Source organism: Nymphaea colorata, chromosome 7 (assembly GCF_008831285.2).
Source record: "Nymphaea colorata isolate Beijing-Zhang1983 chromosome 7, ASM883128v2, whole genome shotgun sequence".
Classification (NCBI taxonomy): Eukaryota; Viridiplantae; Streptophyta; class Magnoliopsida; order Nymphaeales; family Nymphaeaceae; genus Nymphaea; species Nymphaea colorata.
The window spans coordinates 18,611,294-18,746,297 of record NC_045144.1 but is presented as its reverse complement, the minus strand read 5'-3'; the positions used below and the strand labels follow the sequence as shown (position 1 = coordinate 18,746,297).

Genomic DNA, 135,004 nt, shown 5'->3' with positions numbered 1-135,004 from the left:
TTCACCACTTTAGGGATGTAATCGGATCGGATATAGCTACTACCGCATCAGATTATTTGTTCAGTCATTGCTTCACCCTGGACCGCGAACCATGTCGGAGTTCAACTACTAAAAATACAAAATTACTTACAAACTTTTACATGTAAGGCATAGCGTAACTTTTCATACTGGTGGCACAGATAAAACATGCTGCTAGTTTGGTACCTTCTCCTAAGCCTTATGGGATAGAGTGTAGTATAAGTTGATAGTACACTATTCTAAGGGTGGGCGTCGGGCCAGGCCGCCAGCAAGGGCCTGGTACCTAGACCGGTATGGGCCCGGGCTCAGATCGGCCAAACCCGAGACCGATCCAACCCAATTAATTTTTAAAATTATTATTTTACTATTAATAATGTATATTTTATTAATAGAGCTTGTTGGCAGCCAATTAACAAGTTGACCTACATGTATCAAGAGAATAAATACAATGTAATTCTAAATACAGTTAAATTTAGAAAAGTGAATTAATGAGCAACCCTTCCCTTTCTCTCCCTCTTCCTTCCCATCTTGAACTCATTTTCCAATGCTAATCACTTTCCTTAATCAAGGTTCTATACCAACCATTGCAGGTAACAATTTGGTATCAGAAACAAATGATAGTGTAGGGCTGGGCATCATGCCGGCCCGCCTGGGCCCGACTTGTAAGAATCGGGCCGGTCCTGACCTGGTTCTTACCGAGCCGGCCCGATGCCCACCCCTACATTGTCCCTACTCTGGGTTCTGACGCAGCCCTACATTTTGAAAACAATAAGCACTATGACATTCGTTTGAGGGGCGACTCATTTACCGAAAACATTTAGATGTTGCTGAAAATTGAATATTTATTAGATCCGGAAGGGAAAACCGTATACCATATTACCAATTGAACATAAACTGTCTGAATCTGGATTCAAATAGAATATCGCATTATGTTCAAATCATTGACATTCCCACCTGTCTTGACTAACATTCAATTTTATGGTCCCAAACAACTACAACAATAAAATTTGAAAGCGAAAGGCATTAAGTACAAGTTGGACCCAAAATCTTCATCTCCAGTTGTGGAGTATTCAATAGTGTCGTCTCAATTCAAATCGAATTGGTGGTAAATCGATTCGGTTCACTGGCTAATACGAGAGCCTCAGGCCAATCGCCGACTCAGCTGTTTTACCGGTTCAGCAGCCTGGCTGAAGCGATTCATTTTTTTCTTCTTTTTTAATATCTCTAATATTCAACCATATACAACATTTAAATTGAATTGTTGACTTGAACTTCTAATGTATGCGGTAACCATGACAACTTGAGCAATTAATTTAGAAAAAATTGTTTTTGATGCTAAAATCAGGTTTCTTTGATGTTGTTTTACGGGCCATTCGGAATTGGAATATATGTTACTATTTCATGAATCTGCCTTAAAATTTGAGTGGATTCATCTAACACTTGTTCACGTATTTCATGTATCTATTCTAAGGTAGATTTATAAAACACTGACACAATGTTTCTAACATCAAATGGCCTCTTGATAGTTTGACAGCAATAACACATGGTTATTATCTTATGAATTTACCATGGTACTCTATATGAATCTGCTTCATTTTTGAGATAGATTTATTGAACAACAATAATGTGTTATTAAGGTAATATCATTTATACGAGCTGTTACGCTCATAGTTATTTAATGAGGCGTAGGTAAGTGGATACGCTAGTGCTCTATGAAAAAAAATTTTAGCTCCCCACCCCTGGTTATATACCAAAGTGTGATACTCTAATTTTAAGATCTGAATACCCATGTTATCGTTGAGACACTAAGAAGAAAAAAAAAAAAAAAGGAAGAAATTCCCAAAATAAGAACGAAATTTGAATATGGGGAGGATGAGACTGTTGAGGAGGATTCATATGTCATCGTGACCAATCTTATTTGGTTAGTTATATTGAAAACTATGAAAAAAATAATAGCAAGAGGATGAAAGAAATTTTGGGAGAATCTGCTTAGGTGAGAGAAAGACCATAGACGAGCGAACACAAAGGAAGAGAGAGAGAGAGAGAGAGCCACCAATTTTGATTTAGAACACTCGCCCAAATTGACCTAGTCCGGCAGATCTAAATAAAAATTCAGAGACTAAAAATTACATTATACAATTTTGTGTTTAATATAATATTTTAAGTTCTGATTTAGAATATGTGTTTTGAGCTTTTATATATATATATATATATATATATATATATATATATATATATATATATATATATATATATATATAACCATATAATCGTATGTCGGATTTGATGAGAATTATCAAGGCCGTCTATTTTGATGTGGTCAGATAGTAAACATTAAACTACAAATATAGATGTCAAGTTTTTTAAAGAGACTGAAATACCCCTCAAATGAAACAAAAGGTTTTGTACAAAGAAACTCGTTTTTAATTCTCTCTCATCCATTGGTAGGTGTTTTCGGTTCTTCATAAAATAGTTTAACTTTTATATTTATAATTTAATCGTCACCATCTAATATCATTAGAATCAATGGCCTATACTATACGACGGTTCAAATATAAGAGGCACCTGCTTCAATGAGTTGTGCCAGCTCTAACCCGACTCAACTAGGTCATTAAAATACTACTCAAAGTCCATTCGTTTATAAACAAGTCGAGTTTGAATTTAAATGTATGCTCTAAATGTTAAAAGAGTCGAGTTCGCGGCTAGACTACAAAATGAATGCCGAAATATAATGAGAGAATAGTTAATAAGTAGCAACTAAACGAGTTAAAAAAGTTAGTTAAAAAAAAAATGACACAACTTAACAAAAATGAGTTGAACGTCTCGAGCTAGAGTTCAGTGTTATATTACTGAGCCGAGCTCGAACTCTAGAAAACTAAATCTAGTCAAGTTCAAGTCTGCCCAACTATGGTTCCCACCCTGTCTTTTATGACTTTGGAATATACATAAATCCAAAAAGAAAATGAAACTGACAGGTACAGGGGCGGAGCCAGAATTTTCTTCAGGAGGAGTCGACAGTCTAACTTCTGAATTTGGGTAGGGCCAACTGAATTCAAATCCAAAAAATATGTTGTGCAATTAATTTTTTTTTTTTAATGTAATTTTATTTTTCATTGGCGGCCCTCTCTCCCACCGCCCCTGGACATGTAGGCATGCCAAATGACAAAAGCCCGGATGGGGCCAAATTGAGCCCACAGACGCTGACCGGTCCAAACCTTACTATTCAAACAAAGAAAAGGGCAACGCCAGCATCACTTGTTGAACATGGAATGCTAGGACCCTCTTGACTCACTTTTACGTGCTTTTTTCTTTATATATATATAAGGAATAAGGTAATCAATGAATATATTTTTATTAGACATACCATTTACAAAGTTCTTGTACATCTTTTAATCAAATGCCAATAAAATCATCTTACAAACTCATGTGGAAATGGCAATCCTTCAAGTTTGAAACTAAAATTTTATAGTAGTTCAATGATCAAGTTAAGAGATTTTTTTTTTTTTTGGTTTATAAACTATGATTTTAATAGGTTTAACATATCAACACATCCACGTATTTTTTTTAATCAAAAAATAAATAATATTTGTCCATGTGGGTGTTGCTAAATGACTAAGAATTTATAATTGTTAAACACAATTGTTACATCATAAATCATCGCTAATATTCTTGCAATAACTGTTTTTGAGTAATAGATTTCAAATTTTTAACCACCTGCCAATTTTAAATAGGTGTTAGATCCAGGTGCGGAGCCAATAGGAGGCCTGCAGGGTCCTGGCCTCCTTTCAGTTTTCTTTTTAAATTTCACTTGCTTTATATAAAAATTTTGAAAAATAATATTTCGGTTTTATGAAAGTTTAAAAACTTTAATACGGCTTTTCCATCAAAAATTTCTCACTCTACCGTTCTCTCTCTCTAGATACATATATGCAGATATATTCTATTAAACAAACTATGTTGATATGAATTCCAATTATTAAAGTTATGTATTGACGTTAAATAGATTTTTGTGTAACAAATAATGAAAAAATAAATGGTTTGAACTTAGAAATTTTTTAAATAAAAACCCGGTACAACTTGATACAGATTGATGCGTATCGGCCAATATACCGTCTCGTCGCGATGGAGAAAAGCGTGACATGTTCAACATGTCTCGATTTAATTATTCTTTTCTAGAAAACTTGGGAGATCCTTTTCAAACCCGTCAAAGAAAAGTTTTCCTTTTTTTTTCCAATTTTTTTTCTTTTTTAAATGCATGCATTTTGACAAATCTATCCTTATTTTGTTGCTCTCTGCAACTTCAACTTAGTACTTGTGTTTCTGGACAATGTTGTCATTTTATTAGTCCATCTATAAGTTCAAGAGGATATGTACCTTTTCACTATAACGAAAAAAGAATATAGAAGAATTTATTGTGAATCAACAAAATTGGGGTAAATTTAGAGAATTTGTTTTATTTAGAACGCGACTAAAAATTTAGTTATATATTAATATTAAAGCATAAATAATAACTGTTTTTTAAAATTAACAAAAAATTATATTTTTGTTTTAAACAAAATGCAATCAGCATTCGGTTTTTACGGGCTGGGTCCCACGTGGCTGCAAGATTTACCATTGAGTGGGTCCCACAGGACCGGCCTCGGTCAAGTCGGTCTCGCCAGCGACTGTCGAGATCCTCTGGCCTCTGTTGCTCCACGTGTCGACAGATGCGGCTGTCGCGAGTCCACGTCAGAGGGTCAAGCGGAGGAGTCAACGCACGACCGGGGACGTGGAGTTTGCCATCCGAGTCGTATCGGAAATGTTAATATCGGATTATTCGGATCGGCGGGGGACTCGGGGTTTGGTGCTAACCGCGGTTAGGAGTTGGGGGGGCGGGAGACGTGACGTGGGGGTGTTGGATAAACCATGGTTAAGATAGCTCGAGTTAAGAGCGGATCGTGCGTTCGTAATAACGCGGGATGGCTTCCCCTGGGACTCCCACTGCTGATGGCGCGAAGTTTCTCTAGACGGTTATGTCCTTGACTTTGCCCACAATCCCTTCAGTGTCCTGGCCTCTCTGCGACGTTCTTCCCTCCCTCCTTGCCTTCCCACCACTTCGTCTTCCCTCCTTCCTCCTCCTCCTCATCTCCTTTTGACTCAACGGAAGTCTCTCTCTCTCTCTCTCTCTCTCTCTCTCTCTGGATTGCGGAATTTGTCGTAGGCGGCACTCGAGATCGTCCCCACGCGGAATGGCGGAATCGTGGAGAGCCGCGAAATTTCTCTGGAGGTCTCGTTTTCTTGCTCCCGTGGTGGCGTTCGTGGTGGATTAGAGTTGTTTTATGCGTCTTCTGGTTTGGGGAATCGGAGTGAAAAAGGAGGAGGAGGAGGAGGAGGGAGGATATCACGGAGCGCGGGGGGCGGGGAGGTGGAGGCGGAGACGCGGAGATGAAATCTCCGTTGAGGAAGTTTGGGTTCGGCCTGCACAAGGGCGAGGGGAGGGCCAAGCGGAGCCAGCAGGCGGTCAGCCGAAGGGATGAGCTTGCGCAGGCGACGCAGGTAAGCGGTTTCTTCCTTATCCTTATTCTTCTTCTTCGCGCTTTCTCTTCCCTCGGTCCTGATGCTTTCTTCTAGGTTTTCTTTTTTTCTTTTCCGGAATTTTTGTCGAGTTTGGAGTTTGACGTTGCCCGCGATCACCTGTTGTTATCGTGCTTTTGGCTGTAATTACTTGCTTCGTTTTGGTCTCCAGGACTGCAGAATGAATTCATGAATTTCGTGGTTTTGAAGTATAATTTTATTGGGAAATATAAGAAATGTGTTTAGAATCGTTATCTTCTCGAGTCTGCAATCATTATGATAATTATCGAGCTGGTTTCGCTATCCAATGGTTGCTTTCAGCATTTAGAATTTTCACATATCTCTTGGATATAGTGTTGACTAGAATGGGTCAGACCAATTAGAAACTGATTATGGTGTTGTGAAGGAGGGAGTTGGTGGCGAGATGTTGAATCTCAATTTGCTTTCTGCGTGCAGTTATTTTCTTTTCCTTTCATTTGCTCTCAGATGTCCCATTTTATTCCCACCCGATGGCGTGGAGAACTTCTATTCGAGTTATTATAAACACGCCGTTGTATTATTCTGGTGCGATTTTATTAGTCCAGGTGTTAGTTGGATCCAATTCCTAGGTTTTTTAGGTGAAAAACACAGTCATGATGTTAATTTGCAAAAGATAAAGAAAAGAATAAAGGATATTTGTGAATCCAAGTTCCAGATAGACTGTTAAAAGGTGCTTTACATTTCGAAAGACTCAATTAATATCTGTTTGCTCTTAACTTTATGCTGGTGATGGAAAACAATGTGACAAACTGCCACGGCATTCTAATTAATTTTACGTGAAATATTTTGGCAACTTTTATTTGAATTTTCAACTTTGTATTTGTGTAGTAATAGACGAGTCTCTTCCGCTTTAGATAGCTGCATTATTTGGCTGATGACCTAAATTTTTTGTGCTTCCGTAGGACATGGAAGACATGAGAGATTGTTATGACAGCCTCCTCGCTGCAGCTGCTTCCACCACAAACACTGCATATGGTATCAAGACTGGCCAAATTGTTGAGATATGGGCATTCATTTTTTCTTTATAATAAGTGGTCATACCTTAACTTTTGGATGTTTGTCTCCCAAGTTTTCATACGATTATGGAAACCCTGCTGCTTTTGTTTTACTGCTTCGATTGTGATTCATCCATACACAATTTCTTTAAACATCTTATGAGGAGCTTCTTCTATTTCAATAACCTAGGTCTCTGCCTTTTGGATGTTTCCTCCCCAAGTACAATTTTGAGGGAAATCCTGCTGCGTCAGATTCACTTTGTTTCAGTTATAGCCTATCAGTACACAAACTTTTAACATTTTATAAGGAGCTTCTGCTATGTTTTGTGATGTCCACGAAGCAACTTTTAATTGGCTGACAGTTTTTAGTTAGTTTTAACTTTAAGCCATTTTGTGTTAAAACTTCTTAAAATTATGTACACTTCTTTTTCTATATGCTTATACCTGAATCTTTCTAGCATTACTTATGGGATTTTCTGTTTGTGGACTTGGTAGATGTTTATATCCTTTTGGGTATCGAGTCTTTGTAGGTTGCTTCTAGCTGAGATTTGGTCTTTGTGAAATTGGCATGTGTGTGTATGCTGCACCTAATTGCATGGATGCACGTGCATGTATATGCTTGCATGTGTGTGTGTGTGTGTGCATGGATTACTTATATAAGATTTATACTTTTATAGGCATTAGCTGTAAATATCTCTTTTTCTCCCTTTCTTCTCTGAGTTAGTGCTATTGTTTCCAGAATTTTCAGAGTCACTGAGGGAGCTGGGTTCTTGTCTGTTGGAGAAGACTGCTTTAAATGATGATGAGGATAGTGGTAAAGTGTAAAATTCATCCTTTTATGTTATGGCTTCATGGTTTTGAGTGCGAGAAGCTAAATATGTGTATGTATTGTCTCTGATGAACCATCCATATGGGCATACATGTCATTACTACTTTCTGATGCATGATGTTATCCATTAAGTCACTGTTCAGTTGCTATATCACTTAAACAGGAAACTGTTTGCTGCATATGGTTTCATATCCTGCTTGATGTAGATGGTACTCAAATCAAAATGGCTTAACATTAACATATTAATTTTTCTATAAGTGCAGTTGGTGCTGTTCCTAATACAGTTTCATTACTTGATTTTTCACCAGTCCTTTTTTATGTGAGAATTCAGTTGAACTTCGGATACATAAGGGAAAACCATTAGAAACAAAGTTACGTAGAAAAAGATATCAATAAATTAAATAGATTGATTTACAAAAGGAATACATTCCAATGCAAGTCTTTTTAATAACCATGTAAATTGGTCCTATAGGCTCATTACTGTCTTATTAATGCATGAATTTCTTTGCTGACTTTTGTCTTGACCTTGTCTTTCCAAGAATTTGGAGTTGTTATTCGTAAGTTTTGCTTATCATGTCCACAATTTATTTTGCATCTAATGGTTTTTGGAATTTCTTTCTTTTTTATATTTGCACTTCATTACTTGTGTTTGGTGCATAGTCACAAAAAACGCGAAAAAACGTGATAAATTAAAGTGCCAGTTAAAACTTAAAAACAAATAAAACAAATTTTTAACAGGGTTTTAACGCGTTTTTGTTCACTTTTTAAATGCCAAACAGTTTTTTTTTTCATTTTCTACTTTTTGCTTGTTGCAAACTTACCTTTTGATGTTTTTATTTTAAATTTTTCACTTATTTTATTTTCCCACATTTTTATTTTTTTTAAATTTTAAAAATTTACCATATTTTTCCCTTTTTTTTCAATCTTATTGTATTATACCCAAGAAAAACCTCGCCGTTTAAAACTCCAAAACGTTATTTGGGACTATGGTTTGTTGTATATGATGAAAACTCTGATGTCTATATTTCCAGGTAGAGTTTTGTTGATGCTGGGGAAAGCACAATTTCAGATCCAAAAATTCATTGATTTCTATGTGAGACTTTAGGCTTCTTTTATTGGTAGTTATTCTTTTTTTAACTGCTGGCACTCTGGGTCTGCATATTGTAATTAATTTTATTACTGTATTAACAGAGATCACATATTATGAAGACAATTACAAGTCCATCTCAGTCTCTTCTTAGTGAGCTTCAAACAGTAGAGGTGACTTCTATTTTTTTAAGAATTTCTCTGTTTTTGAAGCACTTTTGTTGTATGAAATATGTGATCTTTTATGTTTCAACAACTGGTAGGGTGTGGTGCTTGTGATCTTTGAGATTTTATTTGTTTATTTTGTATGACGTGGTCATGTATAAATTGGTATTTATGCATTTGACATTCATGTGAGATACTTCTTATGAAGTGGATCTGCGTACATCCAAAAGATATTAACACCAGTCAACTGTCACTCATTATCTGAGGTTAATTATCAGATGTCTGAGTGAAAAATACAATCATTTCTTTGAAGCTGATGTGCCTCTTACTTTTAGGCTATTTACAAAAGACCAAAATGTAGCCGTGGCACTGACCTTAGCTGTATATAGAACCAATAATGAAACAAGACCTGTAATCCAGTTCTGGAAGTGTGGATGTGGCTCAGTAACGAGGATGAGTTTTACAAAAGGTTATTAGTGATTGAAAATGGATCTTTTAATAACAAAAGCAGTGTCAATAACCCAGTTTTGAATAATTTTAAAGTTTAATTTGGTCAAGTCATTTCTTGAGCTTTAGGTTGAACTTTATTTGGAGCAGCTAACTAAGTCTGTTCTGGTACATTTGACATGTCACCAGTGACAAAAAAGGAACATTGTGTACAAATTACTTTTCTTTTGGAAAATCATCTACTTTTAAGATGTGTTTGGATGGCATGAGGCAAAGCCAGGTTTTTCCCCCAGACCAGGATTTTGCATGTTAGGATGCCAAAAATCAGATAAAAACTAAAAAAAAAATGATGACAGCCTTTTTTGTTTTTTAGGCTAGTAGCCAGAACAATGACGCGCCAAGGTTACTTTTCTGTTGGGCAAATAACCAAAAAAGAAATTAACTAAAAATTTATGAAAGTGGAGAAACAATGACCAGCCAAGAACTTTTATGTATTGTTCGAGGTGGTGGAATTTTGGAGAGCCACTTTACGTCAAATTTTTTTATTTTTTCCTCTTTTCCCTGTATTTTTCGTCAAATAGGTTTATAGGACAGACTTACTGCCTTGACGCCTACTTATGCATTGTGTGGGTTTAGTGCCTAGTGCCCCCTCTCCTCCCCTTCTTTTTAATACACACCACCTTCAGAACAGGTTTAAAGCAAGTTTTGCTGAACATGGGTTTATGTCATTCAAGCAGACATAAAACTGCCAGGGTGTTAAATTTTTCCTTTTTTAAAAACAAACCCGACATGAACCTCAAAGACATTTAATATTTTGTTGGCCTCTTTGGGGTTAGGTCTCTTCTTGCTAACTGTTCAAAAGGTTTGGCTAGACTTGTCCAGGGTAAGTTTGGGTGCTTGATATGCTTTTCTTTATCAAATTGCTTCTGCAGTTCTTTGCTTTCTTCTTTTACAAATATTTCAGTTCCAAACACTGATTTTAGTATCTATTTTAATGGATTGCTTATGCAGGAAATGAAAAATCAATGTGATGAGAAAAGGTATGAAACCAGTGGATTCTGTTGGTTACTTTACCAACTGTTCTCCACTGACATATACATTAACCTCTGTCATGCAGAACCGCATACGAACATTTATTGGCTTCTCAAGGGGTAAAAGGGAAGCCTAGGAATACTAGAGAAAATATTTCACCCAAACACGTGCAAGCTGCTCTAGATGAATATGAAGATGAGGCAAATTTATTTATTTTCCGCCTGAAATCATTGAAGCAAGGGCAATCCAGGAGTCTTTTAACACAAGCAGTTCGTCATCATGCTGCACAGGTGTCACTCTTTGATGTTTGTAACATGGATTAGTTTTTCAATTTGTTCTAGTTGAAGTAAATCATACCCTCTTTATCTGATATTTTTATTTTTCGATAACAGATGAACTTTTTCAAGAAGGGTCTTGAGTGTTTAGAGTTGATTGAGCCACATGTAAAGCTTATTACAGAGCAGCAGAATATTGATTATCAGTTTAGCGAACTTGAGGATGATGATGCTGAAGACGAAGATAGTGATGCTTACGCTGTTAATGATGATGATGAACTAAGTTCTGACTTTGAGCAACCACAATATGTAACAGATACTGTGCTTGCCACACGGCATTCTATGGAGGTGAAGATGCACTTGCCCTTTCTTCCTTGTTTACTGCTTATAAAATTGTCCGAGTAGCCTTCTACATGGTTATTGACCTGCTCATGGTGAGTGTTAGAAAGATGATAGACGGTTTTTTTCCCTTTGATCTCAATATTGATTTATATGTCCATTTCTGTTTTGAGAAGTTAATATCACATACAGTAGGCTCATAATATCAATAAACATCATGGTTAACTAACCCCACAATTTACATGATACTCGTGAGCATGAGCTCCATGGTGCACTGGGCTGGTGCTTGCCTTGAGCAAATGGCTTCAGGAACTTATATATAGAAAAATATAAGACCTTGCTTGGCTTTGCTATGTGGATGCTTTTTTTCTGCAAGTGCTCACAGATAAATATGTAGTTACATCCATGAGTTGCTGATGCTTGCAACCTCAAGACTCAAATCCATCATTTTATCTGACCAATTAAAACTGTCTATGGAAGAAAGTAAATTTTCTCAACAAATGATGACTCTCAGAGCATAACAGCCAGATATATACTATAGGAACCTAAAAGTTGAAAGTTCTAAACAAGAATCATTTTAATTGACATTTATGGACAGATACATTTCTTGATGTGCTAGCAAAAAGAGTAAAAGAATATGTGTGACTAAACATGCTTCGAGCTTCTTTTTTCAGCTCCTGGGACCTATTCTGTAGATAAAAGAAAAAAATTAAGTGTACGTTTAGAATGTCTATTATTTATTAGAAGTTTTGAGGTCTTTTCCGAGTTTTATCTAGCTTAAAAAATAAATAAGTTGTTTGGTTTTGCCAAGCACTATGAGTAAATTAGGATATTAGATATGCATCAGATCATAAATAATATCAAGGTACTTCGTTAGAATATGGATGGGAAATATGAATTCAAATAAGTTTGTTGGAAATGTAACAAAGTTGCAGGAACTTGTGAAGAAAGGCATTGATATTGTACAAAAGCATGATGAGGATACTTCAAGACAACAGCACCAAGGTTATTAACTTGGAGGTTAAGAGTACAAGAAAATGATGTGATAGCCAAGATATCGGAGTGTGATATCACAAGATTGTTGCTGTTCTTCCAAAAAAGAGAAAAACTGTTGTTGCTTCTTTTTGGCTCTTTGATCTGCATCGATTGGTAGCAAAGTCTTCAAGTGTGCATTGGATCCAAGGATCTTAAAAGAGTTCACACCAAAATTCATGGTTGATCAAACTATTAGACCTGAGACCTGTACTTAACTGTTTTACATAGTTAGTCATGATCCTTTAAACAACTTATGAATCTGTGGAAAACTGAACATTCAGTATGCTGTACTTGACTTCCCATGATTGATAACTCCACCTTACTTTCCAGCACTTGCAATTGTTCCTCCATGGCAGAACAAGCGATGTTGAGGTGATTACTTGTCATTCCCCATGTTATATTCAATGACGCTTTGCTGCCAAGAAGTTCTGGGCTGGTTCCTTTGGCACCGTCATCTTTAGGAGGCATTTTGCCTTTGTTTTTTATACCAAATCGTTACCTGCAATGGTTGGTATAGAACCTTGATCAAGGAAACTGATTAGCATTGGAAAATGAGATCAAGATGAGAAGGAAGAGGGAAAGAAGGGGAAGGGTTGCTCAAATCTCAATTAATTCATTTTCTGAATTTAACTGTATTTAGAATTGCACTGTATTTATTCTCTTGATACATGTAGGTCAACTTGTTAACTGGCTGCCAACAAACTCTACTAATATGACTAGTGCTTTTTAGTCTTTCCAGACCAAATGTTCCTTCCAAAGACCTGATTTCCTATGTAGACGCACTTTACATCAGCTGCTTGCTGTCCGGTCTGAACTGTAGGAACCTCTTTTACAACTAAAGTTGTATCACATATTAATTTGATTTGAGAAGTTTCTAAAAATACTTATTTAATTGTATGTTGTTGTAGAAACACACACCAAGATGGAGAGAAAGAGAAGGAACACACAATATACGTGGAAAACCTCAAAGAGAGGTGAAAAACCACGGAGAAGCTCTAACCTAGGTGCACAACCGCAACCCTAGGAGAGAGAAAATGTTATTCCACTTAATTCAACACTTACACATAAGGACAATATATAGAGGGAGAGAGGAGAAGCCGCCTAGGGTACCGAGCCCGCCTCGGTACCCGCGCCCCATAAAACCGGGTCCAGATATGGACCCGGTTCCCACAACAACATATTCTAACACTCCCCCTCAAGCTTGGCATACATGTCAAACATGCCAAGCTTGCTAACATTTTTTTCGAATGAAGAAGTACAAAGCCCTTTAGTTAGGACGTCTGCAACTTGATCTTCAGACTTCATATATGGCAGAATCAGCTCCTTTGAGTCAATGCGTTCCCGGATAAAGTGACGGTCAATCTCCACATGTTTGGTCCTGTCATGTAAAACTGGATTATTGGCAAGATTAATCGCAGACTTGTTGTCACAGTACATCTTCATTTTATCTTCCAGTTCCACACCAATATCAGTCAAAAGGATCTTCAGCCACAGCATCTCTGTAACTCCCATTGCAACAGCCCTGTACTCAGCCTCAGCACTAGACCTCGAACACACTTCTTGCCTCTTGCTTCTCCAAACAACTAGGTTACCTCCAAGAAAGATACAATACCCTGTAGTGGACCTCCTTGTGTCAGTGCAACCTGCCCAATCTGCATCTGAGTAGCCCTCAATAGTAAGTTTGTCTTGTCGAGTATACAGCAGTCCTTTTCCTGGGTCATTCTTTAGATATCCCAACACTCTTTCTGCACTCTTCCAGTGACAATCCGTGGGAGCATGCATAAATTGACTTAGCACATTTACCGCATACGTGATATCAGGGCGAGTAAGAGTAAGATAGATAAGCTTACCTACTAGCCTCTGATATCGCCCTTTTCCTTCCTCATCCAGAATAGTGCCTGTCTTGATACTTATCTTAGTCCCCGATTCCATAGGAGTAAGATAGGGCCGACAACCAAGTTTACCTGTCTCCTTTAGTAAGTCAAGAGTGTACTTCCTTTGATTCATAACCAGCCCTGTCTCTGATCGAGCAATCTCTATCCCCAGAAAGTATCTCAGTTTACCCAGATCCTTGAGGTCGAATTCTTTAGCTAATCTCTCCTTCATCTTCCTGTTTTCTTCCTCATCACTGCCAGTGACAATCATATCATCAACGTAGACAAGGAGAAGACTCACCAGACCATCTCTCTGCTTTATGAATAGGGTATGATCTCCATTTCCTTGCTTGTACCCAGTAGACTTCATAACGATCCTTAGTCTCTCAAACCAAGCTCTCGGCGACTGCTTCAAGCCATACAAAGCTTTCTTGAGGTGACAACATTTTCCCTCTTGAACATACCCGGGAGGCATGCTCATATAGACTTCTTCCTCCAGATGGCCGTTCAAGAATGCATTTTTAACATCAAGCTGGTCCATGCGCCACTTCCTGTGCACAGCAAGAGCAAGAATAACTCTCACGGTCTTCAACTTTGCAACAGGGGCAAAGGTCTCAAGATAGTCAATCCCATACTTCTGGCTGAACCCCTTTGCAACCAGACGAGCTTTATATCGATCTACAGTGCCATCAGGTTTATACTTCACGTTGTACACCCACTTAGAGCCAACTAAGTGTGTCCCTTTAGGGATATCAACCACTTCCCATGTTTTGTTCTTAGCTAACGCACCCATCTCCTCCGTCATAGCATGTAACCACTTGGGATCATCCTTAGCATCATCCACCGACCTGGGAATAACAACTTTGGATAAGGTTGTGATAAAACATTTGTAATTTGTACTGAGCTTAGCATAAGAAACAAATCTCTGAATAGGGTGAGAAGTACATGACCTGGTGCCTTTGCGCAAAGCAATGGGGAGCTCTCCATTCGATGGACTTGGGTCATCCAGGGAGATCACGGGATTGGGATTGGTTCTATCCTCATCACCAACATCTTCCACTGTAGCTTTCTCCTTTCTGACATAAACCTGGCCAAACAAGTGATCCCTGGCAACAGTGGGCTGAGCATCCACCGTGACCCCTTCCATATAACTGCCCTTCTCATTACTGACCGTGACCGTGTCAATCACACTGGGACTAACCTTGTAGTCCAAAAACTCCATAAACTGAATCAGCTGATTAGAGGAATACTCTTCCCCTTTGTGCCCAAGACACTCCCCCTGAAGAGGATTCACCGGAAAATACGACTCATGTTCATGAAATGTGACATCCCTCGAAACATACACTTTGGAAGTAGTGGGATCCACACATTTGTACCCCTTCTGAGTGGAAGAGTACCCCAAGAACACTCCTTTAATAGACCGGGGATCAAGCTTTTTGAGAGTAGGGCTATGATTATGCACAAAACAACTTCTTTATTAACTGAAATGGGAGATGGCCAAGACGCTCGTGCCATCGCAGAACAGTAGATCTATCATTCACACCAGACAAGTGACCACTCGTGGCAGAAATCAATGCTGAAGCAACTTGTACCGGCAATCTGTAGAGCCCGTCAGTAACCGAACCAATCCCAATCTTCTTCCCCGTCACCAAGTCCTGCAGGGAACAATGATCAGCAGAGAAAATTAGATTACAGTTTAATTCTTTAGTAATACTGCTGACAGAGAGTAGGTTCACAGGAATATTTGGAACATGCAAGGCATTGTGGAGACGGTATTTGTTCAACAGGGACAAGCTCCCTTTCCCAGCCACAGAGATAGAAGACCCATCTGCCATAGACACGCGTTGCTTGCCAGAGGAAAGTTGATATTCTTGAAAGAGTTTAGAGTCCCCTGTCATGTGGTGAGTGGCTCCACTATCAACAATCCAATCACCAAGAGAAGGGTTACCTTGATCAGTCGAGGCAACGAGAGCTTGGGCTAGCTGAGCCCCTTCAGACGTGGAGGACTCCTCAGGGGTAGTAGATAGGCGACTGATGTACGCCTGTAGCTCCTTGAGTTGAGCAGGGGACAGCTTGGACTTTGCACCACTAGAAGAATTGCTCTGACTGGAATCAGACACAGAAGGGCTACGCTTGCCAGAGGGAGGACGACCTCTGACCAGTCTCTTCTCGGGATGAAGATCCCAACAGAAATCCACCGAATGCCCCAACTTGTTGCAATGAGTGCAATGCCGGGCAGGACGCTGCCCAGTCCCAGAGGCACGGCTGACAAAGGCAGAAGGGCCATGACCGGTGTCAAGATGCATCACCTGGCGACGTTGTTCTTCAGACTCAACTCGGGCATATACTTCCTCTATCCCCGGAATTTCATCACCATTAAGAATTTGGCTACGAATAGACTCAAATTCATCCCGCAGGCCTCCCAGAAACAAAAACGTACGGTCCATCCATTCCTTTTCCCAGTAAAGGGAATGATCTGAACCGCACTTCCACTCATCAGTCACATGATAATCTAGCTCCTCCCATTTGGTCTTCAGGGCAGCATAGAAGGCAGCAACAGACAAATCACCCTGTGTCAGGGAGTAAATACTGCGTTTAATCTGATAGGTACGCAGATGTCTCTTCTTGCGACCATACATCTTTGCAAGCACAGTCCACATATCAAAAGAGGTCGGCTTCCGCAGAATGAGGGGCTGGATATCGGAGGACACGGAGCTGATAATCCAGACCTTCACTTGGCTGTCCTCCAACGCCCACGTTGCCCAATGAGGATCAGATTTGATGGGCGCAGGTTTGTCGCCAGTGATGTAAGAGAGACGCCCACGGCTAGTAATCCCAATCTCGAGAGCGGCAGACCAAGATAGGTAATTGTCCTTGGTCAGACGGATGGAGGTGACCTGGATCGGCACGTTCTCAGTCTTGGAAGCGCTGCCCGCGTCAAGAACAGCATCATTTTGAGTCCCCATCGCGTCTGCCATCACAAACACGCACACAGCAACAAGAGGCACAACGGCGAGAACTAGGCAGAGGCAACGGGAATGAGGCAGCGGCTACGGAAGGCAGGCGGCGACGTTCCTGGGCGACGCTGGGAACGATGGACGGCGACGGTGATGGGCAGCGGTGGCGCAGGACGACGGCGGCGCTGAAGTGGGCAATGGCAGTGATGGACAACGGCAACGCAGCAGAGAACAACCGCACCGGACGATGGCGGCGCCGCTGGCAGCGCTGGACGGTGGCGGCACAGCTGGCAGCGCTGGACGGCGGCGGCGCAGCAGAGAGCGACGGCGCAGCAGCGGCAGAGAAAAAAAACCGGAGGAAACAGCAGCGGCAAAAAAACGGCGGAAACACGACGATCACACCAACGATCTCTCACGCGTTGGCTCTGATACCATGTAGAAACACACACCAAGATGGAGAGAAAGAGAAGGAACACACAATATACGTGGAAAACCTCAAAGAGAGGTGAAAAACCACGGAGAAGCTCTAACCTAGGTGCACAACCGCAACCCTAGGAGAGAGAAAATGTTATTCCACTTAATTCAACACTTACACATAAGGACAATATATAGAGGGAGAGAGGAGAAGCCGCCTAGGGTACCGAGCCCGCCTCGGTACCCGCGCCCCATAAAACCGGGTCCAGATATGGACCCGGTTCCCACAACAACATATTCTAACAGTTGTAATAGTTCTGACTACCTGTACATATCATGAAAATGTTTTAGTTCTGATATGTTTTTGCCTAAACAGTAACAAGTAAGTAATTGGTGGTTGTTTTCCAAGTGTGTACAGTTATGAAAAGTGATTAATCCCATTCGTTCTTCCTGCAGCTAGATCAAGCAGATCATACCCTTGCTCCATCTTTATCAATTGATGTTACTCAGGTAATTTCATTTTCCGATGTGACCTTATATTTATCAACAATGGTTATCAACAATGGATAGGCAGTATATGACTATGGCCATTGAAAGTTTTCTCTTTGATAGTATTCAAAGTTTGTGCTTTGTTGTAAACTGGTTAAAGAAGTCATAGCTCTTAGAAACTAGATCATGTGTCTGTGACAACACTTGCTGGGGGCATGACAGCAGTTCAGTTCTGAACCATGGTATACCGAAAGCTTGAAATCTTGACCTTGAAACTTCAAGGAGTTCTTTTGGTGGAAATTTTTTTAGCAAAATTAGATTCTTGTCGAAAGGTATTGAAAGGTTCTTTTCTTGACAATGATTTGGCTTGCAAAAGTCAAGGAAGTAACATTTTATTATTTTGGCTACTCAGATAATTTAAATCTAAATTTAAAGTGTCTTATTAATGATTGCGAATAGAATAATTTACTTCTGGAGGGGTTTCAATATGTTCAGATCTAGTAGGCTCATATCTATATACTCTTGTCATGCTCACATCCAAAGTTCCTTTTTAAAATTTTAAGGGATATTGAGCCAAAGGGATATATATACAAATGATGAAAAGTATAATCTACAATAACTGGTTTGCTTATTTCTGGAGAAAACATTTTTCTTTCCCTTTGCCTCTTTCGTAATAGGAAATCAAATAGATGAAAGCTGATTCAACCTCAGAACCATTTGAATGTAGTAGGCAACAGCTGAACTCGGAACTGAGGTGTCTTCAAATCATAGGAGCTAGTAATCGCCAATATTCTCATACAGGTGAATACGCCTCAGTTTTTGAGCACCTTTTTCCTAGAGGGAAGATCCTTCAGAATATCAATACCACCAACATCGTCCTTGTTCTCAAGAAGGAAGGAGCTGCCTTTTTAGAGACTACTGGCCTATTGCATTCAGGAATTTACTTAGAAGGCTAGAAGACCATAAGTAAGATCATAGTGAAGGAAATGCTGCCATCTTGATTTGAGTTAGATCCTCCAATCAAGCAGCCTTCTTAAGTTGTGATGGTGTATAAAATTTAATGGCTTACAAGTCACAATGCATCAAAATTCGATGACTCAAAAAAGGTGTGATTTTATATCTATAAATATAATCTAAGTAATGACTTATAATGAAAAACCTATGTTGAAAGTATGCATACCATTAGATCAAGTGAAATCATTGTCTGTTGGCTTGGAGCACGTGGGACACTGGAACTTGGAGACTCTCTCTCTCTCACACACACACACACACACATGGTTGCTCCCACATTCATGTGACGGAAAACTTTCTCATTCATAGCTTGATGATTATATAGATCTTGGAGGTTGTCACATTTAATTCTTCTATTTTGGTCCTTCTTGCAGGGGAATCAAGTTATAACCCAGAGAAATTCTAATGCAAGGATTAATGAGCCTAAGGATGTTAGTTTCTCAGCACCCATTTTGGCTTATCGTGATAAGAAGGTTGATACAGTTGAAAATTTGAGAGACGTGAAGCCATTAACACCAAGGAAGTTCAACACTTACATGTTGCCTACTCCTGGTGATGCCAAAAATGCAACATCAGCTGGTTCAAATAAGATTCCTGGAAGGCTGTCCAATGTAAATGGACAAACAAATACTTTATTTCATTCATTACCTTTGGCGCCAAAAAAGCACCCAGGGGCTAATCAATCACCAGAAAGACCTAACTTGTCAAAATCACATTCGGTTCTGAGGGAAAGCAATATGAATAATGTCACAGGCTGGGCCTCAATTCATTTAGAGGAAGGGCTTTCACTGCATAAATCTGGCTGGAGAAGTTTTGATGATACAAAGGTGAAAAGACAAGCCTTTTCAGGGCCACTGACAGATAATAAATCCCGGTCAAGTAAATCCATTCCATCTGCTGCTGGACGTACAAGACCTGTAGAACACCCTGTGTCAGTCTCCAAATTGTTCACCCGAATACCTGTACCATCTCAGCGAGTAGTTTCCCCCAGATTATCTTTATCTTCTTCACCTACTTTTATCTCTTCACCAAAAATAAGTGAGCTTCATGAGCTTCCTAGGCCTCCTGGAAGCCTAGCCAAAATTGATGTTTCATCGAAGTCTAGCTTTTATACCCATTCAGCTCCATTGGCCTCTAAAAATCAGCGACCTCCTGTGGCAGAGAAATTTTTAAGGATACCACAAGAAAGATCCCTGCTACCAAGACCTCCTTCGACAGTACGCCGCAGTTTTTCAATACCTTCAAGTGGTGGAGAGAGATCACAATCTGTAAGCTGCCTAGAACCTCCTGTAGATCTTGGAGTGGAGGCTATTTCACCTCCTTTGACACCAATTCCTTTTCCAAACAGCCAATCAGCAATGCCTAGTAAAGTATCAACCTCCAAAGCCGCAGGTGAATTGAATTTTGATCATGTTTCTGGTTGCCTTGTGGTTGTGAGTTTAATGTCATTTCTGTGCGTGGTGTTTAGATATTTTTGTCCTCTTGTTTAGTTTTTTTTGTCCTATCCGGCAGATGTTTCTACAACTAATATCAGATAAGCACTGAATGCATATATAGCTTTAACCATCTCATAATTGTCGTCCTGGTTCATCTTCATGAAAATCCGTTGGCATCAATAAATTGGTATTAGTATAACTTTGTGTTGATTCAGCATAGGATCACAATTATAACCATTTCTATCCTTTGCTTTTTAACCTTCAATACTGTTATTTACACTTGTAGTTCAGGCAAATGGAGGGGAAACTTCATATGACCCCATATAGGAAGTCTACGTTCTGCTCATAGTAAAATGCTAACTGGTTAAGACTTTGTGTGGACTGAGTCCTATAAGTAACTCGTCGAACTTAATATTGTTTCCTAATCTTGTAGTACAAACATACTTGAACAGATAACGAGCAGAGCTACCCCTTTGTGACCTTTGTTGCCAAGTGGAATGGCAAAGAGAGCAGTCAACCTGATCTGCACTTTTATTTTATAATTGCTGAAAATTCTGAATATATGAAGATTAAACATTATAGCGAATATGATAAAATTATAAATATTGCTGAAATCATGTCAGTTTCTAAACTTTCTTACTTTTTCTGGCCTGTCCAGGTTCACTACCTAAATGCACCTAGTTCTTTTGACCACATAGTTTGTAATTTAAATGTCTTGTAAACTGGTTAGTCTTTTTGTTACAACAATGGTTAAACCTGCTGCTTTTAACTCCATATGTGATGTTGACGGAATGTCAATAATGGTGGATATACCTGGCTCCACTTGTTGCAGGTGATGAATGATGGATTCTCGCAAACCGGCTGATATTCATGCCTTACCATATTACCGTATGTAACACGGTGTCGGTTGAGTAAGATCGCCCTGTAAATAATAACCCATGCAGCATTCAATTTTTTTTTTTTTTATGGTTTCAAGCTGTTAAATTCTCTCCAATGATTAATCAGTGTTAAAAATCAATAATGTGTCTTGTAAGTGGCGTTGTATGTAAAAGTACTGGGCTAGTCTTAAATGAAAAATCTCATTTTAAGTTATTTACTTGCTTCCTTCGGTAGTCTCCAGACGTGATTAGATTTTTACAGAAGCGATGACTAACATGCACTTCAACTGCTTGCGTTTATCTAATGATCACGACCACTTTTCCAACGGAAAGGACATACATTTGGTGTAGATGTTCCAAAAGGTAACCACAGGGTCTTTATAAATATAAGTTCTTTTCTTAGTAGTGCTTTAGTTTGAGATTCCAAGTAAAAAAATTGCAATTAACTGAAGTTCAAAGACGGCTGCCTATATTCATCTTGTGTGTTCGTGTGTGCATGCTTGAGTTTTTGCACGTGCGTGTTTGCACGCACGGGCCTATGGTGGTAAACTTTCACCAAACGTGAAAACCTCTTGCTCTTGTCATCAATATCCCAAACGCAGAGATTGTCAAAATTTGATATATTGCATGATGTTTTCTGGAGATAAAAAAGTCCTGATAAATACTGTACATATTTTCCTAATTGTCGAGTTCTTATCGACATCAAGACGTCATGATTTCTTAGTGTAGCTTAACGTTGGAGAAAGAAGCAGACTTGAGTATGCAATTCTGGTGTCCAATGCCCATCGGCTAACTCCTCTACACAACCATCCCATTGGCGTTTTTGAGACCATCAAATTTCGGGATTGAGGACTTGATGGAGGGCCAGGAGCTAAGATGGTTTGTGGCCAGCCCGGATTTGGGGTATTTAATCACATTCATAAATAATTTTATCCTTGCGGGTTTATGGTGCTTTGTTTTAAGGGTAGCACGTGGTCACTCGTGTAGTTGGTTGGACTTGTGGATCAATGCAAGCATGGTTGTCCGTTCGATTTATATCGATATTATTCTTCTGTACTACAAACTGTAAATGTGTAATGCTTAGTTGAGGGTGTTCCGCTCTCCACCTAAGTCCCAAACAACCCAGACCCTAGAGATAAGGGGCACAACCCAAGACCCTAGGGACAAGGGGCAAAAGGAAGGGGATTGGGCCTCTTCACGTTATCTACATTCCCTTCCATCTCATTTTGACCCTTGGTTCAATCTTATCATTTTACTGACAGATTCATCATAATATGTTTAATATTTATTTTATTTTATCTGTTTGAATGTTTTTTTTTTTAAACTTAACCATCTATTCTTTTGTACTTGCTGGACACAATATGAGCAGGTTTCTATTCAGTGGTTTGAATACCGATCTTAACTAAGGGACCATGATGAATCCATCAATATATTTTGGTCTGATTGATGAAACAGGCGATCAGCTCAATGAATTCATCTAACATGATTCAGTTCCAAATATAAGAGATGAGAGGATCCGGGGCCGTGGTCGGTTGGTCGCAGCGCAGAAATATCTTACAAGATTTAAAATTAACATATCAGGAATGAGCAAATCTGGACGAATCCAGGACATTGAATGCAGGCAAGCTACTGAGATCGTTCGCTTTGCTGTATAGCCAAACAACAAATGAGGACCGGAAAGTTTGAGCGAGTGGTCACGCGCATTTTCTCTTCAGGGCAATGTTACAACAGAAATTTCTGGAAAATATTTAACAAATTGGCAATTTCCTTTATAAAATTTGAGCCTATCAACATGTTAAATCTAAGGAATTGCCGGAAAAATGGTCACTTTGGTGGGTTTTCCCCCCTCCGGCCATATTAAATGCGACTAACTCTAATGTACTTCATTGGAACACATGCACTTTACGATTCACTAAGTGATCGTTTCAAGTAGAAGAATACCCTTTCTTTTTCTAGTTTTCTTTTAAGCACAGTTCTCGACGTCATTCCATTTTTCAAAGTAAGTGGCTTCTTTAACTTGTCAATGGATAATTCTGAACGCAAGATAAGTACTAAGGAAAGAAGAAAAAGTGAAGCGCTTCTTTGACATCACCCAAAAAGCGGGCCTTTCCTTTTCCAATTGGTAAAACATCAGCAGAGCACAGGGTTTTCCACTTGTCTGCCCTCTACAGTCCATAGTCCATAATCCACACAAGAATCTCTCTCCCTGGTATGAGAAAAAGCCCCATTCAAAGCAGGTACAAGTTTGTTTTCTTCTCATTTTCTTCAAAAAATACAGGCAGTATAAAAATCATACGAAACTTTGGCACCAACTAGTGGATCTTGTTACAAAAACAAAAATTGATGGAAGTAGAATTATCTAAGAGCTGGGCGAGACACATTGGAGAGTACAGGAGCAGTGAGAAGATGGCATTTGGAGAAGCTCTGCACCAGCTCGAGTCTTTACTGTACAGGTACGGACAAGAAGATCAAAATGGTCTACCAGCTTCTTCCATCATTTTTTTAACTCTCGTCAGCTTCTCTAATTCATTCAGAACCTGAAAGTTGTAGTTCAAGGCTTCAAGCAACGAAAACTCTCGATTTGGAAATCTATGCATTCTATCAGTTGGCAAATTCCGTTATTGCATTCGGCACATTACCTCCATAGCCATGTCGTGGGCTGTCACTTCTTCCAATTTTTCACAGCCTAATCTTGTAGCCACCCCTGTTAAAGCACAAGCAATTGTTGAATCGTTGTAGAGGTGCAATGGAGGAAGAGTTTTGAGTTTGAGTTACTAAGTCATAGAAATTTTTACTTTGAAGTGAAACTGTGACATCAGCAGTGGCATAACCTCCTTTCATTTCTTCATACACCTTTGCTAGCTTTTCCATCACCTACATTCATCAACGCAGAATCAGGAGATGTAGGTGGAATGTACAAGGAAATAGAATCATATTCGAGGAGTACGATGCAATTAAAGATCATTCACTTTGGCAAAGTCAAGATTCTGCATACAATCTGTAGTCTTCTTCCTAAGAAGTACTAAATTAACGCAGTACTAGGAATCATTACCATTACATCAACGTCATGTGTGCTTCTAATTGCCTGATCACCTAAATTGAATTCGTATACTAATTATCAATTACACAAGCACGATTTTTCATTTTAACTAGGCAAGAAAGGCGAAAATCAGTCCCCTGAATATAGGAAGAATACTAACCTCGGCATATGAATCTGAAGCTGATACCCCCCATGATGATGGACATTGATTTCCATTTTCTGTTATTTCCTTTGCTAAGAGAGTTATGGGAGTCTCTATCCAGATGGAAATCCCATGTCTCAACAATGCCCTTGATCGTAAACAGCACAAACAATCGGTACACAAAAAAAAAAAACAGATGATGCCAAAAAATGCACAGAAGCATGTAAAAAATCTTCCTCGGATCATTTATCAAATTCCTGAACATAATCTTACAGATTATCGGAGCTTTGAACAGCACCATCTCCAGCACAAACTACAAGGCGGCCCATCGACGATAGCTGCTTGAGTACTTCAGTCTTTCATAAGGATTAAACGATACAAAGAGCATCTCATGTTCAGGAAGTATACAAAATTGAAAAATCAAAGTACTACCTTAAGGAAACATAAAGTCTCAAAGAGAAAAACATAACAATTATCAAATGAAGATGTTACCTCAGATTGACGATAGCCCTTTTCATCTTCCTCACGGAGGGATTTGGCAGCAGACTCACCACCAAAAGCTTGCTCCACTATGCTATCACTGCTTAAGCAAATGAATGTAAGAAAACAATGGTGCAGGCAGATCACAAATTCAGAGCACAGCATTCAGGATCATATGGAAAAGCTCCATTCGAGCAAATACCTGTCAAAGTAGCAGTACCTCAAATCTTCTGCTAATAATTTCCCCAAGTTGGTCTTCATTGAGCCATTCATTCCTACAACATGAAGCTTTTAATGAATAGAAATGCAAATAGAATAAAGAGAACAGTCTTCAACACTATTTGACAGCTTAATTCAAGAGCAGGTGCTAGTACCAACAAGAAACAAGGATGCGCCTTTCAGCCCATAGGATATCTCTACTGCTTTGGTCTGCAATCATGAGAAAACTACCAATGAAGGAAATATATAAATACAATTGATGGATCAAAGCGTGTCGTTCACCACCAATTGCAGTCGAATGGAATCTAAGATCAACTTATGCAACTGACCTTTTAGATTTAGCTGACAAAGGCTTACCTTCAACACTAAAGATGGGTCAGTCTTGACAGTTGATGCCCTTGCACCTGAACAGAAAACCAAGCAGCACGCCACCATTAATGCATGAAAACCACCAGAAGGTAGATTGTCCAAAATATAGCATCCCACTCAGGGGAACCTGTCATACCGCCCTTTCTGTGAACGGTGTTTCAACTTTCAACAACTAAAGAATGTCAACTCATGACGAGTTAAGCCAGGAAGACCATACTGGAAATCAAGCATCTAGAGGGAGAAACTAATGTTGCTGACTAAAAGGCAATCGAATTCAAAGACTCTGGCGGGCCGTAGACAATAATGCCCAGAAGCTAACTAGATATTCACATTCGAAAAAACACAGGTACTTACATGTATAAGCACCAAAAAATTCCGGCTAGAACTTAAAGGAACGCAGGCAGGTACTTACATGTACAGGTTTCACTGGAGTGAATATATTCGAGAAAAGATTCACTCACAGAACTCAAAGCTAGATAATTCAATCACTCTGGTCAGACACACAGATACCCAAAGCAAAAAATCACCAGATAAATCCAATCAAATTATAGGTTTTTCAACCAAAAAGACAAAAAAATAAAAGAAAGAGAAAATAACTTGAGAAATGATAAGAATTACCAACAACTTGGAACCAAGAGCCGGATTTGCTGGAAAGATGAGACGCGGAGAGTGAGCTCACCGGAAATGCGACCCGGTCGAGAACCCTTACTCTCACGAAGCGACAGCCACGAGCTTCGCAGGAGAAGAGGATGAGTAGCGAAGGAAGCGCGGAGCCTCTGCGGGTGGCTCTTACAGAGGGGAAAAAGAGAAGGAGAAGATCTACAGCTCGACGAAGGAGGAACCGGGAGGGATACCACTCTGCAACTCGGGCGCAGGACGATGCCCAGCTCCATTATTCTGCTTCTCTGCAACGGGAGAGGGAGGATAGCAGAGAAGAAAGGATAGGAACTTCAGTTTTCTCGAGCGTATATGCCGCAGGTAAATGGGTCCTTTGTTTCACCACAGATCCTGGGAAAAAATCAGCCTCTTCCACACGAAAGCGGAGATATGAATTCTACGTTGATGGATAAAGCAAACGCTTAATGAGATTAAAAAACAAATAGAGACAAAATAGTGAAAAGAAAATCTTCCCAGTCTTTTTTTTTTTAATGATAAATGGAAACACAATATTCCTTTTAACAAAATATTTTTTTTTTAAAGTCGAATAGATGCAGTCGTTGTTTCTTAATTAAATAAATTTACATATCAAAAAAGAAAAGTAAGTGTTAAATCATTTCATTTACGAAAGTCTTAAGAATAGGCAGTTTCAGCTAATGCATAGACCATTTTATTTTTCTTTACTTCTAAAAAGTAAAAAAATAATTTATTGTTGGTATTATTGCGCAATATCAACTGATACAAATATAAAAATCCAACAGCTGAACCAAGTACGAGTATACGCGTCCGAGATAAAGTATACTTAGTCTTATTAGCGTAATATCTAATCATGTTTTTGCTTAGTTATAAAGAAGGAAATAGATCGGATACATTTGATTTCAAATTCATTTGGTTAGATCTCTTGAAAAAATTCCGATCAGATTAGATTCCTTCATCATGCATTTTCATAAACGAATTTTGATTGGCATCCAATACTGTCTTAAGGGGCATCGTGTAGTTGGTTGGACCAAGCGCATGTAAAAAGACATGTTTCTAGTTCGATTCACATGAGTGTCATGTTCCTCTAAGGTGCACTACTATCATAATAGATACAAATGCAGTGCTGAAACCTAAAGACGGAAAGAATAGGAGAGCTTCGAGCCTTTTTTTCGAGCAGTGGTTTGTTAATATCTCACTTACGAGAAACAATTGGCATCTAATATCATATGCATTAGTGATGTTAAAAAGATTTGCCTGGATCTTATATGAATGTTGAATCTTATGGCAGTTGGATTTGGATTCGGATTCAGAGAAGTGAAATTCAGTAAAGGCCGGATGTGACTCAAATCCGAGCCGATTACATCTATAAACTTCGGATTAATTAAAATTTGATAAGTTTAAATCGATCTGATTCGTGAAGAAGGTCTATTCGACTTTGATGTTCCGCCAATTCTCTGAATCTTTCTCTAACTTGAAAATTATCTCAAAAAATCGCCTGATAGCATACTAGATTTAGCCAAAAGGCCGACGAACGATTTCGACTTCATCGGGTTCAGATTTAGATCCAGATTTGAATTTTAGCCCTTTTCTTTTTTCAGAACCAAATATTTGGCACTCAACTAGCATGAGATCTACATTCTTTTTTACGTAAATAATTAGTTGAATATTTATCAAATCCCCGTCAGATATCGGACTTGGATTCGGTTACTAAATCACATACCCGAATTCGAGCCAAATTATAATTGTGTCATCATTTTTTTCATGAGATCCAACTAAAGAGATTCAAAATAGTGGTAGTGTGAGTAACTGGATACTCAAGACAAATTTTCTAATTTATATGTTGACGCCCCTTAAGAATTTAAAATTTGTTACTAGTGCCCTCTAACTAAAAACTTCTGGCTCTATCCATGGATGTTACCACATAGTTGAAAATTTAGATAATGTTTAGTTGATACCTCAAAACCAGATTTTGATTTTATGGGCAAAATCTGGTTTTTGCTTGCTTTTAAAACTAGGCTTTTGTAAAAGATAGTGAAAAAAACCTGACCTCCCCTCTTAAACTTGGTTTTCGTAAAACTCATTCTGTCACTAAAAACAGTCGCCACATAAGTATTAACAATAGTATGTATGGTACCTTTAGCAATTATTAGATTGATGATTATTTATATAAAATATGGTACATGTAAGCTTTAATTGCATGGCCATTAGAACCCTTTGGCGTCTTCCAATCGATGATTATCTACATGTTTGTCGTCTGTCTTTCTCTCTCTCTCTCTCTCTCTTCAATAATTGGAGTGCACCGGATCGTGTTCAAGCAATACAGACATACATTTTCAACTACCATTTCAAATTTATAACCTTAAAGAGAAAGAACATGAGCTCTTTCCTTCGCATTATCATTCTCAGGCATTACTTTCGAGAATTACATCGCCAAATGGTAAGTATATATATATATATGAAAGAAAGGAATTCCTGAAAGCCCAATGAGTAGAATGAAATTTATAAACCAAGAAAGAGAAAACCAATACCAATGACATTTATAACTCAATTTACAGAATCTAATTTATGCCTGATTTGCATTTTTCTGCTTGATTTTTACGGATATTGCATGCAATTGATGAGGTTGAATTCACGAGAAAGAAACAACAATGATGTATAATACTTCAACAACAGTTAAGATAAATTGCGAAGCATAATTGATCAAATCTCTCTATCCTTTCAACCCGACGGGGATACCATATGAAATAAGCATTGATCTATATAATTGCCATTAAATAGTTGAATCATAGCACAGGATGAACATGGCGAAAAGAAGTACAAGGGAATTATTTGTACACACCAGGGAGATTGACAGTCTACGGGTTTGTTGATGTTATTGTTGCTGTAATCAAAGAAGCGGCGGCAAACATGGGCCGGAGGGCGGCGAGGAAGAAGGCTAGTTCGAACCAGCTTAAGCAGAGGACGAGCGGCTTCATCTCAGGTTGCTACTACCTGCTGCTTCTCCTGGTCCTTCAATTCCTCCCTTCCATGGCCGACTGACACTGTGGATGCTAATTGCAGTGGCAGTGGTAGACGGCGACTCTGCGGCGAGGCATGCAGAGGAGGAGGAAGACCATTGCTATGAGGAAAGCAACCACAATTCCCATCCATGGTATCTCAAATCCATCATCTGTATCCTGACAACAGATCTTCCCCATTCTTCTCCTTCTTCTTCTTCTTCTTCTCTCTGCAGGTGAAGAATTAAAACCAACTGAACTCTGCAAAGAAGAATGATTGGGAAAGTTGAAGAACTTTACTTATCCTGGTACAATTGGTTAACCAATCAGGTCCTGACACGTCGGGGTTCAGCACATGCATGTACCGCTCGTGGGTGGAAGCAGGTTGGTATGTGGCCTTGCTGGTGGTCCACGGATCTGCACCGGATTCTCACGTGGTGCAGATTTGGATCGGATCTTGATCTGGATTCGAGTTATTTAGTCAAGCATTTATGTGATTTGTGAGCTATATTATCCCATTGAACTCCAAGATTTGGATCCGAATTGTAAATTTAATGTAGTCTTTAGATTTAGTTTGCCGTTTATCTTGTCACCAGGATTATACCTGACAAAGAAATTAATGAAAGAATTTAGACATTCAACTGAGATTTTTGAACTAAAATTAAACAACCCAACAAAAAAGAAAAAATATTTGAAAGAAATACTCTAGGGTTGTCTCTTCCTCATTTGAGAGAGACCGCACGTGCGCCGCACAGACCTTAGAAGATCCTACTGCGATTTACCGTCCGTGTTGTTCAGATGGATTCAGGTACGCTTTCGCTACAGTTAAGTTTTTGATTAAATGATTTAGCATGAACACGATCCTGTTTAGGACATATTCATTTTGTGTATGCATGAGGGAAATCTCCCATCATGGTAGTTTTGCGCTTACGTTCTTCTATCAAACATGTTGGTTTTGGTTCAATAATATAGTTCTGCTGTTGCTGATGACAATTGCTGTGGTTCTTATGTTAATTGATGCAGCTCGATGAAACATGTTAAGGTCAAAGGCTACCAGGTTGTGATTATTGGTGGTTGGTGTAAAATATCATTTCAGTGTGGTACATGGTTGATTAAAACAGGAGATAACTTAGTCATTCCTATTGACAAAAATTGGAAAGTTGATATCTTGATGTTAGACAAATCTATGTGGATAAAAGTAGAAAACAGATAAATATGTGACAACAGTTATGTATGCTTTGGAGACAGGAAAACACTTCGATCTCCTTTGGACTTCTGATCAAGATTCAATATGTTTTGGGTATTTTTCAATCATAATATTGTGCTCCTCCTTCATCTTAACCCATATAAATCATTGTCCCTTCATAGGTTTCTGGGTGCTGCTCTTTCATTTTCGAATTGGAACTTGGAAGGTACTCTGCTTTGATCAACCAAATGCAACATAGATTCCTCAGCTGAAGCCTTCTTTCTGTTCTTGTTTTTACATTTTTCTTTTTTCTATTCTCAAATGCTGCATTAATATATTAGATATACCATATATTAATCAGTTAGTATATAGAGCCATTCTCTACGCTCCCAGTAACTTCTCATCTTTCTGTGAATGTTCTAAGTTTTACCAATATACATATATATATATATATATATATATATATATATATATATATATATATATATATATATATATATATATATATATATATATATATATATATAATTGTAAGGAGCCTGCAATTAATATGGTCTTGGATGCATGACATTATGTAACTTTCAATTTGAGTAAGCGACTTTCAGTTTTCCATGAAGCCAGTGTTATGCATCATATGCCTTCATTTTTCCTTTGATATTGTCCTATTGTTCACTCTGAAGAGTATATGAGCAGAGCCTCCTGCTGAAAGGTTAGCCGAACGAAAAATATTATGTGACCACAACATATTTTGTCATGTGACATCGATATTAATGGTCAATGCTCGAAGGTGCATCGAGTTGATCTATGACATATGCCCTGTTCAAGACATAAAAGATGTTCAGTGAGTCGAGCAAATTCAGGCTCGACTCGAACTCACCTGGGTTAATCGACTTAGCTGGATTCATTTATAAACAAGAAAAGTCGATCATAAAAATGCGCACATAGAAGTGACATGCCTGGCGTGGGCACTACATGCGGCTGGACCTATCTGAACCTAGGTCCAACTTAATCACAATGCAAGATTTTAGGGACTGGCGACTAGGGATGTCAACGGATCGAATTCGGATCGGATACATCTTCAACCATATCCGTTTTTTCAGATATTCATATATTCGGATTCGGACAAAGCAAAATCATATCCGAATCCGAATCCGAAATCCGATTTTACAATCCGAATCCGATCCGAATCCGATTTTTATATTTATATCCGAATCCGAATTTTGAACCTAATTTTGCCATTTTTCAAGTATTAGATAGAGGATATTTGTCTAAAACTGAATCCGATCCAAATCCGTATCCGATCCGATATTCATGTATATCCGAATCCGATCGGATGTCATTTATTAAATCCGAATCCGATCCAATTTCTTAATCGAATATTAAATTTTTATCCATATCCGTTTTTTTCGGATCGAATCGGTCGGATATCCGATTCAAATCGGATATAGCGACTCACTATACCAAAAACAAAAAGATGAAGACTAATTACAATTGTATGCCATTAGTACTTACTGTACAAACAAATGGGCAGTGGACCACACTACTGCATGCTTTTGTGGCTTTTACTTGATTTGATTTTAGTTGCATACTTTTTTCTACCACATTAGTATAAAATTTTATTTTTTCTCTTTAGAGCTTAAAGCTATTTTACCTCATGGGTGTTATCGTAGACTTTTGTGGTTTTACCACAACATGTTGTAGCATCATTCTTATTTCTATTGAAAAAATTCATGCTCTCTCTTAAAACTAGCAATAAAATTGAAGCACCTTTGATTAAGGGTGGGCGTCGGGCCGAGCCGCCGCCGGGCCGGCCCGGCCCGAGTCGGCCCGTTTAAGTATAAAATATATATATTTTATAATTTTTTTGGTTTTAATAATAAATGTTTATTATCAATAAATATATTTTATATTTAAAAATATTATTTTATGATTAAAAAATATTTTTTATTTTTAAACGGGCTGGGCCCAGTCCGAGACCCGGGCTATCGGGCCGGGCACGGGCTGGCCCGGCCCCATGCCCACCCTTGATTGACCCCATTCTCTCTCTCTCTCTCTCTCTCTCTCTCTCATGCATGAGAATTGTGAAGAATATGCAAGGAAATGTCTTGGAAGTTCAATGGGTGTGTAGAGAGTCATATGTTAATTAGATTGGTAATAACTTGTGCGAAAATTCCAATATCCAATGCCCCTTGAATACATATAATGATACTAAATTGTTGAAAACAGCTACTTGCTAGTCTAGTCAGATGTTGTCTGATGGCTAAAAATTTTATCTTTAGCGATTCATCGACATCTAGCAGCCAACTGATTTCAATTCTCCCAACAGTCATGACCTATACATATTACTAGCAATATGGTCAACCCAGACCTTGCGGTTCATAGATGTGGATCCCGAACCTATGAATGGGGATATGACTTGAAAGGAAACGAGAGATCTAATTAAGATTGTTAATATTGGTAGTCAAACCTCTCTCTCTCTCTCTCTCTCTCTATATATATATATATATATATATATATATATATATATATATATATATATATAAAAGAAAGACTAATTCAAGAACTGTCATACTTTTAGGTCTTGAACTCCTTATGTAGGTCTCTTTTACATATTGATGCCCCTTAAAAGTTTTAATTAGTGATCTTATGCTTTGTTTATATAACGAAGAAAGGAGTTGAGAAAGTAGCAAAGTGATCATCGGAACGACACCAATAGCAAATCTGGATCCACGGGTCTCAATAACAACCCTTACTTATGCCACCAGATCCAGATCCATAAAATTCTCCCTGGATCAGATCCAGATCCATATTTTCTAGGAAGCATTTGCTTTTCCGCGCACATGATCTGGGCGGGTCGGCCGGGCAAAGTGGGTCCATGATAGCTCCCATAAAGAGCAAAGCAATTATGGCTTGAAGGTATGGATTCCATGATTATCTTATGGTCCAGATCTTTAATGTCCATGGACCCCATGATAACCAGCTTTTATGGGCTTAAATAGCGGCTGAAATGGTGGGTGGAAATTCAGATCTCACCATGAAAATGGATCAGAAAGTTTTCCACTTTTACACGAAGCAGAAAACTCAAAATGGAGTAGAGATGGTTGGAGATCCGAGTCAGATCCGACATCTTGCTTTTGGATCTGGATCTTAAGGTTGCGTTTGATTGCCGCAGATCTCAGATGAAATACATGTTCGGGTAGATGCCCAAATCCACAGTTCAATATAACTGTAGATTTCAGTTATCATGGATTTGAGATTCTCTTAAATCTGAGATCTATGAGAAATGAAATGCAACCTAAAGGAAAGTACCAACCTCGGATTTTTAAAAAAAAAAAACATTTATTATTCAAAACTCGCCCTTGCTACCATTTTCATTTTTCTTTTATTTCCCTTTTTTTCGTTTCGATTAGTGGATACGGGTCCAACTCTTAAGAGATTTGATACGATGTGGACCCGGACTAACGATCCTTCCCTCTAGTTCGGGTTAAGATTTGGATCTAGTAACGATGAGTCCTTGCGACACTGGCATCCCAAGGATGGGTTGCTTTCGACTTTCAAGCATTCATATCGCAAATCAATTGACAGGACACCAATATCCCCAAAGGTTAAAAATTTTCACCCAATTCATAACTACTCTGCACCTCAAGAAATACAATATTTGACAAGCAAAGTATACAATACATACTTTTTCTGATCCAGTCTTGAAATTATATATATATATATATATATATATATATATATATATATATAGAGAGAGAGAGAGAGAGAGAGAGAGAGAGAGAGATTTAAGAAGGACACTTAAAGTTCCACCTTTTAGGGAAAAGATATCTGCAAGCGTCCCAAAATCTAGGGCAAAAGGTTTGGGTTCTTATCCCTACTACTTTTACTCCTTTCTTCTTTGTCAGAGTATCCCATGACCTCCGGTAAAGGGGTTTATTCTTTCACATTTGAGGTTTCCATCTCTCTCTCTAAAAGTTTGCATCTTAGGGCTCACTATTTTATCTTAATTTCTAAAGGGACCTTGCGTTTATTGATTTATTAACATAGGCCTCACTTCTATTTAACCTGCAACTATGTAATGGACCTACTCATTGGGGGGGGGTGAATGGATAAATTCTAATTATGGTTAATTATATTTATATATTATTTTATATTAAAATATATATTTTTTAATTTAATCGGACCGGGCTCGGGCCGGCCGGCATTTAAATGGTCGGGTTACCCGCCTGAGCCCGGCTCCTTATCGAGCCCAACCAGGCTGACATAGCATACTGTACGGTTTCATTTCTTCACTTTAAACTATTTAACCGGTTGCAAGCAAACAAGCAGTGAGAAGCTCTTCTTCCTTTCTTTCGGGCTACCAAACACGGGATTGGGTGGGCAAAGCAGTCATTCATGTCCCTGCGTCCCACAATGGCGTGAATGAATGGTGGGAAAGTTTTCCATCTGAAAATTGGGACGAGTCACTGAAAAGTGGCATGGAAAAAGGACGAGTGACTGGAAAAGCTAGGGCCAGCTCTTCACATAATTGCATTATCTCCTTGGTGTTTGCTTCACCAAGTATGGGAAAAATCTCAGTACTTTCCACTGCTTTTGTCACCTCAGGGAAAAAGATAAGTCTGTGGTGTGGAGAAAAGTTTCCTCTACATTTTGATTGGAAGACAAACATACGAAAACGTCTTCTCATGGAAAATGAATATGATCATATATGATCATGTAAGACTTAAATTTCCGGAAAAGTGGCATTCCAAGAAATTTCCCTTTTTTTCCAGTTCTCCTTTTTGCATTGAACAAAAGTATATAAGTTGGCCCAAATAATAAATTCCTCATACAAACATATTAACGAGACCAGCACCACTATGTGAGCATCCACTTAAAGAGAATTTCTAATGTCGGACCCATTGCATTTTAGGTGTGATTGATGCCTTGGAAAATTTACTGCCCCATGGCCTTAGAATAAAAACATTTCGCAGATGACCCTGTATAAATTTAAATAGAAATGAACAAACCTGGAAAAGCTGTCCAACATTTTCCTGCCCATCAAACACTCCGTCGTGACGCAGATCAAATTAAACTTTTTAAATTTTGACTAGGGCTGAAATATCATTTTTCAAAATTTTTATATAAAACAAGTATTTTTTTTTATTACATGTAAATTAAAAAAAATAAAGTGGGGCCAAGGCCTATGCGGGCCCTACTTCGGCTCTTCAGCTTGCTGAAAACTCTATTAACTGTTACGTTTCATTTTAAAGAACCTCAACTTGATTGTTTCAATCATAAAAAAAATTTAAACTATAACAATCAATCACTTAACAATCTCCACTATGAATTCTTCAGAATTATTCACAATGTTAAATACAAGACTCGACTTTTGAGAGTTACAGTCTACTCCCCTTAAGACATACACGTTCATATGTGAGGGAACCTAAGTTTGAGTCTTGAATAATGATCAGGAACTTTGACAACCAATCATTTAATAACTTTGTTTATAAGACTAAACTTTTGAGACGTTACAATAAAATGACTGCCAATGTTACCAATTTGTGGTAAATCTAACTGAAGACCGTTAGCATATCATAATCCATTTTCCAGCCAAATACTATCAAATTTGAATCTAATTACCTATAAAATCCTATTAGTCGAATTCGACCAATATTGGATCTTATCCGATGTTGAGTTGTTTATTACTTTTGAGCCAGTATAATCAAGTCGAATAAATTTAATTTCAAGTAATCCAGTCGAATTAATATTCAAGTTCGGATTCAGATCCGGACTCGAATTCGATCCGGCTCAGCTTTGCAGCCTCGAGCTCGACACATTCGGCTTCTCTACCGGCTCAGCTCGGATATTTTTCCATTCCCATTATGTCCTTATGTGGTGGAGTAAATGCACACGCGCTTTTTAAGCTAAAAAATCAGCCAACTATTGTTTCTTCTGAATTTCGCTTTTGACACAAAAATTATTTGAAAATTTAGAAACCAACCTCCCCACATTTTTAGCTTGTAGATGGCTCCTATGTTGTTAAAGATTATTCAAAACCAATGTTGTTATAGATTATTCAAAAAAGTGAAGGCTTCCTTCGCCCACAAGTTCTTTTTTATTCTCATTATGAGTAATAAACATTTAAGAATAAATATATATATATTTTTAAATTGTGCTGGATATAAACCATCATAGGTAGAGAGACTTCATTGACATTCGAGATGTGAAACTATAAGGACATGTTCTTGCGCCCATGGTCTAAGGCACAAAGCAAACTAAACTAGGGACATGTTCTAGTTCTTTATTAAGATTAGGCATTGGGCCAGGTATTTGATTCAACTCCGCTCAGGCCCATATCCTAAAATTAGGTGTAGGGGCATCAAGTCCTTCTTATAATTTATTATATATTTATATTATATCATTTTGTTATAATTAATTATATTAACATATTAAATTATATTAAAATTTTATTTTTTATTTTAATCAGGCCAGATTGAGTGCAGTTTCTGCCGTCATTATAGACTACCTTGAGCCAAACTTTTTATAGACTAACTTGACCCAAACTTTTTATAGGGCCCAGCCTTGCTGCTTGCCAGTCTCTCATCCAACAAAAGTGCCCCATGCCCCACCAGGCATTAATTATTCATTTTATCTGCTCAACCTGGTTTAGTGCTTTTATCTTTAGTTGGGAGAAAGTTCACAGTGAGAGTAGGGAGAACGTTGAGTGGTTATATTAAATAAGACTAAATACTCGTACTTAGTTGGAAAGCTCCGTTGAAGTCGTCCCGTTGGGGAAACGAAAGTCCTAATGGTCAAACTTTTTGTATCTTTGGATTAGTGAAAATGACGTTGTGGACCATCCTTCAAACTTTTGAGTTCCTTATTATACAAGGGAGGCCAAATTGGGTTTTGACATTATGTAGAAGGCCCTCATGTATATGGTTTGTTTGAGCTGCACATTTTGTCTTTTAGGAGCCTAAAACTGCAAGAGACTTGGCTGTGCCGGTTTAGCTTGTCCTACTTACGGGTGAGCGAGAGGTTCATCCTACCGCTCGAAGGCTCCTCTCATTTTCCTTGTCTTTGGGATTCTGAAGTGCGTCGGTGTCAGCAATAGCAACAGTGCACCATTCAACTTGGATGTTCGCGCCCTATTACCTTAAAACACACAGATATTATCCCCATGAAAATATAACTAGAAACCTATATTTATAGGTATCTTTAATCCAATTAGCTATGCTATGTCCTGTCGTACTTACAGCTTTTTCAATAATGTAAAACTTGACATCTTAAGTTTGATGTTGCATACTTTTTTAGTTGTTATATATATATATATATATAATAGTGTATTCATTTAGAGTATGGATGTTAATGAGCCAAGTTTGAGCTGGGAGCTGATCAGCTTGAACTCCCCTCAAGTGCCAAAGTGCTATACTTGAGCTTGGCTCGAGCTTGAGTTACCTAGCTTGGTCTTAACTCAGCTTGATTAAGCTAGAGCCCAAATTTGGCCTGACTTGAGCCAAGCTCTCATTAGAAAATTTGTTTTTTTAACAAAATGCAAATGCTTAGAAATTCGCGACCTTGTACATGGTGGCTATAAGGAAGTCAATTGATGATGATTTATTTTTTTGTGATGTTATTGGATGTATGTTGTTTCTTGCGAGTTTCATAGAGTATAAACAAGTCAAGCCAACCTAATCCGAGCTCAGCTCATTTAGTTAAGCAAGTGTATTTTTGAACTTCAACTCAACTCGATTATTGAACGAGTCTGAATTTAACCAAGTGAATTAGAGTCCAACTCGAATTGACTCAACTTGTTGAACATCCCTAGCAATGTCTATTTGAAAATAACAAAAGAATCCAAAATTTTTCATTTGGATAAATGACAGTTACGGACCAGACAAAATGTGAGTTTGGGTTCGAGTTTAGGACATTGTAATTGGACAGGCTTACCTTTGGACTTGATAAACAGCAAATTGAACCGGGTCCAGTTGTCAGCAGTGCCAAGATCCGTTTTCTTTAAGGTGCATGGCAGCATATGAGGGGAAGGACCCGGTTCCACAACTGGGTACATTAGTGGGTCTCAATGGAAAAGGAACCGACCCGTTTACCGGAAATCTGATAGTAAATGGATCTGTACCCGGATCCCGTTTTTGTCTTTGGGTCCATTCGGGAGCCCTTCGATCCAAACGCAGCCAACGCACATGAGGGAGTCGCTCACGCAAAAGTTACTCTTTTCCCGGCGGGGCTACGAGGGCACAGTCGTCATTTTCTGAACTCTCGAGGGTATATGAAGGTAAACCGCTAAACCTCCCCCCCCAAAGAGGGCTTCGCGCCAGAAAGCCATTAATGAGAGGAGAGAATAAATGACATAACTACCCTCTATTTCGGACCGAATTACCAACTATTTTGTTGAATGACCGTAATGTCCTCACACAAGTCGGATTCTGACCCTTCTTCGCCACTCTCGCTCTTTTAATTTCCAACACCAGCCAAACTCCAGATGTTAATTCATTATACTCTGTTATTTTCAGTATTTACGAAAAAGCCCCAAAAACTTTTGTCCCTTTTGAGCAGAGTACCTCCATCTCCCACACCTTTTCCTTTGTTGCTCAAGTTGTTGCAAAAGAGAAGTTTGGAAACTACGATCTAAAGATTGGAAGTAAGAGTTGAAGTAGGTGAAATATTAGATGGACAATTTGTAAACTTGGTTGCTCCAAGTTCAATAAGTTATCCTGCATTGAAATTTAGTTACTTTTTAATGAAAAATGTTTAGTATAATAAAGAGTGTTTAGCTTGTACTCTACTTGTGATTTATGAGTTCTTTAGGAATTATTATTCTCATTACATGGTTTATGTCCTTTGTCAAATTTCATTTTGAACAAAAGTGATATCATCCCTAAGTTACAAGTTCATTATTTTAAACCAAGCCCTCTCCCTTTCCTTCGATTTAAAGATGCATAAATGCCACACTGAAGATATTTTGAACCCACATTAGGGAATCTTGAATTCTTGGTGATGATTAAGGCTTGAGATTTTTATTGAGGAGGCTTTTCTGAAAAAGAGCAAAGTTCATGTGGCAGATTGATTAATAAGAGACATTGAGGTTACCTGAAAATGATATTGTTATTTTACTTCAGGGGAAAAACGAACCCCTCTCTCTCTGTTTCCCTCTCCCTCTCTCTCTCTCTGAGAGTGAGGACTGAGCTTCTGCTGATCCGTTAGGGTTTCGACGGCCGGAGAGCGGTTTTCCGTTCCGAATTTCCGGTCATCAAGTTAGCGAGCTGTAGATGATCGGCGGAAGGGAACCAGATTCTTGGTAAGAACTGTGGTTTTTTGGTGGGATATCTCCGCGGAAGAGAACGGGAACCCGCTCCGTCTTCTTTCTTCTCCCACTGCCGAGCTCCGTCTCTTGGACGCCTGGATCGCGACACGTAGCTCTCCTGCGGTTGTGCGGGCATGGGATGCGCGTTAGGGAGGCCGGCGGCGGACGGGGCCGACGGGTTGAAGCCGGAGAGATCGGCAGTGTTCTCAGGACGGAAGACAGAGTCGCTGAAGCTCGAGGATGCTTCGGAGGCTGAGAGAGCGAAAGGTGTCGGAGAGAAGGGGCGGGAGGCTGCAGTAGCACCGGCGGAGCGGCGGGAGCGGCGGAGGGTGAAGTCGAATCCGCGGCTGAGCAACCCGCCGGGACACCTCCATGGCGAGCAGGTGGCCGCCGGCTGGCCGGCATGGCTATCGCAGGTCGCTGGAGAGGCGATCAACGGGTGGGTTCCACGGCGTGCCGATTCGTTTCAGAAGCTGGATAAGGTTCCACGCTTCCATTTTCTCTTTCTTACGATCGATTCTCTTGTTTCTCTTTTCATTTTTGTTCTCTCTCTAACTTTTTTCTCCGGATTGTCTCAGATAGGTCAAGGGACGTACAGCAACGTTTACAAAGCGAAGGATCTCGTCACCGGAGAGATCGTGGCGTTGAAGAAGGTGAGGTTCGATAATCTGGAGCCAGAGAGCGTGAGGTTCATGGCAAGAGAGATCCTTGTTCTCAGGAGGTTGGATCATCCAAATGTGGTTAAACTGGAGGGGTTGGTGACATCTAGAATGTCTTGCAGTTTGTATCTTGTGTTCCAGTATATGGAGCACGATCTTGCTGGGCTCGCCGCTTGCCCCGGCATCGAATTCACGGAGCCTCAGGTTCGCTTTTCCTCTTGGCTTTCTCGTTCAGAGTTCGCTCTCTTTGCGTTATCACTTGTTTTTTGCTGCTTGGTCTTGGTTTTGGTTCGCACACTTGTTAATGCTACACGCTGAATCTTGTTGAAGTATAGATTTTCTATTTCTTGGTAGGTTTCTGATTGACGATTGTTGTGAATACTTTTATTTAATGAATGCTTTGTTTATTCCTTCATTTATTTTTAGCAAATTTTCCCCTTTCTTAGTTATCTTTGATTTAGGAGAACATATGCTATTACGCGTTAATTACTATTTATGAGGTTTTAAGTTGGTCGATGTTTTAGATTTTCTTGCCGACTTGGTCTTGCTTTCGTTTTAAAGTTGTTCATGAAGTTTCTGGGTACGTTTGTCATGCACCATGCTATTTGTGTGATGAGTGCGTTGACTTATATGTTCTCAAATTAGGTGGATCCTTTGATATTATAGGAAAGTAGTTAGTGCCATTGTAGTTCCTGTCACAGCCTTCACATCACGGTAGCAGTTGGCAAAGGATGTCGTGCTACTGTATTTCATTTTCTTTGGTTGGTGGAACCCGCCACAAGGAAGTACACACTGGTGACTGGTCATGTTTTGCTCGTTTTGCCTAGGCCTTCAAACTTCCAAATCTCTCCTGTTATTGGCACTGTTACAAAGCCAGGAATCCTAGCTGCTGAGAATGTGATTGTAAAACTATTTTTATCAATAATCGTTCGTCATGTTTTATGGCTAGTATGTGGCCAGATTGCACAACTCTTATTTTTGCTATATTGCTTTTCATGTGTTAGTTGTGATAGTTATATTAGTCATCATCCTGGTAATCACTTGTTTCTGATAAGTATGTATTAAGATCAGATACTTCATTTTTCCTTTTAAAGCACTGATTGAGGTAATGGTTTTTATCCATTGCTCTCTGCAGAAAAATGGGTTTGTTTTGATGCTAAACATCTAACGGGCAAGCTAAATGCTTCCTCCTAGTTAGCTTTCATGCAGATCTGTTGATTTTATTGTAGGTTAAATGCTATGTACACCAGTTACTCTCTGGCCTTGAGCATTGTCATAACCGAGGTGTCTTGCATCGTGACATCAAGGGCTCAAATCTACTTCTTGACAATGGAGGAGTTCTGAAAATTGCTGATTTTGGATTAGCTTGTTTCTATAATCCTGATCATTTGCAGCCCATGACCAGTCGGGTTGTAACTCTTTGGTATCGGCCTCCGGAGCTTTTACTTGGGGCGACCTATTATAGTGTAGGTGTCGACCTTTGGAGTGCAGGCTGCATTTTAGCAGAATTGCTGGCTGGGAAGCCGATAATGCCTGGACGGACAGAGGTAAGGATGATTGACTGTCTGAATTTCCTTTGTGTCATCCTTTACTTTCTATTCTAGTCGTGATCAGCACATGTATATTCCACCTATTATAGATCTATGTGCATTTCTTGTCCTTATAGATATGTAAGATGTTTTGAGTTGGTTTGCTAAGATATGCTATTCTCAATAAAATAATTTTCTTATCTGTCAACTACCAGGATTTACTTCCATAAATCCATGGCAAACTTGGACCCACACAGATGACTTCAGTTGCCAAGTATTTCTCCTAAAAAAAATTGTATAACCACAGGGTCTAGATAGGATGTACTTGCGAACATAGATATTAGAATTGTGATGTAATGCATAAAGTACTTGCTTCAATCTTATAGAACTTGTTGAAATAATTGTGACGGTAGAGTCACGACATTGTTGTGCATATAAATTTCGTCAAGCAAATCTTCATTTAATGTGTAGCCTCTATCTAGAAGAGAACTCATGTACTTTGAAAACAAAACCAAATGATTCCATGATCCATCAGACAAGTAAAAGGAAAAAGAACATCAAATGCCTAATTAAATCCAACCCCAATCTATGTAAAAAGTGGTAGTAAATTTACAAATTTTAGGTTGACTTATTTCTGCCCTTGTCATCTTCTGGAGGAGACCCTGCATGTTTCCTTCTTCTTCAAGCTTAGCATGCTAATCAGCTTTTACTAGAGTTGGAAAGTCAGCAACTTCTTGGATGCAGACAGTTCAGCCTTTGATCAATTTGCTATATATTTTAAAATTATATAAATAAAACTAGGATAATGAAATAATTATCCTATGAGGAAGTATCTTGAACATTCAAATATGTATGTATTTACATGCATAATATATAGACATGATACATTTTGGTTATATGCAAACATGTGTTTGCGGGTCACAAAATTAGGTTTTGGCAATCTAACATATAGTAAGATAAAGGAGGATTATAAGGGGCAAATTTATCAATTAAGTCACAGAATTAGAGACCAAGCAGAACAACCAATTCAACAATTAACTGTAGAGGAAAATTTTTTTGTGACATGCAAAATTGATTGAGTAACCAAGATTTTAACTATAAAAACTATATAAAAGTGTAAGATGATAAGTACTAATAATTAAAGTAGCAGGGTTGCTATAGCCTAATGTAAGCCTACATGAGAATGGATCATGATATTGATCAAGTAAGCAAAATTGTCAATGTGGTACAAAATATCCAAAAATAGATGGCAATCCAGAGGACTTCTGCTGTCTGTGTTCTATCTTACTGAAAAGATGGAAATCCACTTTAATCATCATAGGTCATTTGTAACAGGATGTTGAGGAATTAATGCTAAATATCTGAAAAAAATGGCAGTAAATATCTATGATTGGCTCAAGCAACTGACCTTGACCTAATAAACAACCTATTTGATCGACTAGGAAATCATCAAATCAGGTGTGTCCGCTGCCAGTTTGAACAATCCTCCATAGATACCAGTCATCTTTCAGGACTCTTCTTGCGGTTTATTCATTAAATAGCCGTCTTGCACATGTTTATTTGAATATGGTACGGTCAATCCAAATTAGGTCAGAGATTTCCTGTGATGTCCCCTTGATTCCTTTTACATTTTCCTGCAAAATGCAAATAATAATGTACTCAAGTTTGACATACTGGTATTAAAAAATACAACTTGTCAATTTGAGAATTAATGAAAGTATGACTTTAAACTTTAAAGTTACATTTACCTTAGTTGCTCTCTGATATGCAGCAGATAAAATATCATTCTTTACATGGATATGCTATAAAAGAATGTAGTTTCTTTTGCATTTAAAAATAAGCTCAATATGCGTAGAGTGAATGGAGATGATATGGAATCTTCACGAGACCTTCTTCACCGTGGATCTGACAAAAGAAAGAGAATCAGTTTGTAACCCACAAAAGTTACTCCAGATGATTATTTAAATTTCATGGGTTTGGCTCCTAGCTCTAGCCACTCAGATGAAGAATACCATGCTTAGCAGCTCTTTGAACCTTGTTGCAGTTACACCAGCATTGAGGTGTCTTCTTCCACCAAAAATCAACTTATTCACGTGATGCTTGAATTTTTGTATATCTTAGAAGCTACTATCACGTGAGCACGATGTTGTCTGCAGTCTTTTATTGCTTATCTGTAACTTATGTCATTGTACAGAATAAATCGCTAATGGAGGTTTTATGATATTGGTAGTGGTGTGCTATTAACATAAAGTAATGATCAAATTTTCACATGGACTGGATCATAATTAAGGCTGGATGACTTGGTGTTGAATTGTCTATAATTCTGTTTATGGACCATGCACTTGTGGCTGATGGTTGAGTCACAGTCTTTCCAACATGCACTTCATGAACTGGATCATAATTAAAGTTGGTTGACTTGGTGTTGCATTGTCTGTAATTCTGTTTATGGACCATGCAGTTGTGGCTGATGGTTGAGTCACAGTCTTTCCAATATCTTCAAAATTTCAAATATGATTTTCTTGGTTGCTATCTTCATTCACTTACTTTTGCTGTTTCTTCAAATCCATGCAGGTGGAGCAGCTGCACAAGATCTTTAAATTATGTGGCTCACCATCAGAGGAGTATTGGAAGAAATCAAAGCTACCACATGCAACAATTTTTAAACCACAGCAACCTTATAAACGCTGTATCTCAGAGACATTTAAATCTTTTCCTCCATCTTCACTTCCTCTTGTTGAAACCCTTCTTGCAATCGACCCCAATGAACGAGGCACTGCAAGTGCTGCGTTGAAGAGTGAAGTTAGTTCCCCAACAATGTTTTGATCTAAAGACTTCTGCAGATGCCTTTATGATAATTTTTTTAACAATATCTTGTGTTACATGCAATTTTAACTAATTTTAATTGTTCGGTTTTTATTCGTCTGACACTTTTGAGAAACCTATTGGAAATCCAATTTTCCTTACTTTTTTATTTACTGAATGATAATTCACTTGCATATGAGTTTTCTGTATTTCGATTGCCACTAAAAATTGATTTTGTCGACTCATTTCCTTTTGCTGTTTCTTTGTGAGTGCAGTTCTTCACTACAAAGCCATATGCTTGTGAACCATCCAGTTTGCCTAAATATCCTCCAAGCAAGGAGATGGATGCTAAATTAAGGGATGAAGCCGCTAGAAGGTTGCTCCTTTTTCCTGTTATATTTCAAGCGTTTTTGCTGATATTTATGAAATTTTGTGTAGTAGCAGTTTCTCTGTATTTCGTCTATAAAGTACAAAAATCGCTTTATGCCATATAACATTTGTTTGAAGAGACATTGGTGTTCACCGTTAAGGCAGCCAGTGCGAATCTCTTTATTGTAATACTATCTTTGGTACAAGGTTTGTACTTTGAAGGAAATGAGGCATTTCTGCTGGGAAGTATTTTGTTCCGTTCTTTGCCTTCATGATTTTAAGCACAAGTCATGAGCTGGTGGTAAGAAGGGAATGTGAAGGTTGTCAAGTTCCAAACTTCACATTGTGTTGCTTGAGCTTTCCCATGGTGTTGTGCCCGTAAGGCTTGGTGCCCTCAATAAATTCATAAAAAACGGCCTTTCAGTGTTGTGGAAAATGTTATCAAGAATATTAATTGGTTATTGCCAATTTTCAAAGGAGTTAGTCTTTACAAATTTCCATTAGGATTTAACCAACTCTTTTGTTTTTTTTTGGCTGAGAGCAGTTTGTTCGTTTGAATGACTCAACTAACTTGCTCATAATGAATAGTAAGGAACAATATTTGTTTGGGAAAGTACTGAATATGAAACTTGGCTAGTCTGACTGTATATGGATGTGGCTTTATTAGGCAAAGAGGTCTTAGTGGAAGAGGTAATGGTGGTGATGCTGTAAAGAAGGCCCGGCCTCGTGAAAGAAGTAGCAGGGCTGTGCCAGCACCTGAAGCAAACGCTGAGTTGCAAGCAAACTTAGATGTAAGCCTTTTGTCATTTCCATTCTTTTTGATGATTGCTCTCTCTATCTCTTTCTCTTTCTCTTTCTCTCAGTGTGGTGCCAGAAATTTCTGGCTTAGGGGCACTATTATTGTAAATTTCAAATTTAGGGGTATTCATGTATAAAAAAGGTAAAAAATAGTGAATTACCAATGTGTAAATAAAGCAAATTTTGTAGCCTGGTGTGGGCAATTGCTGACAACAGCTACAACGTGCCTCATTTACTGCTGTCTCTATCTCTCTCTCGCTCCATAGAACCCATCAGTGCCATGGAAGACCAATGGCTATGTTCATCATGTACAATGATTACTTTTCAAGTGTTCTTTTGTAATCTTGGTTTTACTAGGTGATTTATGTTATTATTTGATATAATTAGATAGTTAAGAATGAGAAATTTTTACTGCCCCACACTTTTGACCACTTTGATTGGATGGTTCTTCTGCATGGACTTGCATAGAACTTGAATGTGTGTGAGTTTATTGTGTTGAAAGTTGAAACCAACAATTACATGTTTGCATCTGTCGAATGGTTCCTTTTTGAGAAGCTTCATACAGGTCGGGCCCATTGGTCATGGTGTTTGAAAATATTTGATCGAAACAAGCTCTGCCAAACCAAACTCTTAAGTTGTCTACTTTGCACATACTGTGTCATACTTGGTTTGTGAAAAGGAAGTTCAGAATGCTAGACAAGGATTCAACTGAACATATGATGTTTGTTTGTCTTCATGTCTTTTGCCAATTAAGGTTTCTGATCATTATCTCACTTCCTTCCAGCGGAGGCGTTTAATAAACCAAGCAAATGCTAAGAGCAAGAGCGAAAAGTTCCCACCTCCTCATCAGGATGGATCTCTTGGCTTCCCCATGGATCCATTGAATCAGGAGCAGTCCTTTGAAGCATCGGATGCATCATTCACTTCAACGACTTTCTCTTTTGCCAAAGCACCAGCAGTGTCATGGTCTGGTCCAATAGCTAACCCTGTGACTACGGGGCCTGCTCACCGCTCATCAGCATTTATTTCGAAGCTCACCTCAGCTGGGTTTCCTATGAGCCTCAGGAAAGACAAAGTTGATGGGGCAAGGACAAAAGGTAAAGAGAGAGTCTCAGAAGTTTTTGGTGGTGGTGGTAACGTGTAGAAAAATCTGCAATAGAGGTATCATTTCCTGGAGTTACAACTCGTATTGGTTTTCCCCTCCTACCATTATTTTTGCACTCGTGAGGCCATTGCCGGCAGTAGGTGGTGCCAGTCATGGCGAAACCTGCCATGATCTTCTCTCCTGTGAATGTGTACAGTCATTGGAAGCCAGGTAGGGCAGCTACATAGGAACTTGCTATCATCTGGCGAGGTGAATACTATTTTTGCTGCCTCCCTTCTGTTTTTTTCCTCTTCTCAATTAGCTGTTTTTTTCCTCTTCTCAATTAGCAGCTTCTTTTATTGTAATCCTTGGAATGCTCCATAGGCTAAGGTAGATCATCAATCATTTTGTTCCTTATGTTTCTCTTTGCCTAAAAGAATGGAAAATCATCTTTCTGGGGGTTCGTTCCCTCAACATTGGGAAATCTTGGTCTCTTTGCTGTTGTAGGATCAAGAAGTATCTTGAGAAAGAGTACAAATAAGTGTATAAGCTTTCATCTCTCCAACTCTCTCTCTCTCTCTCTCTCTCTCTCACACACACACACACACACACACACTCATACACACACAAAAAAGAACGGGGAGACTTTCCTCACACGGAAATTTTGCTCACTTGGGCATTTAATCTGTTTACTGTTCCTCATCACCTTATGCGTGCTGCATGTGTACCACAAAGGAATAACCTATATTTGGTTTGGTTCAATCCTGCAATTTCAAGGGCATTACCTGTGTGAGTCCTGTTTATGTCCTGCTAACTTAACTGGGAGGTCTCATGGTTGAAACCACAACGGCCATGCTGTCCATCACAAAGAAAGTCACAGGTTCCACGCGATGGGATGTGGTGAAAGGTTGAGAAGCAGCGAACGAGTAGTTGAGAATACCTCAGATATGTGAAGACTGGTCTCTGGCAAAGCGTCCTGGATAACAACTAACATGCTGGTAAGTGCTTTTACCTGAGCTTTCGCACGAGCTTTGTATAGCAAATCATGAAGAAAATAGGTCTGTTTGTTGCATAGGGTTCCTTGCAAAGAAAAAAGAGGAAAGTGGAGCTGGTAAATGCTTTAGGTAAGTGCTAACTTTTAACTGTTTTGCCTGTAATGGCCATCAGGAGGGCTATGTAGGTCCTCTTATGAGAAAAACGAACATGCAAGGTACAGGGTACTTTTCCAACACTAGAGAACTTTGTTGTCATATTAGAGAACATGTAGATAATAAATGTAAGAACCACCTTGAGCTGTCTGATCAATCTGATCGCTACAAGTGTAGCTTTATAGGTCCATCTTTTAGTTTGTCATTCATCTTTTGAAGAAATATCGTTTTGATGTTTCTAATTATACTGTCATTTGATTGTATAGATTGGATGGTTCACAGCGTAGCCCTCGTTCTGCACTTGTCTGTGCAGTTCTCATATTTCTAGGTCTTTTTCTTTCTTCTCTAAGACCAACGGCGTGGATGTGATTTTGGTGTCTCAGAACAAAGGGGCGGATATAGTATCACTTTTGTGGAATACGCATTTTGAACCTTAAACAAGGTCAGGCCGTCAACGTTGAAACTTATAAATCTTTTTATGCTAATAGCAAGAACACAATTGTTGTGCATATATAATCTTAAATTAGGTCTTTGTGAATTCGCAACTACACAAAATTATTTACACTATTATGAGTTGTTCGATGTATTGTCTTGTCAAAACAAATTTATAAAAAAAATAAGATGCAAATGAAATTTTGACAATAAAACATTTACGATTGAATTCCTTAGCGACGTTTAAGGCCTGGAACTTGACACCCATGCATAATCGAGACACCATCTTGCAATGAGCCTGGTAATTCAATGTGGCTATCTTTAATGAACTTGAATGCCGGAAAAGAATCTCCTTGATCAGCCAGGTATATATCGAACGAGCTGGAGGAGCATCCCTCTGCCTTTCTCTTTTGTCTCTAGCATTTAGAGCTAGAGCTGCATTCGAGTCTCTGCATTTTTTTTTTTAACTCGGTGCTGAGGTATATTTGCATCTAAGAGTTACATTTTTTACCTTCATGGTTTAGTCTCAATTGAAAAAAAAGATTGGATGCAGGTATCACACTCGCGTTGGCAGCGTGTTGATGACGTAGCATGCTTCACCAACATGTATATTCTTACTTTATATCTTCAATCTCTTTCCCGTTTTCTTTTTTCTTTATGCAAGGGCCGGGCCCCTCAAGCTTTTGAAAAATAAAATTTTGCCTTTTAAACTTTTTATAAATTCTAATTCGGCCCCATTAGCCGGGTGGTGATAGCGTGGCGGAGGGTGGGGCCTCCACCACGCAAGGCAACTAGGAGTCCTTCTTGCCGAGATCTGGATTATGGAATGAATTCTATTATCGCACACGCCCCCTCCAAAGTTCTATTGCCGTTTAAGCCAAGTTCAAGTCACCAAAGAATATTGAAGCAATTTTTTGGAAGACTAACTGGATATATACCAAAATATAATCGTAAATACTGTTGTCGGGTTTTAACGACAAGGTTTATCTTGAATATTTCTTTAGCAAACTTGTTTTCTAGTAATATCGCAGCAAAATTTTGGAAATTTGAAGAAAAATGAAAACTTCTGTAATGAGAAACTAATAAGAAAGTAGAAATAATGTTTTAGTGAGAATAAAAATGATAACAAATAATATTAAATTCGAATATATGATGATGTTGATGTTAAAAATGAGAAAAACGAAAAGATCGTAAAAACTGGGAGAATTGCGATAAGTTTGTCACGTTTTGTTCCATAAAACCCGAATCTTTCACAGTTTTTTCATTTCTCTCTGTCTGTCTCTCTCTCTTTTGGTTGTTTCTCGTTATATGTAACCTACGTTGGAAAAGTGGACCCAGAGCCATCTGAGTACATATACATTTTAGTTTATGAGTGCTTCCACATGGTCATTGTCCAACAAGCTACCATGTTATGAACTTAGCCTCATCTTCATCAGCCGTCTCGTGTTTGTACCCAGTCTTAAGAATTGATATATCACTAGTTCTTTGTTAAATTAACTACCCCCTAACAGCTGCACCTAAGATAAAAAGACAAACTGAACTCAGTTAAATGGACAAGAGATCATTCAAGAACAAAGCGCATTAGGTAGTTGTTTATAATATTATGGACTTCTTTGTATGATAAGTCAAACAAAGGCCCACGTAGGTTCATCCGTTATGATTTTTTACGTCCAATTCTAGTATATCCAGATCCAGATCCAGATCCAAGTACCACCTGTTTGCAGTTAATAACCCAATTTACGATAACTTAGTTTTAAGTTAGGAAACTGATCCGTCCTTCCTACATTTAAGTGGTTCGGGATATAAACTTCAAGAAAACGTTAGAAAGCATTTATCGCAGAAACGTTCTTCCCCTCTTTGAGGGACAGAACCCTGCGTCCCTCTCTCTCTCTCTCTCTCTCTCTCTCTCTCTCCAGCTCACGCCCCTTCTCTCTCTCTCGATTCTCACTGCCGGCGCTGTGCAGGTACCCCTCTCTCTCTCTCTCTGCCCCCCTCTTGGGGAGGGGCCGACGACCCTCTTCTTCTCTCTGTGGGTGAAGCCCGCCACTGCCCCTCCATTTGTTCTCTCTCTCTCTCTCTCTCTCTCTCTCTCTCTCTTTCTTTCTCTGTATGCAACCGAGGGATCGAAGTTTTCTTCCCAAAAGAACAAAATTTTCTTTCCTTTGTAATTTAGTCTTTCGTTTCCCTTGGAGTTTCTTGATCTGATTTCCTTGGTGGTTCATCGACTCAATAACATTTAGTGAGAACAACTTATCCTGCACTCAATAACATGAAGTGGGTTGAACCGATGCGTTTTGGTTTTCACTTTCTTATTGTTTGTTGCTACTAAATGTTACAATACGAAGAAGGTGGGGATATGATCTGAAGGAAGAAAAGAATAGCAGTGCGAGATTTAGTGGGTGTCTCATGCTGTAAAGTAAGAGGCAGGTCAAAGAAGTTGGAGTGCAGATGTTTGGAAAATGTGGATTCTGCCTTAAATAGGGAAAGGTTGGGAATAAAATATTAAAATTCGTAACATGTGTTTTAGATGGTAAAGATGAGATTTTTGTTGATCATATCCACAGTCAAGATTGGCTCCTTTCTGGCAACCCTGAAAAGAGGAACATTTTTCTATGCATATTTTGCCCTAATCATTCTGGAGTGTGCCTTGTTTAAATGATGCAAGTACGTAGTACATGTTATTTATGGTCATATGATCTGTGTCAACTAGAAGTGGTCATCAGCAATCTTTTCTGGGTTAGTAGAGTATTCATGCATTTTGCAAGTATGCATTTATTCTCAAACGATGTTTACCTGGAAATCTCTGTTTGTCCATCTTATGTGTTGCAACGATTGATCAACAATGTCCAAAGTAATTTTAGCTTTTTGTTTTTGGCTTATCCTAACATCTGTTGATAGATGAAGAGTTCTAATTAGGAGGAATATAATGCTCTTTTCATAATCAGATTTTATGTGAGATTGATAGTGATTTGTAATTGGTTTTTAACATTGCCTTGTTTTTTTCTTTTTGAAGTTCATAGGTTGAACTTTGCTGCAATATGGTTAATTTGGTGTTCAATGTTGATTGGGTCTTGGTCGTGGACTCATGTTCAGTAGTCCTAGTGACGGTTAAATGGTTATCCTAGTAAGATTTAGTGATGTTTCTTAGTATATTTGGAAGACTGACATTCATATTTATTTTACTGCTAATTCAAGAACTTAAATGGCCTTACTTTGTCGAAGCCCAGCAGTCTGTAATTAAGTATGAGTCTGCAATAGTGCTTCATGCACTTTGACTGAGAATGAAAGCTTAATAGCAGCCTGGAATTGACTCACTATTTATGTATGGTCTGAACGCAGGTTCTGATAGCACTGTTGAATCAGCAGGTTCTGATAGCACTGTTGAATCAGCAGGTTTTTGATGCTTCGATCTACACATCAGGTTCACCAGCACAGGCGCTAGATTATGCAGCAAGAAGCTGGGAAGAAAGAAGAGGGAGAAATAGAGAGCTAGAGAAGAGGTGAATAAATCGTTTACCGGTTTGCGTCAAAGTGTGAGCTGCTCTCTCTCTTACTAGGCAACCATGTTAAGGAGGTTCTTGACTTCGCATTCTCCCCTTGGTCGTCTCTCTACCTTCTCCCCACTACAGGCTGTCCCACCTCCTTCCTTCCCCAGTCTGGCTCGCTCTTATGGCCTTATCCCCATGGTCATCGAGCACACTTCTCGTGGTGAGCGTGCCTATGACATCTTCTCCCGCCTTCTCAAGGAGCGCATCGTCTGCATAAATGGTGCCATCACTGATGACACTGCTTCTCTTGTTGTGGCTCAACTCCTCTACCTTGAGTCCGAGAACCCCGCAAAGCCCATTCACCTCTACATCAACTCTCCAGGTGGTCTGGTTACAGCTGGTCTTGCCATTTACGATACTATGCAATATATACGTTCTCCTGTCTCCACCCTCTGTGTCGGCCAGGCTGCTTCCATGGGCTCACTTCTCCTAGCCGCGGGCTGCACAGGAGAGCGCCGTGCTCTTCCCAATTCCAGAGTCATGATCCACCAACCCTCTGGTGGGGCATCGGGCCAGGCCTCCGACATTGCCATCCATGCCAAGGAGATCCTCAAACTCAGGGAAAGGCTCAATGGTATATATGCCAAGCACACAAACCAGCCCATTGATCGCATTGAGACGTGCATGGATAGGGACTTATTCATGTCACCGGAGGAGGCAAAGGACTTTGGTCTCATAGATGAGGTAATTGAACACCGTCCAATTTCTCTTGTCACTGATGCTGTTGCTGATTCTTCGTCCTCGAAGAATGGAGAAGGACGTGGTGGAGGAGGAGAAAGTGAGAGTGGAAGTGATGGAAGCAAGGAGTGATCTTAGTAGCTGTTCCTCTGTGTTCCTAACCTAGATACCTCTTCACTGGACAAGAGGATCTCTCTCCCTCTCTCTCCCTCCACAGGTAGACGGCGCATTTAGGCACAGAAATACACTACATTTGGTCATTTTTGGAGCTTTTGATGTTGTTTTGTTATATTTCTGGGTTTTAAGGTGTCATGGAAAAATGGAGGTGATTGGTTTTGTGAATTTGGCTAATTATGGATGTCTGCCCTTAGAGGTGTTGTCTTTACCATATTCTCCTTCTTTACTTCCCCATTATTTAGAAGCACAATTTAAGGAATGGAACTGATGATGATGATTTTATTGGTCATTCAACATAATTTGTGGGAGCGGTGAGCTCATTACACAGATTGAGATCTAAAGACCTTTCTATTGTTTTTAGTTGAACAACTAACTCTATTAATGGTTCATTTTGTTCGATTATTATGGCTTGTCGTTTTCTCATGCTTTAGGAGCCGCGGTTGTTGGTTAATTCATAATGGTGAACATGTCATTTGTGTTACTGCTTTATATGTTACAGAACACAAATGCGCTGTTAAATTGTGAGAATTTGTTTTGGAGGTCGTTTTCATGGTAAGAGGAGTATGCCTCCTTTTGTCAAAGGAATATGTAACACAAATATAAACTAAGCTGTGCATATTCTGCAGTAAATGGAGTTTTGCTTTCTAGAAACTTAGTGCGGGATTCATGTTTGGGTGCTGCAGACGTCTGAAAATGGCTGCTGTTGTTCTGTTGCTGGGGAGTAGTATAGTCGCAAGATTATTGGCACTATGACAGGCAGAGAAGGTGTCACCACCTAAGCCACTATGCTCACCACCATTTCCCTCTCTAAATTTCTTATAGGACAGTGCCCTATCATCAAAATTATGCTAAATCTCAATCCCTGTTGATTACTGTAAATTTTCTTTGTATTTTTTTATCTTTCATCTTCTGTAGCAGCTCTGCCATTAAATATCTGTAACAAGAATGCATGTTCTGTCTGATATCCACCTCCTGATGTTTCATTCCTAAAATACCATAAGAAACTTGCTTTTGAGATAGTTGCACTTGGTGAGCTACCCATATCTGCCTTGATTCTGTTCAAGTTTTCTTGATGTGGCCATAAATAAATAAAGAGTAGGCAATCCTTCCTAAAATAATTCTCAAAGGAAAGAAGCCTATCCTCTTGTTTTGTATACAAGTCTCTTGCTTTTTTGGCTGTTGCACGATTTGCTTTGAAATCTTCCATTTAAGGTTTCCAATTTAAGCCATGTAGGTACTGGTTCAATGTGTGGGAGATGGTGCACCTTTTTCTGAAAATTTGTGGCTACGGATGCAACAAGACCACACGGATTACTGACTGTACTTATATTTCACATTTAACCATGCATTATGGTAAAAAAACGTAATAACAACTTGTATTCGCTAATCAATAAGTGCAAGCATAAAAAAACGGAATCTGATCTAGAAGCACCATTATAAGTGTCAAATGAATCAAATTTGTCAGTTTAAAAATGTAGATACCAACTAATCATAAAACTCAAACAAGGATGTATTTGATTTTCAAAATCCAAAGCAAAATAATACTCACAAACATTGCATAGCAAGCACATGATGTGCATTCTTTATCATAAGAGGCTAATGAATTTATGTGTTTACGGCTTCTTTGACAACGCCCAAAAAGAAGTTCAAATTTCAAGTACCGGCCTTGCCAAAATTTCCCTTTTATTTTTATAGTTTTGATCGTAGCAGTGTTGTATGACGATCAATAAACGATTTGGCCTTTGATACAAGGAGCTATACTGAACCGCATGAAGCCTAATACACGCATGAGAGACTAATAGCAGAACACAGAAGCATAAGTTCTTTATAATTTGGAGTTACAAATCGGGTTCAATTGAGCCTTCCAAAGAATTTTCTGTTGTTTATCCAACTATGAAATATGTGCCCAACTAGTCCCAAGGGGTGCAGTGCAACTGGGTAGTGTAGCAAATTCATGGGAAGATACACAGTTCAATTGTTCTCTCCAATTCAAAGTCTTTACCACTTTTAAGAAAACAAAGACATGCCTAACTGCCATGGATGACCGTCTGCTTAACTTTTCTTGGTTTTGATTGTGTCACTACAGTTGAATAAGACGATCCTTTTCTTTCCTTTTCTCACTGTTTGCGTTGAAATTGGTTCAACTTCTTACTATTATTTTTTCAAAATTTCATTCCGGAGAAACCTTTCTGTGCTCAAAGATTTCGTGGCTTGCTTGGGATGCAAAACCCTTGAGGTCATTCTTCTACTTCCATGGCTCCTGTCATGCGTTGCTTGCGCATGGGCAGACACCATTCAAGATTTAAACCAGCGACTGGCCGCCTATAAGCCACTTCAATGAAGTCTGGAACTCTAATATAGATATATTGAGAATGATTCGCTAGTACTTTTTGGTGGGTTTGTGCAGCTTAAATATTGCGTACGACTTAGTTTAGAAAAAGTTTGTTACAGGTCGAAGATGTCGCAGAATATAATAATCGAGCTTCACTCGGCCTTACTCTAACATGACCCGTTGTTTGGTATTTTATCTGGGAAATTGGGTTTGATGTAAAGCCAGTTCTCATTTCTTTTGGGTTGTTTTTCTTCTCTTCTTTCTAAAGCCAACTGCTGCCTCAAGTTTATAAATATGCATTAATCTTTGTAACATATACGTAAAACAGTATGTTACTGTTACTTTTACTGTTACCAAACAATCGTTTACAACCTCTTAAGTTACTGTCATTATTACTGTTGCTAAACATTTTAGAGGTCTTTTGGCAGTAAGAATACTCTATAAATGCAACATGAGCTTTCCTTAAAGATTGAAGCAAATTAATTTAACACTTGTTTTGTTTTAGTGTTTCATGAATCTGACCTGAAAGAGTGTAACTTGCCCTGTTTTCTCCACTTACTAAAAAAATGTTGAATTTTGTCAGACCACTTGAAACTCTTATTTCTTTACAGAGAGTCTAGGCAGCCCAGAAGAAAAGAAAAAAGAATTATTTGATCACAACCCCACCTTGGTTTTGGAACTATGCTACTTTCCAGAGGAGTTAAAAAAGACTACTGGAAAATTCTACTTTTTTCCACATCCTTATCTGCTCAGCATTGTGTGGCAGGATCCTGACTGAAGAAGATCTGCTAACTTTATCTTCTTCCTTTATTGCCAACCTCCCAATATTGTGAAACTTCTACCATGGTTTGGTCACTTATGGTTCCCCCAATTGGTGCCTACTATTAGATAGAGCAAGCAAGGTCTCTATCTTTCTCTCCCTCTCCCTCTCTCTCTAGATGGAGAAAACAGATTCTCTCTCTCTCTTTCTCTCTCACGCACTCTCTCTTACTACTTCTCTCTCTCTCTCTCTCATGCACATGCAGTGAAAATGATAAGGTGGACCACCAGCTGAACCTCAATAGTGGCAATCAAAAAACAACTGTAAGTGAGAAAAAATCTATCAGTAAAAAAACTTTTGTCCTTGACAAGACCATTCATGTTCTGTCAAATCACATTCTTAAAGAGATTTAGAATCTGTACCATCAACTTTCCATGGATGAGTTTTGAGCATTCCTCTGCATGGTTTTTACTGCGGTTCTTGTTTCCTTGCTGCCATTCTTGGCATGATGGACCATGGTCTTCCATTCCAACAAAAAAAAAGAAGGCCCCCATACAATATATATATATATATATATATATATATATATATATGAGCGTCTGAGCATATGATTGAAGTTCCACCAATGATTTGCTGCCTTTTGGATAAAGATTTTTAAGATATAAAGCTCTTGAAGAATAGTGATCCAGAAGATATAATCAGCATCATGGTAAGTACATCCGATAATTTGCTGCCTTTTAGATAAAGTTTTTTTTTTTTTAAACATTGAGCGCTGGGCCATGAATATTGACAAATTGACATTATAATAAGCAACTTTCAAGACTGTGCCGAATGGTGGTGGCTGCTGCAATGGGTGTTTATATATATATACTACCATGCGGCAATGAAGTCAATGCTGTCATGCGGTCAAGAGATGCCAGACAGTTAAAATTTTAAAATTTGTTGCTAAAAACACCATATTGTAAATCTTCATGATATTATAAACTATAGTCACAAATAATATCTTGAAGTTTTAAACGACTAGGTTTTTCTTAGGTATAATACATCGAGCTTGAAAAAAATGGAAAAAAAATATGATAATTTTTTAAAATAAAAAAAACTAAAAATAAGGGAAAAATAAAATATGTAAGAAATTAATAAAACAAACATCACAAAATAAGTAGATTTGCAATAAATAAAAAAGAAAAAATGAAAAAATAACTGTTTGACACTAAAAAACTGAAAAAAAAGTGAAAAAAAGAGAAAGAACAACACATTTTTTTAGTTTTTAATGTTAAAAAAAACACGTTTTTTAAAAGTTTTAAACGGCTATTTAATTTATCATATTTTTTCTAGTTCTTTTCAAAAAAAAAAAAAAAACGTGTTTTCTGTGACTATGTAATATATTAATTTACTGTTTGTTTTTCAATAACAAATTTTTTAACTTTAACTTTAACAACATTGGCACACGGAAGCATTGAACTCTCATCTACATACACACACATATGCTATACGTCTTAAAATTGCGACAATGCTTTTCATCTTTAATATTATCTCAAATAATTATATCAACTTTATAAAAAAAAAAAAGACGTATGTATATATAGATACTTACATTTCTTTTTCTTTTATCATTGAAAAAAATCTGTTTGTTGGAATTCTTGGTACCTTAAAAATAAAAACATTTTAAAGGACTGGTGTGGCCCCACCAACTGGGGATGGATTGGTGGTGAGGCCGAAGTCCCTCCCCTTCCCTCCTGTCCCGGGGGTCCTGAGATGATTTGCGACTTAGGTAAAAAATGTTGTACATATCAACTAGAGCGTCACATATTCACCATTTGTACTGAAGATAAGCCTTGCTTACAGAAATTGAACTGACGACCAAACTTTCACAGCTTGTAAGTCGAAACAGCTATGCTATGCTCTCTAAAGAAGGAACAAAATAGTTTCAGTTTTCATTCTTATTTAATCAAATTCTGAATTTTAGAAATAAATTGACACCTATATGAGAGAGAGAGAGAGAAACTTGTCCTGCTTCAATAATAGCTCCTGGCGCTATAGTAGGGTTTGGCCAAGCACGACGTTAAGTTTCCAAAAATGATTTTGCTTTTGCAACTCAATGAATCTCATCCTTTGATCCCACCAGCTTTTCAAGTTCATGTGGTTATGTCTATCAAAAAATGCAGTTACGTTGTTTTTAGGATATATATATATATATATATATATATATATATATATATATATAAAATGTAACGTCTGTATTGATACTGATAACACCGGCTCAGTTGGGAGCTGAGAGCATTTATCATGGACTTTTATGTGTTGGGGAGATGAATGCTTATAATAATCTATTATTATAGATAAAAGAAATTAATATATTAAAAAACGTAAAACTTTTACGGTAAAATCCCTTCATGTTTTATGAGTGCTGATGATCCTTGAATTGCCCAAAAAACCATCACACATATTGGCTATCAATTATGCTCAATTAAAATTGAGCATGGGCAATTTGACAAGAGCTGGCCTTTTACTGCGCCAGAAAACAGGGATTTTTCTGTCTTAAATATTTGATGCTTTAAAAATTCGTTGATCTATTTTTGGAGGGGATTAGCGCACCTCGTTGGGCTAGCTGTTGGTTTGCGGCCAGTCGTTGGTTCAAATCTTGGCGTCTCTGGGACCTACAAAAACTGATATATGTCAGAATCATAGCAGCGGGGGAATGACTTCGGGAGTTTGACACCCTAACTACCTACTTTTTTTCCTTGCGCCGAGGGTCCAGGGATGTTGCGGATCTGAATGAAAAACATAAAACATGACATCTGTCAACTAAATTGCAATATATCCGCTGTTTGTAGTTCAGAGGAGTAGTTTTTCATAGAAATCAAATTGGTAACCGGGCTTGTACTGGCCCACCATCTCGACCAGCTATACTATGGTTTTTCTGGCCTCTCAACCTGGAATGATTTCTTGATATTTGCATTGCCACAAAAATCTTCAAGGTGGTCGAATTCTGAATGCCAATCTTGACTAATATTAATTCATGGATTATGTCTACATGATCAAACATAACTAAACCAACTTGCCAGAAAAAATTTCGAACATTATGTTTTGATGGTAAGGCTGCTTGTGTAGTGGGACCTAGGAGCACACTCAGGGGCAGAGCTAAGATTTTCTTCAGGAGCGGGCCAACAGTCTAACATTTGGATCTGGGTAGGCCAAATTGAATTCAAATCCAAAAAATACATGACATAATTAATTTTTTTTTTCAACGTAATTTTTTTTTCATTGCCAGGGTGGGGCCATGGCCTAGGCGGCCCCCCCTCCCTCCGCCCCTAACCACACTTGTTGTGACTTCTTTACATCGAATCACGAGCTACCGGTAGCTCTTTCTCTCTCCTTATCACCCAATGATATCTACAATTTCTGCGCCACGGGCCAATGGGCGCCTCTTGGCATAATCTGGTAGGGTTCTACCTAACTCTGCGAGTCAAGAAAAAAGATAATTATCTAGAACCCGGTTAGAACGAGTAAAACGTGAACAAGCGTTTGATGGCATCTGACAAACTAATTAAGCTGTCGATATTAAGCTAATTAACATGCTTAACTAGTTAAGAGAATAATTTATTTTGACATGACATTGCTAATAATGTTTATAACGACATTATCACACAAGCAAAATAAAGTAAGCCTGACACATTTTGCTTTTCTCTACTTGCTTTTATAATGTTCCGTCTTCTTTCACATAATTGTAACGTGGGTTTTGCCTTTAGAGCCTAAAATGTTTGACTCTTACTTTTTCTTGTTTTTCTTGTCTACCAAGGAAGTTTTAGTAGTGCTTTTCTTGTCTACCAAGGAAGTTTTAGTAGTGCTTTGAACTCATCACAAATGTAACGTAATGTATATTTGAGTTCAAGGCGTGTACGTAACTAGGAAAGTTAGAGTTTTAAGTTATTGTAAGAGTTGATTATAAGCACAATGGTAGTCTCATACCTTCAATAGATGTATTTTCATATTTTGACTATTATTATTATGACAGCCTAAACAAGTGAGTTGATTGAAACATTTAATAAAAAGAGTGATTAAACCATTTGTCGGTAAGTTTGGGCACAGGGTCGGACCACCTCTAAACCGGGTTCGGGCTCCGAAAAAGGGCACCGAGTCAGCCCGATAATTTATCGGGCCAGTCTGGGTGGGTGTGATAATTTTTTTAATATTCATTTTATTACTATATATAATTTTTTGTTACAATTAATTATATTTATATCTTATTTTATATTAAATAAATATATTTTCTATTTTATCTGATCCAATCCAGCCCAGGCCAAGCTCGGGCTCAAGTTTTAATGGTTAGGCCGGGCCCAGGTTTTGGGTGTCTGGCTAGGTCGGGCCGGGCTAACCCGATGCTTGGGCTTATTTGTGAGGTTGTGAGAATTGGTTTTACAACAATAAATAAATAAACATAAAAATTAAGTAGGTACCACAACTTGGTTGGTAAGCAGTCAAAAATAATTTGGCTATTGATTTTCTTACGATGGATGGTTTATGAAAAATAAAGGAAAAAAACATTGTTAAATAGATTTTTCTTAATCGTCCATCTTTGAAAAATCAATGACCAATATGATTTTAGCCTATAATAACCCACACACACATATATATATATATATATATATAATTCTCTCTAATTTTAAGTGTAATTAAATACACTGCCTGATGTAATCCATCAATCAGTATGCTTGTAAGAAGCATTATGATTTTGTGTATATACATATGTCTTTGACTACGAATTGTTAGGACAATTCCAACAAGTCTCTTATATGGAATGCTTATAAAAAGATAAATAAATTAATAGTCCACTTGTGACGATGAATAGCAATTAAATTATTTTAAATATATAAATATCTACCCGATCTTAAATAATTATACTGATGTCATTATTGAACCTTCATTTGTTGAACATCCAATGAAAAGAATAAACCGACTTCTCCAAGTTGCCTCAATAATGTATTATGATGATCAAATTGCATATTTTATGAAACTGAACTTTGTTGCCATCTTGTATAACCAACAGGACCCCAAAACCATATCACATTAACGCATGAGAAAAAAAAAACAATATTCATAAATCTACCAAAACTATTTTTCATTAATACAAAATTCACCAAATACAAGATTATTAGTAAGTACCCATGTGTATCTATCACACATCATATCAAATTACATCCGATTACAAGATGCATGCTTTTGGGATTTTGGGATCAAAATTTAGAATCAAGAAATGCAAATGAATCACACCCAGTTTAGATCCAATTCTCTAAATTATATATAGATGGAAATGATCAGATCAAAAGAATTCCGCGTACTGTAACAGGAACCTAAAATCGCCAACCAATCTAACTTACACTTGGGTATAAAAGAATAACCAAGACCACATTTAGGGCAGTCTACCATTTATGTAAAGGTGACTGTTACTTTACTTTAGAGAGAGAGAAAGTTATATTATATATAAAAGTTACTGTTACTTTGCTTAATATATATATATATAAGTGACTGTTAGAGAGAGAAGGTTTGGTAAGGAAACTCTTGTACTGTTATAGGGTACAATGAGAGTAGGCTTGTGGGTTTTGGTCCTGGCGCTGTTAAGTGTAGCTCAGTCGAGCTCAAGCTGCTTCCGTCGAGCATAAAGTGACTGTTAGAGAGAGGAGGTGTTGTCTTCCAAAAAAGCGTTATTTTGGACGAATTTCTAGTGAAAAAATGGATTTTTAGCTATAATTAGGGGTGAACATGAGTCGAGTTCAGTGAGCTAGAGCTGGACTCGGCTAGAGCTCGAGAATAGCTCGATGGAAGCAACTCGAGCTCGACTTGATTAAAGCTCGACAAACTCATTTGAATAGAATTGATATTCATCGTTATGTGTTGAGAACGAGCTCGACTCGATTAAATATCTACAAACTCGTAAACTCGTTTGAATATATCGACTTGATTAAAGCTTGATAAACTCAGTTAAGGTTTGAACTCGACTCAGCAGTTACGTGTCGAGTTTGATCTCAACTCGATTATTTGAACGAGTCAACTCATGAACTCGAGCTCGACTCGTTAAGCAAATGACTCGACTCGAACTCGTCTATGAGCCGAGCTTTAACGAGTCAAAGCTCGAGTCGTTGTTCGCCCTTAGCTATGATTTTGACATGGCCACTTGATTGTAGGGAATTGTTTAGAAAAATTCAAGACAATCTTTCCCTCGTTTTTTTTTGTTTCTCTACTTTAACTATTAAGTTAAAAGGGCCAAATCTCTTTCTTAAATTCATTTAAGGTCGCCTTATAACTTGATTTATAACTGAGGTGGATCATCTGTCAACTACAGTGTTGTGTCAGAATCATTTGATTGTAAATCACACTAATTATGTGAAACATTTGATTTGAAATAAAACAAAAAAAAAACAAACTAGAAAAAAAATTGCATGTTTTAAAAGTACAAATATCAATAATACAACAATCTAACTAAGTTCGCCCGCAATAATACATGTTGCCTCGCATGCTTTGTATTAAAAAATTTTTGTCTAAGGATCAACCATTTTAGCCGTGGACCCGTGATCTCTTAAAAAAAAGAAAAAAAAAAACAGATATCACGTTTCTGAAGTTTCTCATACAGCCACAGATTTTTCTTGGAACTCTGCTAAAGTAAAGAGACGATGGTAAACAATTACTACTTCTTTTCTTGTAGTCAGTGGAATCAAACACTTTAAATGAGATAAAATCACATGTTACTATCACTTATGTGATGTCAATAATCTGGTTTTTAAATGGCACAGAAACATCACATCACAGGTAAATGTTTTGTTTAAGATCTTTGAGGCATGAAAAATCAAGTTTGTGCGATTAGTTTTAGAAATATATATGCATTTGCAATTAAAGTTTAATCTATTGAAAGGAAATAATATGCATATTTACACATTGAAAGGTCGATTTCCATGATCGGTCTGTAATGTGTTTCTTTCCTGGTTTAAATTTCTGGCTCTGCTCGAGTAGGGTGGATCAATCAACTTACAATTGAGATTGAAATTGAAATTAAGGAGACAGATGTATGGACACTGAAGGGCACAACAGCAACCACAAAACAACGATCAAAACTGCAACTCATGATAATGACAAGTTAGGTGCACAACGTACCAGAAAGTCTTCACATTTTTTTCTTTATTTTTCTTTGTACTATGATTTACATTTTAAACAATGTCATGGCCTCTAGGTTAAAGGTTATATATATATATATATATATATACTTTGGACGATGATTTTAACTTTCCAAGCTATCTAATTCGAACTGTTTTATCTATCTATCATAATAGATAGTTAAACAAAAATGAAAAAGGAGAAAAGATTTTTGTCTTTTATTATTATTAGTTTACATTTTTGTTCTTTTTAACTATATAATTTTGTTGAATGGGTGCACGAAATAACCGAATAATTAGAATTATATATATATATATATATATAAAGGGAGAGAGAGAGAGAGAGGCACGCTGTTGCCAGAAAATTCGTGACGGTGTAAAAGGTACGTAAGCAGACTCGGGGCTCATGGGTTTGCCACCTACGAAACCGCCTCTCTCTCTCATCTCTCTCTCTCTTTCCCTCTCTCTGGCTTTCTCTGTCTCTCTTTCTTCAAAAGGAGAAGGAGCTACGACTCGTCTTCCGATTCAGGAATCCGACGGAAGAGCGTCCGTCGGATTTCGCCATCTCCGGCTATTCCGTCGTTCTTGGTTCACCCAGTTGTCTTGGTTCTCTCTCCTCCTCCTCTCTCCCCCTTTCTCTCTTTTAGTGATTTTCTTTCTTTTTCCTTGTTGGGCATTTGAACAATATTTTCACTTTGCTCGTTCTCTCAGTTTTGAATATTTTCTTTCTTCGCCGATGGAGAATCTGGAAACACAAATTGGTGTTTCTGCGTCTCTCTCTGCTCTCTTTTGGCGATGAATCGATAGCGTGGAACTTTTTTTTTTTCCAAAGTTGCTCTTTGTTTATGTTGTTTATATTATGAATATTTGAGATTTTGGCATTTATTCCTTTTAATCTTCCCCACTCTTCTATTGGTTTGATGATCAGGTCTTGCGAGGAGAGGAGGGGTTTGGTTTAGTGTCGCGGTAGACGGCGATGGATCGGAAGTTCGTCCGCTGTTTGTATTTGTGGAGTTTGAGGTATTTTCTGGTGCTTGGGATTGGTTTTGAAAGGATGCTGATGGTCAGAAGAACGGAAATCTCGGTCAGATAGGTGGCGGTTTCGAGGTCAAAGGTGGAGTGTTCATGGATTTGCCTTCCTCTTTTGATCAGTTTGGTGATGGGTAGTGCTAAATTGTGATGAGCGGGTGGGGAGGGTTAAGTATTTTTTCTTTTCTTAGTCGAATGGATGGGTCTTGATGGAAGGTATTTGTAGATTCTTATTCTAAAATATAGGGGAGCGGAGAAGTTGGTAGTCGTTCATCATTGTCCTCAAGATGGGATTGACCCGAGCTTCGTCGGAAGAAATTGACGACGAAATCGCAATAACTTCGCCAAATGGATTTTGCATCGGCGATTGCGAATTGGACGGGTTGTGTGGCAAAATGGGGGAAAATGGGGTCAGGGGGGGCACTTTCTTCTACGGCCAGGGGCTCTCTGGGTCATCTAATGGTGAATTTCGAAGGAACCCAGTCCTGGAATCGTCGAAGGAAGAAAATGAGTTGTTTCCTTTGCTGAATGTGGTTGATGGTGGAGCTGTAAATGATTGGAGACTAAGAAATGGTGTCAATGAAAAACTTGGCTGGTTGACACCGAAGGCGGGAAGAGATGTCCATTGCCCTGTCTCAAGGATTGTGGGTTTTGAGTCGGGCGGTGTGAATTTGTCAGCTCATGGGGCTGAAAGAAGTGATTCTGATGAACTGAACTCCTTCTCAACTATTGATAAATTTGGTAAGTTAGACGATGTAAATGGATTGCAGGCCAGGAAGCGCATGTTGTCCCCTCTTAATGGTATATTGCAATCAAACAGGTTGGGTAGTGATCTTTTCGATATTGATACACCGAACAGACAGGAAACTTTTTATAGAGCTGCAAGTGTTCAATCACATGGGGATTGTAGGGCGAGTATGTCACAGGATAGTAAGCAAGCTAATGTGGGTGATGGGAACCATTTAAGTGACTCCTCCCCATGGGCTATAGCTAGGTGCTACAGATTTGATTCCGTTATTAGTAACAGTAAATTGGATCCTCTAGTTTTTACCGATGGTCCATTACTCAACGAGGAAGAGCGGAGTACTTATAATCGTTTCTGTGAAATTCCTGGTACTATTCCCTACAAAGAAGCAGGTGGAATGAGGGTTCTGGTGAGGGCAATAGCTACTTCTCCTAGCAAAGTGTCGCTTCCTCTATCCATGTCTCCTCTTCGTCCAAAAAGTTACGATAGAAAGCTCGATGATAGGATTCAAGGCAGGTTAGTTGATGCTGAAGGGGGGTTCAATGTCACAAGCAAGTCTTTTGAGGAATGCAGGATTTTGCAGAAAGACTCGGACCCGTGCACTCCAGACTGTAACTTTCTTGATGCTCATTATTGGAGTACCAATGACAATCACCTGCCTCAGGCGGCAAAGTTAGTTCGTAACCTTAGTGGACTCCCGGTTCGAAGGTCTTTGGTTGGTTCATTTGAAGAGTCTCTGTTATCAGGCAGATTTTCATCCAGCAAGACTAGCCAGGTTTGGATGCTGTGAACACTCCAATCAATCTGTTCCTTTGTTTCTGCAGTGAATTGAACCTTTCTGATTATTACATATCTATGAATCAGTATTTCCATCTCTTGTTTTGATTATTTAATTTTGCTAACCTATTAAATGGTTTTTTTTATTGCTCTTTTGGCTTATTTGTGAAATGCTTTGGTGCGCCAGTGAGTTTGCTTTTCCCGTTTGTGACTTGATTCAATTTTTAGAAAATCTTTAGATAGCATTTTTTTTTCTGTTATCTTTCCTAATTAATTTTTATTTAAAATATTTTGCAGAAGATAGATGGATTCTTAGCTGTTCTTAGTGTAACTGGGGGGAGCTTTTCTCCACCTTCCCAGAAACTTCCCTTCTCTGTAACCAGTGTAGATGGGGATAGCTGCTTACTATATTATGCATCTATTGATCTTGCGAGCAATGGAAACAAGTGCAAAGGGCCACAAATGAGAAGAAGCTTAAGCACCATGGATTATTTGTCTTCCAAAAGTCGCACACGGATCCCAATGAAAGGACGAATACAACTGGTACTGGGTCCCTAGTTCTCAAAATTGATTGGTGATCAAGTAAGTTAGGCAGGTCGTCTCATGAATATAATGCATGTGGATGCCTTTTGCGAACCAAGTAATTCTAAAATCATCCAACTAACCAAAAACTTACACTTTTGGTTCAGCTTGACCTAGTCTAGTCTAGTGTGAAGTGAGCATTCTCAGATAATATTGCTGCTAAAACAGATAAGATTGCTGCTAAAATACCAAAGGCAAAGGTGAGAAAGTAATTTTTGATTTGATTGCAAAATTAGCTTTGTCGTGCACCACAGTAACCTTTGGTAGTTCCGCACACAAAGTCATGTAGATGTGAGTCATTGTAATCCTTCATAATCAGAATGCATGTGTTTCCATTTTGATTTTGAACCTTTGACTTGCAATGTTGTTTCTAGTTTCAGTATGTATAACGAGGCTGTTGTAATAATCACACTACTGTTAGTTCCATATTGAAAAGGCTTTACTACTTCTGGTTGTACTTTCCGGGTTTTTTCTCACTGTGTTTGTTGCTCAGGAGACAGTCTTTATATGATCCCATTTAAATGTCTCAAGAACTGGACTTTGCAGAAATATGTAACATAATCATGTTTTCCAGGCTAAGATGTGATATTGTGGTATTCCAAGATATTGGTTGAAAATTCTGTTACTCACAGTTTTCAACTGCTTTGTACTGGGACTTGCTCTATCTTTTATTTCTACTGAAAAATAATAAACTATATGGGGGTATAAGTTAACAAATCTTTGACTTTTGGATAAGAGATTTACCATTTTAGTTATGAAGGGCTTATGGTTGATTGTATTATTCTAATTAGTGTGTTGATAACACTTCTTCTCAATGTTTCAGGTCCTCAGTAATCCGGAGAAGACACCGGTCCACACCTTTTTCTGCAATTATGATTTAAGTGACATGCCTGCAGGTACCAAGGTATGTTGTCATAAGGAAAATATTTTCCTTATCTTATGCATGTTCCACTCCTTCCATGTGAAAAATTCTATAATAAACTTGCACAAAATATGCAACAAGAAATTGGTTTTCATCTTTCCCTTGACTGTTTCATTTTATCAACCAGTAGTAACAAATCTGTTATAGTCTATAACAGATTTCTTATTTTCTATCTGAGCTTTGACCATGGAAAATCCTTTTGCACACTCTGCATGATTGTCATACATGCTGCTATTGCACTTCACAGGCATAGTCGAACATGCAATTGGCATGTTCTTTATTCGTTACATTGTAATATTGATCCTTTATTTACTTTTGTTTTTCATATTAAAAAGTTTGAGGTTGGTTATTTAGGTTCTTATTCAACATATGCATATTATGTGATGTTTAAGATGTTTAATGAATGTTGTGGTTTAGCTACTTTTGTCCTAATCCATGTTGGAGATTATAATTTTGTGGGAGACTCGACTCAAGATGCTAGGGAGACCTTCAAGTGGGATGTTTCAGTGGGTCTTTTTTCACAAACTCTGCTCAGTTGGAGTCACTAGAGTATGTCATTTGAAGTGCATAGTATCTTTGTTGTCGCATGCATGTTAGCTACAACCGGATTGCAAAAGCAATTGTGTGAACGCTTTCGTTTACTCAAACAAAATTAGAGCAGGATGAAGGTATACAACTATAAAATTTTGCGGCTGCCATGTAAAACTTCTACGAGAGATAATGACATGGATAGATTTGTTATGTGTATGTTATACTCTGTAAGTAGAAAAATGAAATGCAGATCTCTTTGTTGTTACCTTTGTGGAAGTCATGTGATTGGATGCTTCTGGTTTACTGCGATAGAATTAACATGCGAACAAGGATTAACGTGCGTACATGGATATAGACATGGACACCATTTTCCATTTCATTTTCCATTGTTCTAGGCTCCCAGAATACCCTTTTCATGTTTGTTGCAGGAGTTGGGTCCTTGGGAATAGGAATAATAGAATGCATATTGGCAAATATACATATTTTGGTTGGTGATATAACTTTCGTGTGCAAAAATGTCGTCTGCCCTCATCCCCTATTTTGGCAAAAGACGGAAATTTGAGTGGATCGAGGCTGTGACCTTACCTTTACAAATATTGATCCATCAGCTTCACAGATTCTGTTGCTTGTAGACATGCTAAACTATTTTGTGAAGAAAACCTGTAAGAGTATTTATAGTGGTGTATTTCAATTTGTGATACAGACCTTCATGCGCCAAAAGGTCACCTTAGCATCATCAATGAGCCTGGTTAGGGAAGGAGATCACAGTGTTGCACAAAAAAATGTTCCTGCGGCTCCTCCGGAATCAGAAAGAAGCCACAATGTACAGCTTCCTACCAAACATGCTGGCTCTAATTGTCACTGTATGTATAAAATGGAGTCTGGGAGGCGCCATTCTGAAAATTTGAATAAAGCAGCATCTGACTACATAAATTGTATATATTCAGACGCACAACAGGTTGATGTACTCAACACTGAAAGGACAGATTCATTGATCTTTTCACCTGGAGCCTATTCTAATACCCCCAACAGCGCTGACATCAATATGAAATTGGAGGATGTGAACAACCTTTGCAACAGTCGATATGAGAAGATTCACAATGAGGAGTTCAGCGGCTTCAGCCCCATGGATATATGTGAGGGACCTGAAAAGAAACATGTAGATACTTCCCCAAAATTGAATATAGGTGCTGCCATTTCTGGTGTTTTAAGATATGCTCTGCATCTTCGTTTCTTATGCCCCCCAAAGAAATCCGGCAGGTCCATGCAGAGGTGCAAGTCAGATCCATTCTCTGTTCCTCAGGGAAGCAATTTGCATGGTGACGCTGAACGGCGCTTCTACTTGTATGGTGATTTAAGGGTTGTTTTCCCTCAACGTCATGCAGATTCAGATGAAGGAAAGGTACTCATTTTTTTCTTTAATACCCTTATCTGGTATTCAAAGTTATTCTAGTTGATGCATGCTACGTTAGGGTCAAGGATGACAAATTTATAGTCTCTTAGTCAAGTGATGGTAACTTCAGACGTTTGCTAGATCATACTTGATGCAAAGACTGGATCTAGAAGATCATAAAAGAAGGCTATATTCCTCCATGGTGGTTGGGGCAGGAAGATGAGCTCTTTGAATGTCAGAGCAAGTACTGCATTGATGGTTTGATTGTTGATCTGATCGTGTCTTGCTTTGGCAATTGCATGAATAGTGCTTTCTCTAACGACATGTTGGCTTATGACAATATCTTTCGATTCTCATAGTTTATGGTACTACACCATATTATTTCTTTTCTGTTATGAAGATTTTGGAGTTCCTCTTTCACTAATGACTATTTGACTATATCAGAATGAGTTCTTGTGTTACATTCTGCAGTTGTTTGAACTCTTTTATCTTTGTCTATGGATCTTAATGAAGCTTAAGTCAATGTTGTGTGGATAATAATGTTCAAGATTCTATTTTTAGATCTCTACATGATATACTCGTGAACTAAGCAGTTTTAATTGGTAGCAAAGGTTAGATGAATTGGCATGCTCTTGACTGGTTTTTATATACAGTCTCATCTTTGTTCTTTCTGTGCAGTTACATGTGGAGCATCATTGCCCGGCAGATCCAAAATATTTTGATATCGGCTTCTGACATCAATAGCCTGGTGTCTTAAGCTAATTTGTACATAACAGAACGTGAGCCCATTCATCTGGGCACATCACCATAAACTGTACAGAACTACTTTTCCAATAATAATCTTTAGTTTATGTCAATCTTTTCTTAATGAGAACTACTTTTCCAATAATAAGCTTTAGTTGATCTCAATCTTTTCATAATGTGTTGCTGCCTTTCCAGGGTAATTCGGGTCTTGCATTTGTTGGTTTTCATTTCTACTGCATTAGTTTTGTCGAGATATCCCAATCTAACCAGGTTTAGGGCCCACTCGTTTGGCATTGATTTAGTTTTCTGCGAAAACCTTGGTAGATGGAGGTCAATTAACGCGGGCCCACTATGAAACCTTTCTTTTTCTGCCTTTTTTGGGATCTGAAACTTTTACCGACTACTTCCATCAGATTGAAGCTTTCATTTCTACTCCACTTATTGACTTGCCTGTTCATTTCTTTATCTGGTTTCCCTTTTATGCACCACAGTTGGCTGCATAAAACCCTGAGATTAGTTCTCCCTGAGTTCTATCGACAGAGTGGAGTCTCGCTTCCCTATCTATCCCTCTTGGGGTTATCTGTTTAGCTGTGCTGAAGCATGAAGTTAGGGGGATGGGAATAAAGATGGGTCATGTCAGCGATATGTTGAGTCGATGATAGTGTAAGAATACAGACGCAGTGGATCTGACCTGATCATCATCTACCATCGTCTCCAGCCCAAAGCAAGTGGAGTCTCCCATTTTCAGTTTCTTCCCCCAACCTAGCTGCTTAATCACTTTGCTTGGATCTCGAGTGTAGGTAAAGGGAATGGTCTAGAAGGGGGCTCGCAGCCTTTTATTTCTCTGGAGGGTCCAGAAAAACTTACATTTAATTTAATGGTGTATGAGAACCAATTGATCTTGTAGGTTGGTGACTTTCAACAGAAAATTTTTCAAGTGTGGGTCATATTTTGTAGCAGTTTTAAAATGATTGGCGTTAGCTTTTTTCAACTCACAAAATCTAATCTAGCCGTCAGATTTTCATCATTTTCTTTTTTCATTTTGGAACATTTTGCACTCTTTTATGCTGTCAGATCTATCAGAAAGGAAAAAACATCCAAAGACGCACATGTGACATATATTTGAAGAGACATTTAAAGAGCCCATATACAAATTAAATAGCATCTAATTTCTTTTAGTCCATCTATGAGATCCACGGCCGAGGCAGCAGACGTGATTCACTTTCTTCATTTATAAAAACCTGCTTTTGTTTTTACTTTTTAGTATTAAGTTTTTAGTGTCATATATAGCTGTTAGTTTTTCTACACAAAGAATAGATATAGACGTAAAACTCATTTGACTGAAAATAGTTTTTTTATCATTAAATAAATAGTATAATAACATCTTTGTGACCATAATAAGAAAAAAAAAAGCTTGTAATCTTGTAAATTTATGTTGTCTGGGCTGGCTATCCAGAAAAGGGGAAAAAAATTCTGAGATATAAATTTTTGGTCCATACCCAATGTTGTCAACATCGGATTTTCCATCATTTTTCTGGTTGAAATAATTTAAAAATAACTGAAAACAATTTAAAAAATACATTTTCTTCAAAAACCCATATTGGTCAAATACCAATGACAAAGAGAACTTTGCATAAACCACATTCTCTGTGTGTGTGTGTGTGTGAAATGTGTATACAAACGAGGCTTGGACTGGTCGTGAAAATCTGAGTGACTTCAGTAACAGGGGCAGTGGCCACTGGCCAGTGCAAGGAAGGGCTAATCTGAAGTGAAGTTAGTAATGTTTGGGGGGACAGGACAGACAGCTCCCTCTTGTTCTCTGTCAATGGCTGTCACCTCAATCCCACGTTTGGCTCAATATCAGAGATTCCATTGCCCATTCCCCAAAAGCGAACCTCAATTCTTTCCCTTTTAACTGCCAACTAGAAACTGGACCTCTTCCCTTTGGTTAAGCCAAAGAGCAGCAGTCTTCAACCACTGCCTCTGCATCTGATACGTCTCTAGTTGGTAAATTTCTTTCCAGTTCTTTTCCACCCTTCCTTCTTTGATCCGTCCATGCAGAATATCTATGAGAAAGAACTAGTTTCAGCCTTTCAGGGTGTCAAGCCACGACGCTGACTGAGAAAGTTCTACTGTCCGTCTGTCTAAACTCAAAAAAAAGTGGGCGTTGAAAGCGTGGCATTGACCAACTGGTAGCATCGTGTTGCATGAATGCTATCTGTAAAACTAAATCGGGGTTGTGAGTCTTAAATAGAGATGTCGATGGATATAAATCCATCTTTTACCATATCTGGATTAGAATTCCGATGAAGAAACTGATGAAGCAAAGTTGATATCATATTAGAATCTGATTTGTAAATTCATAATCCAAATCCCTTCATCATTTAACTTTTATCTTCACATATGAATCTGAATCCCACTTATATATGCAACCAATTGTGGACCACATTATGATGAAGAACCGGCCTTCGAAGCATATGGACATTGGGTATTGGATATTTTGTTTAAAACTGAACCTGATTGGACATTTTTTTTTAAAACCGAATCCAAATCTAAATCCAGTTGGGTAGCGCCCGATCTGATTTGTTAATCGAATGTAAGTCTTTTCCATATCTGACCTTTTTGAAGCAGTTTGGTTGGATATGACATATTTAGTTTCAAACCACAAGAATGGGGCTGCAAATTGAGGCCGTGAAAGAGGCAACGACTATGCTTTTCATAATCACAGCAGATTGCTCATTTCTTCAAGTTTTATCAGCTTTTATCTTTTTGCTTCTGTGGAAATCATGGCAATTGCAGATCTTTTGGATCTCTCTCTGCTCTCTTCCGCCACATGAATACTGCCAACTTCTTCTCCTCGTTAAGTACAATTTTGTTCCTCTAACTTTCACTCGACAGGAAATTCTAGTTCTCCAAATTCTTCACTTTCTGAACCAACTGTTTACACTTCAAGAATTGCTTGACTGGCAATCCCATTTACAGAATTCCTCTTGTTTAATAATCTAATCCTTTGCTTCACTTTCTTTTCCTGAAAAATCTTTGCCTTGTAATAAACAAGCTGTACTGCGTTGGCCAAATGATACTATTGAAATCCCTTCGATTTTTTGTTGTTTTAAAGAGCATTCGGCCATCTACATAGTTCACATGCGGGACAAGAAAGAACAGAATATGTTCTACCCAAAGTAGATATTTGAAATGTGATAACACTAAAGTTAAATGACTTCATATAAAGTATCTGACAGTTCGGCCGTCGCTTAAAAAATCTAGTCATCATGAAGAAAATTCTTCTTCCTTCATTAGAAGTCTAGTGATCATGCGAATGGATGACAGACAAATCCGAGTTATTTACTCTTTTTTCAGATGGGGATAATCTCATATATATCCATACCAAATGACTAAATTAATTTAAAAGAAAACCAAGTTTGCCAACAAAAGAAAATAAAAAAGACGAATACAGATGAACTCACTGGAACTTCTGCGTTTCTCGAAAAGAAGATGATGGTGATAGATAAGTTGCACCTCTGTGTATCGACAAGCGGAGAACCAATCAAGTTGGAGCTGAAAAAGCTTTCGAAAACACCAAAAAATAATTAAACAGAACAAAGATGGGAAGATCATCATTTTGAAAAGAGGAAACATCAATGTTTTTTGGTGGGGATCGAATTGAGGGCACAGGCCGAGGTGGGGAGTCTTTACTCGATATAAACCAGTAGCCTTGATGAATGACATATCGACCTTTTGAAGCGGCCAATAAGGAGCTCCATTTTTTCTGCTTTCCCTCTCTCTCTCTCAGTCTCATTATACGTAGTCTTCCAATACTAGTACACCCCACCTCTGCGCCATGGAAAGATGAATGCTGCATCTCCTCTTTCGCACCACTCTCAACCAGAATCGCCACCGTCTCATGCCTAAGCGCCCCCTACTCTCTCTCTCTCTCTCTCTCTCTCTCTCTCTCTCTCTACACACACACACACATATATTACTCTGTCATTACAGTTTGTTTTTTCACATGTAAATATCAGTGATAAAAATTATAAATTAGAGCGTGACATTATGGAAGCGAGGCCTTGCATTTTCACTTTCCTAACATAGCGGGCGGTAGATATCAGGATAGCTTGTTTTTCAGACACAGCTCTATCGTACAATCGATTCATTAGAAACCACATATTTTGTGGGACTTATTTGCGTCTATCACCTACCAATTTCTCTTTCTCTCTCTCTCTCTCTCTCTCTTTCCCTATATATATATATATATATATATATATATATATATTATATATATATATATATATATATATAGGGTTATTAAGACGGGAAGCACGGAGAGACACGCTTGAAAGCACGTTCATGCACGCATGAAAGATCAAATGGCATCACGATATCAGACACAGATAGGCAGCCTGCCACTTCCCTCAACTTCACCCATTGTACGGAACACCACCACCATTACGTTAGGCACGCAGACGCATACGCAGAGAGGTGGCTGCAACCATGCATGCGTGCATGCCGATGCAGTTTCGCTCTGCTGGCGAGAAGCTTGGCGGAGAAGGAGCGTGGTCTGAACGAGGTCCTTTTCTGTCGTCTCCTCCGTGCAGTTCTTCGCACTGAAGGCAATTTCAGAGACACCACCATGGTTGTTCTTCGAGGAAACGGTAAAAAATTTTCTCGCGAGATATCAGAAAGCAGGAGAAAGGCATGAGCGGCGCATCAATTTACATGGAAATGACAATCGGCAGTGGGAGAAGAAGAAAAAGAAGAGAGAGAGAGAGAGAGATCAGAGACAGCGAGTTCAATAATGATATCAGTTACCATTTCAGAGCATTTAGCTCGACGGGGGGGCTAAACATGGAGTAGGGCCTCCCAACATCACAAAAGGGTTACATTGACCTATAGCAGTAGGCTCACCAGAATTTAATGCAGAGCATTTTCAATGCAATCCCAGCCATAATCACACAAAGAAAATGAAGACGAGTACACGAGGAATATTTGCATAAATAGAATCCTATTATTAGCCTCCCCTTCATTTCATTTTCAGACAACCAGGCAAGCCGTGCTCTTCTCTTCCCCTCTTCTCCAAATGAACAAAACCCACCGGTGGAACCAGTGGTGAGGTCAAGGGTTCGAACCCTGCAGATGGCTACATCTAATCTAAGATCAAGTTAACCTAAGCTAACAAAGAAAAAGACGACTACCCAAAGAAGAGAAGAAGAAGAAGTTGAAGAAGAAGAAAGAGATAACAAGCAGAGAAGAAGGTGGTATGGAACTATAGGTGCAAAGAGAGGTCAAGGTTTACATAGTCGCCCTCCTGAGACTGCTCTTGTTGGTGGGCCTGGCTCCATTGCTGGTGGTGGCTCAACGAGAGGTGGGGGAGGTGGTGGGCGTACGGAAGCGCCGCCGTCGACTGCGGCGGCGGGGAGGCGAGGCTCCTCCTTGCTGCCGCCCTCTCCTTCTTGTGGGCGTTCTGGTGGCCGCCGAGGGCCTGGGAGGTGCAGAACTTCCTGGAGCAGTACAGGCAGGAGAACATTCTAGAGGACTCCATGGGGGGGTTCTGCATGATGTGGTGGTGCTCACTCGAGGAGGGAGGGTGGGAGGGTTTGTGGAAGAAGGAGAAGAAGCCGGGGTCCGCCATTGATGAGGAAGACAAGCAAAGGGTTGGTGCAAGTGAGAGATAGATAGCACAAGGCCACAATCTCTCTCTCTCTCTCTCTTTCTCTCTCTCTCTCTCTCTCTCTCTCTCTCAAAAGTGAAGGGGAAGCCTTCTATTTCACATGCACTTAGGCCTCTGCATGCGAAATGACCAGGATGCCCTTGCTTCTGGTGGTGTCTTTTCAAAATTATTTATTATTTAACTACATGCATATTTTTTTATAATTTTCTGGTGGGATGATTCACCTGCAAAAAAAAATGGTGTGTGGAGAACGTGCTTGGTTTTTTATTGGTAGAGACAGCGTTTAATGGCTATAAGCGAAGCTAAGAGGCTGGATGAAGAAGAGAGAGAAGCTCCAAGGCGGGGGTTTACCGTTTTCTGAAATGCATGATGTTTGAAAATGGTGGAAGAAAAAAAAATTATAATCTTTTACAGTTGATCGCAGCACTGCTGATGATGTTCATGAAGGCCATGGCCTCTTCCACATTACTTATCCACTAGCCGCGCTTTCTCAGGAGGATGCCTTCATTTCCCATGACCTGAAAATCTCTCTCTCTCTCTCTCTCTCTCTCTCTCTCTATATATATATATATATATATATATATATATATATATATATATATATATATATATATATAATTGGATCATTGCAAAATCAAAATCAATTCATCTGCCAACACAGTGGTGCCATGCATCGCTTGTATATGCTGATTTTTTTAATAATTGTAAGGTTTTTTGTTACTTCAAGCATTTTTGCTGTTCTTCTTTTGATGCTCTGATTATAATTTTTGATTTTTATGTAACACTATGGTACGTCGTGATCTTTCTCTATTTTCCTCTCTTCTTTCAATGCTCAAAAGTAAATACCAAATGCGGAAAGAAAGAGGAAGTTTGATTTTAACTATGACAACGTGGTGCTCTCTTCTTATTAAATTAGATTCCTACAAGAGCTTTAAATTGGATAATTAGGGTTTTGAAGATTGTTGGCAGTCAATATTAAGTTTTGTTGCATACTTTATAAAAATCAGACCATGCAGACGTGATCGCTGAAGCCGTGCATAGAGAATATATATATATATTTTCATGTGGCAGAAGGTCAAAGAATTTTATAAATAGTTTATGAGCATCTGAAAATCCCAGTGCATCTAGATTTCGCCCTAGGGAATAAAGTATTTGATTTTGTTCAGTATTCAAAGCATGTTTTCAAGTAAACGAGCCATGCTGAGTCCATTATCAGACATATATCTTCCAAAGATTCAAACAGCCAACATATGCAAACTGGTGTGGGCAGTGTTTATATTTCTAAATTCCACACGTACGCTTAGATACTCTCATATAAACTAATCAAACATTTCACTTGCATTTGTTTTTTTTTTTTTTTTCATTCTTTCTCACATCTGCGTATTTGTTTTCCACCACGACTTCGCCTAGAATCAGCTTAATTTTCATCTCAGAAATTTTTGTTCAGAATTCTAGCAGAGTTTTTCTTATTCAAAAACATATGCAACCAAGAGAGAGAGAGGAGAGAGAGATTGAGTTGTAAGATTTTAGTTGTAAGATTTGAATGTATATTCCATAAGCTGGTCAAGAGAGAGATACCCCGAACAGGCAGACGCCTCGTCATATACCCATCAACTAGAATATTTTTTATTTGCAATATTTGCAGTTCAAAAGTATAGTACCCATAAAAATCAAACTGATGACAAAACTTTCAACGATCCGCCAGTCCAACTAGCTACACTATGCCTATTGAAGCTTATACGCGAAGGTTAAAGGCTTACAACAATTGTTATAGTTGTTTGAATAGTTTAAGTTGACGTGCAACAGTAACAGTAAACTGTCGGTGAGACGTGGATCAAGTTTTCCAGGCGTTTGCTAGACATATTTATGGTTCATCATGGTCGAACTATGACTCCAATAAATTAATGAGTGAGAGGGGAAATCTTATATCACTATCACTCTAACCTAGGTAAGCACTCAAAAGCACGACCCTTGACACTTGATCAGTCATCCTCATCTCCCATGGTCGACGTGCTTGTATTCTTATTTCATTCTTCACATTATATATATATAATAATGGAATCTATTATTATATATATAAAATGTGAAGAATGAAATAAGAATAGAAGCATGTATATATATATATATATATAGATGAGTGACTGGTAGATACCAAATCACTTGAGTGAGGGATAAAAACCAAGCTTCTGCTTCTTAATTACGTGTTAAAAAATGTTAATAAACCTTCTAATATGTTTATAAATACTAATTTAATATAAATTATGTTTTAGTTTAAGTCATTTTTATAAAAAAAAAAGTTCTTTCTACTATCAAATTTTGATGGCATAAGAGCAGTTCATTTTTAACTATTGAGAAAACATTATTTAAGCAAAAAAACTGCTAACATAATATATGTTTCTCATCAAATCACTCCTAACATTATATCTATAAGGTTAGATTGAAAAAGAAATATTTTAATAGTCTAGTTTTTACCTTGGATAATCTAGTTTTGCTAACTTTCATATATATATATATATATATAAAGAGAGAGAAAGAGAGAGAGAGAAAGAGAAAGAGAATATCCATGCTTAGCAGTGGCTCGACTATTATGGGCTGTCCAATTGGAGACACCATTTTCTCGACACTTGTCAACTGGAAAAAGAAAAAGACGATCAAGTCACATTAGTTCAGGGAAAGGTTCGTTTTCTTCTCATCATTCTGCTCTTTTGAATGTTTTCTCTGATTTTTCGCTATCAAGAAAGCATCTGCACCTGAAAACATACATATTTGTTAGAACTTGACAGAAAGGTCGCTTCTTCATAATTTTTCTTGTCCTAATGACGTGGTACTAAGAATGAATATATATATATATATATATATATAGAGAGAGAGAGAGAGAGAGAGAGTGAGAGGAATGCGGTGTGAGATTCAAGTGAGGAAGTGTGATTAAAAAAATGGCATGATTGTTAAAGAGTGAGGATCTTATGAAAAGATAAAAGACTGGGGAAGAGAGAGAGTGAGCGAGAATTGAATGAAGAGCAGCAGAGAAAGTGAGGGAGAAGTGAATGAGTGAGAAGAAGCAGGAAATGAGTGTAGAAAAAAAAAAGTAGTAGATAAGACATGCTGTACTAGTAGACCTTCAACATTTATCCACAAGCGTTTAATTATGTGGCTTAGTCTTGTGGTCATGGAGACTTTAATGTGGTAGTCTATTTCCTATTCGCATATATTTTATTATGACATTATTTAATTAATTCGTACTATTATCTTAATATGGTTTCTCTAGAGGTGACATTAAGCGACTTTCTAATTGGGTGCGGTTTTTAAGGTACACCAATTATTCAGAGACAGAGAAAGTAATCGATAATCAGTTCAATTAATAGATATTCTTTCACCATAATTGGGTTGCGATAATGTAAAAAAACTATTAACTCAAAAGTCTTAAATTCAAAGATACTTATGTGATTTATCCTTTTTCTAAAGAAAGAATGAAAAAAAAAATCTCCAAAAAGGGTTGGCTCAACGGTTGGGGTAGGGGCTGGTAGGTGGCTGATTTCATTTTGAATTCCGGTAGCATCAACCTTTTATGTTGCAAAAAGAGGCCACTGACGTGCAAGCTGAAGTACGGTGGGGTGACACCCGGGGCACTGAAAGCAGACATTGTACCCTAAGGAATAAGGGGTTGGGTGGAGGTTTCGACTTTCTTCTGTACAATGGGAAACCCCGCTCATTCAGTAAAAAAAGAAAAGAAAAAGGGTAAGTTGTTAGAGTTCTAGAAAATAAGAAGCTGGATAAGCTTGAACATAGGTTAATTTTACTTTAGGACTAAGCAAAAGTCTACGTTATTTGTTTTGACTTTGATTGACTGAATTTTTTAATTTCAACTGCTTTCTTCTTTTTTTTTTTCTTTCCAAATTGCTCAGTCAACCAAGTTGGACACTTGAACATAGGAATCCAATTTCACCCGTATGAGATCTAAATGGATCGAATTAGGTTGGAACAACTCATCCACATAAAACGGGTAATTGTCACATAAAACGGTTATTATTTGAAAAAAGGAAATATAATACCTGAGAAATAAGTTAGCCGTATAAAACAGCAATTAGACACGTTTTTTTTAAATGTCAGAAAATAAAAAAAATGTGAAAAAATGCGTATTATATGTGTTTTTTTTCACATTTTTTGTTTTTTTATTAATTTTCATTTTTTATAATTTTCAGGATTTATTAAATGTTTTAGATTTTTAAAAAAATTTCTGAGATTTTTCCAAGATATTCTCAAGATATACAACTATACCGTATTATACCCGAAAAATTTCTCGCCTTATAATACCCACACACACACGATATATGTGACAATGGTAAAACTTAATCATGGGTAAAACTCACACACAAGGAGTTGGATTTTGCTAATCTCTGTCTCCGTTCAAATGCCCACCGATAAGTATTAGCAGGAAATAGATAAAAAGAGTCGTTAGAGTTGTCCCAATAGGGTTTTCTTGCTTTAAAAGAAAAAAAAAAAATTCTAGACGCTATTTTCTAACGATTTTCCCAAAGGTTAAATATTTTCTACAGTTGGTGGTTTTCAGAATTGCTAAATATTGTTTATATGCAATCTCCCAAGGTAAATATTTAGTAATCTGTTTTTCCTTCGGTTCCTATATATATGGGTCCAGGTGGTTTAGATCTCACAGCACTGCTTTGACCATATCTCACTATGTATTAGTATTTTTTTTTCATCAACGGCGTATATTCACTTGCAAAATTTGATGCACCTTTGCCCTTTAAATTTTCAATCACACACACACACACACACACACACACACACATATATATATATATATATATATATATATATATATATATATATATATATATTATACAGAGAGAGAGAGAGAGAGAGAGAGAGAGAGAGAGAGAGAGTCAATACCATGTACTAGGGTCTGGATTGTGTCATTTCATGTTCCCAAGTCTTGCCCTTGGAATAGTTTCCCATGTTGGGCCCAGCCAAACATATTTAGACGGTGGCAGAAAGAGATTCTTAGCGCCCAAAACTTCATTCAACACCGGTTCATCCAGTGATTCAAGCCCACTTCTAACCAACTTGCTATCAAAGTTCTACTTTCTAAGTGTCTATTTCTTCATCTCCCAGTCTCAAGTTTCTCGTAAGAAAACACAATATTTGAAAGGGAGGTTAGCCTCAAAGAATTTGTTCCAAACATAGTTTAAACACTTAACTTATTTGGAGAAAATGATAAAAAAAAAAAATCAATTCGCAATATTATTGAAAATGACAGCAGCCCTTGTACATTTTTTATAAAAAGAAACAATTAGAGGCCTACCAATGTGCTGTTTTTAGTATTGTGAAGTTCCTGATGCTACCTTTTATTATTGTTACTATTTTCCTAAACAGAGAGAGAGAGAGGACAAATAATGAATAGAGAAATTGGATAATGCCCGTTAGAAACAGGAAGTATTCAGAGGCTGAAGGTTGGTACTTCTGAATCTGCATTACTATTTTGCAGAAAAAAATATGTTAACAAACACTTAACTTTATTTTGTCTAAGCCTCTAAGTTACTATAAACAAACTCCAATGGTTCACAAGACCACTTTTATCCACTGTTTTCCAGTTATCAGTGTCCTCCCAATTCTAAAGATTCATCTTGGCTTGCAGAATAAACAGAGGATTTTCTACAGAAATGACACATAGATTGCAACTGTGAAATCATCCGTTTATTAGCACATATATATGTTTGTAACTTTGCTAACTGTTGCATATCAATCTGATGATGGTCATAGAATCATGTTGTATTTGTTTTGATTAAGCATATAGATTTGTGCTTGGATAATTGTTACAAAGAGATTTGGATCTGAATCTAGTTTATCTCACGTAAGTCTCATGTGCTTATGTTTTGTAAAATTATGAATTTACTTGGATTAATACTTGAGAACCAGACTTTTGTGCTAATGAATTGAAATATATGTGCTTGTCAACATACAAATGAGATTTGCTCTTGATGTCTAGAAACTTATGTTATGCTTTTTTATCTAAGTTTAGATATGCTATACATGATGCTGTTAATTATGTCCGTAAATGAAGTATATGAGCAAAACAATATATATACGTCAAAAAATATGTTTAAATGTATGAACTAAATCATGAATGGTTTATTAATTTTGTTGGCGTAGACTAAAATAGGTAGGTAAAAAATCTGACCTATTGGCTAAATAACTTGGAATCTAAACCAGGTTGGATCTGGACCCGAGTTCATCAGCTCATGTATTCCAACTCACACTCAATTAGTCGGTGTATTAGCATCAAAAGTATAGTCATATAGTGTTCTTAATGCCAAACAACTACAACTCTCCGTAAAGGATTTGGATTGGGAAAATCAAGATACCAAGAACTAGCACTATGAAAACCAAATGCTATTGAGCAGTAGAACGAGGCTCTTTGACAACTGATGCTTACATTACCATGGTCTTCCTCATCGGTTTAGGATGTTCATGCATAGAGCTGAGCAGAGTGGTGAAGCCAACAACTTTTCATTATGAGGGGAAAACTATAGTTTGAAATTTTAATAAGGGTAAACAAATAGTTTTTTTAATTTTTTATGTAAGCTAAATGAAACTTTTTTAAAACTGCACACACACACACACACACACACACACACACACACACACACACACACACACACATATATATATATATATATATATATATATATATATATATTGGGGAAGGATTATGGCTCTGCCCTTGTTCATAGGGCTGAACACGAGCCGAGTCGAGCTCGAGCTTGGTCAGCTCGAACTCGGCTCGACTAAATAAGACATGAGCTCGACTCGACTCGAGCTCGATTAAGGCTCGACTATCCTGGCTCGAACTCGACTCGATAGTGACTTGTCAAGCTCGAACTCGACTCGATTAAGCTCGATAAGCTCGTTTAACTACTCATACTTACTTGTTGAGCTCGATTAAGCTCGATAAGCTCGTTTTTCTTCAAAATAGCTCGATTTACTCGTTATCACGTAGACAGTAACTGCAGAAAGCTTGAACAAAAATGAAAAAAAGGTTGCAACTTCACCTAATTACTTTGCAAGCTATGTGACAACATTTCAGATGTGCAATAGCCTTCTCCTTGGCTTAGAGAAACATATAAAAAACAGAATCTTTGAGCATTTCTTGTCACGGTATATTACATTGTCATGCAAATATTCCAATCCTTTCGCTGCACCAGCTGCAATTTTCATTCTAGTATTCCAGTCCAGTCGTTTTTTATCAGAAGATCTGTATCAAAAAGTGACACTAGAGGTAAATGAAAAGAAAGTGTATTAAACCATAAGCTCAAATGATGGAGGAAAACGTACCATGTAGATGATCTTCCCATGATCCTAGTGGCATATATTCATAAACCATTAAACCAACAATCTCTGAACCCCATCAGCACAATACCCGATCTGATTAACAAGGTTACTGTGATGAAGTAGACTTAGCATCAAAACCTCAACAAGGAATTCCCTGTTTCCTTGCAACCCATTGCGGTCAAGCTGCTTGATGGCTACAACCTACACCAAGTAATAATATAGCATTCTCGGTCACTGATCACAATCTTTGACGCAGACACAAAAGCTGCAAAAACGTACCATGTAGAATGAACCTAAGTGAATAGACTTAGATCTGAAAAAAGGATATGATGAGAAGGAGTCAAGGCCACTGAGCAGAAACTCAGTCTGTGTTGGGGCAACGAGGTTCAATTGTTGTTGCTGGAATGGCATCCATAACACAATGCATTCTCCTTGGTCCCCTTGTTTTTAGCATTGAACATGTTAGCAATTTCAAGAACATGAACCATTGAATACATCTAAAGCAAACAATAAAAGTTATGACTTTTTAGCTAGTAACAAAAGATGACCATTGATTGCACAAAATATTGTTGCTTATGTGATTTTCATCATGGGAAAAAATTGCTCAATTAAAATGTTGAAACTCTGAAAACTTATAAACTATAAAAAATTCAGCTATCTTTCAAGTTTCAACTAATAAACATCTTGTGAACCATTGACACATTTTTTCCCTCTGTTTTTCTTTGTACCTTGCTGACACATTGCATGGATTGATGTGGTTCTAGGAAGAAACAGGTGATATTAGAACTCACCTGTTTCTTCAGCAGAGAAACCAGCCCATTGGCCATTGGTCTTCAGCCATTGGTCTTCAGTGAAGAACGATTTTGATATTAGAACTCACCTCAACTTCCCTATATAAGTACCGCTTCCCTTGGACATATCCCCAGCATCTAAAGAAATAATATAATCAGTGTAAGTTCCAACAGGCAACAAGCAAGAAATGCAACAATGAACACATCCACCAATTATTTTCTCAAGGACAATTTGTGACTCAGTTCTGAATGAGCAAATACAATTAGCTAGCATTTCCAGTATAAGCAAATACACTACACCTTCTTTAAAGAAATATACAAAGAAACATAAACTATAAAAGGTCTGATAGTTCAGCTCTAGTGATGAAATTTTTTTCTCAAGATTAATGCATCAAATCAAAAGGACATCAAAAGACACTTCAGACTGCTAGCAAGATGAATAGACCAATTCCATAAATTTAGATAATGCTTTTCCTCAATTTGATGCGGAGAACCCACAATCTGGGTTCAGAGACATTGTTACTTGCCCAGGTGTGTAAAACCATGTCTCTCCATCCCTCTAGCAGCCATGCCCAGCCACACTCAGGCAAAATAAACAGAAATTCAGCATAAAAATTTCAGAACACATGCAAGCCACTGGCAAGATGAAGAGACTCCTATTAGCAAGACTTCATCTTGAGTGAGATGCAAAAACTGAAAAACAGGGAGATATATTTTGGAAAAGGAAATTGAAGCTACCGGAAAGTTAAATATAGTCAGAACAAAGGAGATTGCCAAGAGGAAATTAGAATATGTTCAAGATCTTACCCCACTGCTGCAAGATGAACCGTCTGAAAGTTCAATGGAATTCACTGTGCAAGGTCCCAGAAGCCATTGACATGTACCTCCTGTCGCCCGTGCTTCAAAGAAGAAAAAAGGAGCTCTCAACAGGAAATCAAATGACGAGCAAGAGAACCATCTAGGTACTAAAGATAAGAATATCAACAAGTCAAGAAAGCATTACTTTTCCAATAGAAAAAAAAACTAAAATAAAAAGGAAAAATAAACCATCAATCTCTGACCCTCATCATAGATGAGAAAAAGGGTCAAATAAATGGCAGAGTTCAGATTCTTAGGTAAGAGAAAGATACGTCGAAATTTTTGTTACCTCTTTCTCACAAGTTCTTGCGTCTCCTCTCCCTTTCCTCTTCCTCCCGCCCGAGGAGTGGCTGAGTGAATGACGCGGCTTTTATAAGTGAACACGAAAGAATCGTCGGTCTTTTTAAAGGCGTTAACGATGTTGTGCTCCAAGCCTCCAAAGTCACAAAGTCCACTTGTTCAGAGTGGCTGTCGAGTGTCGACGTCGGAGACTCCCCCTGCAGACGTCGGAGACAGGAGAACTAGAGTGAGAGAACTGGAGACAGAGAAGTGGACGACCTCACCTTGGGCTGAAGGCGGAGCAGCCGGCTGACCTTGAAGGCTGAAGGCTGAAATGGCCCACGGCCGCGGACGACTGGTTCCTCCTGCAGACATCGGAGACTCCCCCTGCAGACGTCGGAGACGACCAGATGGGAGAACTAGAGAAGGAGAAGTTGGAGAGACCGAGAGGCGAGAGAGGGAGAGTCGGAGAGAGCTCAGAGAGGGAGAAGTGAGAACGAAAACGAAAAAAAGGAAAGTAGCTTAAGCCAGGAAACCCTAAAATTCTTCCCGCTTTCTCATCTGAATCGGTTTTAAAAAAATCGGTTTATTAACTAAACGAGCCGAGTCGAGCTTTAACGAGTTCACTTAAATGAACTCGACTCGATTAATTAAACGAGTCGGCTCGTCAACTCGAGCTCGACTCGCTTAACTAAATAAGCAGCTCGTTTAAACTTACGAGTCGAGTTAAACGAGTCGAGTTCGAGTAACTCGACTCGTTGTGCAGCCCTACTTGTTCATGATGCCTTTAAAGTTGGCTCCTTACCTTTTATTGAAAAAACAAAATTTACATGTACAAACGAAAAAGCGTACCGAAGAGATTCAAAAAACCAAATTTACACGTACAAAAAACAAAGAAAGGGATAACCTGAAATGACTTACAACTCTCTCTAACACCAATTAGATGGACAAAAACTTTAAGGAGATTAATCTCACTTCCAGTGATGGATTTACATTAAGCACCGTAACAAAAACAAAAAACATCCCCAAAAGTATGTCCAAAACCCACGCCTACCCCGCAGCCTTGGAGTCTTATGAGTGTTTATTTCCATTTTAAAGAAGCACCCAGAACCGCCAGCCTACTATTCACCTGTGAAGAACCTGCGAAGAAGAAGTGAAAATGGTTCAAGTAAATCTTCAGCATCTAACTGGGGCACTTTTCCTTCAAAAATATGCTAGCGTATATACAATTTCTATCTGCAGGAGCAGATACAAACCATCTGCGCACCTGATATGGTTGTGGGAGTCTCTCCTGGCAGCGTTCGTATCAGGAGAGCAGGAACGGTTTCTCTCCGCTTGCTCGAGAACTCTACAACGCTTCCCGTTGCAAAAAATAAACTTACTGGCTTTTCTTCTTGAAATTGATGGTTAACATTCATGAGCCTTTACGTCCTGCCAAATGCCAACCACGACAATCATAATGGGCCGTCCCATGAGCATCGACACAGCTATGGAAGACCAAAAGATATTCTGAGACACCGAAACCTTCAACGGCTCCTTCACCACATCAATAAGCAAAGGAAAAAACCCTTTTCTGGTTGCTTATCGCGACACTGCTTGAGGATCTCTTTTCCCGTCAACTGCATAGGTTTTTGGGGGTTCAGGGACTTCAGTCCTTCTGGCTCTAATCCCTTGGAATTGCCGAACATGAATCCCCTCCATGTTTCTTCTCAAGTGGGACACCTTTCTGTTCCCTTTTGATTTTGTTCTGACCGATTGGAGCAGTTGATTTTCCGGCATAGTCAAGATTTCTCGGAACCATTGGGCGGCGTTCCGGCGAAAATTTGAAGTGGGTATCGGGAAAAGGTGTTTGTCTGGCTGCCAGCTTCGTGAAGTGAAGAAGCAAAAGGGTCTTGTCATGGAGAGCCGAGGGACTTAAACTTGCAAGAAGAATTTTATGATGCTGCAAAATTGCTTCATCATACGATGACCATACATATGGGACTTTCACTTATTTAGTCCTGTATCGATGGGCGGGTGAAAGTGGCGGGGCTGACAGAGCTATAAAAGGAGTGGACTGCTGTTGTTGTAAGTCACACCTTTCTCTTCTTTTTGGCTAAGATTAATTGTATCCTTTCGGACATATATGAGGTCGGCATTGTTATTTTTTAAAATATCTTTTTGTAGCCTTACATGTTTCAGGAAGGTTACTGTGTTTAATAGCCCGTAATTATATGATAATGTTCCCTTTGTTTGGTTTGGTTCCTTGGGGTTGTTATTTAGGAAGTAGTGACCGCTTTCAAGTTTCGTTGGTGATTTTTACTAATATGGTTTGGCTTTTTCTTTTTTGCTGGTGTAGTTTTTATTTTTGGTCTCTTGAACTTATCGTCAAGATTATAGTTTTGGAAAATTTTCTTCTATGCTGTTTTAAGTTTATTTTCTTCTTATATGGTTTCGATAGTCTTTCTTTTACATGTGTTTTTAGATATTTTTGATATCTACTTGGGATCTCTACCTTCTGCATCTCCATAAAAATTTACATAGTTAGTCATTTTGGTGTCAATTTTTTCCTTTATCTTTCCTGGAGCCTCTACTCTGATGAAAGAACATCCACAAAACTATTTTCAATGCTTTTGATACTGTAAAATCAAAACAATTTTATTTTATTTACTAACCTTCCTATCTCTATTTTTACAAATTTTTTAATTTTGCATTTAACCAAATGTTTTACCTGTATTGTCGGTTTTAACTATAAATTTTGTGAACACTATATAGATTTTAAAAAGTAAGAGTGCATAATATAATGCTAGTAATTCTTTTCTATTAATTTCTATTTGCTTTCTTTTTCTTTAAATCTTGCGGAGTGATACCTGCAAAGGTTTTCTTTGGTGTCTCTTTTATATCTATATTTTAATACTAATCCATAACTTTTATCGTATGCATCTGATTCAATTATCCAAATACAATCGTTTGTTTCATCTGAGAATTCTAACTTAGGTAGGTTTTACAAATCTTATAAATTTTTTGTATATATTGTCTGTCAGTTTCATCTTGATAATACTCTTTATCCTTTTTTAATTTGGTTTGTAAAAGTTTATAATATTCTGCCAACTTAAGAATGTATTCTCAAACTTGGTTGACTAAACCAAAAAAAGATTGTAATTTTACTTTTGTATCTAAATAATCAAACTTTGCTATTTTTGTACTATATGATTTTACATTTTTATCCCTGTTTTTTTTATTTCTATTCATAGAAATTCTATCTATTTTTTACAAATTATTGCTTTGCTTTTGCTTGTTGTTCTTCTTGTTTTCTTAGCATAATTTATGAATTCTCTAAGTAAAGTGTAGTGGTCTTCTTTCATGTATGTGTATAATAATATGTCGTCAATATATGACATAGGTATTTAATCCCTTAAATTTTTTATCCATAAAAGTTTGAAATCTTCTAGTTACATTTTTATACTCAAATGGTAATACATTCCATTCGTAAAATCCATTTGTCACTACAAACGCGGTCAAAGATTTACTTTCCTCTTCTAATTTAGGGTGGTAGAATCCACTTTTGCAGTCAAATTTAATAAAATATTGATATTCTGATATTTGTTTTAATTTAAATATTTTATTTAGAATAAAATAATTGTAAGTTTTTGTTTTTACATTAAGATTTCTATAATCTATAACCATTATGGTTTCGTCTTTTTTTTGCTCGCTATGTTTATTTATTATAAAATCTCGACTACTATGTTTTGAATTAGATTCTCTTACTTAACTTCCTTTTAGTAGTTTTTGCATGTATTTATCAAATTCTAGTAGATCATCTTGTACATATTTTAATAGTGGTTGTGTGGTTATATTATCTTCATCAATCAATTTTATTTTTAGTTCTGACTATAAGGATGAAAGTTTTTGTTCTATATGTTGAAGTTCATTTATGTCGTATATGCCTAATGTGATTTCATTTATCCTTTTTGTAAATAGCTTTTGAATCATTCAACTGCTTCTTTTCGTTTTTACTGCTCTTTAATATTAAAGCTTCTACGTTTTCATGGTATGGTGTAGTAAGAATTAGGTGTTTTTCAGTTATTTATATAGGTAAATAGTTATTTAAGAATGGTAGATTTTGATTATTTTCTTTCATATTTGTATTGTAATATTGTCAGCTTTGTACATTATTAAATCTTTCGAACTCTAATTGTTACATATACGACTTGGTGCATGCTTTCCACAATGTCAAGATAACCTTGTCGATTGTTCAATGTAAGAATGAAGCCAAAGAGCCTCAAGGGGCATAGCGTAGCTGGTCGAGCTAGGGGCCTGTACTAAGACAGGTCTCTAGTTTGATTCTCGTAGGCGCTATGTTCCTGTATCTTAAGGCGGTAGGGCACGACATCCAAGCTGAAGGGTGCACCGTTGCTATCGCTGACACCGACGCAGCTCAAGACCCCGGAGGCAAGGAAAATGGAGGGCCCTTCGAGCCTTTTTTAAGCAGTGGGATTAATACCCATTCCTCACCCAAAAGAATGAAACCAAAGAGGGAAGAGTCTAGAGCAGTGAAATCATCTGCTCTAGGGAGTTGCTTGTGTGATAAAGAAACGTAGTCGCAAAAAGTTTCCTGCATATTTATCCAACTGAAAACTTGAACAGACACTAAATTAATTCCAGAGAACCATTCTCGTGTTTGATGCGCCTACTTAGCTTTTTCAAAAGACCAGAACAATTATCCGGTTCACACCAGGACTGTTCTAACAAGTGTTAGCAATAACTGACCAGAAAAAAATAATTAATTTATATTTATGAAATAAATCAAAAAAGAAGAGTAAATGGCTCGGGTAATCTTTTTTAGCAACCCAGAAAAAAAATCATTAATTTATATTTATGAAATAAAATAAATAAAATTTTAAAAAGAAAGAGTGAAGGAGCAGACACAGCTAGTCACGCATAACAACAGATATACTAAATATGCCACTCAAACAAAAATAACAGCACTTTACTAGTTTTTTTTTTTTGGTGGAGTTTTCTTGGTTTAAATTGATCCCGGGCGTTGATAGAGTGATTTGGACGGTTGCGATGCAATTATTAAAGAGATCATTAATATGGAAGTCGGTTCACTTTTTTTCTTCTTTTAAAAAAAAGGTGTTATATATCAAAATTTTCTTCCCGGGCGATCTGTCGCGTGAGTTGATAGCGCATCGCTTCTTGTTATGGTGATGTGGGAACCGTTCATCTGGAAAGGGAGTCATGATCGACGGCTTCCCTGTTTCGTGTTGCGCCCCGCGTGTTTGTTCCTTTCGAGCGGTTCGGGTTCCGCGTAGGGATGAAATGTCTAAATCCAAAGTGTTTCGTGTTAGTATCTGCCAACATTTTTTTTTAAAAGAAGAAAAAAAAGTGAACCGACTTCCATATTAATGATCTCTTTAATAATTGCATCGCAACCGTCCAAATCACTCTATCAACGCCCGGGATCAATTTAATCTACGAAAACTCCACCAAAAAAAAAAAACTAGTAAAGTGCTGTTATTTTTGTTTGAGTGGTCATATTTAGTATATCTGTTATGCGTGGCTAGCTGTGTCTGCTCCTTCACTCTTTCTTTTTAAAATTTTATTTATTTTATTTCATAAATATAAATTAATGATTTTTTTTCTGGGTTGCTAAAAAAGATTACCCAAGCCATTTAGGGGTGGGGGTGGGAATCTGATTAACCTAAAAAAAAAAAAAAAACCAGAGACAGTCGTGATGTGAACCGGATAATAGTTCTAGTCTTTTGAAAAAGCTAAGTAGGCGCATCAACTATTTAGCAATTCTGAAAACTAATCAACTATTTTCTAGCGATTTTCCCAAAGGTTAAATATTTTCTACAGTTGGTGGTTTTCAGAATTGCTAAATATTGTTTATATGCAATCTCCCAAGGTAAATATTTACTAATCTGTTTCGTTCCGTTCCTGTATATATGGGTCCATGTGGTTTAAGATCTCACACAACACTGCTTTAACCATGGTCATATCTCACTATGTATTAGTAAAGAGCACACACACACACACACACACACACACACACACACACACACACACACACACATATATATATATATATATATATATATATATATATATATATATATATATATATATATATAGAGAGAGAGAGAGAGAGAGAGAGAGAGAGAGAGAGAGTCAATACCATGTACTAGGGTCTGGATTGTGTCATTTCATGTTCCCAAGTCTTGCCCTTGGAATAGTTTTCCATGTCGTCCCCAGCCAAACATATTTAGACCGTGGCAGAGAGATTCTTGGCGCCCAAAACTTCATTCAACACCGGTCCATCCAGTAATTTAAGCCCACTTCTAACCAACATGCTATCAAAGATATACTTTCTAAGTGGCTGTTTCTTCATCTCCCAGTCTAAGTTTGTTGTATGAAAACACGATACTTGAAACTTAGGCTGACCTCAAATAATTTGTTCCATACTTAGTTTAAACGCTTAACTTATTTGGAGAAAATGATAAAAAAATCAATTCGCAATGTTATTGAAAATGACAGCAGCCCTTATACTTTTTTTTTATAAACAAAAAAAAACAATTAGAGGCCTACCAATGTGCTGTTTTTAGTTATCTTTTTCTTCACACATTAAAGTACCAACCTAGATTTTGTGTCAATGCACTAGTAACATAAATTTTCCTCTTGGGATGATATTTTATATACTTTTCGAAGCAGCAGAAGGATCAGGTGGACCATAGGCGCTCTTATATCTTAGGGGGTGGGAAAAATACCAAGTTGATGGTGCAGCATCCCGCTCCTAGGCACTGATAAGTGGCTTTTGTGGATGTGTGTGTGTGTGTGTGTTTGGTGGTGGTGTTGCTTCGGCTCTCATCTAGATGGTAGAATGAAAAATTAACCCACAGAGCTCCAGGCAAAAAAATTAGTTGAGGATCAACAGTTACCAATTGCAAAAGCCTATTTTATGTTCCACCATCTGCATTCTTGGTATTATACAGATAAAGTAGTTTTGTGAAGTTCCTGATGCTACCTTTTATTATTGTTACTATTTTCCTAAACACACGCACACAGAGAGAGAGAGAGAGAGAGAGAGGACAAATAATGAATAGAGAAATTGGATAATGCCCGTTAGAAACTGGAAGTATCAGAGGCTGAAGGTTGGTACTTCTGATGTAGGACCATGAATGGCCTGATAAAGCACCCTAGACGGCAGCGTCCTGTACGGATCATACTTCCTCTTTTGTAGTAGATAAGAAATGTTCTTCTCAACTTCAGATTTCACATGTAGGTACATTAAGTGTGTGCTCTTCCTATCTCTCAGCAACTCCTCCCTCCCTTCACATTAACAGAATATGCATTACTATTTTGCAACAAAAAATATGTTAACAAACACTTACTTTATTTTGTCTAATCCTCTAAGTTAGTATAAACAAACTCCAATGGTTCACAAGACCACTTTTATCCACTGTTTTCCAGTTATCAGTGTCCTCCCAATTCTAAAGATTCATCTTGGCTTGCAGAATAAACAGAGGATTTTCTACAGAAATGATACATAGACTGCAACTGTAAAATCATCCGTTCATTATGCATTTGTAATCCACATATCATTTCTCTAATAACTTCCGGTATTGTAGTTGATTATTTCAGATAAATAAATGGCTAAGCAGATAAGAAAAACCACATGAAACACTCATACCTTTTGTTTCAATTGGCTTGCCAAACAAGTAGTACATACGACCAGGTATCTTCGGCATAAGCACAGGGACATGGAGGGCTTGCTGTCCTAACTCACCAACAGCAGCGGTCCTATTATCGAAGTTCCAAAGTTTTTACCATAGGTTAGACCAAGTAATGCTTAGGTTGAAATCGAGTACCTTAAAAAATTCACAGAGAGCTTCTGAACTTCATGAAAGAAAACAATGATACAATACCAACATATCTCACATATTTAATATGTTAAATCAAACGTGTAATTCAATTCATTCATGACAGAAGCACCATAAACTTGAGAAAAGTGTGACATAAAGATGTTAGAAAGCAACTGATCACTAATCTGCACCCAACCAGTCCCCTCCCATCACCCTCCAAATCACAAAACATAGAAAAGAAGAAAAGAGCAAGAAGGTTTGATTATGAACTAGTTGGATATTAGTTCTGTTACTCTGTACTAACCCTAAGAACTATAAGATGCTATTATCTCCCCTTTAAATATTTATCCAAATTGAACTAACTAGTGTGCACTAGACTCCAGCTTAGTGGTTGGATCATGAAGATCATAAACTACTTTCTGCTAGATAAGGAAAGAATAAGTCAGTCAATCTTATTTTTGCGAGAAGCTAAGACAAACAAGAAATGATGATGATTCATTTCAAGTTTGTTAATGCTCAACTGAACTGGAACACATACCTCAATTTCGTTAGATCTCGATTTAGCTCATCTATCAAATATTTCACAGTTGGTATCCTCACAAGGTCATCATAATCAAGAAGCAACTGCATATAAAAATACCACATAAAAATACCACACAACCACCATTATCACCCTCATTTTTTCTTGAGAATAGTCAGAGAAACGAAGGACAGTGTCATGAAGTCACTGAACCAAAAAAGTATGTCTATATATGGCATGTAGCAATTGGAATATGTTATCCACAACCTTTTCCCTTAATGAAAGTTATCCTTAAAAATGCACAAAAAGATTTAGTAATAGCAGGAAATATTTGGTGATGTCCAAAATTGTTTTTCAATAAAATGGCATTGCAGGACACTATAAGTGTCTCAGCCCAACATGGTTACAAATTTCCATGGTGAAACATGAAAGAATCAGAACCTAGGGCTAGCACACTTATATGCTTAGTCTTGAAAACATGTCTTAGTAAGACCATGTTTTATTTACTTTGTGATTCCTCATCTGACAGGTTCTTCTGATTCTTGCCACGATTGGGGAAAAATCACTAGCAAATCTCTTGTGATTCTTTATTTTTTGTAAAGTAATATCTTTAAAGGTAAATACATGTTTTCTAAACTCTGTAACAGACAATCACAGATTGCTTATTTTTTGGTTTCTCACCCTGTGACAGAAAGTTTGTGTCAAGATCTTTTGACAGGTGTTTAAATCTAATAATTAGGTTGCTCACCCCATGATTTCTCCTGTATCAAACTTGTATGGAAAAATTTTAGAAACTTTATAAAGAAAAATTCCAGCACATAAGCCAACTGAATGTAACTAGATTTACAGCTAAACAAATTTATCTGCTAGAGCACAGCATCAAATATCAATTCTAGTAGCTTAAATTTGAGAGTCAGAAAACTGAACGGGTAGAAACATCATCATGGAAATCTTACTTCACAAAGATCGTCTTCTCCAACAGCAGCAAAAGGTACGATTGCTGCTCCAAATCTAGCTGCCATTCTGACAAATTCGGACTGTTCTGGCCAAAACAACTTATATTCCTCTCCCTAGAAACAGCAAGAGTTGACAGAGTTAAATGCATGCCAAAACATATCAAGACCCTAAGAATTTAGCAAGTGATGACATGCAGCAAGTGCAGGTCAGGTTTCTTCAGAATTCCAAGCCTTACCAGCTTGTATGTCTCAGGTTATAGTTAGTTCACCAAATCCTGAAAGACCAAGATCATGTGGACATGCATGCTAAGCATGGGAAATTTGTCACTTTCAGCCAAATTATGGTTCTTTCACTCCGCTAAATTATGGTTTTCTGCCTCTGAAACAAATGGAGACAAATAAGATTGCATATGAAATTGCGGTATGACTTGCAAGTTGTATCACAGGGGCACTTTACTTAGCAGAGCTTTCTTGTGTCAACGTCAGCAACACAGGGAACAACAGGACATCTAACATGGTCAACGTTGAGAACTTTATGTTATTTTTTTTGTTCTTATTTTGCATTTGCTATCTTTTGTTTATTGTTAGAAGATTTTATATTTCAGATCGTTATACATTCATGTCTAGTTTGCTTTCAGCCAACACATGTCTGCACATGCACCCATGGCCCCTGCAACATCTATCAGATATGTGTGCATGTGTCTACACACACACATCTCACTGTCAATTATTTGTTCCCAGGTTTTTACCAGCAGGGTTTTTCTCAGGTATTAAATGGGCAGTTTGTTTTCTAGGGAAAATCTCAATAAATCAAAAAACTAGAAATATAAAAAATGAAACAAAATATAAAAATTTGAGCTTTATAATAACTTTATTATAAAAATTGAAATTTATAATATACTAAAAGATCGTTTTTCTGAAAAAAGAAAAAGAAAGATAAAAAGGCATGAGATTATTTATTTTGGCATTTTTTTTCAAGATATTGCAATTTTTTCTCATTTCGTATTTTCCTTTATTTTCCCATTTTTTCACATTTCTTGAAAAAATTGGCAGTGTTGGTGACAGTGATAAACACATATATGCACACCCGTACATGCATAATGGATAGCTACTTAGCTTGTCCTAGTTTCACAAAATTATCATGCTGTATCAAGAATGTTTATCCACGTCTGACCTGCATTTGTGTCTATCTAACAGGTTAGAACTTAGAATGCAACAGGGCTCAGGTTGCTAACAGGAAATATCACCATGCAAGAGATTGCTTGGATGTCTATGCCATTGAGAGAAGCTGCTTTTTGTTGTTGCATGTTCACTTAGTAGAAAGTTGTATGACATACAAAACTTAGATAAACATTTCCATTATGTTAGAGCTTTTGTTTGGAGGTTCACTATATGCAGAGCATACATTTTAATTTCTCATTCTGCTCACCAAACCCTGACGTCCAGTTACAAATAACACAAAAGTGAGCTGAGAAGGCTCAATGTCAGTTAGGGAGCTGAATACCGCAATGAGTTGAGAGTCCTGTCTTTGCCTTTTACACAAGAACTACATTTCCTTTTTCCACAACAAATAACCAGAAAAAACGAGCATAACACAAAATCATAAGAGAGTCATTATGGTCCTAACTCCTAATAGAAGGGAGGTTGCTTACCTTTCGATGAAGAGCTTCACGTACACCTCCAGGATATAAAAGAACATGTGAATTTTGAGAAAGTAGCTTGAAAAGGCCAGTTGCTGAGACAGGAACAGCACCTAAAGCTCTAAAAGGGTCAAAGCGTGTTTCATCAAGCATCACCTTCTCGGTCCTCTTCTCAAACATGAATGGATGAGCAATGCCTCGAATGAGGATGCCCTTCATTAAGAATTCCCGGACAAGGGGACTTACTTCCCAACCAAACAACATGTGATAGCCAACAAGTAAAACAGGTCCCTCAAGAGGAATTCCATCAAGGCTTCTTACAATTTTCCCACTTTCCAATTTTGAAAGCATCACTGGGCTAGTGGCATGATCTATCCACCTTATGTCCATGGCATCACAAGTCATGAAATAAGTGAGTAAACATAAGCACTTTTGATAAAAAAAAATATAGTATGATGTCTCACAGTCTCAGAAGTACCTGTATGGTTCATATGCTCTTCTGAATTCATTTAGAGTTGGAGGAAGAAAATCTGAAACATAATCAAGCTTCCTTGAGCGCCTATATAGACCAGCACTTTTAATAGTTGAAACCAAATTAATGTCATCATCCTGCAAAATCATGAGTGTCGATACCACTAAAGAACAATTTCAAGTTACAAAGCTACACATATAATACTGAGGGGCCACAGTTCTTTTTTTCCGAAGTTTGAACAAGGAGAAGAAAAATCCTGGACAGCCACTTGCTGTTAAAATATAAATCCTTCACCAGCACGTTGAAGAGGAGTCTCTTAGGATTCCACCTCCTTGTAGAATGTGTTAAGATATTTAATGTCCTTGTAACATGTGAAGAGTCTCCTAGGATTCTATGTTGTAGTTAATATCCTTGTTATATGTGAAGTCTCTTAGGTTTCTATGATGTAATTAATGTCCTTGGAGCTTGTGAAATCTCCTAGGATTCTACGATTGGAGACTCTTAGAATTCTGGAAATGGGATTATAAATAGAGGCCGTGCAAACCATTTTGGCTACGGCTTCTTCTCCTCAGTTTCTTCTTGTTTTCATTCTCTCTTTCCCTCTCTCTCTCTCTCCCTCTCTCTCTCTCCATCTCTATCTTCCTGCGTGAGTGCTGTTTTCTGGTTACAGATATTGGTGCTAGATTTCTATCAAGGTATCAGAGCGCCAGGTTACGTTATCTCTACCAAACGAAATGCCCAAACAGGTCTGATCTGGTTAGAACTCTTTTCTCATCTTGTATCTATCCTGAATTTACTTTTTTCTTGCGCAATTCTTGTTCCTTTTTCTTCTTGCTTACCCAAGGACACATCTTGTTATATCGTGTCTTCTTTCCCTCTCATCTTCTACCTATATACCATTCCTTTCTGCTGTCATGGAAAACCTTTCGCATTCTAGCATGTCCTCAAGTTTTCTTCCTCACCTTATTACCGAAAAACTCAACCATGAGAATTATCTGATCTGGAAAAGGCAAATCATGCCTTTCATAAGAAGTCAAGGCCTCTTTGGACATCTCGATAGTTCAACAAAGGCTCCACCAATATCCGTCTTACAGGAAATAAAAAATGAGGCAGGAGAAGTTATTGCTGTTCATGAAGACAACAATCCTGAACATGCTATGTGGATGAGACGTGATCAAAGTCTGGTTGCGTATATTTTATCCACTTTATCTCAACAAGTGTTACTTTCAGTTTCTGATGATTGTACTGCAGAAGAATTATGGGAAACCCTTGCTGATACCTTTTCCCAAATATCAGAAGCTCGAATTATGTACTTAAAGAAAGAATTTCAGAATTTGAGCAAAGGTTCAACGTCTATCATGGATTATTTGGGGCGTATTAAGGCCGTCGCAGACCAACTTGCTGCCTCAGGGAATAACATTTCTGATAAGGAAAAGGTGCAGCAAACCTTGAATGGACTTGGGCATGATTATCATGCTTTTATTACAGCTCTTGAGGTCCTTCCTGTTCTGCCTTCCTTCAACGAACTACAAGGTAAACTTCTCCAACATGAAATGAATATGAAAAGAGTCATTGAAAGGACTGATCAAGGGAACTCCCAAAATGTATTGGCTATGAATGTAAAGTTTGGTAAGAGCCATGGGAACTCCAACCATGGTGGTCGTGGCATTCTACCAACACCACATAACCAAGGTATGTCTCCTTTGGACACTTCAAGAAAAATACCAATTTGTTTTCAGTGCAACAAGAAAGGACACATGAAGGCACAATGTTGGTTTAATCCTCAAAATAAAAACAAAGGGGTAAGACATGATTATAAACAAGGAGGACAAAGTTCTAAATCCACCGCTGAAGATATGCAACAGCTATTGATGACCGCATTCTCAAAGATGACTATAAAGCAAAATGAGCAAGGAGAATGGTTCTTGGATTCAGGTGCAGCTACCCATGTGACAGGAAATGCAGGTAAATTGACTAACTTATCCCCTCATTACGGTAGAAGTTGCATTATAACAGGTGATGGAAAGTCTCATCCTATTACACATATTGGAAATGCACATATTCCATTGTCATCCTCGTCTCTATCACTGTCTAATGTTGTTCTTGCTCCCAATATCAAAAAGAACATCATATCCATTTCTAAACTCATTGATGATACAAGCTCTTCTGTTGAATTCACACCTTCTTCTGTCTATGTCAAGGACCTCCAAACGAAGAAAATGTTCGCTAGAGGGGAGCGTCAAGGGAATATGTACGTCCTCAAGGAATGTCTACCCAAGGATTCATCCACTTTTGATATAGGATTGAAGACATTTTCTCTTTCTCATAATGCGTCATCAGTGCCAAGTTCTTGCCATTTTGAATCAAAAGTAAGGGGCCCTAACCAATTTTTGGAGTCTGATTTGTGGCATAGTCGGCTAGGACACTGTGGTCGACATTTCATTGAAAAACTTGTCACAGATAGTCTCATTCCAAGATCAAGTTTACCTCTTACTTCAAGTGTCAAAAAATGTTCAAGTTGTGCACTTTGTAAGAGTCATGTTTTACCTTTCCATAATATAAATCAAAGGGCTTCCAAACCTTTTGAAACTATTTTTTCTGATGTATGAGGGCCAGCCCCTATTGATTCCATGTCTGGGTCAAGATATTATGTCTTATTCATTGACTCTTACTCACGTTTCACCTGGATTTACTTCATGAAACACAAATCAGAAGTACCTCACATATTTCGAAACTTCTATGCCATAATTCAAACTAAATTTTCATCCAATGTGGTGCATTTTCAATGTGATGGAGGGGGAGAATATTCCTCGCTTGATTTTATTGAATTTCTACGTGAAAAAGGGATAACTAGACAAATTTCCTGCCCTTACACACCACAACAAAATGGTGTAGTTGAGCGGAAACATCGACATATAGTTGAAAGCGCCATGAGCATGATGCATGATACTAATGTGCCCATTTCCTTGTGGACTGAAGCCTTCCATACTGCTGTATACATAATAAATTGTTTGCCTATGACACTCTTGATGTCTAAATCGCCATATTTTACACTCTTAGGCAAACAACCTGATTACAAGAACTTGAAGGTTTTTGGTTGTGTATGCTATGTTCACGTTGATGCTGCCTTGAGGAACAAGTTTCAAGACAAAGCTATTCAATGTAGATTCGTTGGATATGCTGATGAATATAAAGGTTTTCGATGCTATGATCCAACAACTAAACGTATCAAAACTTCAAGAAATGTCATTTTTGATGAACATAGTTTTGATAATACAAATGAAATGCCTATGACCATTGAATCTTATGATCCCTGGACCAGTACACAGTTATTTAATGCAGATCCTGTTATAGAAAATGATGTGCCTCAAAGTGAAGATTCAGAGAGAGCAATACAACCGTCGGATATGGCTCAAAGTGAAAATCAAGAAGATCCAACACAGTCATCAAGTCATCACGAAAACAATAATGAAGAACAGAGCAACGATGCACATCGGTATTCGGGTCTTATCTACAGTCGACGACTAAGGGACAGAGATGCTCACAGTGAAGAAGACAACATGCCCCACCTTAGAAGATCCCAACGCATTCGTCATCCCATTCACAGGTGGGTTAGCTATGATTCTTTATCACTTGATTTTCAGTTATTCATGGCAAAAGTTGGCAAGGAGGAAGAACCTACTTCATTTGATCAAGCATCAAAATCACATCATTGGAGAAAGGCTATGAAAGAAGAAATGGATGCCTTGCATGAATGTGGAACATGGGAGATCGTTCCGAGGCCACACGAAAAGAACGTAGTGGGCTCCAAATGGGTATACAAAATTAAATACAAACCTGACGGCAGCATAGAAAGACACAAAGCAAGGTTAGTAGCAAAAGGGTTTACACAACAATATGGAGAAGATTATGATGAGACATTCAGCCCTGTGATCAAAATGGGAACAATTCGCGTGATTATATCATTGGCAGTTGAATATGGATGGAGACTACATCAAATGGACGTGAAGAATGTTTTTCTTCATGGTGATTTAAGGGAGGAAGTATATATGGAACAACCTCCAGGATACACGAAAGGAGACTCTCATGCATGGGTTTGCAAACTAAGAAAATCTATTTATGGACTTAAACAGGCCTCACGTTCGTGGTTTGACAGTTTCTCTTGCAAGATTCAAGAATGTGGTTTTCGGAGATGTCCTCTAGATCACTCTCTTTTCATTTATCGAAAGGAAAACATATTTACTTTACTTCTTATATATGTTGATGATATTGTTATCACAGGCAATTCAGAAAAACACATAGAAGAAGCTAAAGTTTTGATGATGCAAAACTTCAAAATGAAAGAGCTTGGTGATTTACGATTCTTTCTTGGAGTGGAGATTGATAGGGACAATAATCGCCTCACATTGACACAACAGAAATACACGTTGGATCTGCTGAAAAAGTCAGGTATGTCTGATTGTAAGCCTGTTGGAACTCCTAGTGTTCTAAATCAAAGACTAAGTGCTCAAGATGGGGAGTTATATGAAGATCCTACGCAATATCGAAGTATTGTTGGGGCACTTCAATATCTTACATTTACTAGACCAGATATTATATATGCTGTGAATCAAGTATCTCAATTTATGCATGCACCTAAAGATACTCACATGGATGCTGTCAAAAGAATATTAAGATATCTTAAAGGGACAGCAGGAGATGGCTTAGTTTATGGTAAGAGTGAAAATATAACTACTGGACATCAACTTATGACATTCACAGATGCAGATTGGGCTGGAGATCCCGATCAAAGAAAGTCCATTTCTGGTTTTTGTATTTTCATTGGACGTAATCTTGTGTCTTGGAGTTGTCGAAAGCAAAAGGCAGTAGCAAGATCCAGCACTGAAGCTGAATACAGATGCATGGCTGCAGGTACTGCTGAAGTTACATGGGTTAGACAGTTGCTAGAAGACATTGGAGAAAAGATTAAAACATCAATGTTAATGTGCGATAATCAAAGCGCTATTAACATTGCCTTTAATCCCGTACAACATGGTCGAACAAAGCACATTGAGATTGATCAACACTTTGTTAGACAAAAGGTGGAAGACAAGGAGATTCAGCCTATTTATGTTCGTACAGATGAACAAGTTGCAGACTTATTTACAAAAGGATTAACAAAGGAACGATTCTGGTTTCTAAAAGGCAAGTTGTACATGGTGCAAAACCATGCACAACTTGAGGGAGGGTGTTAAAATATAAATCCTTCACCAGCACGTTGAAGAGGAGTCTCTTAGGATTCCACCTCCTTGTAGAATGTGTTAAGATATTTAATGTCCTTGTAACATGTGAAGAGTCTCCTAGGATTCTATGTTGTAGTTAATATCCTTGTTATATGTGAAGTCTCTTAGGTTTCTATGATGTAATTAATGTCCTTGGAGCTTGTGAAATCTCCTAGGATTCTACGATTGGAGACTCTTAGAATTCTGGAAATGGGATTATAAATAGAGGCCGTGCAAACCATTTTGGCTACGGCTTCTTCTCCTCAGTTTCTTCTTGTTTTCATTCTCTCTTTCCCTCTCTCTCTCTCTCCCTCTCTCTCTCTCTATCTCTATCTTCCTGCGTGAGTGCTGTTTTCTGGTTACAGATATTGGTGCTAGATTTCTATCACTTGCAACCTCCAGTTAGCAAAACCATTAAAAAGACATAAAAAGAAGGGGAAAAATAAATGAAAATGAATAATCGGGAAATCATGACACTTTGGGGAAAAAAACCAATGAATTTGTCACATTTGTCCCTTTTTAGAAAAAAATTATTATATTTTAATGTTTTCAAGGTTTTTTAACATATTATGAGCTAGTTTGAATTTTTATAATACTTTTGTAAGAACATTAGTAGAAAACTCAATTTTTCTTTTTTCAATATTTTTATTTTTAAATTTTTTTGGTAATTTTTTGATATTCTCTAGAGAAAACAAACTTTTTGATTAAACCTAAGGAAAACTTTGCCCCTAAAAACCTGGAACAATATTTATGACAATGGTAGAACCCAGGTTTCTCATCTCACAGGCGATTACACCCAGCTGCATCCTTGTAGACAGATGCCCTTGTATAATGATTAGGCCCCTGCTTTTACAAACATGCGTAGGGATAGGCAGGCTACATCAATAATCTCCATGAGCCCTGTCAAGGTTGAAGAGAATGGTGTCCTGCAAGCTCCTTTCTGTTTTTTAGTCTACTAAGAAATACTTTTGGATTTACCAGATCAATAACCTCCCAAATTAATCCACCATGGCTTTGAATGTTTTGAACTGGCCATGGCTCATCTATGCTCCACCTGAAATATATGGATGCTTTCAGGCTCCAGCTCCTGAGATCAACTTGGTGGATATTCATATGCTCATATATGTCATGAGGGATTAATCATTGAGCTATTAAGCTTATGTTAGAAGACAAGAAATAGAACATCTAGAAGGAAAAAGGGGAAGAAAAAAAAAGAAATGAGGACACTCCTGATTGGTTGCAGATCCAAATTATCTTTTCAGAAATTCATTGTATAATCAAGGGGGATCAGATATAAAGTGACAAGATCCAAACCAATGGCCATATAGAGATGCTCCCACAATGTACTCTTGAAATGAAAAAGCAATATTAATCCTCAATATTAATTGTGACATCAACATATATATGGATCTAAATGCATAAATATGATCTATATATTTCTCTGTGCACATTGATACTTATTTCTCACCAGAAAAATGGAATGTCCACTATCCTTAAAGTACCGAAACCTGCAGCGGCTCAGTATACTGCAAAGTCTGTCAGCTTCCTCTCTACTGGGTAGAAACTGATCCTTGCCACTGAAATACCATTAAATAGCATCACATATTTGTTCTGTTTTCCTAAAACTCAACTACTATCAATGCTTTAAAGGACAAGACTATGGCATATCATAAAAATAATGCACAGCCAATGTTGTAACGTGTGGTATCATATTTTTACATTGCTTCATGTAACTAATGCAAAAACTAGAAACATAGTGCAAAATCTGACAAGATAAACCCTTCAATATAGTTTTGGGGTTGTATCTTATGTGGATAGTTCATAATCCATATCATATGATACAGCTCCATAACATGACATGGTATGAAATAGTCCATATACTGCAATATGAACCTGGTGGAAAAAGGAGATCCAAAACACCATTTTTGTACTGGACTCCAACACGCTCCTAGGAGTTGTGTGTGAGGTGCTCTTGTGTGGTTGAGGAAAAAACATCATTTGGGAGCTGATTTCGTGTTTAAGGGTAGAGACTGGAGATGTTTCTCATTTTGCACCACCAAAATTGCAACTTCATCTGTGTATATATTCTTTTAAATATTGGTTAGACGACCATCAATATTTGTGCTTTTATTAATCTTTGGCTTAGGAGTGATAATGGTTGGATTCATTGGAAAATTGGATGATCCTGTACATCAACTGTCAGTTAGACATGTTTAAAAGAAGTTCAACACATTTTTTTTTTTCTGTAATCAGCGCTTACATAGTGGATTCCATACATTTAAGTTGCATTTAATTAGTCCACTAGATGGTGGTCTATGTTTTATGCTGACATCTGTTTACATGCAGAAGAGAACACCTAGTCTGCCTGAGCAGTTTACAAAGGAGTTCATCCAGAGGAGGACAAGGGTTGTAGTTATCAACTTAAATCCACCTTTACCTATGATTCTTGACACTACAGTCAAAATGGTACACTAGAAAATCTGGTAGTCTTGGTTAGTTAATTCTGAAGACAAGGATATTGCACCAGCAACATCAGTTGAATGACTGCCACATTAAGAGGAACTTAGTGGAGCAAAAGAACCTAGTAGAATAGAAGAACCCAGTAAAGCCATCACTGCCGTATTGCAGGTTTATATTCCTTCTTTCTTTGATTAGTCTATGGGTAGCGTTAAAGATTTGAGTTAAAATAATGTACTAGAGATTTTAGACTTAAATGAATTAGGGACTTCAAGTTGACTTAGTAGATGTACTTTGATTACTGCATTCCTATAAAATTGATGTTTCATGTTTGTCACTTAGTTTTTATGCATCATGCAATTCATGTTTTTATATAGAAAAAAAAAACCTATTTCTTTGTACGTTTTCGAGCTTTTTTATGTTTAAAAAATTGAGGCCTTTTATGTTAGTTAATGTTACATTTAGTTACATATATAACTGTTGGTCTGACAAAATTATGTAATTTACAACATTGCACACAAGACAGAAGAACTTGTGGTTGTGACACCTATCAAGTTAGCTTTCCAACCCAAACTGAAGCTATTGGAAGGCAAAATTTAGTCCTAGTGATTGTCTTTCGTCTTGCATTTTTCATTTCTACCAGAGCAAGTGCTTTTGTCATAGTTTGAAGACCCACAGACCTGTCAAGCATGTTAGGAAATAAGATATCTTGTTGATATCATAGCTAGATTAGGTTTTACATTTTTTACATTTTATTTTCATTTTTATGTATTTTATTATTTCTTTTATTTTTCTTTTTCTTTTCTTTTATTTTCCTTTTATTTTTCTTTTCTTTTCTTTTCTTTTTCTTTTCTTTTCTTTTTCCTTTTCTTTTTCTTTTTGTTTCCCCTTTGTTCTAGCCGTTGGGAGATCCAACGGCTCCTTTATGAGCCGTTGGAACCTCCAACGGCTAGAACAGCCCTCTCTTCCTTCTCTCCTTCACTCTAATTGGTTATATATATTCTTGGGTTGCCTCTTGTACAATGTATGCTGTTTTACACAGCCATTTGACATTCATTCAATAAGATTGATATATTTCAAGTGGCCTTAGTGCCTTTTCCTATCATATTCTTCTTTAGTGACTATTATAGTCACATTTATAAAGCATTCCAGCTAGCCGTCATGTTTTCCAGAGATCTTGCCTATACAATATTCTTTATATGTGTTTTTCACATCATATCAAAAATATTCCTGCCATCATTTTCTTAACTCAGAGTCTCAGACTAGTAGCTGTGCTTTAAAGTACCAGTTAAAAACCTGGCAAGTACCAATCCTTCAGATTTAACAGCATGGAGACGTGCATTAGCATAAGATGAAGCTGCTCGAAGCATCTTCAACCTCCACATAAGAAAGTCCTTTGCTAAACCATCTACTGGTATCTGTCAATGAAGTCAATTATCACAATTGCATTAAGAACATCGACATAGAAAATGCTTGGTTAATCCTCATAATCTCCTAATCATATAAAATAGGAACGAACATAGCTAAATCAGAATGGATGGAAAATTAACAATAGAGGAAGCAACAACATGCCTATAGTATTCCATAACAATATGCATACATACATGCAGTTGGTATAGGTTCCTGGAGTTTATGAGTGAGTGTAGGGATAAACTGTAGACTGTAGAGTACTTGTATTCAGCAGGCTCCTGGATATAAGTTTTTGATACAAAAGCTAAGGCAAGGTAATCAATTACCAGTTCTTGCCAAATGCCAAGTGACATGCCCATGAGGGCCATGACATTGAAGATTTGACCTCCTTAACTAGAAGTCCTTAAATGTGCTATGCAGTGTTGGACACAAAACAATACATTTTTTGAATCTCTCTTAAATGATGCTAATGGACTTAGATTATGATGCATAATATATATATATATATATCTATATATATATATAGATAGATTGATAGATAGATAGAGAGAGAGAGATAGAGAGAGAGAGAAGAACAGTAGAATGTAATATTTTTCTTTATACGAGAAAACTGTTCATATCAAGTGAAGCAGATGGTGCATATGTTTTCTGTTGTTTCTTTACCTGCTGAGCATACGAGGGATCCAGGACAGTTGTCAGCAGCCAACTGAGGTCACCTAAAATGCATGCAAGAAGAGATCTCTATAGATAAGAAAATACATTAAATCCCCAAACTTACCATTTCAATCTTCATCAATAAAACAATTGAACAGAATATGATGAACTGTAAGAAGCTAACATTCTGAACATCTGGTTGATGATTGGAAATTACAAAAAATCAGGCTCTAAAATTCATCAATCTCATAGTATGATGGTACATTTCAATTTAGTACATTGATTGAATCTATTTACATTATATAGGTTCTATAGGCTAAAAAAACGTCAATCTCAACATTGAGTTACTATTACCTGCCTAATTCCTGATGAACATAGGTCTGTCTTCTTTTAGATTTTTAGAATCTGGGATTAGGTGAAGATATAAGAGGAGCAAGAACAAAAAAGAGGGAAAGAAAACGAAGAGATGACTGTACATTTTTGAAACTAGCATACGGAGTTCGTAAAGCTTAAAAGCATCATCTATTATGGCATTACACCCATTTAAAACGAAATATAAGACTAACCTGTCATTTCACTTGAAGTCACTTATCCCGTTCAATTCAAGTGCAGACCAAAATCATATGGCAAGATTTATGTCATCAAAGCACTTGGGATGATGGTTGGACTTCATGTCTCTAATTTTTCCCATTTTTTCGTGATGCCTTAACTTCCAAATCTTTTATTGAACTTCCAGGGTTTTCACTGCAGAACTGGTCAGACTATATTATATGTCAAATTTCTCCTTGGACCAGAGTAAACGATTATAATGATTCTTCACTTTTTCAAAAATCTGAACTTCATTATGTTTTACTTAATTTTCAATATGTTATCATCTCCAACCGTCCCAAATAAACCTTTTTTTTATCCAACTGCTTTCAGAAACTATATCAACCAGATAAGTTTGGGACGTGAGTAATATATCTTTAGGACTCTACAGTGAGCATGGCTAGGTACAGTTTCCCTTTTCATACAGTAATAAGTGAGTCTATTGTGTGTCTCTAGTATTATATACAGCGACAACTAGCACAAATACATGTCAAACATGTTGCCAGGGAGTTAAAAATTTTCACTTTTGGGACCTTGGCACCTGTTGGAAAGTGGTTTTAAATGAGTTATGACGACAAAAACTAGAAGTTTCAGCAAGGGTATAAAGAAGAAAGGATCTGGCCTTAACTTGTCACCACTAATTTCAATTGAAGTATCTAAATTCTGAAGTTCAATGGGCTGTGTCTGAAAGTTGATGTTTGCAATCTTGAAAAGGGGTTATTTAGTCTATTAAACAGTTTTTCTCGAAAACATACTAAGAGGAATCTTGCAGCTTCCAAGGATTTGTAACCATGACAAGTTGGATACGAGCATCTATAGTTAAAGATTGCATACATGTCTAAGGTCGAGCCCAGAACTACACTTTGGGGTCTTGACCAGGATAGAAACCAACCAACATGCATAAGAGATGGTCCACAGAATTTCGATGCTCTCAGGGAAGATGGACTTAAGTTATATGTAATGAGACTATTTTCAGTTTGGCCTCCATGTATATGTTGTGCAAGGCTGCAAGCACAAGTACATGTCTGTCTGTCCGCATGCATGTGTGCGTGTGTGGTGAGAGAGAGAGGTCTGAGTTCAACACACATTTGATCGGACAAATAAATCTCTAACAAAGATGTGCAAAATTCAAACAACCAACTCATATTATGAAGATATTCCTTGATGCACGAGTCCCCACATACCTACAAGGAAGCTCAGAAGATAGTCATTTGGTAGCTTTAGTTCACCAGGAATCAGTTCTGAGAAAGGTAAAAGACACTGCATCCAGGACCTGCTAAAAGATGTCACTGAAGAAAAGTTCAAAAAACAGTAAGCGTTGAATTTGATAAGCAATGATTTGATTCTGTTGAAAGCATATCATATACTCACTAGGATTGGCCAATAATAATACAATGTCAACGTCTGGGTTACGAGCTGCAACAGAAAGAGCAAGACATCCCCCAAAAGAATCACCAACAAGATATACTGGTCTACGTGGAGCTGAAGAATTTTCCAACCTCACTGTCTTTTCCACAAATTTCACCAGTGCTGAGACCATGAAAAAGGCGAACAAAATGATCAAATGAAAAGTTTTCATTTTTCATTTTCAAGCAAACTAAAGAATTTGACTCAACGCTGAAATAAATATGAACTACACTTAAGGCATGTATTCACAAACAAAATATTTCCCAATAACAACCATTTTGGTGCTATTATTTTCCACTGGATGTCTCTTTAATTCATCATTCTGGATCATAATAAATTCCTAAGTTAAAAAGCATCTAAATGGGGCAACAATAGCAATCAAATAATGCAGGACTTATAATTGTTGAAATAAATAAGAACCAGAAGATTCATCCAGACGATATTAGCTTCTGCCTAACCTTAATTTGTTTGACAAATTGAAGTGCATTTATTTTTCTGCTCCAATGAGGATTCCTTGCATTGAACATAAAATGACAACCTATGTCACATAGGTATGGGTACGGATGCTGGTACGGGTACGGGGAAGCATGTACGGATACGACGTTTTCGCCAAACTTGGTATGGTGGTGCGGTGATAGTTATATATTTTTAATTAATTATATACATGAAATCAGCAAACAAAGTAACATAAATATAAGAAACAGATGTCATTTTTGCCGGAGATATGTTGTATGAAGGTAAGGAAGAAGGAGGAAGAGGCATCAGGTGAAAATAGGTTCATTTAAAGTGGTTTGGATTGGCTCTGACTCAGAACGCTATCCGAACCGTACCAAGGCATACCACGGTACCAGAATCGGCCGTACCGGTAAGGGCACGTGGCCAAAACCCACGTACCCGTGTGACGTTGGTGACAACTATTCCAGTATTTCACACATGAAGGATCAGCATCATTCAAAATATTGGTCTATGGCAATGTTTGCTGATGTATTCACATGTTGTTGGTGGTCTTACATAACACAAGAAGAATGTGAACCATGGGAAATGTGCTCCACAAGAAAGAGAATCAAAAGGAGCCTAGGAGGAAAAAAGCACAATGAACATCCTTGTTGGTGTCCCCTGGCAAACTTAGAGAGTAACCGGCTCATGTTCATGTACAGACATTATGCTGGTTATGGAAAGACTATACCAACTTTAAGGAAAACTAAAGACTTTGTCATCGCACATCTACAGACATGGTAGCATAAAGAAATATTACATAATAATTCCTTATTCTTTTTGTTCCACCCCAAACTGTGGATAGAGAAGAGCAATGGTCTTAAATTCTTAATAACTTGAGCAGACCTCTACGGACAGTTTGCAGACAAAGAATAAGTGAGAAAAGAAGAAAACTCAAAAAACTAAAGTAGGAGGTGTAATGAAGAAGAGAAAGAGGCTCAAAAAAAAAAATCCAGGCTTATTCTCATACAGTTCCTCAAAATTGTTGTCAGGCAAGTAAAATTTTCAACCTTAGGAAAAGCATGTGGTTACAGATATGGACCGTCAAAAGGAGAAAAGTACCTTTAGTAGTACATAATCGTAGTTATAGTTGACATAATGTATGCATTTTTAGTATCCTTCTTTATGTAGTTGATGAGATCAGATAACTAAACATGGATAATCAGATATAACCAAATTCCTGGCAATAACATTGCCAAAGCACATTAGGAACCAAGTGGATACTTAGGATCATCAATTTGAAGAATAAATGTGTGGCCATAAAAAAATTCATCTTGTTAATGTTAGCAAACTGGCTAAGGCTGGTATCTGAAAACTATTAGCGATATCACCCCAAATTCCATCTAAAAGCAGTGACGGCATGCTTTGGTTTAGAATCACATAGGTGCCAGCCCTTTATTAACACAGGAAGTAGGTTGATGATGGTAGCCTTCCAATGTTTAGTTCACACCACCTATCCATAAGAAGAAGCAAATCAGGGTGATGTTCATCTCTGTTTACCTTGTATTAATAAAGGTAGTAAACAAAGAATGAGATAAGGAATACAACGCTCAGTGCTTTGGGATTTGAGAAATCATTCCTCAGCTATCAGATGTCTTTCTTGGTTCTGAAATTCTTTTAAGAGAACTATGGCATAGGAGTACAAATGGGAAACATAAAATAGCAGTTCAGGAAAAGAAGAAAAAGTGGATTTTTTCTTTCTTTATCAACACGAGTAAAATACTAAACCTTGCTCACCTTCATTGGCACATTTTAGTCAAGAATCCTGGAAAACTGCAGCAGCAAAGCAATCTCTTCCCACAACATTAAAGGATTTAATTTCTAAATAATTTTGATGTGCAAGCAAGCAGGCAAGCTTCATATTCATCTTTGATGTTCACAACATTCACTAACAGATAGAACAGCAAACATCATGCATCAACATTATGGTATGATACAGATATCGTTTAGTGAGCTGCTCGACCTATATCCTTATACTAGTTTAAATATAAAGCACAGGAAATTGAGAACTCCATGACTGCATAAACAGAATATATTTTACATTCTGGTCACTGACTTTTCCATACAGTCCCTAGATGTGTCAGAGAGAGAGAGAGAGAGAGAGAGAGAAAGAGAGAGAGAGAGAGAGAGAGAGACCTTCAAATGGTGTCCGGTCCAAAATTGGAATATGCAGGCACCAAACTTCAAAAATTCAGCAGCCAAATTCATGAGGCCTTAAGTTTGAGCATTGACTAATGCTCATATGACGTAAAACAGATTAAAGATCAAAGAGTAGTAAACCATTGGAAGCTCAGATATTGAAGACACAAGAAAAACACACATTGAGTTAACTATGTTTCAGTACAAGTCAAAAGTACAGAGGATGTACATATCGATATACATATCTCTGGAAACGAAGTCAATGAGAACATTCATTGGTAGTGGGTGCATTAAATGACATGTCATTCCCTTCCACACCAGCATGACAGTGGTACTGCCCATTATATAGGTCTAGGTAATGGTAACTGGAATCCAAGGATAAATATCAAAGCCTTCTTATTATGGCTCTAGTGCTTTTATGTGATAAGCAGGTGGGACCTTAGCCAGTCAGGAACCATTATATGTTTCAGAAAGTGAAGATAGAGACAGACAAAGTGATAGGCTACTCACTTTCCTAGCTGCTGGTGGTGCAAGAACAAGCCAAGCCCAATGGTGTCAATACCTGAAAATTCCAGTCTTCAACTTTAAGAAAGTACATATTTGCATCCAACAGAATACCTAGAGTAATATATTTGAAAGACATTTCATATAAAATCTTTTCGTTAGCAGGCTTAAAGGCTAGTCTATTCCATTTCCATAAGCATGTTCCTACCTGGATATTCTTGGAATTACATATTTTGTTTCTGCACCTATGTGTGTAATGCATGCAGTTTGCGCCCTTAATGAATGGGCTAAAATTTGTGCATGCATGCAAAGCAAGAAGAATTTACACAGTAGATCATTGCGAATATAGCAAACAAGCAATGCTTGGATTTCCAAAATCTATACACAACATTTTAAATGAGCAAGTATCATTGCCAAGAGATGGACAATGACGTAATGGAATTGACAAACCATTATATGGAATGTTCCATGTTAAAACAAGACCAGGATTCAGATTCATTGGCATTTGTTTCTAACAATGTGAATGGAACAGGCGGGGAGGGAAAAAAATAAAAAAATCAGTGTTGCCTCTATCACATGTTTGGATCAACAATGCACTTAGGCGTACTTAAGCCCTGAAAGAGGGGGAGGGTTGCTGAGTTTGGGAAGAAATTACTATGTAAGATTTTTTAAAAATCATCCATGGTCGCCACTGTAATTTAGAGGAAAAAGTGACTGCCTCTACATAAGTTTTCTGGTTCTGCATCTGGGTTTCAGGCAACCACTGATTGCATCAAGTTGCGCACTTAGCATTCAGATACACTAAAACCATGTCTCAGTGAACCTGAATTCTTTTTTTTCACCAAAGCCTGGGGCTACCTCTACGTCATGTTATGAAAAACATCAGTCGAATTGCGAAAATATGATGAATTTACTTAAACCACATATGATCTTAGAAAAAAAAAAAAAACAGAAGTAGATTGTTGTGGACAAGAAATTATCATTTCCACATATTTTTACATGTTGCTGTTTTTCTTACAAATTTGCACTTCATTTCTATTAATTCAAAATTGCACATCTACCAATTTTTTTTCTCAATGACAATAATTTTCCTAAATTATTGTAAGTTTTTTCCATCACCATGATTTTCCTCATGGCAATACTTCTAAATCGCTAACTATATTATGCAACAAGCATGGGATCCCTTAGAAACAGTTCTGCACGCATTGTATCTGGTGTTTTTAGGCATGCCTTACTGGAGCAGATGCCTCCAGCATTGGTGTTCAGGGGTCTTGGTTCAAGTACTGATTTATCGGCATCCTCTGATCACCCGTCCTAGACTGGTTCAGCAGGAAAACAGTACCCCGTGCAGTCTTGGCATAGTCTGTCTGCCTAACCAGCTAGTGACACTACAGCATGCCACCACCATCATCACTCACCTCATATGCACATTTTCAAATGAAAACACACAAGTATGATCTCATTCCCATACATAAATTATAATATATCAAATTATGATCCCTTAACAATGATGACTATATACTCTTGGTTTCCACAAACATGGCTCTAACTAGAGATTTGCATCCCATGTAAAACACAGCCTACAGTAACTTTCTTGGGGGTTGGTCATCTAAGTTGTCATAGTGGAAGTTGAACTTAGGTCGTTCAAGACCTTATCAAGACTAATCCAGCCTAGACTGTCCTCCCTGGAAGTCAATCGACTAAAAATAAATGCAGATATTTATATGAAGATTAAGTATGAAAATATGTATTTCTAAACAAAGAATATACATAATTACATATACAGTTCTAAAGCAGAAATTAATTAGCTGACTAGTTAAGGTCAGTGGCCAACTGACTCAACCTGCTAGTCATTTTTACATCTAAGGTGGCCCTATCTTGAAATAAACTTTAATAGCAAAGTAAGAATGCTGCATCATGAAAACCCTTTAAAGCAACTCTGCATTTAAAAAGACGCACTCAAAGACCTGCTAATGTAATTTGGGAGAATTGAAATCAGTCAACTGCAGGATGTTCCATGATGGTTCGGATGTTGCCAGATGTCTAAAAAATTTAATTTATCACTAAAACCACTATAAACTGTTGGTTAACCACTAAAACCATTATAAACTGCTGTTAAAGCACCATAGAGCGTTGCTACACTGATTCGCCCGTGGCTAAAGCTTTTAGCGACGGTTTTAAAGCATTCAGCCATCCAGCACATCCGGCAGCTGTCCATTTTCATTCATCGTGGGGGTATCCATCCTTAAACCGAATCAAGGTGTCGGGGTCCACAAAGAACATGATCCACTCGAGTTCTATGTAGAACGATTATTATATCCCACATTAATAAACAAAGGACAGTAAGCTCGGTCCGGCTCCTAGATGAACTGTTGCAACTACTTTGTCCGGAATTCCGTTAGAATATGTGGCATATAACATATGCAAAATATCCCTTTTTTTAGATAAGATGGTTCATCCAAAGCATATCTCCCAGAAAGAACTACAAACTAAAGTGTTCCAATACTATTTAATGATGCAAACTACTAGACAAATTCAAGAACGTGAATTCTTGATTCTGGAATTAAAAAACAAGGAAAGATCGTCGAGGGAAAATAACACCAAAATCGCAAAAATTATCTACTCTCTGCTGCTTAGAGACTACTGGTAAAAGAAGTACGTTCACTACCGGGTAAGTAGAGAAGCAGAGGAACGTCAGGAGGAGGACGGCCACACTCCATAGGAGAGAACCATCTCGGAGGGCCATCCACGGATTTCGCGAACTCCTTCCTCCTCTCCATGAAGTCTCTTACACCCACGTCCGCGATCTCCGAATCATACAAGACCCTCCTGTCTGAGGCCTTTAGGCCAGCTTCCTTAACGATCTTCTCCAGCTCCAAATCGTTCTTCAACCGGAATCTGATGATGGGTAGTCTGACTTTCGTCGGAGTATGCAATTCTCGGTGGACCTTGGGGCGAGGAGGGGCAATGTTCCAGCGGAAGACCGACGATCCAATGCTCGAGGCCATGGGGGAGGGCAGAGCGGGAAACACCGAACAGCAAATTTCCGGCTCTACCTCCGGTTCTCACTCAGGGAGTTTGCTTATCTGAACTTTCATTTATGTCCAACCTTTTCTTCTATTCCTACAAACAAGCCTCTTGATTTTCTGTTGAACCTTTTAATTTCTTAAACCGACATACTTCATGGTTCATACTTCATAGGATGGCTACAAACAACGAAGTTGTGAATATCAGTTGCCGACTCTTGTGGAAAACTTAAAGAAAGAGACGCAAAATGACAGAAAAAAAGGTCTCTGTTGTGTGTTCTTTCTATCATATATCAGTGGTACAGAATCAGAATGGTACTATGTTGACATTCACACGATACTTTTTTCCACAATATGCACAGAGCTATTATCTGGCTGACTCCAACTTTTTGTTAGCCACTTACCTTGAATATCTCTGTGCATAATGTGGAGTCAGCCAGATAATATCGCATCTGCTAATTGCTCTTTTGATCTTACGAATTTGTTTTGAATGTTCGTTTGATTAACATGATCTCTTACAAAATGTAAATCTACATTAACGTGTTCTGTGCGAGCATGAAAGACTTGTATTTGTTGCAACATGCAATGCCCTAATATTGTCACACCACAGTAGGAGGTTTGCATATTGAGATACCAAGCTCCTTTAATAGTGCTTTTAATCACAATTCCATTGTTGCACATACTAAGGATTTATGTTCTGCTTGAACGGGCTATAGTTCTTTGCTTCTTGGATGCCCAAGATACAAATATTATTTCCCCATATAAGTAGGATTAGATTTTCCATTCTATGGGCATTATGCCCAGTCAGCATAAACAAATGCATGCAATTGTTGAGAAGAAGGGGGTAGCAAATGTAGCATTCTCTTAACCATAACCCAGTGAGCAATGCTGAGGGAGTGCACAAATGTGCAGCATGCTGTTCAGTTTCTGGAACAATAAGCAGGTCCCTTCATCACAACAGACTGCGTAGATGACTGTTTTAGTTTATAACAAGCAGGAGTAGCCCTTGAGTGAATTTCCCCGTGGCATAATCTCTCTCCACAATCAAGGAATCAGATCATCCTGGGTTCCATTAAGAAATTCTGTTTCTTCACATAGAATTTGCCAAAGAGCTTTAGGGAGCTTTTGATAGCCTCGGATCTGAGACCCGAAATGATTTGTGATCATTAAAAATTTCAAGTCTACAAATTTTAGGTTGTGAGTGGAGTCTATCTTATTTGATAAGAAATCCCCTTAGGTCTGTTGTGTTAAGTCTTTATGGTTACAAATAACGTTTCAAAGTTTTAAATGCCAATGTTTTTTTTTGGTATAATACGATGAGCTTGAAAAGAACGAAAAAAAGGAGAAAATTATGATAAATTTTTAAAAAATTTAAGAAACTAAAAATAAAGAAAAAATAAAATAAGTGAGAAACCAATAACATAAACATTACAAGATAAGTAGATTTGCAACAAAAAATAGAAAATAAAAAAAAAACTGTTCAACATTAAAAAAATAAAAAAAAAGTGAAAAAACGCATTAAAAACACGTTTTTTTTCGTTTTTAACGGTTTTTTAAGTTTTAAACGGTCATTTAATTTAAGAAAATACATTTTCTTTTTCGAAAAAACGAGTTTTATGTGACTATCAGTTAAGTTACGCTAGTCAGTACCAAACAGTGGCAATGTGCGGTTTGGGTCATGGAGGGCAATTCTCACTTCCACATGAAGTATCTTGATGAAAGTCCTAGTTTGGGTTAAGAGGTGCTCACCTGGGCTCGAACCCGCGCATGCTTTTCCGTCCACAACTGGCGGTTCCCGCCAAGTCTGTCTTCAACATTTTCAGTCCATAAACAAAGCACATCAGTGAGTCATCCATCTACAAGAAGCTTGTTAAGTATACGTCCAACACGAGTTTAGACCATCTGAGAAGACTGAGATTGAGTTTTCTCGAACTCATCCGAGCCGAGATCAAGCTGGTGGGTTCAAGCTCGACATCAGCTTGAGCCAGGCCTTGATCGACTTAGCTCGTGCTCTCTCGGATCAGGTTCACAGCTAATCACACGTAAAGGGGACTCCCACCACCTGCTCAGTTCTTTTCATCTCAAATACAAAGAAAGTCATCGGATTCACATCAGCGAAAATCACACGTCAAGAGGCACATGGTACATTAAATGTTTTTTCCAAACGTCGTCATTTCACTTTACGCGGTTCATTTTCATTGGTACAAGTCATTGATGGTAAGAAAATGATGTTGTCACAGTCCAAAGGGAAAATACTATACACGTTCAAGTGCTACGTGCTGTAGAAAACCGTCTCAGTTCTAAGAGGTTAACTGCTTGTAAAAATAGCCATGTGCAAACAGTCATATTCATATATCATACTCTTGCATCCCAGAACACATCTTAAGATTAATACTTAAAAGGGTGTCTCATACGCTCTAAAAACATGTTGGTGACCTCTTGTTTCTTGAGGTGTAGGACCCCCAAGGAAAACCATAATCTCATAATTTCATGGATTTCAGTTATGACATATAATTCTTTTTTTATCCCTCTCTCATATTCATATAAATATGAAATGACAAAGAAATTCTATGACAGTATAATAAACCCATATTTAGTACATCTTAAAAACAAACACATTTAGGGGCATTCGATTCCATCCGATCTAAAATCCATCAAGCTGATGTGGATCTTATGTAGGGGCGAAGCCAGAAATTTTTTTATGAGGAGGGACGAATTAAAGTTTTTAAATTTTGACTAGGGATCAAATATCATTTTTTTAAATTTTTATATAAAACAAGTGAAATTTTTTAAAATTTACATGTAATTTTTTTTTTAAATTTAAGACGGGCCAAGGCCTAAGCGGGCTCTGCCTTGACTCAGCCCCTAATATGACGGGGTAAGCAGATGTAGCAAAAGATGGCTACTAAAATTCATAGTCCATCAAAAAGAAGGGTATCAAGTAGACTTAATATGTTCACTTAAGGTCCATACCTTTTTTATATTTAGAAAAGGTCGAATTTAAGATCAAAAGAGAAAGGTCTGCTTTTAAAACCACGGTCCTCAAATCCTATACCCTAACCAGCTTTTGCCTTTGCATTGTAGATGCTAACAATTTATAAGGCTGGGCACCGGCCAAGCCGTCGGTGGGTACCCGGTACTAAGCTCGACTCGGGCCCAAAAAAAAGGGCATCGGCCTGGCCCGGTTGGGCTCAATAAGCCCAGAAGGGCTTGATAATTTTTTAATATTTATTTTATTAATATATATATTATTTTATTACAATTAATTATATTTATATTAAAAATATATATATTTTTTAATTTAATCGGGTAGAGCTCAGGCTTGAACTCAAGCTTGGGTTTTAATGGTCGGACCGAACCCAGGCCCGAGTTTTAGGTGTCGGGCTGGCCCGATGCCTGTACTTAACAATTTAAAGAAAAAAAAAAGTCGCTCTCTTACTTCTAAAAGGTTCAACGTTTTTCCGTTTACTGGAAATGTTTTTCTTCATCTACCATAAGTTGTAAGTTGCAAGCAGATCAAGATCTGCATTTAAGATTTTGTAATACTTCTAAAAGTACTGGTTGGATTCCAACCTAACCATGATTACATTTTGTTCCCTCAAACCCAACCTGTTTGCAACCATACTGGTACATATTGAAGGAAAAAAAAAAGAGTTCTTCAATTTCTTTTTCCTACCACCAAACGCCCCGCTAGGAAACAACAATGTTGATAAGAACATTAGAGAAATAAATTAAAAATTCATGTCAGCAGGTCTAAGAGCGATGTGAATTTGCTCGTCATGTTCCCCAAGCATGTGAACGTGTTTGCGTGATGGATCCGAACCCACCTACTTCTGCACAGGCCCAATCAAAATTATTAAACATAACTCGCTGTTTGAGCCTAGTTCCCTAAATCATATCTAAATCTGGTCTATAAATGATAAACAAAACCAATGGAAAAGATTTTAAAATTCTTGCCACTGTCTTTATTGGACAGGGTTAGGTCAAGTCTTGACATTGAAACCGACAAATAAAAATTCACCTGCTCTGGACCATCTCGGACAGGCGTGGGTGTTCCACTTGAGCCCATCTTAATTAATTCGTTGATTTAAATTTAGGGCAGGGTGTCCACAAATGCCGTCAGTTGCTGCATTTTTTTGGACAAAGAAAAGGAGTGCAGATAAAGATTCCTTGAACTTGCACTATCCCTCAGCAATTATTGAAATTGAAAATGGTTTAATAATGAAAATGCCAGCTCCATTGCCATGTTGTGATCCCAACATTATCAATGTTCCTAATTTGCATGCATGTACCTACGATTTTATAATAGTAGGCATGTTAGTGGTACCTCCTGCTTATGTGAATTATTTTGATTGTTAGGACTCAATACCAATGCGGATCAACATCAAATTTTCAGATATAATTAAAAAAAATAAGAAGAGGAAGAAGACAATTTGCTTGGGGTCACTGATGCATGAGTTCCCAATGAACCTGGAGGATCCAGTTGCATAGACAATTGAAAAAAATAAAAACCATGTTGATTTTATTTTTTTGAAAAAAGTCTTATTCTCCAGCTCGTGCATGGGGCTATGTTCTTGTATTAAAAAAGAGGGTGGCTCTCTATGTGCAAGTTGAAACACATGTAGATTTCATTGCTTGATATCGACACATCTCTGAAGGTTAGAGACAAGGGGAGAGGGAGAAGCTTTGGCTCTCGGGCAGTAGGATAACTCTCCTGCTTACTCGAAAAAAGTCTTATTCTCTGCTTAAAATTTGTAGAAAATATGAACTTTGTCTCCTTTCCAACTTAGGCTAAGGCACATTGGCAACTGACAACAGAGATTAAGAGTTGAACTTTAAGGCACAAGGGCTGCTAAGAGAAGAGATTAAAGAGTAGGATAATAAGAACAAAGGATCATGGTAATTGAATATTGACACAAAAAAAATTTCATAGAGTGAAAATGGAATGAGTCAGTTCTCATTTTGTTAAATTTGTGCCCCATTTATTCTCCCAGGTTGTTGGTACACTCACTCAACCGAGAAACTACTTCGTTAGTTTTCTCGCAGAATGACCTATCTTGATAAAAACACTCTACTTAAACATTTACCATCGAAATGACAACATCTTTCATCGTGTAAGCATTTTACTGTATCTAATTTCCACCTGACTTCAAATGTATTAGCCTTCTTGGATTCCAACACTACTTTCCCTGCTCATAGTCTTGTCGGAATTGGTTTCTTACGAAAAATATTCAATCTATCATGCATGTCAATGACACGAATCCTCCATGAAATTCTTACTTTAGAAACTGCCTTATGTGTACTTACATGGCAAACTTGCAAATCAATTAAAGAAATTTTTCATAACAATCGCATCCATCTAAAAATTTATGAGAAGTATCACAGCACAATGGATTTATTTGGAATATAAAACGAGTCTACCGTTGGCGTGTATTAAAACTCACCTACAATATTAAATATTTAGTTACTTTAGTTGAAGCATGCAGAAAATCCAAGGATATATTAGTTTAGAAAGAGCTCAAAAATATACATCCACTACCTATATTACATTATTATTATATATATATATATATATATATATATATATATATATATATATATATATATATATATATATATATATATATAAGAACTGTGGAACTTGTACTGAGTACTTTTGGGAAGGGATTAATAAGGAACTATTTGAATACGGTTGGATTTCCGAATCATTCTCCTGAAGCTTGTCCTCTTTAGGATAAATGATTTGCTTGTCACGAAATAACCTGACCCAATAGAAAAATCTCAATTTATTGGGCCTTTCGATACAATCAAATAGATTGCCATGAGGGTGCCAGCCACTACCTATATTACATTATATATATATATATATATATACGAAGGCTTTATATATAATGTTGCTTTGGACATTTCGATATTCACATTTTTTATATGGTTAGATTTGAGAACTGAGAAGTATAGTCAGGGAGTAGCCTTTGTATATTTCATATATATATATATATGGGACACCTGAGTCAATCCTTATCACTTGCTGGTGGGACAATTCAAACAGCTGAATGTCCCCTCTCTCGTCGTCGAATGCTTAAACCATAAGAAGAAAGAGATCTGGTTATTTAAGCTAGGACCAACCTGTAATTTTTTGCAAATTTAAATCATCGTTGAAGAAGATTTGAATGCCTATATTCGTCCGGTTGGAAAACAACGTGAAAACTTGATGTGATAATGTGGTTTTATGACGACCATATTTTTAATGAATATAAAAACAATCTGGTATATACATTTGGTATGCAAACAAATTTGGATATTGCACATTTCTCAATATGTTTGATTTTAATCTTTCTGAAACCAACGGACAGCACCGCACAGTGGATAAATATACACAACGAAATATATTCTCCACCTTAACCCCAAGCATGTCTCTTGTGCACGTCTCCAACTGTTTTTAAAGTTGTTTTTAGTATGTTTAACTCTATAAACAATTAAACATGTATTAAATACGTGAGAAATATTAAAAATGAAAAAATCATGTAAATATGAAAGCTAACATCATTAATTTCTAAACCGTACATAATTTAATTTCTACATCAAATTTGTAAGTCTTTTATATTTTTATAAATTTTAACACTTTCTACTCATCTATAGTTTGATTTACAAAGCTTGATAGTAAGAAGACTCCATGAGGGTAGATAACAAGAAAAACATTAAAAACACCATGCTTTTGTTATAAAGAACATGGTGTGATTATGAATGTTGTTTTTAGATCCAACAATCAAATCCTAGCTACACACAATCACGCTATTATTCCCTATAATAAGGACATAATGTTTCTTAAAACATGTGTCTCAAAGTTCACTTGTAGCTACCAGACCTTCATATGAGAGCTGATATGAGCAGTTCGATCTTTCGATTACACCATCTAAGTGTCTTGAATCTACCATTTTTTCTTCTCTCTCTTTCTCACTCTTTCTCTCTAGTGAGTTTGGCTATCTAAGAGTCACCCAACCCACTTATGTGGCTATCCAATTCATCTTGATTGATAATTAAGTGAAAAAAAACAAACAGAGAAAAAGATGCAAACTAATATTACATGATGAACATGTCCATTACCTTTTTCTGTTTGTTTTTCTCTCAACTATCCTTTACAATGGATGAAATGATACTCATAAGTAAGTTGTATGACTTTTGATAACTAAAATCACCATTATATATATATATATATATATATATATATATATATATATATATATATATATATATATATATATATATATATATATATATATATATATATATATATAATTTTTTCTCTTCTTTGCTTTCGAAGTTCAACATCAATGCATTTATTGCAAATTAAGGAGGGAAACACGAATTGATATCAATAAGGTTACCTTGTCAACTTGCTATACCGAAGTACTCTTCGACTCCATGAACTTCAAAGTCGTAAATCCATCTTCTAGATGGATGGATGAAGCTTTTTGGCAGTTAAATGAACTTTCTCACCTTAATTACTTGACTAATTCCAAATTCAAGTGGTGTATGAAAACAATGCTTTTTAATGTTTTGAACAATTGAAAAAGACACAAAGACACAAACATCGTTGTGACAGCCTGGAAGTTTTTTTTGAATACCTCAAGGGTCAAGAGAAGAAACAATGCACATTGCTTTCATGCTTTTTGATCATTTTTAAAAATGTTAAAAATCATAAAAATCTAAAATAAATTTTAAAACTTAAAAATATGAAAATCTTGAAAAAAATCTTGAAAATCGCAATCATAGTCACAACTAAAGTTTCGGAGTTTTAAATGGCAAGGTTTTTCTCGGGTATAATAGGATGGGCTTGAAAAAAAAAAAAAATATGGTAGAATTTTTTAAAATTAAAAAAAACTAACAATTAGTGAAAAATAAAATAAGTGAGAAACTAATAGCACAAACATAAAAAAAATAAGTAGATTTGCAACAAATGCAAAACAGAAAATAAAAAAAACTGTTTGGCATTAAAAAACATGAAAAAAAGCAAAAAAAACACGTTTTTTCATTTTTAATGTTTAAAAAAAAACATGGTTTTTTTAGTTTTAAACGGTAATTTAATTTATCACGTTTTTTCATGTTTTTCCAAAACAAAACACATTTTTTGTGACACTGATCGCAATAGAATGAAATTTTCGTTTTGACCAGATTTTGAAAATCTCATGATTTTTCCCAATTTTTTTCGTTTGATTTAATTATCTCGTAAATTTCACGAGATTTTTAAAAATCTCACGATATCTATGACACTTTAGATCGATAAATGTATTTATCTTGTTCTATTTAATAAAAACAAAAGACATTATTAACTTATCACGTGCTACACAAGCTTGTATTGCACAAGCACCAGAATCGATCAGGACAGTTATATAATTCCTATGGGTGTCAGTCCGTCTTAGAAATGATATAAATGTACAGCTCACTGAATAAAATTGGACTACTCTCGTTTCGTCTACCAAGTTGTCGATATACTAAGTAGAAGACACTAGCAACAAAAAATACAAATAAATACTTTTATACGACATTCTCGAAAGCAAACTTGAGTGGCCACCTGATCTTCACTCACTGAATGATCTGCCATTCACATTAAAAAGACAGCAGACAGCGCCAAGCAAATAATAATTATCCCTTTAAAATCTCACCAAACACAGCCGATGTGAGTTATTTCGCTTCCCGGAGTTTATGACACGTCTGTTTTCCCATCAACGGGAGCATTCTTGTCTGCTGGAGTGGGTCCGTTGCACGACGCTACTGCCTTCTAGCCCTCTGCCTGTCCTACGGCTAGGAGACGACCTACCACCCTCCCTTTCTCTCACTCTCGTACATTTATGTATTAAAAATACTTCCACACACTGTTTCTGATTTTACAATTTAAGTAGTTTTGGAATCTGAGAGCATAAGCCTATGAATGTCAATAATTGTCTATCAATCAGCCCTTTCTTTTATGATTTCTTACCATAAAAAAATTCTGCCAATAAAATTTGATGTATTTTCAGTCACTGATTTCAAGATCGCCGAAAAGAACCTTGAGGCCTGTTAATGCTGCTGATTTAAAGTTAGTCTTCAACAACCGGCCTTGTAGGTCACATTTTTCTTTTTACGTTGGATTTTTAGAAGAAAATATCAGAAATTCTAAAAACTAAAGAAAAGCTTAAATTGCATCTGCGAACTACTATAGCAAGCACGTAGACCACCGTACTTGTGATTGTAAGCTCTTATTTTCCTAGACCCATTATCATATATCATTTTTTGTGCTTTATAATTGAATTCCATTAAACATGCGTCAATAATTTGAGTTTTACGCTTTACATGTTGTTATTTAACATATTGAAGGTGGACAATGGGTTCAATGGGTGGACGATGGGCCACCCATCGGTCAGGCCCTTACCTCAATATGACTTAAAGATACACCTAACAGTTCACAAATTGGTGTCCCAATACTTTAAGACTACCAAAAATGTGTAGCTATCCATATTAGGGTTGGGCATCCTGTTGGGAATCGGGCCAAGGTTTGGGCTTGAACAACCAGTTCGGGCCAGTCCGACAACATACTGGGCTGGTTCGATGAGACTCAATTCGATTTGATTTATTTTTTAATATTAATTTTATTTTAATAATAATATATATTTTAATTATTAAAAATATATTTTGAATTAAAAGTTTCATTTTATATTTTTTTATTTTAACCAAACTAGGCCTAAGCTCAGGTTTTGAATATCAGGCCGAACTTGGTTTCGGGTGTCCGGCTGAGCCGGGCCGGCCCGATGCCTCGCCTAACCCATATGCATATCATATTGTTTAAATTCCACTTAACTCACAGTAACCTTATTGATGAAGTCACCAATGGGCAAGCTTGAGCATTAGACCAGTCCACCAGGTACTCGGCCCTACTCGAGCCTAGAAGAAAGGGCACCGGGCCGGCCGATAATAGTTTTTAATATATATTTATATATATATTTTATTATGATTTTTAATATTTATATATTATTTTATATTAAAAATATATATTTTATGATTTAATCAAGACGAGCTCAAGCCCCGGTTTTGGGTGTTGGGTCAGCCCCAATCGGACTTCTAGCCCGGGCCTGGTTGCCCATGTTTACCAATGGGGCCACTGGGAGAGATAATCACTTGAATCTGTTGATGAAGACCTAATCTCTACTCCTTCCGTTTAGGTTTAGGCTCGGAACTGAACTTTTAACCGATCTAAACCAACGAGTACAAGTCTGAGACTCAGCATGTGACCATGATCGATGGAACCTTGTCGGACCTCGGGCTTGGATTCAGTCACAAAATATTGCATATCAAATCCAAATCAAATTACTCTCTGGAACCTATTCGTTTCGGTGCGGGTTTAGGTTTGGACAACTTGAATCCGTTGACATTCCTATTGGTGAGAGCCACCAACCCCAGGAAACACGGCCGTATTCTGAGGACTGGCTTGCCAGTAGTTGATCTTCATCGAGCTACTTATCAATTTAGAGAATCTACCACATAAATATGTTCATGTGCATGCACCTTGCGAAGAGACACAAATAATGTGCATGCAGTTCATGAGGTATTTATATAACCACAAGAACCATATAATTGATAAAAAAAATAGCAGCTTGTAGCTCGACTCTGTTTGTTTGGTGGAAAAATGTACTAAATGCTTGTAGGATTCAGATATGATTCGGGTGGTTGCCCTGGTTTGGCTGCTCTAAGCCTGTTTATGTAGCTTGCCAAAAAGTATATGTATAAAATTATATGAATAAACAAGGAAGAAGGTACATCAATTACCTGAATTGAGTGTGCATGCAGCAATAAAATATTCATGTGTGAGCCTGAAATGTCTCTTTTCATTTTAGTTTTTTGGTAATGCAGATGCCTACCAGTTACACATGAAAAAAAAGGTAGGTAGGTACGTAGGATACTTAAAATGTTTACTCTATAATCATTTTACCAATAATTTTTGCAGTCTATGTTACATGAACATGCTATAAATGACAGTGGCATAAATAAGAGTTTCACCCAGATGGCTCAAAGCTCCAAGCTAAAATTTTCCTGTTGACGTTTAAGAGTTCAAGGCTGTTCAACGTTAAGGTGTGACCTTTGTAGACTTGAGTATCCGGCTGGGTACCGAACAAGTACCTGCTACTTGACTCGATTGGGCTAAGGCCCAAACCAGCTAATGTATGGGCCGGCCTAGGTGGGTTTGACGAGGGATTAATTTGGCTCGATAACAAATAAAAATTATTTTTATTTTATTAAATATATATATTTTATTATTGAAAATATATTTATATTAAAAAAATTATTTGTATTTAAAAAACATTTTTTTTATTGTAACCAAACCGAGTCGGACCAAACCCGAACTCAGGTTTCAAGTATCAGGCCCTAGTCTGGACTCGGATTTCAAGTGTCAAATTCGAGTTCGAACTCCGGTTTCGAGGATCGAACCCACCTGGCCGGTCTAGGCCCATGGCGTAAAATATACAGCAAGAGATGCGTAGTTAATAAATCGTGTATCAAATTCAACGTTCATGTATTTAATGACATGAGGCCGCCTTATGCGAAGCCTCAGCTGTCAAGAGGCTGTCGACCTTCACTTCAATGTCCTTTCGGTTTCTCCTCATTAGCCACGTATCGTCAAATTATGCAGCTATTATTTGTAACTTTTTAATAAAAGAATAGTCGACTAAAGTTTGTGATTCCAGAAGAAGACACATAATAAAATCGGATAAGGGGAATGGTTACTTGTGCACAATGGAAGGTGATAGATGTCCGATTTATGGAGATAAAGACTCTGTAGCACACTTACAGGAGCGGCCCAACATTTATGGCGCTCCCACTGAGAGAAATTAATATTCTGATTGGTAAGTCCATAATCTTTCCACAGTCAAAAGAAAACTTTGTACAGATATGTTGAGAGTGATCGAGATTGGGCTGGGAGTCAAGATCTAAACTTTTGAGAGAGTGGCATTTTAGAAGAACAGCAAAGTATAATTTCAAATGAGCCCTATATTTCTGATTTCTCCAGGTCCAGGCTGAACTTTTGCTGACAATTTTCTTTCAAATTAAATCTTATATATTAATTTGAAAAATGGCGTTTTTTTCCTTTTTACTTTATGAAAATCATTTCATGTCTCGAGTCTTAATACTACTTCTGCAAGCTTCTCCAATATTGGGGCTTAGAAATAGTTTGTCTATTAGGGACCTCAAAAGGGTTCTTTATCATCACAATCACAAAAGAGAAAGACAGCTACAGACCTGAGTCGTGAGTCGTGAGGACTGGGAACGGTCGACCTTTAAATGTTTAAATTTGTATCAACACAAGATAAAGTGTAGTCACTTTTTCAAATTATATCTAAACAACGCAACATAACATATAGTTACCTTTTCAAATTATATCTAAAAGATAGGATCGTAAGTCTTCTATCGTTAACAGTTTGAATAAATGTGTGTCCCACAGCAATATGTGTTGTGCCATTTCATTCTACTGGTGAACTTGCACACACACACAGACAGAGGCATGAAAGTTTTATTTATCCAATGTATATTCACTCTGCGTCTATACGTATATTTCAAATATTTCATTTGGTTTTATTCTTTTATGTTTTTTCATCTAAGAGTAATTTTAAATTGAACAAGTAATCAGCAAGTTGATCTTATCAAGTTAGAGACATCACCTATGATACTCAATTATTGCTAATTCAAAACATTAATTGATTTTATACAATATAAAAGAATTGAGTTAAACCAATTTCTTTTCCAGACTGGTTCAACTCATTTCTTATATATATATATATATATATATTGAAGGTTCAAGTCTCTTTTCCTCCCTACGATTCATTAATCGCGGGGACAGTAAAAAAGAAAGAGAGAGTGAAAGAGAGAGAAAAGGCACATAAGAGAATGAGAGAGAAAAAAATAAGTTAGAAAACTAGTTTAATGAACCCATTTCCTATATGTACATTACAAAAAAGCCTCTTAACTTTAATTGATTATTGTAAAGGGCTGGGCGGCTTTCTCCGTATGTCACGTAATAAATGCATGCCGCACTCTGCCTTTAATTTCTCTATTGCGGCAAGCTGGCCCGAGAAAGGGGACACTCGTTAGGTTGTTTTCCCTTTCCACATTGAATGTATGAAACTAGGTTTCAAATGTTACCACATAAGACTCTCTCTTTCTCTCTCTCTCCAGTACAAGCTATTTGCAAGAGGCCCAAAAATACAGAACCCCAACCATGTTGGTGCATTAAAAGTCCAAATTTCAATAATTACCATACCTTAAGGCAATGTTTGAGAGCCGAGGTACAAGCCAGCGGGTTTTAGTCTTACTAAGTCTTACCCATAAGGTTTCCCCGTCTCATCATTTATACCTTTAACATCCAAAATTTATTTCAACCATGTTTAATTGTATAGATGTGATTTGCATATTGATTTGTTAATCATCTAGCTTCAATTTGCAGATATATTGATGGCCCAAAAAGTGCATTTTTACATTGAAAGTCCTCCTTATAAATGCTTGTTGTTATCAATCACTATGTACCCCATATAGTCAAAGGAAATTCAAGTAGTAATCTTTTTCACACAAGCTTTGATAGTCTAATTGCACTGGGTCAAAGCAGACGTAACAGTGTTGTGATGGGTTCGAGTCAGACCGTGACCATTGACCGACTAGAGTCCACCGTCGTTACTTTTTGATGGTCAAACCTGAACAAGAACACTTGATCGCTACTCTGGCGGGGCCTCTATATGTCATCTTATAAGAAGGTAGATCCTAATTACTGGTAAGAAAATGGAAATCAGTTAACGATGAACTATACATTTAGTCTTAGGTTTTGCACCTTAATCTTTCAATGGATTGAAATATGAATCAGAGTAACACAATATATCCATAAATGAGTCATGAACTATGTACATTAAGTCAATACAGGACTATACAAGTTAATTGTGAGTCTTCCCAATGGGAAACTCTAGTATTCACAAATAGTATGCGAGATTATATCTTGATCACAACTAACATGCTACTGGGGTTCGATTCGAGTTCAAATGCTCATGCCCATGGCTAGGTTCTTTGTTTGGTCTCAATCGTGCATTAAATCTGAACCGATTTGGTTGGGAGACAACCTTGGGATTATGAGTTGCAGATACGTCAATTTATAGAAGGAACCAAAACAGATCAACTCTATTTCTGAATCGGATCCCAAAGAATAGCAAGGCATACTGAACCAATCAAGAGCGGATGAGAAAGCAAAGCAGGTAGCCCATTATGAGATACGCGGAGGCGCCTAGACTGTGAAAAATAAAGCAGTTTTTTATTGCTTTCATGTGATTATAGTAGGGCATGATTTTAAAAGCTTATTCAAACGAGCTTACGAGTTTGTCGAGCCTTAATTGAGTCAAGCTCGACCTCAACACATAACAATGAATATCAATTCTATTCAAACAAGTTTGTCAAGCCTTAATTGAGTCGAACTTAAGCTCAACATATAACGATGAATATCAATTATATTCAAATGAGTTTGTCGAGTCTTAATCTAGTCAAGCTCGAGCTCAACACGTAACTGCTGAGTCAAACTCGAGCTACTTCCATCGAGTTATTCTCGAGCTCGAAGTTTCATTAATCGAGCCGAGTTCGAGCTGATTGAACTTAGGCTTGGCTCGACTCGTGTTCACCACTACAACCAAGGTTCCCAAAGAAAAGTTTGATAAACGACCAAATTTTTATCCCTAAATTATTTTCATGTGAATCCAGTAGGCATTAGACTCATGATAGATGTACGGAACCAAATTAATTAGATTTAATAATAACTCTTACCCAGCAGAATCTGAACCTGAGTGGCTGAGTCATCGTATTTCTTACAATAGGTGCAAAAATAAAAGCATGATTCATGTAACACAATTTGGTCATTCACGAACCATAATATGGCTTCACCTATAATAAGTGTAAACCATGTGCCACCAATTTAGAATTGGATCCAGATCCAGAACCGCACAGGTTCCATAGGAACAGGCAAAAAACTAGCCACCAGAGACAGGAGTTGGATACTTCTGTAGCTTGTGACCAGAAACCGTTTAGAAGTTGCACTTCTACCAAAGTTGGAGATACAGAATTTAGTTGGTTAGAAAGCCACCTTCGAATTGATCCATTTTTACAAACTTCATGCATATAAGGACAAGAGATAGAAGCAGCGACCCCATGAGGCAACGTGAAAATTAGGCTATATGGCTACATTTACAAATTTGTCTCATCAAATGAGAAAGATAGCTAAGCTTTAACTGAAAGTGGTTATATATATATATAACTAAATCCATATAATTCAAAAATTCTAATAAATACTTTAACATTTAACAAATAAACAGACATAATGGTCAGAGTTGTCATATTTTTTCTAAGTCAGGTTCCAGTGTGTGTACGAATGCGGTGCCTAACCTAAAAAAAGAGAAAAATGAGTTGTTTCAAACAGTAGTTCTGAGGAGTGAGGACACATTATAAAATGTAAAAACTACAACAAATTCTATTTTCGTTGAATTCAAGAGATGTATAATGGAGATTCCGCAGCACAAGGCGTTTTTTTTTAAATGTATTTGCATCCTTTTGTCGAATATACTTTACATGGTGGAGAATTTCAGTCAAATATCTCCTCCCATAATCCCATTCAATGACCGAGACCAATTTAACATAATTGGCACTAATAGCTAGTTGGCAATAATAAAAATACATAGACACACATACAGACATATATTATATAAGCCATTAAATAAGAAAACTTTATGTAACTAAAGTGTCTTTAAAAAATAACAGATTAAGTGCTCTTATGAAATAACAAAAATACTAAAAAAGTTTAACACATGCACTCAGTACAGATATAATAGGAAGTAATGAATGGGTGCCCTAAATACAGCTATATATAGCCACTTACAAAAGGTTTAGTTTTTTATATTCAACGTTGTGAATTAATATAATATAGCAAAAAAAAGTTTTAGATCCGGTAATTTTGACATATTGGGTTGTACTGAGTGCATCATAGCTCAGGCTTGGCTTGATCACTTGGCAAACAGAAGTTAACTGATTAGGTAGAAAAGCTGTATTTCTGCTAACATGCATATCCGTGAAAGAAAAGAAGGGATTTTGAAGATTGGCACTCTTCAAATTGAAAACAAATTCACTCTAGAAGCCATCTTATGAGAAAAACATGTAAAACTATTCTCTATATAAACTACCTTGAACTCATGCGAGTCAACCTTGTGCAACCCAAGCTCGCTTTCAGATTTATTTCTTTGCCTTAACCTCGACGCGTTTAACAAATAAGAGCAGATTGAGAAAAAGTTTACCCAGTCGAGCTCACCCATAATGTTGCCAATTTTCACAACTTAAACATTTATATTTTTATTTCTAAATGACATAAGATATTCTTTTTATAAGTTCTTGCTATCGTAAGATTTGATTCCAATAATACAATCTCTAAGCATGGTTTTCCTTAATGTTACACATATATATATTAGAAACTTGTGGCTACAGATCTCCACCACATGTTCCAGAAAACAAAACTTGTGGCTGCAATTACAAGGACTAGAGCACTGCCATAATGCCATATGATTACGTATGTGAGCCAGAGAGTTCTAATGATATGCCTTGATGTCACATTTTTTCCCTCTCCCCCGTTTTTAGAGTTGACTATGGCATAAAGAATGCATACTTAGAGTACAGATACTCTCCCTCTCTCATAAGAGACACAATACTTGCATAGTTACAATAATAAGACGCAATGTAGCAAAGATCACACTTCGTCGTGTATTGGAAACTTAAACAACACGCCGTATCGACCCGTTCTGGCAATTATTAAGGTAACATATATTTTTATCTTTTCTGCTTCAAAAATTATTTTTTAATAAATTCATTAAAAAATAAAAAAAAGAAGAAGGCTGTTACGCGTCCGATATGAGTTGATAGTTGATACAGCATTGATAAACGTTCATATCAGCCAATAAATGAAAGGAGCCGTATCGATCTCGCTAGCATTGCCGTCCACCAACAAGATGTGCTCACCGTTTCTAAAACATTGTAACAGAGTATTTGGGCAAAAACTATTTAATAAAAAATTCTCCCAAAATTCTGACGAAGTAGCGACTACTAACTTAAACACGCTACTTATCCTCCCCATTCCCAAAACGTAAGGTCGATCACGTAAGCCCTGTCCTTGAGAAGGCTTAGCACGCTAATTTCTTGGCATTTGCAAAGAGCAGCAAACCCCTATGAGAGGAAGGACATTGTTTGACATTATCAGCAAATGAAGAAATAATCAAATGGAAAAATATTCAAGAGAAGAAATCATCAATGGCCCCACAAGAAAGAGAAAGGCATTGTCTCCTCTATAAATTCCACCAAGGACTACCCACGAACCATCCTCATTAAGGGTGAAGGCTCTCTCTCTCTCTCTCTTTCTCTCTCTCTCTCTCTCTGACTGTCTCTCGTTCTTCCTCTCCCTGAGCTTGTTGGCTATTCAACCATGGCTGTCGAGTCCGTGGAAGTAGCCAAGACCATCAAGCCAGAGGAATACCCAATGTCCAGAAACTTCGTTATCCTTCAAGTCTTGCTGAGGCTTTTGGCTGGGGTTGCGGCACTAGCTGCTGCAATTACCATGGCCGTGAACAAGACAACGTTTGTCTACTTTGGCCTGTCCATCACGGCCAAATACAACTACTCTGGGGCATATGAGTATGGACTCCCACCTTCATAACATCTTTGTTTTCCTCTCTGATTCTGTGCAAGCATACGGCTCTGAATCCAAACAGATCTACTGCTTAGGATGCCAATAGTGCTAACTTTGCAGGGTTTTAATGGAGAAAACTGTTACATTAAACATTTCATGATCTCTTGTGGCAGGTTTTTCGTCGGCGCGAATTCGATTGCTTTTGCTTACGCTACGGCGTCCGCTGTCTTCTTGAAGCTGAAATCTTCATCTCTCAAACCCAAATGCCAATTTCTGATTTTTTTCTCGGACCTGGTAAGGTTCCGTTCTCTACGTTTCGAACTCCTTTTTCTTCTTCGGCACACATACATAACCACCACTGGTGACGCCAAAGCCGGTTCAGCCAAAAGTTTTTCTTTGATACTAACTACCCAAGCTCCACCCATCACGCTAGTGTCGGGGTTGGACTTGCAGACCTTCGAACTGAACAAGGTCAATAGAACTTCCTATGGTGTTGGGTTTTTCAATTTTTTTTTCTGTCTTGGAACTTCGAAACTTTCTCATCTTTTCGAATCTTTATCACATGAAGGAAAAAAAATCTTAATCTGCAAATTCCTAAGTACCTCATCTGGAAGTGGAGAACCTCTAGAACTTGTGGTTGTTGGCCACAGGCGGAATCCCAAGCTGTGATTCCCTTATTCATGGCTATTGTGTGCACATGGTAACTATCACAGGATAAATTTGTCTAGGTTTTCAAACGAGAACCATAATCACAAGCGGTATAAGAGGTATGCTCAAAGGAGCTTTACCGCTGAGTGTTCATCTCTGGGTTTCTCTTCGAACTTATTCGAGAAAATTAGTAGATACCAGAAAGTACTTTCTGATTGTAACCCTGTACGAGCAGGATCTTGAATGTGTGCTGCAAAGGCACCCACTATAAGTAAACTAATTCTACTTCTAATTCTATGCAGACAATGGTGGCTTTGCTCATAGCCGGCTGTTCGGCGGCGCTTGCAGTTGGATACATTGCGAAATACGGCAATGCGCACGCCGGCTGGATCCCCGTCTGCCGTTACATGGAGTCGTTCTGTAATATCGGTGTCATTTCAATAGTGTTTTCTTTTGGTGCCTTCCTAGTTTTCTACCTGCTTGCAGCCATCACCATGAAAAGCCCTAGGCAAATACCCGTAGCCTCGTGTTAGTCTCCTCATGAGTTCTCTCATGGCAGTGTACATGATACCACAGGTACTCAGGAATCCCAGAATATACGTTACCAACAGCTACCTGCAAGATGTTTTTTTTTTCTCGTGAAGGTCAGAATAAGGAAGCTTCTCAAGTTCTCTTGCCAACTCTTGTTCTCTAACATCCTATCCTACCGAATACTCGTGCCGTTGCCGTTGTAAGTAGACAATCTATTGCTATCTGAACATGCAATGTTGATGCAACCCACTCTCCTTCTTTCTCTCATTACATATATATATATATATATATGGTACCAAGCGCATTGTAGTAAGTGGCATGTTTGTTCCAGAAGAAAAGAAACCATGACATTTTCATGAATTGTGCTCTTTCGAGTATTAAAGGCAACAAACATGAGCCTACAAGAGCTCACCCGATCCCTCTACCTGGCTAGGGGCTTGGCCCATGGATAATTTGGTGCAGCTCTTAGCGTGAACTAGTAGAAGTCTCCACAAAAATAGTTTGCCTATTGGAGAAGAGGAGGCAAAGATGAGAGGTTCGTTCTTCAGCGGAACATTTTTTTTTTTTTGGGTATGTGACGTCGGTGCCCGCTGTGGGCTGTTCAATGGCTTCAGAAATCAATTGCCTACAATATGCGAAATATAGAAAAATATTAAGTCCGAAAAATTGGCGGGCACACACACGCATAATCGGTCTATCTGCAGGTGCGACGGAGCACATGCAGCTTACAAGCAAACATCCGTACCTTATATATGTGTGTGTAAAATAAAAATATACACAGTTTACCACCGCAAAATACTTTTACCAGGTTCTGCGGAGCAGATGCCGCCTATAAGCACGCCGCTTTACATTATATATATATATATATATATATATATATATATATATATATATATATATATATATATATATTACTGTGAGTAACTTGTTACTGTGACTGAATATTCCAACTACTTTCCAGCGTGCCATAAATCTGGGCATTCCCTGATGGGAGGGTCATGATTAATGCGTGACAGAACGAGAACGGAATGACAGGTGGAACTGGCTTTCCTTCCCAAGTGGGTTGGGGCGGTGAGATTCCTGTACTCAGCAATGTCAAATAATGAATGCCGCTTGCTTTTTTTCACTTCACAAGTCCCCCCTCCCCAGACTAAACCTTCTCTTAGTTCTCTACCTCTCTCTCCCAGAGCTCTATCTTTGGCCTCCTCAACAGTGTAAAAAGCCCTGTCCTTAAATACCAAAAATCTTTATATTCATATTAAGCTACCAAAAAAAGTCTGAACTCATACCCAGCAGCTAACTGACTGGGCTCTTCTGCTAGTATCTTAGTTTTTTCCCTGTCCTAAACGGAAGCGTCTCTCGGTAATTTCAACCAAATAAATGCAGCCAATTAAAGCTTTCATGGGTCAAACATTGAGGGTCACGAAAAAAAATGAACGCACATAGAACGATACTGGTACTATTAAAATATCACAGTGCTCGAAGTGTTCAACATGGTGCGACTAAATTTCGGAGATAATTAATTTAATGACACTTGGAGTTTGGACACGGCTGCCACACTGAATGGAGCACTCCAAACAGACTTCTTGCCGACGCTAGGCATGCGTGAATCACCTCAGGCAAGGAAAATGCAACACAACGTTGCTAATCCATTTCAATTAATTTCTCTGTTTCCTATGTTAACTATCAATATCCATGCCGTATATGAACATAAGCATGTTCATCGCGCCGTCAGCATAACGGGGCAGGAGCTGACATGTGCTCAATTTGGAGTACATCAGTAGATATCAACCAATATGTTCGGCTATGGATGCAAGAGTCTTTAATTATTATTTGATTTTTAAATGTTTGAAAATCTGAAATATTGGCCGGATTGATGCCTACCGATGGAAGTAGCTGTTCATTATACGGTAGCAGAGCTAAAAAATTTTGGTTAAGGAGCATTATTATTTCAAGTTTTAAGCTTTAAGGGACACTCATATATATAAAAAAATAAGAACATATTAAAATATCACTATGTAAATAAAGAAATTTGGTGGGTTGGTGTGGCAATTAAGGATGGTTAAAAGAATGTATTGACAACACTGGCTTGTATAAAAAAACGAAAAACGGTCGACATGCATTGCGTTGCAGTTCCAATCAATGTCGCCAAAATGTGGCGGACACTCCTCATACCGTCTAAGAATCGAAAATGTTATCAATTTACAGGCGTTGAAAAAAATTAAGCATCTATATGTTTTCAAATATTTATTAATTTTTTAAAAATAGAAAATGTTAAAACAGGCGAGGTATGCGTCCAGATACAAGCCCTTTATCGACGGTACGACCACGTAACACTTAATATATTAGAATATTATTTTTA

The 135,004-nt window shown here is 37.6% G+C and overlaps 8 protein-coding genes and 1 long non-coding RNA gene across 19 annotated transcripts; 5 read left to right on the top strand and 4 right to left on the bottom strand.

Annotated features, from left to right (window-relative positions):
• The first annotated feature begins 4,996 nt into the window (after positions 1-4,996).
• On the top strand, positions 4,997-21,086 carry LOC116257627 (uncharacterized protein At2g33490-like). Its single transcript, XM_031634572.2, has 11 exons — positions 4,997-5,553; positions 6,513-6,585; positions 7,345-7,419; positions 8,466-8,527; positions 8,626-8,694; positions 10,144-10,172; positions 10,250-10,454; positions 10,557-10,787; positions 17,515-17,568; positions 18,933-19,950; positions 20,827-21,086. Exons 1-11 carry the CDS (start codon positions 5,443-5,445, stop codon positions 20,835-20,837), a joined length of 1,938 nt encoding a protein of 645 aa, XP_031490432.1. The 5' UTR covers positions 4,997-5,442; the 3' UTR covers positions 20,838-21,086.
• A 1,998-nt stretch (positions 21,087-23,084) lies between these two features.
• On the bottom strand, positions 23,085-29,034 carry LOC116257920 (probable inactive shikimate kinase like 1, chloroplastic). Of its 4 annotated transcripts, none has more exons than XM_031634940.2 (11): positions 28,598-29,034; positions 25,745-26,176; positions 25,111-25,157; positions 24,909-24,963; positions 24,737-24,809; positions 24,547-24,634; positions 24,328-24,410; positions 24,073-24,202; positions 23,668-23,746; positions 23,512-23,576; positions 23,085-23,409 (listed from the first exon to the last, which is right to left on the bottom strand). In XM_031634940.2, the coding sequence occupies exons 2-11, from the start codon at positions 26,013-26,015 to the stop codon at positions 23,341-23,343; spliced, it is 960 nt and encodes a 319-aa protein (XP_031490800.1). In that variant the 5' UTR covers positions 26,016-26,176; positions 28,598-29,034; the 3' UTR covers positions 23,085-23,340. The 4 variants fall into 4 exon arrangements, with proteins under 4 accessions (XP_031490800.1, XP_031490801.1, XP_031490803.1 ...); XM_031634941.2 differs by having other exon boundaries at positions 25,745-26,148; XM_031634943.2 differs by having other exon boundaries at positions 25,802-26,176; positions 28,598-29,033.
• Positions 29,035-39,066: 10,032 nt separating this feature from the next.
• Positions 39,067-47,045, top strand: LOC116258044 (probable serine/threonine-protein kinase At1g54610). Its single transcript, XM_031635116.2, has 7 exons — positions 39,067-39,726; positions 39,823-40,107; positions 41,133-41,450; positions 44,004-44,231; positions 44,510-44,610; positions 45,271-45,394; positions 46,186-47,045. Exons 1-7 carry the CDS (start codon positions 39,379-39,381, stop codon positions 46,543-46,545), a joined length of 1,764 nt encoding a protein of 587 aa, XP_031490976.1. The 5' UTR covers positions 39,067-39,378; the 3' UTR covers positions 46,546-47,045.
• A 2,830-nt stretch (positions 47,046-49,875) lies between these two features.
• Positions 49,876-52,870, top strand: LOC116258045 (uncharacterized). Its single transcript, XM_031635117.2, has 2 exons — positions 49,876-50,029; positions 51,405-52,870. The coding sequence occupies exon 2, from the start codon at positions 51,629-51,631 to the stop codon at positions 52,421-52,423; it is 795 nt and encodes a 264-aa protein (XP_031490977.1). The 5' UTR covers positions 49,876-50,029; positions 51,405-51,628; the 3' UTR covers positions 52,424-52,870.
• A 10,175-nt stretch (positions 52,871-63,045) lies between these two features.
• LOC116257413 (uncharacterized) lies at positions 63,046-69,541 on the top strand. 5 transcript variants are annotated; one of them, XM_031634134.1, is made up of 7 exons: positions 63,110-63,311; positions 63,634-65,254; positions 65,554-65,799; positions 66,662-66,742; positions 67,995-68,154; positions 68,239-68,693; positions 69,363-69,541. In XM_031634134.1, exons 2-7 carry the CDS (start codon positions 64,022-64,024, stop codon positions 69,417-69,419), a joined length of 2,232 nt encoding a protein of 743 aa, XP_031489994.1. In that variant the 5' UTR covers positions 63,110-63,311; positions 63,634-64,021; the 3' UTR covers positions 69,420-69,541. The 5 variants fall into 5 exon arrangements, with proteins under 5 accessions (XP_031489993.1, XP_031489994.1, XP_031489992.1 ...); XM_031634133.2 differs by lacking the exon at positions 63,110-63,311 and adding an exon at positions 63,046-63,088 and having other exon boundaries at positions 67,995-68,693; XM_031634132.1 differs by having other exon boundaries at positions 63,110-63,293; positions 67,995-68,693.
• Positions 69,542-74,691: 5,150 nt separating this feature from the next.
• On the bottom strand, positions 74,692-75,057 carry LOC116257185 (zinc finger protein KNUCKLES). The gene has a single exon (XM_031633798.1). The coding sequence runs from the start codon at positions 75,055-75,057 to the stop codon at positions 74,692-74,694; it is 366 nt and encodes a 121-aa protein (XP_031489658.1).
• A 7,083-nt stretch (positions 75,058-82,140) lies between these two features.
• On the bottom strand, positions 82,141-84,896 carry LOC116257025 (uncharacterized). Of its 2 annotated transcripts, none has more exons than XR_004173286.2 (7): positions 84,686-84,896; positions 84,382-84,589; positions 84,042-84,133; positions 83,235-83,372; positions 82,723-82,883; positions 82,447-82,644; positions 82,141-82,366 (listed from the first exon to the last, which is right to left on the bottom strand). It is a non-coding gene; the product is annotated as an uncharacterized LOC116257025 (long non-coding RNA). The 2 variants fall into 2 exon arrangements; XR_004173288.2 differs by having other exon boundaries at positions 83,324-83,372.
• A 6,373-nt stretch (positions 84,897-91,269) lies between these two features.
• Positions 91,270-113,889, bottom strand: LOC116257981 (phytyl ester synthase 1, chloroplastic-like). 3 transcript variants are annotated; one of them, XM_031635026.2, is made up of 14 exons: positions 113,387-113,889; positions 110,725-110,776; positions 110,212-110,267; positions 107,545-107,703; positions 107,358-107,462; positions 105,595-105,647; positions 104,818-104,939; positions 102,533-102,641; positions 95,810-95,940; positions 95,344-95,710; positions 93,692-93,805; positions 92,754-92,839; positions 92,044-92,153; positions 91,270-91,682 (listed from the first exon to the last, which is right to left on the bottom strand). In XM_031635026.2, exons 1-14 carry the CDS (start codon positions 113,724-113,726, stop codon positions 91,492-91,494), a joined length of 1,995 nt encoding a protein of 664 aa, XP_031490886.1. In that variant the 5' UTR covers positions 113,727-113,889; the 3' UTR covers positions 91,270-91,491. The 3 variants fall into 3 exon arrangements, 2 of the variants coding, with proteins under 2 accessions (XP_031490886.1, XP_049934732.1); XR_004173549.2 differs by lacking the exon at positions 92,754-92,839 and having other exon boundaries at positions 91,542-91,682; XM_050078775.1 differs by lacking the exons at positions 110,212-110,267; positions 110,725-110,776.
• A 17,260-nt stretch (positions 113,890-131,149) lies between these two features.
• LOC116257274 (CASP-like protein 1F1) lies at positions 131,150-132,887 on the top strand. Its single transcript, XM_031633888.2, has 3 exons — positions 131,150-131,468; positions 131,637-131,757; positions 132,414-132,887. The coding sequence occupies exons 1-3, from the start codon at positions 131,260-131,262 to the stop codon at positions 132,642-132,644; spliced, it is 561 nt and encodes a 186-aa protein (XP_031489748.1). The 5' UTR covers positions 131,150-131,259; the 3' UTR covers positions 132,645-132,887.
• Positions 132,888-135,004: the final 2,117 nt, after the last annotated feature.

Bases quoted from the DNA above. Each gene is read 5' to 3' on its own strand.
- LOC116257627 (XM_031634572.2), top strand. From the start codon at position 5,443: ATGAAATCTCCGTTGAGGAAGTTTGGGTTCGGCCTGCACAAGGGCGAG. The intron at 10,788-17,514 runs GTGAAGATGCAC...TTCTTCCTGCAG, and splicing joins CCACACGGCATTCTATGGAG to CTAGATCAAGCAGATCATAC. The intron at 17,569-18,932 runs GTAATTTCATTT...TCCTTCTTGCAG, and splicing joins TATCAATTGATGTTACTCAG to GGGAATCAAGTTATAACCCA.
- LOC116257274 (XM_031633888.2), top strand. From the start codon at position 131,260: ATGGCTGTCGAGTCCGTGGAAGTAGCCAAGACCATCAAGCCAGAGGAA. The intron at 131,469-131,636 runs GTATGGACTCCC...CTCTTGTGGCAG, and splicing joins AACTACTCTGGGGCATATGA to GTTTTTCGTCGGCGCGAATT. The intron at 131,758-132,413 runs GTAAGGTTCCGT...AATTCTATGCAG, and splicing joins TGATTTTTTTCTCGGACCTG to ACAATGGTGGCTTTGCTCAT.
- LOC116257413 (XM_031634133.2), top strand. From the start codon at position 64,022: ATGGGATTGACCCGAGCTTCGTCGGAAGAAATTGACGACGAAATCGCA. The intron at 65,255-65,553 runs GTTTGGATGCTG...AATATTTTGCAG, and splicing joins CATCCAGCAAGACTAGCCAG to AAGATAGATGGATTCTTAGC. The intron at 68,694-69,362 runs GTACTCATTTTT...CTTTCTGTGCAG, and splicing joins CAGATTCAGATGAAGGAAAG to TTACATGTGGAGCATCATTG.
- LOC116258044 (XM_031635116.2), top strand. From the start codon at position 39,379: ATGGGATGCGCGTTAGGGAGGCCGGCGGCGGACGGGGCCGACGGGTTG. The intron at 44,232-44,509 runs GTTAGTTCCCCA...TTGTGAGTGCAG, and splicing joins GTGCTGCGTTGAAGAGTGAA to TTCTTCACTACAAAGCCATA. The intron at 45,395-46,185 runs GTAAGCCTTTTG...ACTTCCTTCCAG, and splicing joins AGTTGCAAGCAAACTTAGAT to CGGAGGCGTTTAATAAACCA.
- LOC116257185 (XM_031633798.1), bottom strand. From the start codon at position 75,057: ATGGCGGACCCCGGCTTCTTCTCCTTCTTCCACAAACCCTCCCACCCT.
- LOC116258045 (XM_031635117.2), top strand. From the start codon at position 51,629: ATGTTAAGGAGGTTCTTGACTTCGCATTCTCCCCTTGGTCGTCTCTCT.
- LOC116257981 (XM_031635026.2), bottom strand. From the start codon at position 113,726: ATGGCCTCGAGCATTGGATCGTCGGTCTTCCGCTGGAACATTGCCCCT. The intron at 104,940-105,594 runs GTAAAGAAACAA...CTTCATTGACAG, and splicing joins ATCCCTCGTATGCTCAGCAG to ATACCAGTAGATGGTTTAGC. The intron at 91,683-92,043 runs GTATGAGTGTTT...GTTAATGTGAAG, and splicing joins CAAGCCAATTGAAACAAAAG to GGAGGGAGGAGTTGCTGAGA.
- LOC116257920 (XM_031634940.2), bottom strand. From the start codon at position 26,015: ATGGAGCTGGGCATCGTCCTGCGCCCGAGTTGCAGAGTGGTATCCCTC. The intron at 23,747-24,072 runs GTTAGTATTCTT...TGATGAATGTAG, and splicing joins CTTCAGATTCATATGCCGAG to GTGATGGAAAAGCTAGCAAA. The intron at 23,410-23,511 runs GTAATGTGCCGA...TACAACTTTCAG, and splicing joins CCCACGACATGGCTATGGAG to GTTCTGAATGAATTAGAGAA.